The sequence below is a fragment of the Papilio machaon genome, chromosome 1 (genome assembly GCF_912999745.1).
Source record: "Papilio machaon chromosome 1, ilPapMach1.1, whole genome shotgun sequence".
Classification (NCBI taxonomy): domain Eukaryota; kingdom Metazoa; phylum Arthropoda; class Insecta; order Lepidoptera; family Papilionidae; genus Papilio; species Papilio machaon.
The window spans coordinates 5229288-5351183 of record NC_059986.1 but is presented as its reverse complement, the minus strand read 5'-3'; the positions used below and the strand labels follow the sequence as shown (position 1 = coordinate 5351183).

Genomic DNA, 121896 nt, shown 5'->3' with positions numbered 1-121896 from the left:
CCGAGATGTCCAAAACTATTATACGGCATTTGATGCTGTTCCATTTATCGTATCGATTAAAAAAGGCTTTAGTTTTATTTGATATTTTTATATATTATGAAGGCAGACTCCGTTATTTTGGAGCTTCGGTTGTCTCGTAGATTGCTAAGGCCATCGCTTGTACTTTATAAAAAAGATCCGATTTCATCTGAGCGACATGTCTCCCCAAATGAACTGTTTCGTTACAATTGTTGGTTATTGTAAAGCTTCATCTCACTATTTATAGCACTAAGAAAATCGAATCATCAACGCATACTGTTTACATAAAATCGACAAATAAAATTGGTCAGTAGCCTAGACAATGACTATTTCGTAAGGGTATAAAAATATTTATTTATTTCTAAGATATCATGGTTTAATTTGGTTTTAATGGATATTCTATATGTTATTTGTACGTTCATCATTAGATTGGTAATAATATATATTTCAAGATTGGTGTTTGTAAAATTTTTGTTTTCTTTTTTTTTCACTTTATATAAAATACGTTTTGAAATCTATCATTTACGCTATCCCCCACCATCTTTATTTAAGTACCTTTTGAACTCTTAAGTCTTACGTGCCATGATAATGTTGTAATATAAATATAAAATTTAAGATGTATATGATAGGTGATGGCTAAAACGGCCGCGAGTTATCACACGAGGAAAAAAAAACTAAACACAAGCTTGCGTTGATTTATAAATGTGCTACACTTTATAGGAGAAATTTATTTATTTCGAATTAATGTAAATTACGTATAAAATCGTGGTTTAGGCAAAAGTTCAAAACTATTTTTTTTTTAATATTTTTCAATGGTGGTCCCAAACGCAGGCTTTGTATTGTTATTTAGATCATTGTTATATCTATCCGTCTCTTATATATTTCAAATAACTGTTTCTGTTATACAAATTAATACATATCCGAACACAAAAAAATTAAAACTTATAGATATAACTTGTCTAAAATCTAGAACTGAAGTGTTTAAAGGCACGGAAAAACTAGAGTACAAATTGAAATGGTAACAATGCGTTTATTTGACAAGGAAAAACGGTCCTAAAGTTAATAAACATAAGGTCTTCAATATAAGATGAGATATAAAATATTTAAAAGTGTCGCACATTGATGCTGCTCACATTGACATTTGAAGATTTAAAAAAAAAACAATAATAACTAACGATGACTTACCGCTGTCAAAAACAACTGTACAAAAACTTATCGGATCTTTGATTTTTCAAAGAGAAAAAAGAAAACATGATAATATTTTGTAAAGTCGTTTTTGCAATGAAAGTCACAGTAAATATTATCAAAATATAAAATCGTTAAAAGTTATATCAAATGTTTCTCTTACATTTACACTTTATAAATATAATTATATACTTTAAACAAAATTATACAAAGGAATATAAATAATGTCATAATTTAAAAGGATTCATACATAATATATTTAATTTTTTATATAGGACTTAAATCAGTAACATATGAAACATATTTAAGTTTTCCGGTAAAACAAATCATCTAATATAATAGTAACAAAATGTTTATTTCTGTGGTACATCTTTATAAAATAAATAAAAATTTATACCTTGTACAAAAATAATAAAAGAAAAATTAGAATTTGTCATTGTAAGTAGCATCATGTAAGACATTTTTGTAAACAGAGTGTTGCAACTTGTTGCGAATTCATTTGATCCAGGCTTTACTCGCTAAATTGAAGCGACATTAGAACATTTTATGCTCATTTGTAGCTTCAGATTTTTTAAAAGGACTACCAACCAATATGTAAAAAAAAACAACGAAGGGATGAATATCATAGAAATTATGAAATAATATTTATAGTTTTAATTAATAAATTTAAAATTACAAGAAATTTAAACGTAAAAGAAACACAATAATGATGTAACAAAATATGTACACTAAAGCAACAGCTATAATTTAACAACACGTTATTTACATACAACATTATTGTTCTCCGAGCACACAGAGGAGAGCTTGGCGACAACTAGGGCGCGCCGCGCATAGTCCGCGCATAGACCGCGCATAGCCCGCGCATAGCCCGCGCGAACAGCGCGGCGCGCCGGGGAAGCGACCGCGTCACGCGCCTCGCACTACAAATACAGCTTACTTTGTCATAACAGGTAACATCTGACTTTCATACTATAATACATAACGTTCACAACGCCAAAAAATATGTGATTTATTTCTATACAGTATTGCACGCGGTATGTTTTCTATTGTACATCGTGTAGGTATACTAGGCGCACGAGTCGATCGAATTGCGGATTATGAATGTTTTACTCCCTCATAGGAAGCTACCGTCGTATCTTAGTCGAATCTAATTTAAAAACTATACACGAAGACCGAGAGACCGACGAGCGCAGTTCTCAGAGAACTCGCGGTCGTGCGGCGGTCGAAGGTAAACTTTACATATCGAAATGATCACTAGCTCTAGACTAAAATAATAACATCCCTGCGATGGGACGTTCTATAAATACGTGTACTATATTATGCCTCACGATCGTGAGGCTTACAGCCGTCGAGGTACCACGTAGAGCGTAACGGGGAACGCGCAGGTTCGTTACGTTGGAATCCTAGGGGGCGCAGTGGTGGGGCGAGCGGGGCATAGGCGCGCGTCACTGCGACAACAGCTTCTGCAGCAGCGAGGCCCGCGAGGCCGCGCCCTGCCCCGGCCCCGGCCCCGGCCCCGTGCCTTGCCCCGGCCCCGCGCCCGGCCCCTGTCCAGCGCACGCCGCCTCATCACCGCCCGCCGCCGAGACCGCCTCCGTAGTACTCTAGACATCAAACAATCACATTCACAGTCATTTCATTATATATTAATAACGCGTTGCGACGCAGTCCCTTTTCTTTAAAAACAATGCTTATGAGAAATTCGAAATTCATTACATGACAATGTTGATATTGAATTTATATTTACATTATAATAACATTAAAAAATAACCATATTTTACTTAAACAAAATCGTGTTGATGCCTTTCTGGCTCATTAAGTCATTAGTTATTACATTTTAGTATGTTTTTGTGCAGTTATATTTTAAATGATTTGGAACGTTTCCTATTCCAACCATAAAATCAATTACGCGACTTTTACTTTCAAAAGTACATCAAAACCTGCAAGGCAAATTTGCTGGTTGTAGTGTTAAAAATCATCTATACGGTACAAATAAAATAATTTCTATGTCGTTTAAAACCCAATCAGCAGACTTGGCGATAAGTTTTGAATGCGGATCAAAGAAGAATTCACAAATCACTCGTAACCTTACAAGTTCAGACGAACTTTATTTCCTCTAAATATTGAAACTCTAATAAAAATGAAGTCTATGGGCGAAAGTGATCAGAACTAGGGCATCATAATAAATTTACGAGAATCGATCAAATTACATACAAATACATAATATCACAAAATTGTTATAAATACAAGAATTATCAAAAATCTTTGTAGATTTTTGTGAACATGAAGTGTTAAGCATTGTTTTGGCTTTTTTTAAAACGTGTGGACTCTTTTCTGTTTACATCCATGTCTTGAAACTTAACAAATATCGTATCTGTCAGAGTCAAGATAAAGTTACATCTATTGCATTAGTCAATAGTGTACTTGTTACTTGATTGAACCTCGTATTGTCTAATTGTAAAAGCCCTTCAAGAGTAATTAATGTAGTCATGCATCGTCTTATATAATAATACTGCACTCAAATGAAATAATTCGTATGCTATAACTTTATAAAAGCAATTAAAAAGCAAGTTTTGCAAAATCAATTTTTCATTTTATTAGTTACAATACTATGTTAATACCTTCACCACACTCCACTACGCATGCGAATTACCCCTTTTTCTTAAATAAAAAGCTTTGATTTCAACTGGTACAAAACCCTAAAAGCGAATGTTTTGAAGACATTTTCAACAACTTCTTAATCGAAAGAAATATCTGAAAATGCGCAGTACGCATACATTGGATAGTCACTATTGTAAGAAGTAGTATTAGACATCACATCACAAAAGCTTCTGTAATTATATTAGAAATGTACCAATAAACACCGCGTACAAATACAAACAAGAAAGCTGTATTCGTACATTGCTTTAAAAGACCTCGTTTACCAGTAAGATACAACAACTACAATTATAAGAATTAATTTAAAAAAAAAGTATTTCAATAGCAGAAATGGAGGTCGGCAAATTTTGGCACATTTCCGTGAAAACAGCTTCTAAATAACAACATATGGTCGATTTGACAACACACGCAGCAGAGCAGACTCAATACGCAATATCATAGGTATGTAGATCTACAAAACAATAAAAACCGATAGAGAAATGTGTGGTAGCAATGTGTTTTGGTCCCGCTGGCCGCGTCCCAAGCTTACCGGTGTGCTCTGTGGCGAGTCCCACGAGCCGGCGGACGCCGAGGGCGCCGCGCCCCCCACCACACCGCCGCCACCTACGTACGTACACACGATACATTGTCCGCCTCTCGCGCCCTCGCATCGCCCCCTCACATCACCCCCCTCACGTTACGCGTCTTACGTGCTCCCATATACACTACTATTTATTTTCACTATTTACAAATTATTTCACATCCTTCCAATAGTTCTTCAAATAAAGGCATCTATAGTAAGAGTTATTGACATCAACGTTTGATGCTATCTTAATATAAACATGGGAAAAATTACATTTACTTCACTATATTTCAACAATTGTCTTAACAAAGGTATATTATAAAAAAAGTATACTTGAGAATAAAATAAATAAAAATAAGTAGAGAAAAGTCCACAGCGTGAAGAAAGAATTGATAAAGCGTTTTATCTCCAATTTATTCAGGAAGTTCGGTTTATTTTTTGCGAGAACCGAAACATATTCTTAAAAATAAACACCCATCGAGTTACTATAGAATTATAAAGAACAATTATTACCCCAGTGTGTTAACATAATATGCCATCGTTAGTACTGTGTTAGTAACGGCATTGATTTCACAACGCTCTACAGCTCAATCGTGTATTCCAGCCACATTACTATAGGTAAAAGTCTACCACATTGACTTTTTATTATATAAAATAACATCTTGAAAAACTAGAGATTTCATAATAAAAAGTGGTTATAAATATAAAATTTTAATCGTCATATGAATAACAATTTACTGGAAATTCACATTAGCCAAGGTAGTAGAAAGTGTTACAAGGAATAAATAGTCGTAATTAGGTTAGATTCAGTGAAAAAATTGTTAGCGTAATGTACTAACCGGAGGCGGCCATGTCGAAGGTGAGCAGCTGATCGAGCTCGGGCGCGTGCATGGGCGCGTGCATGTCGGGGCGTGCGGAGCGAGCGCCCACCACTGCGCGCAGCTCGTTGCGCACGTACTCCGACGTGCCGCCCGTCGCGCCACCCGACACGCCCCCCGACACGCCGCCCGACACGCCCCCCGACACGCCGCCCGACACGCCACCCGACACGCAGCCCGCGCCTGAACCTGCACATCGCCAACCCACCACTTTGAAACAGGATACTCGATTCATATTAACACAATACACAAAATTCACACGTTTAATAAAGAGCTACGTTTTAGATTGTGAACGTTGCGCAGGGCGCCCGTTAATTAAACGAGTTACAATTTTGACTGTCATAGAGTAGACACCATTTTAAAGGTAGTTTAAAGGATTTTCTACTTTAAGATTTTAAATTTCTCATTTTTTAATTATCTATAAGAACCTAACCCACCTAATAAATACTTAAGTAAATACCGCGCCAACAGCTAAATCCAAAATGTTAAGCAGAAATATATTTACAAAAGCATTGTTAATTGATATTTGAACTCACGACAGTAAGCTTTAATACTGTAAATACTAAAATATATTTTATTATTCAAGTCAGCTAAAGCATTCATATTATCATGCAAAAACTAATCATAGATTAATAAAGGGAAGAAATGTTAATATTTTTCATACATTTTACACATAAAGTTCTTACCTCTCGGAGACTACACTCTCATAGCGACATTTAAATTTCATTAACGAATATTGTTATTGACATTGTTACATACGATTTCTAAAGTTATCTGATACACGACTAAGTACAACGGAGACCAAATACTTCAGAGTCCGCATCGCACATGCGCCCATAAAACATTTGCTAGCAGTAGTCTCTACTATGTCAAACAATTATTGTTTTTAGTTTCACTATTACAACAATTATATACAACAATTGAATTTAAAAGAATAAAATGTGAGAACGCAGTCATAATTTTTTTATTCTCTGAAATAAAAATTTACATTGTTTTGAAAGGGAATATTTCACTAATTACGTGCCAATCGACTACTTTTTTATATCGGCCTATATGTACTGCAACCAATGCAGGATGACAATTAATACTACTGCTAGCGTTGTTGGTGGTGGTGGTGGTGGTGGTTGTGGTGGTCCCTCAGTGCGTACTTACAGGACATGTGTTGTTCGTGCGACGCATGCGGCGGATGCGGCGGATGCGGCGGGTGTGGGGGATGCGGCGGGTGCGGCGGGTGCGGGGGGTGCGGCGGGTGCGGGGGGTGCGCGGCGTGCGGGCCGTGCGGGCCGTGCGCGCCGCGCCGCCCGTACTCCGCGCAGTACCCGCTGCCGCTCGCCTCGCTCTCCTCATAGTAGCCACCCACTGCCACACACGCCGCGTTATCAGACGCGACAGTACGCGAACACATCCCGACTGACGACCCTACGACCCGCTACTTGCGACCTACCTAATGCCTTGCATGTTCCTCCCTCCTGCTCAATCGCGACCGCATCGATTCACAGCTAAACCGACTTACAAACTCACACTCGGGGCGAAAACGTGACGCAAATTGGATTTATGCATGCGTCTATATTTTTAAAACGCTATTCAAACTTCTAGATTCTTTAGAATACTAAATATAAAGCTATGTATAGACATGCAATTAGTAGTTATATCAAATTAGATTCGGCAACGTCGGTAGAGTATAAAAGAAGGCCGAATAATTTCTAATATTCTACGGGCATGCTGAAGAATCGAAACCTCCTATAGCAGATCATGCTTCGAATTCAGATAAATCTAAATAGGGAAAATTCACATCTACCTTCAAAATTAGTATTCCTAATGCGGAAGCGGATCAATTATTAATTTCCTACTTATAAATATTAAATAATCGTTTCTTTAATAATAACTGTTACAAAAACGTTTCAAGAAATCTAAAAACTACAAATACCTAATGAAGACGTGCGGTAACGAAACCGTCTTCGGTAACTGATAATTAGAATTAAAAATGTCTACTATAAAGATAAAAATAGACTGAATACTGATAATTGAGAAGATAATAAACAGAGGCTACTGTAGTAGACAAGTTGTGACTGACCGAGGTGCGGAGGGTGCGGAGGGTGCGGAGGGCGCGGCGCACGGTGGTAGGGCTGGTGTGCGAGGGGCGTGTGCAGCGCCGCCGCAGAGTGCGCGTACCCACTAGACCCGGACCCCGACCCCGGACCAGAGCTCTGCAAAGGACACAAGATCGTCCCCTTATTTCATATTTATAACACCCAGTATAATATTTTAGTAACATTATAAATTTCCATAAAATCTACATTATTTCAAAATCAAAATAAAGGTGATATTTAGATGTAGTCTTAAGAACTTGGTAATTTGACCTCGTGGCAGATTTCAGACATAAAATTCAAGTTTTTCGTGTAGTAAGTAGATGATTTTCATATCATTCATGATTAAATAGATAATGAAAAAACTTACACCCAGTTGTCGGCTTAGCATCGGATTTTGTTGAGACGTAGGAATTTTATTTGTACCGTAATTTGAACCCATTTGATCTGAAAAGATAAAGTTCATCAGTAATAATATTTAAATGAGAATACTGCATTCCTTTTTTATTTATCAATAACCTATGGAAAAAAATATTCCCGACTGTCATCAGCTCTGAGATATCTAAATGAAAATATGAGTCGAACTACATCCTTTTAAAATAATAAATTCTTCATATAAATACATACTTTGATGATATACATGATGGAAATCTGTGCGCGTGAGTGCGACGTTGGGTGGCGTGGTGTTGGAGACGAGCGCATTTATAGTGGAGCCGAGGTCCGCCTGCGACTGCTCCGTCGCCTGACACACAAACACGAAACAATCACAATCACAAAAAAAAAACACCTAAAACACATTCATCATTGTACATTGAAATTTGAATACAATACTTATTCTTTGACATTTTGAAGGTATTTATATAATAATTCTTAAATGAATCATTACAGTTGCTTTTGTTACGGTACCTAAATACTGATTAACATTAATATTTATACGAGATACCGTTGCCTGCTGCGGATATATATATTTGGGAAAAACTAAATCTACCAAGGGACTACCTCACTGAAATCAATATTGAATCCTTGAGATCAATCCGAACAAAGTTGGGTCATTACTTTGTATGAAATAGAGTATAAAGATTTTGCTATTGCGATGTTTAAATCAGTTATGTTTCTATTAAAATACCGCAGATAAGCTAAAATTGTAAGAGAGCGAATATTAATTTTGGTCATAACCAATCATAAGACGTGTGTGTGTTTAGTACAAAGGGATGAAGAAGTCACTACGCAACACATAGATGACCTTGAGTCGCCAAGATACTTAAAAGAGGTATACCTCAGGCTCAGAGAGCGTCGGTGGCTTAGGCACTTGACTTGCAATCTGCAGGTCCTGGGTTCGAATCCCGCCATGTACCAATGTGTATATCGATCTTCGATTTACATATGTACATTTATCTGACGTTCTTACGGTGAAGGAAAACATCGTGATGCAACCTGCACATATCTGACAAAAAGTTCAATGATGTCCAGTGTGGTTGACTCAGTGGGGATGTATAATGAGCTGATGATGATACCTCAGGCGAGACGAGCATCTGCTGCGAGCGCTGCTGGTGCAGCAGGCGCACGCGGTGCTGCTCCACCAGCGAGCGCGAGTCCTCGCCGCGCCCCATGCCGTACATCCCGCTGTTGCCGCTACCACTACCCATGTTGCACGATATCTGTATCAAAACAAATTATTAAAAAAAACTGACTGCAAGGATCGTAAATCGAAAGACACTTCACACACAAACACACATCAGGCTACACGACGTCACAAAAGATAGGAAACACAATGTTTGGTTCAATGTGAAATAAAAAAAAAACGAACAATAATAGATGTAAAATAATAACAATAACAAGTAAAAGCAAGTAAATCCTAAGTAGGGTTGGCGACAGGCAGACGGCCGGCCGTAAAAACTTAAGCCAAAACCTTAAGGTTCATAAAACCTCGTGTGCCAACTCCACATTAGTGAGAAAAGGGCAGGGATATGATGATGACAATGAATAATAACAAAAACAAATACAATAAAACATACCGGACTCTGTACAGAGTACACTGGGGGTGCTCCTGGGCTGGAAGACACGGGAATTTTGGAAACCGCCTCGTACTGCATCAGACTTTGTGTTATTGCGTTGATCACCGCATTCTTTTCTTTCACACCCTAAAAACAAATTCCACTTTATATATTTGATCTACGTGTATTTTTAAACTTTTCAAAGTTACGGTATTGTTTTTAGAACAATACTGACGTAAATTTAATTCAGATTATTTTGTTGTTATAATAAGACTTACGGTGTATTCCGATCTGAGCTGACGATTCTCCATGTTCATGAGGACGTTGACGTCTGGCGCAGGTCGGTCGGCGTACGGCATGTTCTCTATCACCTCGTCCAAAATGTAAGACAGCATCAGGTCACTGGGCGCGTCGTTGTCTCCCCCTCCTCCTCCTCCGCCGCCGCCGCCGCCGCCGCCGGAGCTCGCTTGACTTCGCGAGTTGTCGTTTCTGCAAATTGTTTCACTTATTTACTTTGCGACTCTAACGTGCTGTATACATTCCAAATGATTGATGATGATGATGATATGCATATAATACTTCTGAAAAGACACAAATCCAATAATATATAACTTTTAAAGGTGGGTTTACTCGATCGATTTGAAAAAGCAAAAAGAACAAAACATATTTCATAATCTCCTATTCTATCCTATGGTTCCTATGATTTTGCGAGCTCGTATGCCGAATTATACTCATATTATAAATACGAATGTTGAGATAGATGGATGGAGATTTGTTTAAGGGTATTTGCAGAACGGCTAAACAGGTCTCGATGAATTTGGCATAGATGTAAAAGATAGTCTGGAAGAACACATAGGCTATTAAGTTTTTCTTTTTAATTCCGCGAGGGCGGAGTCGCGGGCGACAACTAGTAAATTATAAATCCAAATCGTAGTAAAAATAAATATTCCTCATGAATGAATGTACTAATGAACGATTATAATCGATTAGTTCTCACTAATTTAATAAATGCTATATGTGTTATATACGGCACTATATATATATATATTTTTTTCTACAGAAAAAGTAATGACTCCAGTAATATATATATATATTTTTTATTGTAACAAATTGTAAATAGATAAACTAAGGACAGTGAAGGAATCGACGCAACCGTTTTGTGTTGAAAATCTTTTAATGTGCAATGATTGCTTTATCAGTAGTTATCAGCCAACCTACATTTTTGTTGCATATGAATTTAATCAGCCTTCAGTTCTTTTATATATTTCCCTCTTACTTCTTCATTTACATATCGTTGTCTTATAACAACAATTTATAACAACGATTTTTGTTTCTAATTTTCATGTTTTTAATGTGAAATATGTTCACCATGGACATTAACTAAAGCAAATAAATCATCATCATCATCATCTACAGCCTTTATCTGCCCACTGCTGGGCATATGCATTAAGCTAAGAAATGATTGTGTTAAAATTTTATGTAAAAAGTTAAGTCCCGAACTTACGAGGGCTGACTATTGTAGACGTGGTGCGGCGCGGTGTTGGCGTAGTGGGCGGCGGTGGGCGAGTGCGGGTAGCCGGCGCGCGAGCTCTGCAGCACCATCTGCAGGTGGCTGGGCACGCTCATGCTGGCCGTGGTGTACGTCGCGCTGCCCACGTTGCCCGACACACCCACGCTGCCCACGCTGCCCACGCTCGTCGTCACCGGGCCCACGCTGCCGCCGTTCACGTTACTCGCTCGACTACTGTACAGACAAATGTTAGTTAAAATATTAGATCTGTAGGGAGACATTAAAAAACCGTATATATAATTTCTTTTAAATTAAATAGGATAAAGAAATGATTGGTTGAGCTTATGAAAAAATTATATAAAATTGTAGTATAACATTGAAAAATCATAGACTATTAAAATTTCATGTTGGATTTGTAATAAAGCACTTACTGCGGAGGGATCATATTAGTTAATGTGGAATGATGGTGTTGGTGCTGCGGTATGTGAGGCAGACGAGGGCGAGGTACGGGCTCGTAGCCGCGCAGGTTGGGGGTGGGGAAGGGCGTGGCCTGCTCCAGCAGCGCCACAAGAATCTGGTTCTTCTGTCGGAGCGGCCGCTGCGTGTTGCTACTGCTCGTGGCGGGGCTCGCCGCCGTCGACGAGGCCGCCGACGACGCGACCGGCACCGCGCTCGATGTCACCTAGAATAAAGTTAATTACCCATGTCAAAGGACTTTTTATTTTGATTTATTCACTTTCGAAACATGAAATATGAAATAAGACGAGCAATACCTGTTGATTGTCAGGCGTAGCTCGCTTAACGTTGGTGGGAGTCTTACTCTCTTCATACTTTCGCTTCATTCCGATTCTTTCGAGGTAGTTATCAGTGGTGTCCTGGGAGCGGCCGTTGCCGGAGGGCCCATTGCTGGGCGAAAGTAACTGAGAGAGCAAGGCGCACGGTTGAGAAGTTCCACGAGAGCTATCCGAAGCGCTTCTTCGATTTTCCTCATTGTCTTCATCGGATTTTTCTTTTAATATCTAAAATACATTAAAGGAGTTAAGATACATTATTATTAACTGTTTACACCAATAAAAATTATAAGATATTAAATTTATATTTAATTATTTTAGTTGAAAAACACCAATTATCATGTTTACAAAATAAGATGTTGTTTCTAATATTATTTAATTTGTACGATTTACCTACCCTGAGTAAAACTTCCGAATTGTTATGATGAGGTTGCTGCATGTTGTGTGGCGAGGGCTGATGCGGCATCGCGTGCGGCGTATGCTGAGCGTGCGGCGCGTGTGCAGCATGTGTGGTGTGCGAGGTGTGGGCCGCGTGTGGCGTCTGCGGCGTGTGAGGCGTGTGCGGTGTGTGCGGCGTGAGCGGCCCGTGGGGTGCCAGCGGCCGCGCATGCGCCTGCGCGGTGTGCAGCGGAGACAGCGCCGTGCCCGACGCGTGCGGCGTGTGGGGCGTGTGCGGCGTGTGAGGGGTATGAGGCGTGTGCGGCGTGTGCGGCGCCGACGTCTCGCTGCTCGTAGCCTCCTCGTCCTCTTGGTTGAGCAGATCTTTTAGAATACGATTGTTCGAGTTGACAGAATCGGAAACGCCAGTTTTTTTACTGAGCAAGCTGCGAAGGCGATTATGCTCCTCGCCGGGAAGGGAGGACTGCGATCCCTCGTTGGACGGCGGCGGTACACGTAGCGCCGGCGGGGTGCTCGATTCTTCACCGACCACCTCTTTTCTGTCCTTTGTATCTTCACAGGACATTTCTCCGATTTGAAATCCCGGGGTCCAAGATTCGAGATCGAAATCGTTAATAGAAAACTGTCCATCCGGGGGACTCATGGAGGAGCGATATCGCGTCTCGCAGCCGGAGGGCTCCCCGTTCGCGACGGATGTCATCAGTGGACCGCCGACGGGTGGTCTGGAACCGGCGACATCCAGGAGGTCGACTTCTTCGTCTCCGAGCACGGTGTGCGTCGACATTATAAAGTCGGTTTCGACCGAAGCCGACTGCGCCTTAAAGAGGCGCGATAAAGCACTGACTCTGAAAGGAGGTTTATCGGCGGCAACGCGTAACCGAAAGGGCGCACTCACTACCGGCGGCCCGGATCCGCACAGGGCCTCTTGTAAATGCGCGGCTACACGAATACGATCACTGCTATCGACTAGTTCCAAATAACAAGCACCCACAAGAGAGAGGGGAGAGTTTATACAATTTTCCACTCCACTTAAATCGCAAGCTGAAATTAAAATATCAAAGTATTAAATAGTGTTCTGGTAACTTGGCTAATATCAAAATACGGTACGGACGGGTGCGGAGGACTTACATAAAATAGTATATTTGCAGTCAAGTCTGAAGATGATGTTCTCCGGGAGTTTGTTAGTGATGGCGGGCGGGCCGCCGTCGACTGGGAGAAGTGCGGCCGACGCGTCCTCGCAGCGCCGGATGACGCACATGACGGAGCCGGCCTCCTCCGGGCACGAGCCGCGTACCGGCGCAGCGTGGATCACGGCGTCCACCAGCCTGCTGCAAATACTAACATAAAGTTATATGTACTTTACCGATATACTTACTATTTCACAAATTACAATGTTTTCCTTGAATTCGTGATCTTTCATTCGTCTTTCATTACACTCGTCTGCTTTATTGAAATCTTAAAACAAGGGATTACAAATAGCCTTTCTATGGAACATTAATTTTGCGTTTCATCTGTGCTTTACACTTTACATAAATACACTTCCCAGTTTCGAACCTCCCATATTCGGGCGTATTCTTGACGATTCAACCGTTTCGATCTGCACTACTTATACAAGTCATAATAATACGTACCACCATGTTTTACTAGTAGTTAAAGCAATGAATAAATAACTATAAGAATATGATTCTATCATTGCTTGTCTTACATTTTAAAGTCTACTAAAGACCTTTTATGCCATGTTTTTTTTGCTTTTATGTAGCGTTAAATAAAGAAATTTACTTTTCATAACAATTATTGTTTTTGTCGTTATTTTTTACGGCAATTCAAAAATTAATAAATGCTTTTGAACTAATCAATAATGTACAAATTACGTTTTACTTGGTATTAATTTAGGGTGTAAGTAAAGGAGAGGTAAATAAACAACAGTTTGTTCACTAACCTCACTTAACATACGATACGTACCCAGTAACGCCGCTAGCATTTGGACTTTTGATAAGAAGATGAACTTGCGTGGCTTGTAATTTATCAATATTCCCCGTATCCCAAACCAAAGACTGCGAATTTCTTAGTAAAGGTTTCAACTTTGCATGATCACTTTCGTGTAGAAGTGAAAAGATCGATTTCTTGTACAGTTCAGTTCTGTCGACATTAATGAGATCTTTTATATTTTCTGACACGCATTTGATTTCACCATTAGTATTTATTTCTAATAGGACCCAGCCCAGACTGCTCGTGTAATGTTTCAGAGCCTGTAAACAATGATATATGTTGATATTATTGAATACCGTACTAGTATTTACAATGTGAGGTCGAGACACTAGTAGATAAGCATGTATACCTCGATGAGAGTGTTGAAGCCGTTGTAGTAGAAGCCGGCGGAGGCGCCTTGGGGGCCGGCGACCGGCTGCGGCTGTGTGGAGCTGACCTCGCCGGCCTGCACGGGCGAGCGGCGCGCGGCGCGGCGCAGCGGGCACTCGCCGGGGCAGTCGCGCCTGCGCCTCAAGATCGCCTGGATCTCGCGCGTCGCCTCGCGTACAATGCCGTTCTTGTCCGGCTGCTTCAATTCCGCCAAGCAGGTACCCAGAAGCTCCTCGAGCTGATTTATGGTCTCGTTCTCCAACTCCCGCCGCCTTTTTTCGTTGTGACACTTATTTCTGAAATAAAGATCGACGGTCAGTTTTCATATTTTGGATATATATTTTATTATACATATATTATAGATATTATTTCTAACCCGGATCGAGATAAAACGAAGTCTAATGGCGAGGGCTGAATTATCAGAGATTACGATAACGCTTACTTTGAAGATGAACATAAGTCGCGATATTTATTATAGTTAATTTTTCAAATATTGACATAGTAGTAAACAAAGTCCGAAGTATGATCCTAAAGCAAGTTGATTTATGTACATACCAATCTGAATACAGATTCACAGTGGACTAAGAAGTTGTAGAAGTAAAGGAAATACTGATTGAAAAAAAAAAACTTTTACGTCTTTGCAATATCGAGGCGATATGAAGAGTTGGTGAACAACAACAGTAGCACAGATTGTAAATTGAATTGAAGCTATGTAGCAACCGTGGTGGGGTTACAAAACGTTAAGCAACATCGCCGTAGATTAGATAAGGAAAATGGAGAGGATGATTTTTTTATATTGTCACAAACTTGCTCAAGCACATCATAATGACTAATCACTCACCGAGTCAGAAATCTACATATACAATTTATCGCTGATAATTTCTGAAATAAAATGATAATAGTATCCAAAATGTATCTACCTAAGTTCCAATACAGACGCAGAAGATAGGTGTAAATGTAGGGACAAGATTGAAACACTATTTCTTTTTATTCCTAAATTTAACCTACAAGAAAATAAATAATCTGATGCATCAGGACCATATTCCTGGAGTGGTCAAAGATAGTCTTTAAAATGTTCCTTAATTTCTCTCCAGAAATAACAAAGAAAGTGTCTGATACATCCTTGTTCAACAGCAAGTCCCAAAACTATTATATATATTTGAACCGGATAGAATGTAAGATTAAAAAAAATAGGTTTATGTTCTACATGATATCTTAAATTCCTTTTACAATATCCTATCTGCATATTGTTCGCTTAGAATCCGGTTAAGTGGCAAAGCTCTGCGTTCGTTGAGAACAACTGTAATCAGTGAGTCGCTTCCTTGTTTGTCCTTTATCTTAAGATTTCTTAGAAATGAATGAATTCATTCATAAATTAATAACCTATATCCATTGAGAAACAATAGCCGTAATATTTAATTTAATACGACGCAATTTAATATAATTATATAAACAGACAGCAGCAAAATAAGACGAAATTGCATAAATTAGCGACGACACAATTTTCCGAAAAATAGAGAAATTGCATATGCATGCAATTACTAAAATGTTAGTAAAACATAAGAAGCGTAATTTCTCGGCTACGAATGCATAATGTTAGCAACACATTATGCAACAACGCGTGCACTTCGCACCGATAACCGATGCGTAAGGTACGCTCTCGATTGCTATGCGTATGTCACCAAACGAACGTGAATGCCGCCCCTTTGTAAATACTAGGGAAATTGTGGCATAAACTAGTGCAAGAGTCGTTATGAAGTTCAAAATATTTATAGTTCCCAAAAGACACAATATGTTATAATATGGGAATTGAACTTTATTTTTTAAAACTTAAGAACCTACTGTAACTATGAACGCCGGTATTTTATAAAAGATTTGTAAAACGACTTATCTAAATTAAATGACATATACCTAAATTATATCCAACATTTACAACCTAATAAGTTATCTACATAGATATAAAATATATAAACAGACTATTGACAAACACCTTGACAGACTAACCACGCTCCAGATAACACAACACTTCTTTATTTTATAATAGTTCCAACAGAACATTACAGGCAGCCAGCACAGTGTAAAGAGTATTTTATTAAAGCTCGATCAAAAATATAACAACCCTGTCATGAGGACGTCACAATCTCCATCGATATTGCAACACTTTACATCTATGTCAATACATCTAAACGAACTATTGTCATTTAAAATTTAAATCCAATATTTTAGACCTATCCTACGTAAAATTGCTTACAATTTTTTTCCTCAGCGGCTATAAGTATTTATTTGTTAAAAATTACACAGCGTCGTTGATTCGACGACACTCAACAGTGGCGACGCCATGCTTAGGATCTTTTTTAAATGAAATTGTTGCATTACAAGTGACATAAAAGCAACATAGCGAGGTATTCTATTTTTCTGGGCAGCCTATAATTATTTTTTGGAACTATCTAATCTTTATTTATCATTCGATACAAAAGTAACAATCGAACCAATTATAACAAGTGTACGATAAGAGCTACTTTATGAGAAATACAAGAAAAGATCATTGCATCTTTTACAAGAACATTAAACAAGTGACAGTGATAATAAAAGATAAGTCGGCACTTTAATAACTTTATATTTTTCAATTAGTCCGCTTGGAAATATATTCTTAAGTATTTTGAAATAGGACTTTAAATAAATAATTACCATTACACGTCATCTGGATGAAAACCACTTAAAAAGTTGTACACAAGAAAAACCGATCAGCTTGAAAAGAGCTTTGGAAGTAATTACACTACGCAAATGAAATCGCGGACATCAGCTTGCCTATCATAAGCTAACCTAGTGCGTCCAATTGTTTACAAATACCGGCACTATAACAAACGACAAAATGACATCATTCAAAAATAATTTCAATTTAAAGCAGTCGTAGATTGAGATCATCTTTTGTACTGTTGCAATTCGCATAAGAAATTCACGCCGGCCGTTATATACTTAATTGAAGAAGACAAAACCAACTAGTTTCATCGTGCTTCTACATTTATCCAAGTATCGAATATTTATACATTAAGGCCTGAGGTATTGTGTGACAATCCAACATAAGCCAAAGGGAATCAAGAACGAAGTTGATTCATCGTGTGACATATATACACTTTCACGAGCATCGTTCATAAGTAACATCATCCTGCTAATTGAAGCAAATATGACGACTTATAACGGTAAATAAAAAATTTATAAATGTTAAACGTATCATCGTCTCGCCTTGTAATCGCTTCTTGAAAAATTGTGATGAAGGCGACATGGTTGAGGAAGATGACTCCTCATCTGGACAGGGCTAAGAAGTCTTCTAGATGTTCTATATCCAACAGCAAAAGCCAAAAAAGTAACCAGTATATTAGAAAAAAAACAGATAATTTCTTCAGATGTTTAACTAAAAAGCCACAAATATCTCATTTTAAATTGAAAATCTACGTTACCCGGGACAACGAAATAAATTTTAAGCGTTCAGAGAAATTAGCATGGGTTTAGGTTTTACTGAATTGTACATTAAAAAAAATCTCGCCGCATGTTGGACTATATTCTAATACATAAAAAAGTGAGGTAAATTTATACTGCATACAAGACACTTAAATTTCATTAAGGTGCTAAATTTTATGAATTCAATAACTAAAGTCTATAATTTTATGGTTGAAAGGTAACAGCATAATAACACGCTTTAATGATGCTGAAGACAAGTTTAATAAAATTTATACAAAAATAAATAGAATCATGTTATGAAGGCCGCGAAATAGGTTCAAAGTTTGATATGAAAAGTTACGAAACGTTACGATACAAAAAAAAGTAAGTAATTGAATTTGAATACACGCATTTGCGTGATTCACGAATCTGTTTCAAAAGAAAAAAATATATTTTATTCGGCACTGTAATTGAAGGCAATATAACAGTATAAACCTACGATATATTTAAAAATTAAACATATAGTAGGTTTATACTGTTATAAAAAGCTAGCGCATCCGGCCTCAGCTGGAAAAGATAAACTTATAAAAAATTTAATATAGACTTACGTTACTCGCTGATAGAAGATTCAAAGTGTAAAGAATGAATTATTGAAATCGGATCAGTAGTTATTTAAGTTTTTCCGATAGAAACTAACAATAAAATCAGTAAATTATTTTATACTTCCTTAATAATTCAATGCACAATGTATAAATCAATGTGAATCACGCTAAATATATTTTTCATCTATTTCCCTTACAACAACTTATCGTGTACTTAGCATTTCTTCAGAAGTAAACACAAAACAGTTTTCTGCCCAGCACGTTTCAGCCATTACTTTAACAAACATTTGGAAGGGAATTGACCTTATTCAAATTCAAAAATAACCATTGTATTACTATTATACAATTATATAATTGCTTAAGCTTGGTGAAAAATATATTGGTAAAATGTCATGGTCATTCCATAAAAAGTTATTTAAAATTTCATAATTGCTTCAAAAAATAAAAGGCATTATCAGTGCGGAGTCATACTATTGTTTCAGCATAGTTTGTGACCTAAGCGATGGTGGTCGAGACGTCCGAATCTGCCAGGATGTAATGTAACTGGATCCCCGAATAACGCAGTTGTATTTTTTATCGCTATAGAACTTTAGGAACATAGCGAGTGGTCGAGGCTTGATCAATCATAGCATACTATATAATAGAAACTCGATTAACCGGACTAATTGTTATCGTTAAGCATCCGGATAATGGAATGTATGAAGAAAATCGGGTGCATACGTAGCACTTAATTTTTAGATTCATCGATATAGATTCGTTGAGTTAAACGAGATTAAACTTTTTCTATAAACTATAAAAATTATATAAACTATAAAAATATGGCGAATGGATATTTGTATAAATTAAACAGAACCAACATAGGGTCCAGCGTTGATGTTGCAAATTTGCTAAACTGAAGTGGTAATATTCAAAACACATCGGTTGTAGAACCAAAATGTTAATAACTTTTAATGGATGTGTAGTAAAGTGTTTTGATTTAAAAAGTAATAAAATGTAGATTGTTATAGAAGTAACCCATATTTGTCAACAAGTAGGTCTCCAAACCAACTTTATGTAATACATATAGCAAATAAATAATGTATTCCATTATGTTGTTACAATGTAATGTAATAATGAAATTACGCCTAACATTTATAAATGAACATCTCAGAACGCATAATACGTACATTTGCGATTGTGGCTTATTGTCTGACTTTTTTCTTATCTTCTTAACCGGCGTTGTCACGCTCATCTTGCCTTGCATCCCCCTCCATGTGTCTCCCGGTTGGAGTTCACAGGATTCAATTCTACAGAACCAGCAAACAATTGTTTTAATTAATTTATGCTCATCTTAACAAAGATAAATGATGTATGAAACATTGATGGCCGAACGGTAAACAAAGTGAGATGACATGCAAGGATAATATATCGTCACTGGTTATTCCTCATCTGCTTCATCACTTCCACCATAGTAAATATAAATCAGAAGAAGCCTTAGTCGTTGACAGATGATGTACTTTTTTTAAATTTAATATTTAAACCGTCATTAACATCTAAAGCTTTGGTAGGACTGTTGGTAAAATGTTCAAAACGGAACAAAAATAAATAGGTACACAATTGTACTACGACTACGACTTAATATTGTGCAAATTATAAATGTTACTGTGTGACTCATGTATACTGTTAAATAAATTTGACGTTTAAGCTCGCCGGTATATATGTAGGTTTTTGTTCGTGTGATGATTTACTATAAACTCGAACGTTATCAAAACAAGCAATTACATATATACACAATCATAATGTAAATCGCATCATAGAATATCAAGTTATATGTTTAAGGCGATATACATAAGGAATGCCAAGTGCAGTATCGGTTGTAGCCTAATGCGCAAGAGGGACGGAGATACCAGTTAAGCGACGCCTACCGAGGAGCCCCACGACGCAACCTCACTGCGACGGCCGGTCGCGCAACCTTGAAATAATAATGTTCGGAATAACAACGCTCCATAAGCGTGACCACTGTAATAAATATTCGCCAAATTTTTGGGGTCCTTAACTAGGCTCTGAATAACATGATAGGAATATTATAGGTACTTGATATTTGAAAATCATTATTATTTACACAATGGGTAGTAGTAATGCTTGTGTAAATGTGAAAATCTTGAAACATGAAATATTTAAGTAACGCACTAAACAATTATCTTTCAGCCGTTGTCAGTGAAAACGAATTTGGTGAAAGTTGATAAGTATTGAAAGCGTTACGCGATCGAAGATTTCGCTTTTTCAAATGTTACTTAACAGGGTATTCGTCATACGAGACGCCGCGCCGGCCGAGCGCTGCCATCGCGCCCGTGCCCGTACCTCACCCTAATTCTACTTCACTGCGAAGGTTAAACGCGTCGTAATGGTTCTTTTTTGTAAGGTTTTTGTGCTAATACGGAAATTGAAAGCTTGAATTTAAACGTAAGGTATTTATTATTCATGGTGAGCGAAAAGGTGGAAAGTAGTATGTAGATGCTATCTAATATACAGTCGTTTTGAATAGGCAAAAAAATAATGAGGTTTCGCGTCCGCTTATTACAACGGGGTCGTCAGAATTGAAGTGTCCGAAGACACTTTTGGGAAAAGATTGATTAGAATAATTTGGTAGCATTCAAAACTAAATCTTTGGAAAGGAAAAGAAAAAGAAAAGAAGTTATTAATTATGACGGACAAGTTAACTGCTGCTTAAATCTTTGCACTTAGTGATTAACAAATTGACATACCGTGACACGGAGAGCTACATCGGAACTTCATTTAATGTAGATAAAAGGCACGTCATTGACAAACAATTTGGAAACGGCATGATCGCGATACGGCGACACGACTTCCTGCACCGCGCGCGAAGCTAGCGCACTGCAAAAATCATAGCGTGCCGCCGAGCTATGTCTAAACTATTAGATGCAAGGTTAGCCGCACAATAAGCATTTTGTTAAATGCAGAATATGTGTTACAAAATATGTGATTATGTATTTTATAACACATATTCTGCATTTAACAAAATGCTTATTACTCACATTTTACGCTAAAATATAAATAAAAATTTACGAATGTAAAGTTATTACATCGCGAAATTCGGAAGCATACGAACTTTGACAGATAATTTGCTTCTAAGTTCGCCATTTACTAGGTTACACTAACTCGCATTTTTTTTTCATTTGTAATGAAACTGGAAAGCTATCAATGCCAATTTAAATTCTCGTTAAATGTGTCGATGTTTAGCGTGACTCATGTAATTCTTGGTGACAATTACAATGGATCTGTAAGTCGCTATAATAACCATGAATATGGTTATAAATTTTTTCATTAGCCGCAACACCTTTTTTGGTTTATAGTTATTTTATAGTCAAAATTATCATTTAAACAAAAGACAAGGTTCCAATTTAACAACAAACAACTTATATACAAAAATAGTTTTTTATGTATGGCATGTTGTAACAGATATAGAAACAATTAACTATTTTAAACTTGCAATACATGAGATCACGTAAGCAAGCTTGGTACGGATTTGGTATCGTTGAATATACCCACACGTAACAAATTTGATTCGCAACGAGGATGGAACACGTATGGTAAAAACTTGTATAACTGGTGAATATCTGCCGTTTGGGCGAGCAAGTGAGCGGGATACAGCCAGTGTGCCGTCGTGTATCGAGCGTCATAATGGTACGACGTAATTGTGATAAAGCTAAATTGACAACTTATTCAGTCATAAAAACTACACATTTCCAGCTTTTTGCAACAAAATAAAATTGGTAATGCTTGAAAAACAATCAAATCCAATTTCACGTAGCCAAATTTTATTGTTATATACGTATGAGTATATATTAATAATCTAATTCATTCCGAAGCAATATTTTTTAACAATAAAAGATATGTTGAAATTATATTCATCAAAATAGTAACATTTCTACAGAAACTAAATGTTTTTATAATCTTGCCTAATAAGACCTACCTCACTGGTTACGCGTGACAAACGGAAAAAAATGAAATTTTAATATGATGGTTTTACTGTTGACTTTCAAGAAGTTGATTAAAAGTTTATATACATACCTAATAATTACAAAAATAATTTTCGCAAATAGAACCTTAACTTCAGTAATTTATAAAGGGAATCGCGATCACGCGTCATTCGAATGAGAAAGACAAATAGATCTAGGAATACGTACCTACCTACTCGAAGAAATACCTTCTAGAAAATCAAGTTCTGGAATTTGTACATAAAGTATGTATATTGCTTTAGTACTTTGACAAAAATAGAATTACATAAATAATGTATAAACTAACAATCAACTATCATTTCCCGTATAGAGTTCAATGTCAATAGATTATTAAGCTTTATGATGATTTGAGTTTTAATGACCAGAGTATTCATATAATCAGTGATAATTACCTTTGGAAAGTATTCACAGCAACATCAATGTCAAAAAATATGTCAACTAGTTCTTCGACGTCGGAGTCCGAGTTAAGGGAGGGTGGCAATGTAGCGGGCGGAGGGGCCCCATCGACGGACTGGGCAGCGGAATTGAAGAGCAAAGGTTCCGCTTGCACCATGGGCAGCATCGCTACAGTGTAATCCAGGACCACTCACTACAACCGCTATCGAGATAAACGTCTCCCTGAATTAACTTCAAACAACACTGTCTGTATCCGCACCCAAACACACACTGCATTGCGCCACGCTTACCGCGACGCTAATTTGTTAACAGATTTTCGACCGCACACTAAATTTATTAAATATCGGAAGGTAAGAAGTGTATTAAAACGTTTTTAACTAGTTATTACAGCGAAAAACGTGCACCGACTTTATTACGCAGCTAATAAAATAATGCAATTTTCTATCAAAATCCGTGCGAAACGTTCGCTACAAAACGACGATGAAAGTCAACTGAAAGATGAGACATAGGTATACATACATCCTTGTCGTTCACTACTTCACAAATTATCAACACGGCGGCGGCGCGATAGGACGAGGGCGGGGTGTGGCGGGGAGGGGCGCGGGGGTGCGCGAGGCGCACGCGGGGCGAACGGGCCGCGGCCAGCAGACCGACTGGCTGAAGCGTATCGCCGCCGCAGTCGCACCCGCGTCGCTTCCATCTTGACGAATGTCTTTCGATCTCACTCGTCGATCGGCGATCGCCGAGCTCGAGACATCAAAGTGCCATTCGACGAGTGATGCCGATAACATACCGGAGAATATTATTGAAATTAAGATAAATAATATATCAGGCAAACAAAACTATTTACAATGTTACCATCGATATCTCATCTTATAACCAATAACTATATATATTTATCATTCTCTTGTGACTTTAATAGCTACAAGAATCGATTTTTATACATCTCTTTTTTATAAAATTTAAAAAGTTAAGAAAACATTATGACACATGAAATAAGACAAATACGCAGCTACATACGTACTTAAATTGTAAAGATAAGTAGGCAGGTAGCTAAATAACGATATTTTATCATGCAAAGCGCTACGCTGTAATGTGTAGATAGTTAGATACATTTGTAGACATGAAAGTGAAATGGAGCAGTATTTGTGTCAAGTGCACAATTTAGATAACAAGGTCATTCATTGCGTAACAGTTAGTAATTTTTAGTTTACGATACGTTGGTGTGATAAACTCTCGCGACTTTTGACTGTACCAGAGTAGATAGTTGCAACAATCATTATCCTTTTTTTTCCCGAGCGTAGGTAAATTATAATGGACCACGGACTATGAATTTCACTCACTCAAATACAAATGTATAAATAACAAAATAAAACACAATTCCTTGGGTGGGAATCGGAATTTTGAAGAAATAGCTAAATCCATACACATGAAACTGTTTGGTCGTGACCAAAAATATGCGTTATTTTAAGAGATAAATTCTTTTAAAATTCCGCATATTATTATTAATAAAATATAAATTAGGTCAATTTACGCGACAATATGGTAGTCATTGAATTTTCGAAGAATTTATATTAGCAGAATAATTATTAAAATTACTCATAACTATACAGAGTATGTGATTATGTAAAATATAAAATAAATAAGAGTTGAGGTAAAGTGGTATGTAGTAGTTGTATGGAAGAGCGAGGCGGTGGCGGGCGGCGGGTGGCGACGCGGCGCGTGCAGATATCGGTGCAGGCGGCCCCGCGGATCTATGTCAGTGGGTCACGGCAATGACGTGGCACACGGCCGCCGCGCCGCGCCGCACACAGCCGCGCACTTCATTCTAATTCCGCTTCGCCGGTGTCTTCGCTTACGACTCAACCCGACTCCACTCTACCGCCGACTCTTTATGCCCTAATATGACATCACGACGAATCAAATGAAAATGCAAGTAGACGCAAATTAATGGTAAACAACACAAAGCTCTATAGTTCTTGACCATCGCAATATTATCAATGTATTAAATTACATAATTACTCTAGTAATATTTTAATTAAAATGTCCAAAGTGCGTCATCAGTAAAAAAACATTTTTTTTTCTGTTTATACTTTTTAGAAATATAAAATATCTCGTGATGCGTGTCACATGCTAATTGAACGGGTGTTAACTCAAAGACCTAATGAAAACACAGCCCTTTCGCTTTCATATTACTACAGCTACATATCAGCTATACACTTTTCGAAGAAAATTGGTAATGTTTTTTCCTCTAAGGTCATTGTTGTGTCCTTTTTATTGAGAAATATATAAGTTAACTTTCAAAATTTATTAATAACGATGAGTTATTCATCAGGTTTCCCTTGCATTGGAATTTTATATATTGATTATTACTGTTTTGTACCAGATCATATTTCATTTAAGCATACGGAAGTACTATGACTGACCCTATACATAAATTCCCGACACGGCTTTCTTAGAAGTCACAAACTTTAGAATATTCAACTTTTAGAACTTCAACTGAAAGTGGTTAAACATAACTATATGTCACGATAAACAACATAATTTCTAGGCAAAAGGTTCCTTGTGTTTTTCAAAAACTAGACGAAAGCTAAAACAATTAAATCACTGAAAATAAAGTAATCATTCATCTCTCAGAGAAAAATAAAATTCACATTCATTCTGATCACAAAAATGAATACAATAAATTAGACTAAGTCTAATTGCGTCTAATTTTCTTCAATCAATCACAAAACTTAATATTAAGTACAGCTAAAGTAAGACAATAATAAATAAACTGTTTGATATATTTTCGAAATAGTTTACTGGCTTTACTTTGAAAGATAATGCGCTAAATATTTTCAATGCCATTACTTAGAAAAACCAGTTGATAGTTGTTTAAAGAACAAATATGAACTGTTACATCGTAAACGTCGAATAGAAAGAACTGCAGGGTTTTTTTTTTTGGGAACTTTACAGAATTATAAAGGCTTCCCGAAATTTACTTTCAACTAAATGAAAGCAAAATCAAACATTAAGAAAACAAAATAAGATGAAAGGAAAACAACGAATAACAACGTTGCAAAGTTAACGTTAAAATTAAACAAGTATGATAAATAATATGAACAAAATAATCGATGGTCTATCTACGGTCGATGCACTGATTTGTTTGTACTCATTAACGTTTCTGAACAAAACAGATTAAATTAAAGTTTAACAGGCATTTTATTGATCATAGTTCTTACGTAAAAAATCTTATATCTTATAAAATATTATATGTATTTTACACTAAGCAAAAGGATATATGAATAAAGTTTTTGTACAAATTATAATTATATGTTGTTATTTGTAGAAATACAACACACGTTTATTTTTCAACATTTTAATATAATATAATCGGAGAATATAAAAAGAGAAAAAATTGCACGAGAAAGACTCTTATGCGTTCCTTACAAAAACAACTTCGATAACTAAATGATAATAAGAATTATGGATATTTATTCTCAAGAGAGAATAAGTAATTCGATGAAATGAAACAAGTAATGAAAATATAAATGGTACTATATTGGTCGGGGAACGGGAGCCTTGTCTCCCTTATACAAGCACTGTCAAGCTCATAATTAAATAGAACCACAGATTGTATTTCATTTACTTACTTTTAAAATATATAACACAATAATAGAAGCACATTATAAGCTTTCGATTTATATACTAGTTAATCGTGAGTACATACTAGATAATCAGTGCATTCGTCAGTAGATATTATCTACTTTTCTTAAAAATTAAATGTATGACATTTCTTTAACACGTAAATGCGGATAAAAACATTTCGACTTTGCTGAGGAAATTAACTCGTTTTAAATGCAAATATCGGAATGATAAGATTGGATATAAGACAGTGAGACAGGTTTTTCCTATGTACTTTATAAGGTGAACATGTTTGACGGCAAAGCGTAATGTTGAGTCGTGTTGTATTACGTAGAGGATCACTTTCGTTGTGAATAAAACAGTCGGAGATGGTGAGTTTCGCATGATATAGAGAGTTGGCGGGGGCTGGAGACGAGAACAAGTCCGTTGCGTCACGTGGGCGGACAGATCGATGGGGCGACAGGATGGCGGGGCGAGAGGGCGGGTGGTCGGCTGGGCGGCAAGCGACAGGGCGCAGGGCGGCGCAGGCGCGAACACGATACTCTCTTATATCGACCACAACTTTCAATTGAAGTCTTTTGGGGCAGGTTAGGCCTATGCTCCGAGGGGTCAAGGTCACGTTCTTTTCCGTTGAAACAAGAGATAACCAATTTATTAACAATACAATGTCAATCTGGAATGAACATAACATTTTAAACACGGTCTCAATAACATTGTTTAAATGTTTTAAAAAATTCACAATTTAAATTTACAATACAGTTGTTCAAATACATGGCACCTAAAAGGTTAAATTAGCAATTATTGCCGCTAATGTATAGTTAAAAATTATTGTACTGCAAGTAATGTCATACAATGTAAAACACACATATATATATATATATATATATTGATATTGAAAACGCACTCCCGCTTCGTTGTCGTATAAGGTTAAATGTGAATCATTCGCTTATGCCGTGTCACGTTTTGTAGAAAACGCAACTTATGATTTATGTTGAAATAAAAACATATATTTTTAGGAAAACAAATTATCCTACCTTGAATCAACTTTCATGCATAATTATACTCAGTGGTTTGCTATCCATGTAACAGCCTAAGTTCACATTGAAATAAACAATTAGTACTATTAAGAAGCATTCGGACTTGTCAGACAAAGACAGGTTAATTATACTAGTCATGGCTTTCCTACTTGTAATATGCCTCAGTAAAATAACAGCCCGGTTTCCTTTACCATCTCAGTCAAAATTTACTTGACATTATCGGTCCTATTTCAAAACTTATTCAGGGCAAAAAAAACAACAAAGTAATCAGACTAATATTATAAATTCCTATGTTTGGATAGATGGATGTTTGTTTGAAGGTATCTCCAGAACGGCACGAATCTTGATCAAATTTTGTACTTAAAAAAAATAGTACTAGCCGCTATTTATTTCTTTTTCCAATTTTAAATTTGGAATTTTAGCTTTCAATTATTTTGATTTACAGATTTATTTCTTTCAATTTTCTCGTAATGAGGGAACCAAAGATTTACGTGCGACCGTGATCTCGCTATTTAAGGTGGGGAAAAAACCAATGGAGATTTTCCGTGAGGTGAAATCTTTTGGTGTGAGTCGTAACTTCGTGTATTACACTATCAAACGATACAAGGAGACAAGTTCTTTGCAAGATCGCCAAAGGAGTGGTCTTCCGCGCTCTGTGCGAACATCAAAATAATCCGACTTCACCGAAATCCATGTCGCACTCAGAAGAAACATGCTCTGCAGACTACTATATCGCGCGTTTCAATCAACAGAATACTGAAATATGATCTTAAGGCGCATAACCGTAGAAAAATCCACTTTAAACGATCGCCTTCGTAAATTGCAACGCGAACGCTGTCCAATACTGCTTAAGAGACACGATCCGAGGAACATACTCTTCACCCATGAGAAAATCTTTACTGTCGAAGACAAGTTCAACCGACAAAACAATAAAGTATACGCCAAAAGTAGCAAGGATGTCCCATCTTCAACACGGAATGTGTTATGGTATGGTGGGGGATTTCGTATGAAGGTGTCACTGCTACATTTCTGTCAATAAGGAGTCAAGGTGAAAGCCAAGAATTATCAAAATGACATTTTAGAGACAGTTGTAAAACCTCCGTCTCATACTTAATTTCACGACAAGGATTGGGTTTTCCAGCAAGACTCGGCGCCATCCCATAAGGCAAAAACCACCCAAGCTTGGTTGAAGGAGAATGTGCCGGCCTTCATCGCGGCTAACCTCGACCTCAACCAGCCAAGTCTCACCCAAACTTGAAGTCACTAAATGGAGCCCTTGTCCGTTAAGCAAAGCGAATTCCTCTGGAAAAGATTCGTGCTGCTATTGATGACTGGCCAAATCGTCTAAAGGCCTGTTTTAAGAACAGGGGTGGTAATTTTGCACAATAATAATATTATATTGTTGCTTATTATCTACTTTATGAATACTGAAATGTTTAGGAATATAAAGTGATTATTAAAAAACTTATGCAACTTTTATTTCATTTCAAAACTTATGAACACACGAGGTAGCAAAAACTCTATAAGAACATATTTACTTATTAATTATACGTTTTTTACGTTTACTTATTACGTTTTTTTTAAATCCGCGCGGACGGAGTCGCGGGCTACAACTAATGTACTTCATAAATCTAATCTGGATACGTAGTCAGTTGAATTCCAAGCATGCTCCAGTCTACAAACAAGCCATTAATAATGTTACTAGACAAAAAGAGTGTTACTAATTCACTTTTATAGCCATACCATAACTGCAATAATGTTATAGATCGAGTGTCTAATCAGTTTCCTGTTTCGACAATTCAGGACTAGCTATCTTTTTGTCGACCAACAAACATATCGCCTTATAGCAGATATAGTCTATTTAACGATATCGGTGGCATGGAAAAGTGATAAGCGTCATCTCGTTTGCATACATTTTGATAACAATTTAATAGCTTCAGGAAAAAATCACGCAACAGAACAACCTTTGATAGTGTTTTCTTTTAATCTGGACATCTGTTATAAATTGTACATTTCGATTATAGCTATTATTATACTTTACTTTGCCCTTTGCTAATACAAAGTACAATTTGCAAAGGGTTCAAAGTTGCGATAGTTTTAAATTAGGTCTATGCTAAGACCGTGTTAAAAATTAAAACGTAAATGTTTATTTCTGCATCAATATTAGAATGTAGTTTAAATACAGTGTCCCAAAATCACTTTCGAGGCAGAGACCGTCATATGAATTAAATATATGTGCAAATTGGATTTATTTATGGCATAAGTCTTTAATAATAAAAACCTTGTGTTACCAAAATTGAAATACTTAATCGGGTAAGTCTTCGGTATATAAAGGCGCCGAATCACGTCAATTAATAGATACAAATCACGAGAGACCTTGATTGCCTAAATTGGCAGTCTAATGTATTACTGCTTTAAGAATAATTTCAAGCCGATAAACAAACAGATTTGATTACCAAATTCCAGAAAATGTTTCCCAAATTGGACATAACTTGCAAATAAATGAAAAAAATTATGTCATTGACCACAATTCAGACGATGTAGACATAGAAACTATATGGTAAAATAAAAACTAAAACGATTTTTTTATTCCAGCAATTAAGCCGTAGATAAAGTTTACAAGTGGATGAAACAGTGGTAAGTATTCTTTCAATTTCAACTATTTGGCTCTTTTACTCGTTGACTTTTAAATTATTATCATAACGTAGCTAAACGAAACACGAAGTTCAGTTTCACATATTATGTATAACTACTTTGTAAAGATTGAACAAATATTATTAAAAGAAAACCTCTGCTTTCTACGGAAAAATTGCTTCTATGAGCGAGCTACTAAGAATATTTATATATTATTTTTTTCTATTTGTTTGAGCGCAAACGTATAAAAGAACTAGTAGAATAATCAGACAAGTTTTATTTGTCAAACGATCGCCCCAGAGGTAAACAGATTTTCTCATGTAATGATACAGATTTCCTCGTGTCGTGTATAAGTTATATTGAATCAGTGTATTAGAAACGTGTTATATTAGATTGTAGCAGGTGCGCTATAGAGATGCGCGGAGCAAGGGGCACGGGGAACGGAGCACAGAGGTGGTGGAGGCGGGCGCGAGCTTCCTTCGCGGGGATTGATCGCGATCGCGACCTGACTCCGCGGCGGAGGCACACGCAGCCGCCGCCGCCTCCGTCGCCATGGAGACCGCCAACCGACTCTGCCGTCACTCCGTCGCCATGATAACTAACCCCATTGAATAGCGTTTAATTTTACATAGAAACATAATGTTCTACTTGCTTTTCAATAGAATCATAATTTTCTAAGAACCAAAAATTACCAATATTAATATATAAGGCTAGATATAATTTATTCAATAAATTCATGGGTCTTTAAAAACGAAATACCGTATGAAGATGATGTTGAGCGCCCACAACAACACCCCTCCCACTTTTAATTTTCATGTTATGAGGTTTCAAAAAAGGGCCAGCAGCAACTTCTCACATAATAAAATTATTTGCATCCATGACATGGACACTTTGTTGTCACCTAAATAGCGACATCTATTCGATCTTGGATTTTTTATTTAGTAAACAGAAAAGATGAGTAGCTAAAGTATAGTATCTACAAAGATAAGGAAAATAGAAAAATATCGAAATTTTCACCTAATACGTAATTAAATCAGCAAATAACGTAATTTCACTACCATCAATATCGTAACGTTCCCGATCTATTAATGGGAAGGTGTTTGGGCTTCCGAAAAAGCTTCCTAAAATTATAATCTTAATTTCAAATACAATGTTTCTCTCGTCTTTTGCATATCACGCCAAACATTCCTAAATTACATCCATGTCCAAATAAACAAGATCAAGTGTAATTTTAAAGAGGGGCCATGATACATTACAACCGGTATTTGATTACGATATCAATTGACATTTTATGAAAATTCGTTTTGGTACTTATATATGGCTGGAATAATAGCAAATGTTATTCCATCTGATAATCACGTATTTCGAGTTAAAATACCATGAATCGCTGTTCAGATTTATGACGTATAGTGATATTGATCCGATCCTTATCGTAGGGGCGTCACCATTCTTTATAAAGGGTAGACCAGGTTCGGATAAATATGATAAAAAAAAAAACAAATAAATGACGGAAATTTAACATTGAAATTGGGAATCCGCGTGTAAATCGTACTGTGTAAAATGAATACGAATAACTTTAAGAGTATTTTGGATTTGCAATGCTTATAAATTTCAATAAGGACGTGTAATAATAAGATATTTCATTGAAATAATATTGTTTTGAGTTTTTGAAAAAAGACAATTGCATTAAACATATGCCTAATCCCTAGCTTTAAGAATGCGTATTTTAATTGAAACATTCAACCTGAATAGATCTAGTTTCAAGCTTCATAAAGACAGAGGTGATGTAATAGATTATTCAAGATTGAATTACATCCATACACTTAGCCTCAAATATTTTTATAACAAATGTGAAGTTACAACACCAAGGCCTGCAATATCAAAAACCACATACATAGTTTCCTTTTTCCTCTACAATTTTCGGCGCGACATAACCAAGCTCTAAATGCACACCTGAACCATTTAACAAGTAGCTTAGCAAAATCTTCCGCCGGAAACGAGAACGAGCAGTGCACATCTTACGCAAATCCTTGCAACACGAAGTTTAAAAATTCTTGAAAAATAAATTCAAAATAAACATATAACTTTACCAAGTAAGGAAGCCGCTTGTTTGATTCAATATTATAACCCAGAAACTTGGGAAAGTGTAAAGCCCCTTAAGATATTTCGAGCATCAAAAATTGCGAAATTATAATAATCAAAGTTCTCGGAAAATTGAAAAGAAATTGAAAGTGTTCTGGAAACAGCTCTCAGGACAAAAGGCCAGAAAACATATATACGATGGCGAGCACTACGAAAAAAGAAACTTTAGACTTTGTGCCGGAAAGAGAAATAAGACTAAGCTTTAACTTTGAATTGCAGGTTTACGGTATTATAAGGCCCTTCATTCACAAGGCAACGTAAATAATCGTCGAAACTAATACTATATGGTTGGTTCGCGACAATCGCGTTAGGCGCCCAGTACACACAATGTTGAATCGGCGACGCGATTCGTCTATTCTCACGATAATCTTGACAAACAGCTTGCTAGCAACTGTCTTTGGCGATGTCTTTGGTCTGAACCTCTAAGACAATATATTGCGTAAATCGCTTAGCGACTAAAATCGCTAGGTATTGGATATTTACACTGCCTTGTGTACAAAGGGCCTAAGTGATAAATGATACACAAACGTAATAAAAACAATGGCACATCCTTACCTCATTAATAACAAGTACAATATTCAAATAATACGAACCTTGCATTTTCGATGCCCAGAACTTGCATAAATGGATCATTTATGAAATTGGCGCCCAACAGCGCCTCTTCGTGGTGCTCCGTGACTTTGTGGTTCTGCAGTGATTTGATACTATTGAATCTGAAACAAGGAGAAATTTATGGTATAATACTGTGTTAGGCAGTAGTACATAGTAGTACTATAGAATGTCACTTTTACACTTTTATTAATACTATTTTATTGTAATTTTATTGTCTTTGAGCAAGCAGAGTATACAATATGAATCATTACTTATATTAATACAAGTGTCATGGCAGTCGAAAACTACAATCTGACAAGGATTTTATGGCAGTTTTTTGACATTGCTTAGGTTTTAATGGTACTACTAAGAATAAAGTATTTCTAAAATTCTTCCATGTTCATAAGAAAAAAATCTTGTTAGCAAATAATTTGCAGCATTGAGTAGTTGCATGTTAGTGTGATAAACTCATTCTCTTAATATTGGCAAATAAAACTAATTTTTTTGTAATATCGAAACTACAAAAATGAAAACATAAGCCCGTGCAGCTCCCACTCTCTAAAAAGTCAAAATATGTCACGCTGTCCGCGTTCACATATTTCCTTGCCAAACTTCACATATTAACTGCCATAAGATCCTTGTCGAACTACTGAGGGATATCTTTAATCAATTCATAGTTTCATCGTACTGTGTGTTTAACTTCTAAATTGACAGTTAATAAATCTAATAGTCAGGCAATATAAAATATAGTTTTGTCAGGAAAAAAAATATGAAATTAGTGATTTAACATACTGGAATTGTCAGTCTTTTTTGTATTGCAGGTGGCAAACACGCAACGCAATTGTACCTGATTTTGGTACAACAGTGAATCAGGCCTCTGGCACCTCACTCTTCGACTAAAAAAAAAAAACTTCTACTTATAGTCCGGGAGCCAGTGACAGATTTTCATAACCAAGTCCCTCCCAATCGAAAACTCGTAAAATGCATAAGGGACTTATACTATGAATACTCGCGACCGGCAGCTGCGACTCCGTGGGTTGGGTGGGCAGTGGCAGCCTCTCACCCATGGAGAATTTGTTTTTTTCAGTCATTTCCTCTCATTTGAAAATTTATTAGAGTATAGTTTATGTAGTATTTTGAAAGAAAAACATAGTCAGCTGACCATAACACGGTGGATTATACGTCAACTGGCTCCTTGAACATGAAAAAAAAAATATTTTCAATGATTTCCTCTCAACTAAAAATTTACCTGGTGATTGTTTATATACTACTATAAATGAAAATTAATGTCAGCTTGCTGTATCTCTGTGGAAATTTTGTCAGCTGATACCTTGAAAGGTGTAACGCAACAGCATATGACCTACTGAAACTTGATGAAAATTTATTACAGAATTGTTAAAATACTAAATGTTAAAATAGTAAATAATAAAAAAAGTCAACTAGCTGTAAGTCAAGAAGAAAAGTCGTCAACTAATAAGTTAGGCAGTAAGTAAGGCAGAAATACCAAACACCAACCTGGTACAAATATCTGCATCTGCGCTTTATTTAATTTCAACGCTTTTCAAGAACAAGTAACTAGCTTTTGCCCACAATTTTGTTGGTGTAAAATTTAAAAATAATCTAAATCTAAATATAGCCTATGTTATTTAGAGATAACTAGCTTTTACCCGCGACTCCGTCCGCGCGGAATAAAAAATTGAAAACGGGCTAAAAATTATCCTATGTCCGTTTCCTGATTCTAAGCTACCTGCCCACCAATTTTCAGTCAAATCGATTCAGCCGTTCTTGAGTTATAAATAGTGTAACTAACACCACTTTCTTTTATATATATAGATATAGCTTTCTAATGGCAAATCGGAATTTTTGAAATCATTGTTTCAAAATTCAAATCTTTCCTCTTTGTAACATTGGTATAAATTAAACAGATGTCTTGTGTTTTAATTATAATTAGAGAATATAAAATGGGAAAATAAATAATTTTATAATTTGGTTTAATCAAAATCTAAAATATTTTCACCATAGTCAAACTACACATTCATTCCATTCATATATTTATTTTTATTACCCAAGTACTTGTATCATGTGTCTAATTTAATTTGGACACTGAAGCATTCCTCTGGAAATCCCAGAATCTCTGCCTGTTAGACTCGATAATAGCAACAACGACTCCATGTAAAACAACAACAACAAGTGGAATGTAAAACATGTAACGCAGATACTAAATAAAATGGCAGCAGAGCAGGTAGGTGGTAAACCAACTGTACAAATGAACCTGTGTGACCAAAATGTGTGATGTAACTACATCTATTATGGGATCCTAGCTATGCCTGTGACTTTGTGAATGTTAAATACTATCATCTTCTGATAGCATTTTTTATGAATAAGACTAATTATTTTACAAATAGTTATAAAATATTACAACAAAAAAACTTATAAACATTCACATGAACCTTACATATTCCCAGACAAACTTTTATCCCCTTTTCCCTATTGATATTTTGCAACCTTAAGGGTAAAACTTTTACAAACTTTGAATGTCACATCTATTTATATCAAATTAACAGCCTAAAAAATAAGTTTCAAGTTACTAAGTATGTAAGAATGACAATATTTCATACAGGTTCTAGACTATCTGTTTACTAATTTTTTTTTAAATCCAATGAGTAATTTTGACATGAAAGTCATATAGACAAACAGACCGAGTTTCTCATTGATAACGTTAAATGAGGATATAAGATTTAATTTCTCGTCAAAAGTCTGGTCTTCAGATAAGTCGAAATTTTCCTTTATCTATTTTAAGACTGCAAAAGTCAGTTTCATTACTAAACTGTCAAATCACACCCTTTTTAATGTACTAATTGTAAGCAAAATACTAGTGAGCATAAACACATACAAAATCTGACATAGCAACACATGACTCACATTATCATATCATTTTAAGAAACTGGCTTAATATCTTATGATTACAAATTTACTAAAATATGCTAGATAAGCATTACCCAAACTGTTACCATTGGTAATTTCACTATATTGGTGAGATACTAAGGTAAGGACAGTTTTCAGAGCAACGAAACTAAAAAAGCATGTATGAATATACAAGAGCCTAGAAATGTGTGCCAGAACAGCACAGTATCAATATCTTATTCCACTCATTTAGGTGATGGGCACGAGTTGTGCCGACAATGATCTATGTATGTTTTAGACCCAATAAACAATTACTACTATTTTATGTGGGTAAGTTTCTTATAGATAAGTTGATTTCACAGGTTTCAAATGTATTATGTACTTTCTTATATACAAGTCGATCTCTATAGGACAATAAGCAGTGAAGCATGACAAATAGATTGTATCACTTCTCATAAAACAATACAAAATAACCTAAAATTATTTTAAACACGCAAAGTATGACACAAACCCACTATTTTTAAGCAATTTAATAGTATGGAAATAGTGTGTAATGTAACAAATTACTTAAGCCCCAAAAATTTTACATTACTATTTTAAATACATGTTTAGATAGCAAGTGTTTTTGCCCTCCCTAAAATGTTAAGAAATATGAACGTATGTAAATAAGAAAAAAAATAATAGATACTACAGAGGTACCAAAACAATTATATATATGTATTTAAATAGGCAATCGACGATGGTATCAAGATTTAGGAGCCTAAAATTGAACTCGCTCCATGACGTCATAAATACATTGACTGTCAATAAACTGCAGTAAACATTACCACACAGCAATTCCTCTAATAGTATTTTATAGTATAGCTACTTTTAGTTCAATAGTAAATAGGTAGAAATATTACTTACATTAATCCAAACAAAGATAAATCGTCCAAGGGTAATAAAGCTGGGCTAACCGCGACCAGTAGTTGACAGCAAAACTACATAACATGGCGGCATCTTGTCGCAGCCGGTGTAAGAGCGCCAATATTTAGTAACAACTCATTACACTTACTATAACTTTCCACTTATTTTTATTTATATCTTGCGAAAAACACTGATGCACCAAACAAACTAAAATATATATGTTTCTACAAAACACTAGAGGGAAAATGACGTAACATTCTCAACCTTCACGGTCGCACAGTACAAACGTAAGGGATAAGAAAAACAGTAATTTATCTTTGCCGATTTAGAAAAACAGTACAGTATAGCACAGTTTAAAACACCTAACTCGGAAAAATCACTCCACAGAAAAGTTCAACAATCCTTGGATCTTGACAAAATAAACTTTAGCGTTTTATTATTCTGCCAAAGATCTAACGTGACACGCAGTCATGCAACCTCGTTAAGCAAAGCAATTTTTTTATTTTTCCAATCCGTCCATTTTTTGTATATGGTACTGTGGTACTTTTAACAAGGTCTTTTGTCAAAAAAAGTCAATCTTTTTTACTGTTTAATTGAAGTTAAATAAAATAATTTATTTTTAATTCTTTAAATTTTGTTATTAAATATATAATTGTGGCGATACATCTTTTTTAATATAAAACTGAAAAACCATATCTACTAATATTTGTCGTCATACTGATGTTTTGGAACTAAATGTAAAAACATGATGGAAATGTTTAACTAATTAATTTTTTGTTCACCAATTAAATTTTTATGACCGTTTACAAGGATTAGAATATAATTTACGAAATGTGACATCGCCCTTACAGTAGATTTTTGCTACGATTTTTAAGAGACAAGACTTGTCAAGTGAGCGCATTCCCTCTGTCAAATTAAAGCAAACAACAATTCAAAACTTGCTTGGTTTTGTGTTTTATGTCTAATCAAAAAAGGATGTTTAACCCGATGAGAGAGGCGCCACTATCGCGATTAGTACTGTCTAAAATATGTAAACCTGCATGGGCATAGAAAATGGCGTAAAAGAAAAAACATAAAGTGAAAGCCACTGTAAGAAAAGGACCTTGTGACACTTTTTTGACATTGACAGGAGGGCACTAGAGAGCTATCATAATTTACTTTCACTTATGCCCACCGGGTAAGACATTCTTGTCGATCTGTAGCTGTGTAAATTTTTGAGTCAATATGCGTTCATAAAGACCTTTCAATTTTACGTAACTTTCAACAAGATATGCACTTAAGAGATTGTCATATTTTCCTCGTTCCCAATCATCCTCCACGAAAAGCGGATTTTTTAAACAACGGGATTTTGCCTAGTGTGTTTCTAAAGTCAAAGATTTTTTGTAACGATTGAGTTCTGTCAAAACTCATCTTAAATATTTATATAAAACTTTTTGGATAAAAAGCACGTTTTACGTTGTCAAATGAATAAATTCTTTAAACACGACATATTTGACATTGCCTCTTGATATTTTAGCCATATTGAAATCTATTTTTTATAAAGTAAGAATTTTAATTTGTTTTGATACCCTAAATAAACCAATTTACACATTAATGGCATTACCTTGGCATATCCCTTTGGAATCGCTACCAAAATTTAAAAAAAGCGGCGTTAAGGAATCTCTTTTAAAACATTACTGCTCGTGTAATATACATGAAAATCCTTGTGAAGAACTTAAAACGGGACTAATGTGTGATATTGGTTATAGCAATAGAGACTCGAGTACAATACAGAAACTAATAGCTGCAGGAATGACAGTAGCTCATCTAAATATCAGAGAACTAGAACCTGAAGCATGTGGACAGATAATTCAGAGTATTAGACAAGCTGTTTATAATTATAGTACAGAACTGCAATACGTTCATCCTTTAGCACTCATAGTTGATGTCAGAGGGCCTGATATTGTGTCAGGAGACTTAAAAGGAGGACCTCATACAACAGTTGAAATTATGCAAAATGAAACGATTCGCCTGACGACGGATACAACATGGCGTGAATGCGGCACTGCAGATTGTTTATATATAGGATATGACCATCTCACTGATTTGCACGTTAATGATATAGTATTTATTGACAGTTTAACTGCCAATAAAATAAAATTAATTGTATCTGAAGTCGGTGATGATTCTATAGAATGTTCAGTAGTTACTGGTGGAACGATTGGTCCTAAAATGGCTGTACAGATTTCTCAAGTCCCACGGGAAATCACTAATCTAAATAAAAATGATAGTTTAGAATCCGTTTCACACAGTGACATATCTCAGCAGAACTTCGAACAACTAGAGGAACAAATAAAATGGGCCGTTTCTTCTGATATAGATGCAGTTTTACTACCAAATGCTCAGAGTGGAAACGATATTCGACATATTCGAAATATTCTGTCCAATAAAGGAAATCATATCTTAGTGTTCGCTTCTATTGACACCGTTCAAGGATTAGACAATATTGATGATATACTTACTGAAGCTGACGGAATATATTTGGATAGAAGTGTTTTGAGCACTGATCTACCCGTTGAAAAAATTTTTATAGCTCAGAAAATAATCATGGCGAAATGTAATAATCTTGGTAAACCGTGTATCAGCAAAGCTGTAATCAATGAACAGATCCCTACATTGTGTGTTTCTGACATCGCAAATTTGGTTTTAGACGGTGTAGATGTTATTTCACTTGAGTTACATTATGATTCACCATTAAGGAAATTTGCACCAGCTTATGATGCTGTTCGAATGGCTGAGCATTGCTTAGCTGCTGCAGCTGTTGTGTGTCGACACGCAGAGAGGATTATTTGGAAGCCTCACATATATGGAAATTTTGAACTGATGCAAAGCCCTTTAGAGGAACCAACTAAAGCGATATGCGTTGGAGCAGTTGAGCTTGCTTTACGTTCACAAGCAGTTATAATCATTTGCTTAACAAATTCTGGTCGAACAGCTAAAATTTTATCCCATGTGAAACCGCCTTGTCCCATTATTGCGGTAACCAGAACTTGTCACACGTCGAGACAACTACGTTTTTTTAAAGGGATAAGAACAATACATTATTTTGAAGAAGCAAAGTCTGCCTGGGATTCTGAAGTTGAGAATCGGGTAAGAGCGGCTCTAGACTATTGTAAGATAAAGCGTTTGGTGGAGGCAGGTGATGCTTACATTGTTGTTGCTGGTTCACGTCGTAATGTAGGGTACTGCGATTCGGTACGACTATTATACGCAAGTGTCCGCAATAGAATTAGCATACAATAAATAAATTTGATGTTTTTTTTATAACTTTTGGAAGTACAGTTTTTTTCTAATTTCAATATGTTACGTTCCTCATATAAATTAAACTAATAATTTCACCACATCAGATTTTTAGTCCTTCAATTCAAACCTCTTCTTTAGCCTTTAAAATAATACAATTTAAAATATTTTATTAAGCTGTAGGTTATAATGACTGAATGTTTTTTGTAGCTAATATGATTGCAATCATAAGTTCTTTTCTAATGAGGCAAAAATATAGACTTAATGGTTGTTTTGTTCTTAAAAACTAAGTTTTTAAATCACCAACAGACTGGCCTATCAGAACTTATAACGAATTTTTGAAGGAAGCGTCTCTTAACATCTTAACCGGTTTTTAGTGCAATGCATATTCATATTGCATATTCTTTGGTGGAACTTAAAATTACATGTTGACATTTGACACCTCCGTGAAGTTGGCCCCCTCACTTTAATTTTTTTAACTTTTTTTTACGCAAATCGTTTGAGAATCGTTTGAGAGGGTTTGAGAGAAAAGAAATATAAATATATAAATAATATCGTTTGAGAGTTCCTACTTTCTCCGTAAAAACAATTTCAAATTCTAGTGTGAAGTTGGCCCCCTCACTTAACTTTTTTTTATTTCTTTCAATGCGAATCGTTAGAGAGTCGTTTGAGAGACATTAAGAGAAAAGAAATATCGTTTGAGAGTTTTTACTTTTTCTGTAATAAATATTTTAATTCTGGGCATCGAAAGTTACAAATCGATTTTCCTTTTTTTCCGAATTAAATATGGCAATCATGCACTTGGACGTTTCAAATTTATTGTGTAGGTAGAGAATGGTAAGAGAGTGATTGAGAGAAAAGAGAAATCGTTTGAGAGTTAATACTTTTTCTGAAATATATATTTCAATTTCGGAATCGAAAGTAACAAATCGATTTTCCTTTTTTCCGAAATAAATATAGCAATCATGCACTAAGACGTTTCAAATTTATTGCGTCGGTAGAGAATGGTAAGAGAGTGATTGAGAGAAAACAGAAATCGTTTGAGAGTTAATACTTTTTCTGAAATATATATTTCAATGTCGGAATCGAAAGTTACAAATCGATTTTTCTTTTATTACGAATTAAATATGGCAATCATGCACTAAGACGTTTCAAATTTATTGTGTAGGTAGACAATGCTTAGAGAGTGATTTAGAGAAAAGAGAAATCGTTTGAGAGTTAATACTTTTTCTGAAATATATATTTCAATGTCGGAATCGAAAGTTACTAATCGATTTTCTTTTTTTTCCGAAATAATTATGGCAATCATGCACTTAGACGTTTCAAATTTATTGTGTAGGTAGAGAATGATTAGAGAGTGATTGAGAGAAAACAGAAATTGTTTGAGAGTTAATACTTTTCCTGAAATAAATATTTCAATTTCTGAATCGAAAGTTACAAATCGATTTTCCTTTTTTCCGAATTAAATATGGCAATCATGCACTTAGACGATTCAAATTTATGGTGTAGGTAGAGAATGCTTAGAGAGTGATTGAGAGAAAAGATAAATCGTTTGAGAGTTAATACTTTTTCTGAAATATATATTTCAATGTCGGAATCGAAAGTTACTAATCGATTTTCCTTTTTTCCGAAATAATTATGGCAATCATGCACTTAGACGTTTCAAATTTATTGTGTAGGTAGAGAATGATAAGAGAGTGATTGAGAGAAAAGAGAAATCGTTTGAGAGTTAATACTTTTCCTGAAATAAATATTTAAATTTCTGAATCGAAAGTAAATCGATTTTCCTTTTTTCCGAATTAAATATGGCAATCATGCACTTAGACGATTCAAATTTATAGTGTAGGTAGAGAATGGTTATTGATTGATTTAAAGAAAAGAGAAATCGTTTGAGAGTTAATACTTTTTCTGAAATAAATATTTCAAATTTTGAGATTTGTAAGTTTTTGAAAATCGATTTGTTACTTACGATTCCGAAATTGAAATATTTATTTCAGGAAAAGTATCTACTCTCAAACGATTTCTCTTTTCTCTCAATCACTGCCTAATCATTCTCTACCTACACAATAAATTTGAAACGTCTTAGTGTATGATTGCCATATTTAATTCGTAATAAAAGAAAAATCGATTTGTAACTTTCGATTCCGACATTGAAATATATATTTCAGAAAAAGTATTAACTCTCAAACGATTTCTCTTTTCTCTCAATCACTTTCTTACCATTCTCTACCTACACAATAAATTTGAAACGTCCAAGTGCATGATTGCCATATTTAATTCGGAAAAAAAGGAAAATCGATTTGTAACTTTCGATGCCAAGAATTAAAATATTTATTACAGAAAATGTAAAAACTCTCAAACGATATTTCTTTTCTCTTAATGTCTCTCAAACGACTCTCTAACGATTCGCATTGAAAGAAATAAAAAAAAGTAAAATGAGGGGGCCAACTTCACACTAGAATTTGAAATTGTTTTTACGGAGAAAGTAGGAACTCTCAAACGATATTTCTTTTCTCTCAAACCCTCTCAAACGATTCTCAAACGATTTGCGTAAAAAAAAGTTAAAAAAATTAAAGTGAGGGGGCCAACTTCACGGAGGTACATTTGACATGACATTGGCGATGATATGTTATTATTATTGACATAAACAGGAGCCAGGAGCTACTTTTAAAATAGAGAAACTTACCAAGATCAGGATATTACTTACCAAGATCAGATTTAGTCTTTCGTATATATTGTGTATTATGATATTGTATATTATGATGACAGAAGTGAATCAATTTTATTGAATAAGTTGTTTTCAATGTTTTCCAATGTGAAACCGGTCTTTCCTATTAAATTTTTTTTTCTCTAACTTATCTCGAGCCTATACCCTGGAAAATTTTAAATGATGTCTTTAGAAACTACCGTCAAGGAAATATGCGGAAATTTGTGTTCGAATAAAGCTACTGAGAGAAAACGAAGTGTGGAAACCTTAAAAGATTACCTTACAAGAAATGCAGTTCCTGATTTGCTTTCTGATAATACTCGAAAAAAAGCTGGCTTTTCTTGGAATGATTTATTTGATATTATTACTGACTATTTGTTAAAGGTATGTCTGTCCACGTCACAAAATTAAAGCTGTACATGTTATATGTAATATTATTAGTTTAATTCATAAAGCAACGTTCGCCATGGCTTCTATATGCATCAAGTTATAACCTAGGTAGACCAATTCAAAGGAGTCTTGATCGCACATAAAATTGCTAGACTCTATATTTTGCACTAACATATTTTTTGCAATGTATAAGAGTTATAAATTTGTAATTGCCCATATCTATTCTCCCGTTGTTTCTTAACAAATTATTTTTTATAACCCATTTGCTTGCTGCTTATTTAAGAGTACCACAGATATCATTTATTAACATCAACAATAGTAGTGTTAAATTTAAAATTAAACTTCTTACTAAGTTTCTGCATGTCCACTTCTCCCTTGTTAAAAGATAGGCAATCCAACCATCTGGATGGCTGGCATTAGACAACAGTGCCGTTCTCGCGTTTTTTTTTGCAGTGCATGGTGTGGAATTGTCTGTCCTCTGCGGTATTTCCAAACCAGTATGACTTAGGGTTCCACAAGAAGTGAGTGTATATCTTTCTTAAAGGCCGGCAACACATCTGTAATTCTTCTAGTGTTGTGGATGTCCATGGGCGTCTATAATCACTTTGGTGTTCCCACCGTTCGTTTGCCTCCTTCTCTTATAAAAAAAAAATCGCCATAAGTTACATGAAAATTGTATAATTAGTATATTAGTAATATAAAATAGTACAACTTAATTATTCTGTACTTTCAGGAAGCAGAGAAATATGAATCATCCAAAACATTTCATACTGTAACATATCCATTATGTGTAAGCATACTTCATTTATGTGTTGCTGGTTCTAATAAAGGTAGTACTTTTAATATCTCTTACTCATATTATAAATGCTAATATTTACATGGATGGATGGATGTTTGTTAAAGGGTATCTTCAGAATGATTCAATAGATCTTGATGTAATTAGGAACAGATGTAGAACATATTCTGGAAAAACACATTAGTTACTTACTAAAGTTTTTTTAACTCTGCATGGACAGAGTCTAGGGCAAAGCTCCCCAAACTATTTTGGACAAGTGACCCCCTTTTCCAAAATGAACCGTTACCATAGACCCTCATGGCCAAATTACCTAATTTTAACATAAATTATTATTATAATTATTCATTCTGACTTAGGTCAATAGAAGAAGACAGAGTGAGAATAAGCAATGCTTTAAGTTCAATATCGACCCCAGGGGGTTGATATTGACCACTTTGGGAATCCCTGGATTAGGGTGACAGCTAGTTTAAATATAAATGCTACAAGATGTTTTTTTATTATCCAAAGAATAAAAGAAATCCAGAAAGAAAGAAATTTTGATTGCTTACATATTTTTTTTCGAAAAACCACTATTTTACTATAACTGTTTTTACAGGTAGAGCATATATTAAATGTGATAAGATTATGGATGCAGCTTTGTTTGTATTAAGAAACAAATATTTGACAAATGCAATTGGTGATGCCTATTTGAGCTTGTTGCAGAAATATGTTCTACCTTGTGATAATTATGTTAGCCTTATCACACCAAGCACTTGGGAAGGTAAATTTGTTCTATTTTTATGTAAAATTATAAGCTAAAATTAGAAACTGCTCTTTTAGTCTGGCTGCAAAAAATGTGTAACCATTTTATCATAATATTTACTGCATCTATATTTTTAGGTTTTCAATGATTTCATGTATTGAATTAGTCTAGCAAAACTGAATATTTTTTTATTCTGAGTACTACTTGGAGATGATATTTTTCTTTGTTTAGGAATTATTTTTTTGAACAATATTTTCTTTTCCAGACTTACTAGATATTATTGTAGCCGGATGCCTAGATAAGGTATCTAAATTAGATGATTTCACAAAATTAAAACTTCTTTGGCTTGTAATAAAAAATGCGAAGGAATGTTGTCAGTTTGCATGTTCATTAAGAAATAATTTATCTGACATTACTAAATATTTCCATAAAATAAATAAAAATAAGAAGATGTTAGAAGTTGTTTCTGATATTATTACGTTAATATTAGATGTGGTAAGTGTTGTGTACTTTTTTTAATACTTTGAGTATTTTACAAATAAATTTAATTGTAATTTTTTTATTGTGTTTCAGCTGTATTTAGAAAACCGATTAAGTGTGTGTGAGTTTATTGAAAAGAATCTACCTCTCATATTTGAATTCTATGAACAAAATATGGATGTTAAAAAGAAGGTAAGATTATTTAAATAATTATTTGTAATTTAATTTTCATGCTTTAAAAAAATTGTGTAAAAACATTTAAATATTCTTGTAAAGAAATTGTTATGTAATTCTTTCACATTCACATGACACATTTCAACGCAGCTAAAATTTAGGTTCAAAATTGTTCATAATAATAGTTGCAACATTCTTGTCAGTTTTCTACATCGTTCAAAAGTTGTACTCTAATTTGTTTCTACTTGTATAATATAATGTTTGTTTTAGTCGCAAGTGTTTAACTTATTACATACGTCAATAGCAATTCATCATCCATTAGGACGGATAAAGAATGAGGAATCAGCTCAAGCACATAACTGGGAAGAATGGAATATATGCCTTCAAAGTATCATGGATTTGATAACACTTGAAATAAGTTATATACAAAAGAGCCATAGACACAGTAATACTTTACTAACATGTGCAAATTTTAATCAAGTTTCGGCCATTATGTTTTTCTTGGTAAGCAAATATAATGGACTAGCTGTAGCCCGCGACTCCGTTCGCGATGAATTAAAAAAAAAACCTTTATAAGTAGCCTATGTATTCTTACTGGTTATGTTCTATATTAATGCCAAATTTCATTGAGATCTGTTGAGGCGTTCTGAAGATACATTCAAACAAATATCCATGCATCCATCAATTTTGACGGGACACATTTACTTTTACGGGTGGGTTAGCATGCGTTCATATTATAATCTAATCCTTTTTTTTGTGCTGAGGAAATCTCAAACAACCGCTAGTTTAATGGAATAATTTAGGCAGTGTAATTTTACAGTTAGTGATATGTATTCTTTGCAGACTTTCAAAATGTCGACACATAATATTGATGTGAATTGCGATGGTGAAAGAGCGGCAAAGAGACCTAGAACAACTGTCAGTATAAATCAAACATTTAAGGATTTAATAGGAGAGTTCAAGCAAAATCATATACCCTGGTAATTTGCATATTTATTTTAATCCTCAACACTGTAATGTACTTCTGATTTTTATGTTAGATAACATTTAAAAAAATCTTTATTTATTTTTAATGAACAAGTACATTTCTTGAAGAAGCATCAATTGAAATGTTAAGATTTAATTTATTTTTTTAGGATAGGTATAACAGAAGTGTATGTGAAACATTTCGGATGTTCATTATCAATAATTGATTATGAAATATTGCTTAAAACTTTAGAAGAATTTGTTAGCACTAACAAAATCAATGAAATTTGGTGTATATTTGAATCTTTAACTTGTCAAGTTTTGAAAAATTTAAAAGCATTAAAAGATGGTGCTTTTATAGAACATGTGAATTCATTGTGGATGACTTGTGTAAGGTAAATAATCAATATAGTATACTAGCTTTTACCCGCGACTCCGTCCGCGCGGAATAAAAAATAGAAAACGGGGTAAAAATTATCCTATGTCCATTTCCTAGTCCTAACCTACCTGCCCACCAATTTTCAGTCAAATCGATTCAGCCGTTCTTGAGTTATAAATAGTGTAACTAACACGACTTTCTTTTATATATAGATTTAATTTGTAAAACGTATATTAGATTTTTAAATTGTTGTTAAATCTTGTAACTTAATAATTGATGATATATGGCAATCCATAATTTATTATTATGTGTTGCCACATATGTTTTTCTTTTTTTACATACAGTGTTGCAATTTTGTAACCTAAAAATATTTTCAGAAATTCGACAAGTGGTATTTCATCTCATATAGCAGCAATTCATGGTGTACTCCAAACAATTTTATCATTGAATATCTTGGATTATATGAGCATTAAGCCATTATTACTAATGTACTATGAAAAAGGAATGCCTATCAGTGACAGCAGTGTTCAAACTTTGAATATATTATTTAGAAAGTTTTACAGCAAGTGTTGTTACAACTATGGTCGTACGAAATGCTTTAAATGGTTTATAAATGGCCGAGTAACACAACTATATGTGGTAACACTGAGAGATTTATTTTTAACTTTATTGCTAAATGACAACATTAGTAATAATGTTAAAAGTATTGGTTGTGTAGAAAATGAAACTTTACATCATATTTTATTTAATACAGTCGATAAAAGTATTTTATATGCAGACTTTGAATTAGAAATATCAAAACCAGAATTAAAAAATGAATGTATTCGTCAAGCTTTAGAAATAAATGACGAAATGAATTATCAAGTAATAGAATATTTGCAAGAAAAACTTATGGAATGTAATGAGAAGATTGAGAGCAAAGACTTTGATCTTTTAGAATGTTTAAAAATTTTAAAAGTAACATTAACATATTTAGATATTGCATTAAAATACAATTACAATAAAGTGTTAAATGAACAAATATATGATAATTTTAAAAGCATTCTCAAAACTGCATATACTGTGTCATCAAAAACATTGAAAAGCGGAATACAAATAAGTGAAAAGAATGCTCTACTTAAAACATTACAACCGATACTACTTGAGGAATATGATACAGTATTGAATAATGATGTAAGAACGTGTATTGATAATGATTTCTTTCATTGCATTAATGAAATTTTAAACAGCGATGTTCCTTCAGACGATGATGACAGTGACACCGACATGAGTTACAATGTCTTAAAGCATAATTGTATATTTTTCTTAGCAGCGTATTGTAAAAAGAATCTTAATTATAGAGACGAACTCCTCGAATTGATTCTAAATCCAAAGTTATATAATTTCTCTTCTTCATTGGATGTAGATTTTGCTTTAAAATGTATAAGGTTTTTGAATCAATCAGATATTGAAGATGCTCCTATAGGTAATTTTTTATTAATTACTAGCCTGCGATTCTGTCCGCGCGACTTTAAAAACAAATTTCACGTAACTTATGCGTTCTTTCAGACTATGTTCTACATCTTTGCCAAATTTCATTAAGATCCATTAAGCCGTTCCGGAGATACCTTCAAACAAATATCCATCCATCCATCCATCTATCCATCTAAACATTGGCATTTATAATATTAGTATGACTATTATATTTACTTCAGCCAGATTACTAATTATACTTACATTTCCAACTGATAAATTTTACAAGCTTTTATTTAATTTCACCTTTTCCCATGTTTCTTATCAAATCTGCCAAATTAAATTTCATTCCCTATTACCTCCCTTCACTTCATTTTCCTATTATCAATTGAGCTGAAACTTTGGATACGTATGGTGAACGTTGGAACTTAGTAATAAAACGACACAACCTTTTCGAGTTAGTTTTTTTACATTTTTAATCCTTTGAACTAAACTACTACATGAACTACTAACATGAACATAATAAAAACTAGACTTTTTTATTTATTTATTTCAGAATTAACATTTGTATTAATGCAATCGATGTGCAAAGATTTGTTTCGTAATTCAAATGCGACTGCAGCCATTCTAAAAACTTTATTACAAATAATGAATAGAGTTTGGCAACACGGCGATAACATGCGTCGAAATTGTTTAATAATGGTTAAAAGTTATTTACATAGATGTGAAAATATGTACTACCCACCTGAAGTAGCCGCTCTAGTATATGAATGTACGACTAAAATTATTATATTAAACTACAAAGATACCAACCCTATTGAACTAACGTTTAAAGATGTTTTAATTGACAAAATAAAGGGGAATATACACTCTATAAGGTTGTATTGTGGGTACTTGATAAATGAAATGACAGAAGCCTTTACAGATGAAGATGAATTATCCTGTTTATTAAATTTAAAGGATTTATTTACTGTTGTGGTAAGTATTTCTTATTATTTTTTTGTCTCATCCGACATCGCGTACTCTTATTGTACAAATTTTATTTTTAAGCTATCAAATGAAAAGGAAACAATTCTAAAAGACGAACTTAATAACAGAACTGCAACCGTATTGCATACATATTATGTTTTGGCGCTTAATAAACCTTCGAGGATACATCGAATAGTGCAAGAAATTGTATTCCTACAACGGGAAAAATCTCTGGATAAGCAAACTGTGAAAAAAGTCTTGAATATTATTTTGAATAAAGTAATGCAAAATACTATTGATAATTATCTAGATCAGAATATACTATGTTTATTGCAATGTTGGCTCGAAAAGAAGTTACCTTTAGACAATTTTCCTTTGTACTTATTCAATTACGACAGTGATGATTTATTTTACAAAAAATATATGAATTGGTTAGTATCCGCCGATATACTGTGGCGTCATCAGGGTAACTTGCAGAAAAGCGATATGATGAGAAAATTTAAACAGATACAATCAGAGGAAACCATTTTGGAGGTAATATATCAAGATATATCAAAATTATGTAATAAATGGTTACATACATCATTATTGGTATTTAGATAATTTAAACCCCCCATATACATTATGCAAAAGCATATTCGAGTAATTATGTTTCTTAGTTTTTCAAAATAAGTTAAAAATGAAACATGGGTCAAAAATGGTTCACTTTTGCATAATGCGTAATAAGGGAGTTAAAATTTCGGTCTCAAAAACCCACTGTTAGTCTTTAATTGGTCGATAAGTTGTTGACATATAATATTTTTTTTAGGAAAGCTTTTGCAGTATCATTATATTGAGTTTGCCGTACATCGTGAATGAAAAATACAGTTTGAGTGTTAACAAATTTAGTTGCAAAGAATCAACGAGTGCAGCTTGCAGGATGTTTCAGCAAATGAGACAGATGCTGCAAAGTGAGACGTGGTCCAAACTGTTCGTTGAGAACATGGACCAACTTGTGTTGCTGACAGCTCTACATTTGAAAGATTACGCTGATGCTAAACAAACTTTTGACTTTGAGGTACCAAAAAGTGTTGAATCATTCACTTATCCAAAGGAAATATTCTGTGGAATTCTGAAGTATTTTGGAGTAAGTATGTTTATTTACTAATTTATCGTTTAATAGATGCAAATTAACTGTTATCACAAGCAAAAACAATCTATTTATGATATTCCTGGCATAGACTCACTGGCGCCAGTTGACAGAACTGATTTAGAGCGCTGCTGTCCTACTCTTCTAGCATAATGTATCCCAGCGAAGCACTATGGCACTCTGAAGTCAAAGTTCACATTCAGAAAGTGCATTTATCCTTTAGCCCTAGAAATAATCTGCCTTTCCGTTTTCATATTTCTATACTTATTGTAATTATTTTGTTTTAGGAGCTTATTGATGATAACATTTTGGAATGTTTCTGTAAAGATCAGCCACTCGCTATGTTAAAAATTTTATTCACGCTATGGGAGTTAGTTCTATCCGAAAAGATCTTTGCTTTCAAGGTCATGTCGTTACATACCTTCATAGTTTATATCGAGAATATACCTTTAGGTTTTCCATCAGATGTAATTATATTTAATTTTTCGTGCATCAATATGTCCAAGGCTATTAAGGAGACAAAGAGCCAAAAAGAATTAGATGCTTTCTCTAAAGCTCTTTTTAGGATTTTAAAGCGTGTTTGTGCAAATAAAAATAAGGTTCTTCAAAAGGAGACAGTTGCACAATTATTATCGATACTGTCACTTAAAAAACACGAAACTCCTGAATGTAATGGAGTTTACAAATATGTGATAATGAATTTTAAAAATTTCGACGATGACATGCAAGCTTTGTATATCGTGTTAACAGAAATTGGTACTGAAACATGTCTCACAGAAACAAACTTCTTGGAAAAATTGCAGAAATATGAACGTAATTTATCATATGCAAGGTAAATAAGATTAGAATTTGATAGATTTAGAAGAAGAAAATATTATATTTAGAAATATCTTAACACATAATGGTAAAAATTTTCAGCACTGCAACACTATCCAGTATGAGAAAGTTTCTTAGTGCGCACAAGAAATTTTTAAGCGCCGCATTGAACAAATTTGATAATAAAGGATTTTCTGAAGATTGTGAAGACAGTGTGATACATAATATCATAGTAGCATTATGTAAAATTTTACGGACGACGTTAGACGAAAAGGTTAACAATAATTAAATTAAAACATTTACATATACACTAGTATGTGCCCGCGACTCCTCACGATCTGTTGAGTCGTTCTGGAGATACCTTCAAACAAACATCCATCCATCCATTTAAACATTCGCATTTATGATTTCATTTATTATTCTATTAATTTAATCTCTGAAGTTAATGTTTTTTTTCTTAGATGATTGTGGAAGCGAGTAATTGTCTTGCGGAAGTCGGGACATACGATTTAAAAACATTAGTAACAGTACCGCCAAAGGATACGACACAGCTCGTCAATATGAAGCCAACACAATACTTCGCGATAACAGTGGTTAAAGCACTGTTAGAAATAATATTTAACGAAAACCCGACTGTGAGTGAGAAAGTGTCCAAAGCATTATTACATCTGATGAAATTTAAAGATGGCCAATTAATTAATATAGGTAAGGTCCAATAAAAATTTCAAACAAACTACAGAAAAAGTTGATAACATTTTTGTTAACACGTTCAATACCACTACGATTTTCATATACAAAATAAACTCGTAGAGGATCGGTGGCGATAAACGTGTTAAAATGAAAAGTTCTAATTGAAATATTATATTAAAAACTTTTACTTATGGTCCGGGAGCTAGGTGCATTTTTTTGTTAATTATTTCCTCTCGAGCGAAACTTCGTAAAATGCATAAGGGACTTATACTATGAATACTCGCGACCGTGAGCTGCGACTAGGTGGGTGGGGTGGGCAGTGGCAGCCTCCCAAACATGGAGAAAGAAAAAATTTTTTCAGTCGTTTCCTCTCATTTGAAAATTTATCAGAGTATAGTTTATGTTGTATTTTGAAAGAAAAACATAGTCAGCTGACCATAACACGGTGGATTATACGTCAGCTGACTGTGCTAGTGTAATGTAAAGTGTGTCGTCACAATATCCGCGCTAGTATAGGGTGTCTCAGTAAGAGTGCACTTTTTAAAATTGGAATATTTTTTTTTTCGTGCAAGTGGCGAGTCTGAAATTTTACAGTTGTCACCTTTGTTTATTCCGATTATTAAAAAAGGTGCGCTTTTCGAAAGAACAACGCGTTATAATTGTGAAAACTTATTACAAAAATGGGAAAAATTACAGCCGAGAAACTGCACCTAATGTGTCAACCATTCGAAGAGTGATCAAAAAATTGATATGATAATAAGAATCCTTTGCGCAACGTACCGGTCGGTCTCTGAAAACATTGCTGCTGTAAACGAGAGTGTCGCCGAAAATCCGAAAACATCAATACAACATCGTTCTCAACAACTTACAATTTCACAATTTTTCGAAAAAAGTCATTTTCTCCGATGATCCATATGGATCCATGAATGGCTTCGTGAATACACAAAATTGTCGAATTTGGGACTCATAAAATTCTCATGCAATCCATGAGAAACAAATGCACCCCACAACGAGTAACTGTCTGGTGCAGATTTTGGTCAGGCAGCGTGATTGGACCTTACTTTTTTGAAAATGAAGCCGAAATTGCAGTGACTGTGAACGGCATTCGTTACAGGAATATGATTACGGACTCCTTGTGGCCTCAACTGAACGGTATGAATCTGGACAACATGTGGTTTCAGCAGGACGGCGCAACCAAATCCAACGCGTCATCGGTGAGATACAGCCACATATCTGTGCAAAAGTCATGGAAAAATTCATGAAAAGAGTAATGGCCTGTCATCGGAGCCGTGGGGGTCATTTGCCAGATTTTTAATTCCATACTTAATCGGAACATGTCTTCTTTACAATACAATAAAAATATCACAACTCTGTCATAAAATACTTGTTTTTATTTTAAAATGAAAAAGTGCACTCTTACTGAGACACCCTTTATATACAATATACTTAAGAAACGTTATTTCCTCCCGGATGAAAATTTATCAGAAAATTGTTAAATACTCTAGTAAATAATAAAAAAAATCAGCTAGCTGTAAGTAAAGGGAAAAGTCGTCAGCTGATAAGTTTCAGTGGGTCATAGATGCTATTGCGTTACACCTTTCAAGGTGCCAGCTGACAAACTTTCCACCGAGATACAGCAAGCTGACATTAATTTTCATTCATAGTAGCATAAAAACGATCACCAGGTAAATTTTTAGTTGAGAGGAAATCACTGAAAAATAAATTTTTTTTTCATGTTAAGGAGTCAGCTGACGTATAATCCACCGTGTTATGGTCAGCTGACTATGTTTTTCTTTCAAAATACTACATAAACTATACTCTGATAAATTTTCAAATGAGAGGGAATGACTGAAAAAAAATTTTTTTTCTGCATGTTTGGGAGGCTGCCACTGCCCACCCCACCCACGGAATCGCAACTGACGGTCGCAAGTATTCATAGTATAAGTCCCTTATGCAATTTACGAATTTTCGATTGGGAGGGACTTGGTCATGAAAATCTGTGGCTGGCTTCCGGACCATTTCAAGGTGCCAGCTGACAAACTTTCCACCGAGATACAGCAAGCTGACATTAATTTTCATTCATAGTAGCATATAAACGATCACCAGGTAAAATTTTATTTGAGAGGAAATTACTGAAAAAAAAATTTTTTCTTCATGTTTGGGAGGTTGCCACTGCCCACCCCACCCACGGAGTCGCAGCTGACGGTCGCGAGTATTCATAGTATAAGTCCTTTATGCATTTTACGAATTTTCGATTGGGAGGGGATTGGTCATGAAAATCTGTCGCTGGCTCCCGGACCATTATCTATCCGAAAATAATCTTTTCTTGTTTTCAGAATGGGGTGTTCCCCAGAGTCAAATATTAAAATGTCTTATGCCATCAACATGCGAATCCTTCGCTCAGTTTAAAGTTCGAAGTGTATCTACAGATTGGACCCCTGCTACCGATGAAGATCATTTTCAATGGATAACTCGGGTCACAGTAGATCTGTTACAGACGTTAGAATCACCACTAAATTATCTTAGTTCTCTACGAACTTTATGCAGGCTAAAGGTATCTCTTCGAGTACATTTTATTTAAATAGGTTAATTATAGGACTCGGGTGATTTTGTGGCAAAGCTGAAACTGACCAGACTTTTAAATATTAGAAAACACTTATCTAAATTCTTAACTTTTACGAATGCTACTTAATTTAATATTTACTCTTTTGCCGATGACTTTAAAAATGGTTAGTACCTAAAGCTAGAACAGTCATTATATGTGGAACTATGTCGTTTTTAAATATAAGTAAAAGCGTTGATAAATTATATCGTTGACTGTTACAGCCCACTATATGTCCAAAAATCCTACCTTCACTGGTAGGATTATTACTGGAGCACTCATCGGAAAATTTAAAGCAAATCATCGGGCAACAAATAAATACGGTCTTCAATTACATTTGGTGCAGAAGTTTCAATGATAGCACCACGGCCAGCGAGGATAGCACCGTCTCCAAGCTATCGAACATTCTAGACCACGACCAGAAGATGATAGTGCACTACTTATTGGACGTGGTCAACGCTATACGCCTGCAGACGAATCATCTTAAAATACGGCATGTATTATTTTTGTAAATTGTCACTTTACTATCCTTCTGTCATTTTTCATTTTTATTTGAGACATACTGTATATAGGAAGTGTCGAGACGCGGATACGTTAAGGTATTTGAAACTGGAATACGACAAGTTGTCGTGGGCGGCGACAGTTGCGGACAAGAACATAGCGGCCATCTATTACGCGGAGCTGTGGGCGGCCGCGCACAATGACGACGTGCCTCCCGCCTCGCCCGACCTCACCGCCTGTCTGCCCGGCGGGGAACATGTGCAGAGGATACTCAGGAATGTATGTTATATATTATATATTTACTTTTTTAATATATCAAATAAACTAGGCTTTGCCATGTGTTACTCGAGACTATATTCTATATCTATGCCCTATTTACATAAGATGTATTAAACCAAAGTTTTCGACTAAACATTTAAATCAAACGTATCCTAAGGGAAACCGTACACATTAACGGGATTATAGGTAGCCTATATGTTCTTCTAGACTTTCTTGCTACATTTATACCAAATTTCATCTACATCCATGGTTTTGGAGATACCTTCTAACAAACATTCATCCATACATATTCAAATTTATAATATTAGTAAAATTAGCCTTTTTATAAGTCTAAATATAAGTAAATTTCATTAACACTATATTACAGTGCTTTGTTTCAATTGGAGAACTAGACGCAATAGACGGTTGCGGCACCGCCCACTTGACAAGTGAGGATGAGAGACGCAAACACTTGTTGCACACGGGCCAGTACGCGGATGCCTTGCTCTTGCACGACATCGTCCTCTCCCACGGCAATCAGTCTGACAACCGTTTGCAGCACGGCGTCGTCATGTCCCTACATAAGTCTGGCATGCATCATTTAGCTCTACAGTATATTAAATCTTTCCCCGAAAACGAAGAGTTGAACGACGTTAAATTCGATTGTTTAGCTTACCTTGGTAAGTCTTTCGTGACAGGAAACACTTCATAATAATTATGAGATGGTAAAGTATACGGCCAGACATTTTCTCATTCGTTTTGTTGTAGGCGATTGGAGTGAAATAGTCGATACTAAAGAACTAGAAGAAAAGACAAATCAACCTCTATGGAATCCCGATGTTGTTATAAAATCGCTAAAATATGCATGTCTAAAGGAAAGTTTGAACGCGGACCCTAATCAAAACTTCGAAGCTAGGTTAGAACAGGCACTAAATAGAGCGAAATTGGCCACTTCGAAATTGTGCCGCATTCTCAATATGGAGAACTGTCAAAGCGTTTACAAAGTGGTCGCAAATTTACATTTACTGTGTGATATACAAGACTATTGTTCACTGAGGTGCGGTCACACAGACCTCACGGACCTGCTGGATCGTTGGCAAGTTGATAAACTACCGTCATTTAAAGATTTCCGCCATCTCGAAACTCTTCTGTCACAACGGAGTCTTATACTAGAACATGCTGCTAAACATTATGAACGTTTCTCTAATAATATTATGGATTTGCAGTTGCAGTATGTCGGTTCGTATAAACGACTTATTTCTAGTTACTTTAAAAACCTGTTTAACATGTTTATTGTAACTTAATTTTGTATTTATAGAAATGGGTCTCTCTAATCAAAGAGTACAAATGGCGCAACGACTTTTAGATACCGTAAAGAAAATGAAAGCATCAGAAAAAGTTAGTTTACTGGAAAGTCAAGTGGCGTGGGCGAAAGGCCACAAAGACATCGCTCTCGCATCACTGCACGGAGTTGTAACTGACCAATCTAATGACGTCAAATTAGCTGCTATGTGTCTTAGGTATGTCTAAGACTCTTTTTCCGCTAGCGCGACTAGTCACGCGAATGCTTGATCTATACGTAAATAATTATGTACCATTTACACTGGCACTTGAATAACATAGCTTGGAAGAGAGGTCTAATATAAAGTTACTTTTTTCAGACAATACGGACTCTGGATGGCAGAATCTAAGCGAGAAAATGCTAGAGATATAATAACTAAATATTTAGAAAAAAGTCTCGAATTGTTAAATGAAGACGACAATGCAGAGACCAGGTTCAAAGTGTACCATGATATTGCAAGATTTGCTGACTCGGAATATAAACAGGTTAAATAAATGTCAACTGCCTTAGATGAGAATAAATTAAGAAATTAATCCTAAGGGATAGCCTCAATAAACACTTAATGGCTGAGCGTGGCAGTAATTATTGCAAATTTAATGACCCGTCACATTGTATTTCATTTAAAACTAGCTGCCGCCCGCGACTTAAAATTTTATTTATTACATTTTAAAAAAAAAAACGTAATTCCGTAATTCTACATCTATGCCAAATTTCATAGAGATCTGACGAGCCGTTCTGGAGATACCTTCAAACAAACATCTATCCATACATCCATCTATCCAAACGTTCGCATTTATAATAGTAAGATTTCCTATTTCAGATTGTCTCGTATATGAATTCAGCTATTTTTGAGAATAAAGTAAAATGTATTGACAGTATGAAAGGGACCGCCGCCTCTCTTAAAGGTTCACAGACGTCTTTAACAAAGTGAGTATATATTATGAAACATTTTCTATAGGGTAACATTAAAATTTAAATAAGATTAGAAATTGTCTGATGAAGCATCACCAGTAAAACGCGATACTATAGAACCTGGTGTGTCGCAAGTAATACTTGGCAACTTTTACTATAGACCATGAAATTTGTATGACATATATATGTAAAATTATGATATTTCAGAGATGAAAGAAAAGCTTTGTTTACAAACGATCGTTTCATGCAGTTAGACGAAGCTGAGGTCTCCAATACGAGAGCAGAAAAGAAAAGTTTCCTCAATTTAGCTCTAAGGTACATTAACAACAATTCAATTTATTCAGGGTTGGAGTAAAAGTCTCGCTGGAATTTTTAAATAAATTTTACTTTGTTTTTATTTTTAGATACTACATGTTGTCATTGAAGCACTGCGAAGACAACAACTTATCAATATTCCGAGTGATATCATTGTGGTTTGACAATCCTGACTTTGAGTTTAGTGATTCATCTGCGTCCAGCTTCCGTGACCTGCTGAATGCTATACCATCGTGGAAGTTCATCACCGTACTGCCTCAGTTAGCTCCGCGCCTCACTACAGATAGAAGTAGCTTCGCTAAATATCTCAAAGAAGTTTTAGGTAATTACTATTGTGGGAGTATAAAATTTTAATTTGGTTGTCATAAGGTCCCTCCAGTTCGTTTGTATTGATCTGGACGAAATTTGGTATAGATATAGAACAGTGTCTGGAAAAATAGGCTAGTAAGGTTTTTTTTTTTACTTCCACGCGGACGAAGTCATGGGCTAAAGCTAGTAAGTAAAAAATAACGCTCTATTAATCTGCAAGTATATGTGTATTGTCGACATATTTTCCCTCAAATACAACATTTCCTTATAATTAAATTTTCGAATTGCAAATATGTAAGAAATGGTATCACATTCCTTAACGAGAGATAAACAAAAACATTAATAACAATCGCTTTGATTGCAGCCAGATGTGCTATAGAACATCCTCACCACACACTGGCCATACTGTTCAACTTGAAGAACTCTGACAAAGACAATGTGATACTGAACGCCAGCAAGGGCGCGCAGCCGACACGCCCGCCGGGGGCGGAGCCCCGCGTCCTCGCCGCGGACGCGCTCGTGCGGGAACTCTCGCAGAGACCTCACTTAGCCACGATCATATCACAAATGGAACTACTCTGTGACGGTAAGATTTTTTTCACAGTTGACATGTTTCAATACTAGGTTTTTTTGAGTTGAAAGTGAACTTGCCAGGCGAGTCGATATCAATGAATGAAAATAATCTGTCTAATCTGAATACAATTTTGTTTAGCTTTCATCAGCTTCGCGTATTTAACGCCGAAAATGAGCAACGGCAAGCCGCAGAGACAGGCGATACCCGCCGCGGAGCCGCTCGCCAAGCTGCGCCACCTGGACGCCCTGCCCATACCCACACTCACTATACCCATATGTCACAACGGAGACTACTCTACTTTACCCAGTAAGTATCTATAAGTTGCGGAGTATAAGTTATTCGCATATTCGAGCAATTCATGGAAAGTAGCTAAAGGTGGTGAAAGGTGAAATGTAACCACAAAATTTTAAAAGACTTTTCGATTTTTCTTTAGATATAACGACGTTTGATAACCATTTCGAGTTAGTTGGTGGTATAAATTATCCGAAGAAAATTTCATGTCGCAGTTCAGATGGGAAATGCAGAATTTTATTAATAAAGGTACATAATGTCTTCAATATTCGATGACATATTTACTTCGAAAGATTGATTATTTTATTAAAAATAAAATGTTTTCAGGGCGAAGATGATTTAAGACAGGACGCGGTAATGCAACAAGTATTCAATATTGTTAACACGCTGCTCGAAAATAATCCGATCACTAAGAAGAATAAACTTTTAATACGCACATACAAGGTACATACAATAATTTAATATAGTCTACGGATTGTTATTAACATTTGGACACTTCTATCAATGGGGAGAAAAACTAAAAGCTCTAAGTAGGTGGCGCTAGCACTAAGAGTGGGTTGTCATCAGTCATTTGTCAAAGTTTTTACACGTCATTTTGAATGAAAATGTATTTTTTGTTTAAATAATTCATGAAGTATCTTAAAAATTTCTTATTTTTGATTTTTTTTGAGTGAAACTACGTCGTTGCTATGACTACCGTCCACAGAGTACTTTGTATATAAAATGCTATTTGTAAAAAGGCAGTTTTTCTTCCCATTAATTGCTTGCCCATTGCTTCTTTATAGTTAATATTTTTCGTTTTTACATTTGTAAATGAATATAAATATAAATTTGCAGGTGGTGCCTATGTCGCGGCGGTCGGGTGTGCTCGGCTGGTGCGAGGGCACCACGCCGCTGGGAACTTATTTGCGGGACGCGCACATTCGATATAGACCCAAAGTACAAAAAAATTATATTAACAGTTCGACACCTTGTCGACTCATTAATTAGACATTTATGAAACATACTATACTTATTATAAATTTGTACAGAGATTTTCTTTACTCACTTTTATTTTAGCTAAATAAATACTACAGAAATTAATATAGGTGATACTTTTGTAGGACATAACTCCCGAAGCCGCTCGAGCTAAGATGAAGACGTGTCAGGACAGTCGCAAGTCAAATCAGGACAAACTGCGAGTGTTTATGGAAATCCTCGCCAACTTCAAGCCGGTCTTCCACAACTTCTTCACTGAGCACTACCACGACCCCATCACATGGTACGAACGTAGACTGGCCTACACTAGAAGGTGAGACATTATCACTAGCTGGCGCTCGTTGGTTTTTTCCATATAAATTAATTAAAAAAAAAATCGTACTCAATCACTTATGTTGAAAAGTGTTATCGTCATTATAAAAAATTTTTAAATTTTCATGTGTTTTCCAGTGTTGCCACATCGTCAATGGTTGGATATATTCTAGGTTTAGGCGACAGACATGTTCATAATATTTTGATAGACGAGACGACCGGCGAGGTGGTTCACATTGATTTCGGTAAAATTGTTGAATATTTATATTTTATTTTAGCAAATACGTAATTAATATATATTGTTGTATGCAATTTTTTCTATTTTAGGTATTGCGTTCGATCAAGGAAAAGCTTTGCCCACTCCAGAAACTATACCTTTCCGATTAACACAGGACATTATCTCAGGTTTTGGATGCTGCGGAATTGAAGGAATATTCAGAAGGTATTTCTCATTGATAAAGTGACGGACAACTTATGTTGCTTAAAATAAACACTAAGCAAAAGGTTTAACAAAAAAAAAACTAGCAACAAGTACTAGCGAACGATTGAAGAATATTTTTTCAAGAACCTAACCTCAAAATGTTATTTTTTTCTTGTAGGTGCTGCGAGAAAACGTTGCAGCTGTTGCGCGACAACCAGGAGACGTTACTGACCATTCTACAAGTTCTTCTGTGCGACCCGCTTTACTCGTGGACTGTCAAGGGTGCCTTGAAGAAGACTACAGCACGCTGTAAGTATGATATTTGTTTAGTGACTATATAAGTTTTATTATATATTTTCATACCTTTTTTAACTAACCGACGCAGAGTGTGCTTAAAGTTTTCCCTTATCACATTTATTGTTGTTTAATTACTTTAATTGTCCGCTATTGAAATGTAGTTCACCATCTTCAGTAATTTTTCTCAGAAGTTTTATAGCGATATGATTTTTAGTTTTTATTTTAACTATTTTTTATGTACTATTTAGATTTTCTATTCTACATCATATAAACCTATATTCTATAATAAGTTATGCGGTAGAAGAGTACAAGTTTAATTATAATAAGTATTAATTTATGTTGGTATAGCAGTGGTAGGGGAGAAGGAGAAGGAGAGGGAGAGCGGTGCGGGGTCCGGGCTGGCGGAGCGCGCGCTGCTGTCGGTGTGCGGCAAGCTGAGCGGCGCGGAGGGCGGGGCGGGGGGCGGCGTGGCGGTGGCCGGCCAGGTGGCGCGTCTGCTGCACGCCGCCACAGACCCCGCCAACCTCTCCAGGCTCTTCCCCGGCTGGCAACCCTATCTCTAAATACTGCTACGTCTAGCTAGTCCATGTCGGAGCCTGTCCACGGAACAAGTCAGGCTACAGTACTAAAAGTTGGTAACCCTAAGGGAACAAAGATCAGCAGACATTGATCCCACCGAATTGTTATGCTCTTCTACAGTTTATAATGCTATTTGTTTTACAATGAATAAACTAGTACAATTGCTATTGAGCTCAAAATAGGTGAGAAAAGCTGACAGCCCTAATAAACATTGTTTGTGTCATCCCTGATCTCAAGGATATTGTGGCAGACGGAAGAAATGTGAACTAACAATGTTATCTTGATAGCTTCATATTTTGACCGATAAGGGAGCACATAGCAACTGCACGATATAATGTTGCCATTTTCATAATTTTGAAATTCCATAAAAATATTACGCGTGATAACATGTAGGTTAATTTGTATGTGTTTGTATGTGTCAATTTAAATAATAAGGAATTACTAGATTCTGCTACTATTTAATAGTAGCCATTTTCTATGCCCATGTATGTTTTACATATTTTCCAACATAAATAACCGTGATAACAGCGCCTCTCATCGGGACAGAAATCCTTGTTTGTCTATACCTACAGCTCAGTCAAGTATTCCACAAAAAAAAATAACTAACTTATTTTTGTATTTCATATAAAATTGGCACCAGTGATCACTTTAACAGATTAAATTATAGTTTTCTGTGAAAACAAACATTGTGATACTAAACGAATTTTCCGTCAATATGTATGTATATTAAGTCCAGGACTTGTACCTTTGCATTTAAATATGTGATTTTTATACTTATGAATGTGAATATGTAATAATCATAAACGATTAAAATACAACAATAATAATGCTTGTTATCTATTATTAGTATATATATTTTTTTACTATAAATAGATCTAAAATTTAAATGATGTGAAACATTTGATCTGCTATCGTACCGTACTTTTAATTTGATGTTAAATAAATATTTGATTTAGAAATACCCGTATTTTAATTTTCATCGGCAAATAGGAATTTTTTATCGGTTCTGTCGCAAAGTTAAAAAATATAAAAGAGCGTGGCTTTGTCCATAGACAAGAATGTTGACTTAGAAATTTCGTTTCCATAGCAACGGAATAACAAACAACGCTCAACCAAATATCGAGTTGCGGTGTGACATTTGTAAACTTTAACCAGAATGTGTAAATTAATCATGCTCCGAGGATTATAATAATTTAATGGCGGAGTTGCATTTGTTGGGTGATATACAAGGTGTAACAAATTTTGAAGATTCATCTTCATTGTTTTGTAGATTTTCGTTTCAAGCAGGTACGTATAACGTTTCTATGTTATCGGCTTTATCTTTTTTTTTTTGTTTATATTACTAATGATATTTATACCGCCTAAGGTCCGAACTGGACGTTCATTGCCGGATGCTCAGAGGGACAAACCACATCGGGGAAGCCGAATCATGACAATTATGTTTTTTGGTCTCATCCTATCGACATACACTACGTAACGAAAGGAATCTCAGGTATCTTCTCTTAGCGTTTAATGTTTTACTGCCATACTCAGAAATTTTAATTGGTCGTAACATACAAGGTTCTTATCCTCAGTACGGTAATACATGGAAAAAAATATTTTACAATACATATACATATTTACTTTGTTTCTTTTCAGGTTGGCCAAAAATTAATTTCCAAGTGAGTTGTTTGGATTCGTTAGGACGTTCTTGGATAGTTGGATACGGTTGTTGTAGTATACCGACTGCACCAGGGAATTATGCTGTAAAGGTGCCTTGCTGGGCCCCTGCGCCTACCACCATCACGGATAGAATTAGACAATACTTTCTCGGAGGATCACATCAAATCACACAAACTGATGTCATTAGCTTAGGTGTTGATAGGTACGTGTGATATGTCATCTTCCTGTATCTTATCCCACTTATGTAGGGTGGGCGCAACAGTTTTCGGCCACCAAATTCCGCTCGGTCATTTCAGTCGTCATCCTTCGTGATCAATTTTATATATTGTGAATTTTTTTTAATCAAATTTTTTTACAGATATAAGTTAACTACTCAATCAAAAGGCAATATAGAATTAAATATAGACGTTATATTTAGGAATTTCACTCAATTCGGTGTAGAATATAAGTAGAAAAATGAGACCACTCACATATTTCGCATTTACACTATTATCAGTTGTTATACAATTCTGTGTGATGGATTTTATACAAGAAAAAGTTGATGTTGATGAAAATCCAATTGCCTACAATGAAAGTTTAAATAAGCATTCTATGGATATGTTGAAAGATGACGAACCAAATACCCTTGCGTTATTTTATCGCTCGAATAGAAATAGCTATGAAAAGGTAACTGGAACAAAATATCCAAATTCGTCTCTACGTAATGTTTCAATATCAACAAGCACAGAGGTTGCGTTCACGGTATTGGACGTATTATACGATGAGAATTTAACCACAACGGACATTACATTCACAACTGAAATTACCTCAAGCACCGAATTAGACAATGTTACGGATATAACGTTATTTGAACAGACTTCGACCACCACCAGACCTACTACTGGTACAAAGAAAACTAAACCTGGGAATGTTTGTTTTTGTAATTTGATAGTAAGTATACATTTATAACCTCTTACGCTCAATTCTTTCTAAGACAATTTAATTTAATTTACGATGAATGTGTAGCTAAATGTTGTTTAAAATAACAAAGTGATTATTTAATAATTTCATTTTGTGAAGACTAAATTGATACGAGTGGTAGTTAATAACACTCTTTCAAAACCCTGGCTTTACTATATTATTTCCATAAATATTTTACAATATATAACTTCAAACTTTCGTGGTTTTTACTAATATAATGTTCGTAAACAGCCTAATCGTGGTAAGAATCCCGTTTCTTACGAACATTATATTATTTTACAATAGTTATTTTTTGCAGTATAAACAATGTGATATAAATTGTTGCTGTGACGAAGAATGTTCTTTAATCGATATAGAACAGTTTGATGAATGTAACAACTTTTGGCAACATAAGAAACATCCTTTAGCTTGCGGCGAAAGTTCCACCAGAAATGGGTTCGGAAATTTACTTTGTATAGCTAAAACAAACTTGCCCGATCAAAGAGTTGCAGAAAAACCAAAGGTAATTTTTGACTCCATTCTTCATTAACTGGCATTGTTTATTTTTTATTTTTGAATGCTTTGATAATAGACAATGTCAATAGAACATGTAATAAAATTATTTATTTTTTTATTTTAGATTGATAAAGCTACTATAAATCATGAATTTTTGTGGAATGAGATACACAAACAACCGGAGTCATATAATTTTAATAGAAATATTTATAAATTCGGTGAACCTGTTTGGATACTAAGAAACAAATCTATTTATTATTTAGGTACGTGTACGTATTATTTGATACATAATATTGTGCTTCATAAGACTATGATGATTTTTGTTATAAATATTTTTTACAGATTTACCTGTCTCTGTTATAAATAACTACTGCAATATAAGACGTAAAATGTCATTTTTAAATAATGAGAATATTAATTGTCAAGTAAAATTAAATGATTTGGAAATGTTTCGCGTTCTTAAAATAGTGGAGAAATCCTTTGTAATCAGCGTAACGAGTAAATCGTTGAACAACACAGCTATGGTACGGTTTAAAATTTTTGGGATTCAAAGTTTTTTTTTCAAATCTTAATTTAGAAATTATTTTTCAGAATTGTTCTTCACTCTATTGCACTAATTGGACGATAATTTACTGTGGCCAAGATGTTTGTGTGCCCTACAATAAAAGTTTACACTCACCAATATGTACAGAAAGTGTCTGTTTAAATATTGCACTTAAAATTAAATACATTTTCAACATTTACGATTCCAAAATTGTTAACGCCACCATTAAATTATATGCTCAAAAAATAACAAAAACACAATATGTAATGCAAGAAATTGGCGTTAAATTTGTCATTGGCAATGCTTCGTCAGAAAGAGTTGTGACTTTGAGTGGAAATCCTGGCTATATTGTTGGGTTGCCTATAATAACATCATTTACAGAAGCAAATCACTCTGACAACTTCTTTAATAGTAGCAACGAAGCTAACTATTTGTCATACGCAGAAAATAAAGGTGGCTTCTGCGTACTAACAAAGTTAACCAAGAAAATCTTACAGTTTGGCATTAACAAGAGATCGAAGTGTAGAATTATATTGCGACAAAATTCCACTACAAATGGAACAGAAGCTTGTATTAATATACAAAAAGATATTAATAAAATGTCAGGCGTTAATCGGGGAATTAAGTTTTCACCTTATGGCAACCCTGTTAATTTAAAGGATGAGGATTGGTTGCCATTGAAATTGGAGCATAGGTTTATTTATGGCGAATTTCAATCCAAAAGATCTAAATTACAATGTCTCAATATGTGTACAAGATTCGCATTTGTATTTTCTTATGCCGATTTAAGTGAAATGGGTACGGAGAATAAGTTGTTGGGAGTTAACGTGGATGTGTCGCCGAGCAATGTGACATTTGAGTGTGAAGAGTACACGACTGTGATTACTGTTGATATTAACTTTATAAATATGAAATCTGCAACTCGGCGCGACCTCGCACCACCTCCGCATTTGAATCTCAATCTGCCAAGAGATTTCTTTTTCCCATTCCCTTCGAATGTATGCTCTATTACTAAATGTAACATGTGTCTATTATTTTACTCGTTTTTCACAGTTCTGTTTGTTTTAAAATAAAATAACTTTGAATGTTAACTAATAATTTTTATTTTGAAATAATTTATTTACTTTTGTTACTTCTATCACTTTAACTTGGCGTCCACACGTCGTGGACAAACGAGTCTCGACACTGATGGCCTGAAAATAAAATCCATTTTAGCCTGGCGAGTGCACATTCAACACAAGGATACTATCGGTGTAATAAAACAGTGTGTTACAAAAGAGAAATATTTAATTCATTTTAACTATTCTAAGAAATTACGAGGAACACTTTTATGATACAATGAGAAAAAAAACGAGACTAAAGTCATTCAAAATTAATATATACATTTATTTTTACATAGAACATTTTAGTATGTACTTTATTTAATTAAAACAAATTTCTTAAGGAAGCGAAACGCCACGTAGAGAAGAAGTGTTATATCGACTGTGAGAGAGACGGGTAGAGCCGTGTAACACGGCGCCTTCGTTTTCGCAGCAGTATGAGTTCGATACGAGATGGTAAGTCGCATAGTCGCACCCCCAGCTATTGTGTGACAGATAGGTGGGGGTGGTGTATGTGGGGGGAGGGGGAGGGGAGGAGGTCAGGCAGTGGTCGTGTGACGCACCTATGCGACGTATGTGTAGACTTTGCGGTCGTCGGGCGTACGCGCCAGGTACTCGCGCTCGATGAGACCCTCGATACGCTTCTTGATGACAACGGGCGAGGGCAGGAAGCGCGCCCGCAGCTGCTCCGTCACCTCCGCCACCAGCAGCGTGTGCTGCAACACACAACACGACATTAATTCTATTAATATTCACGATTTAAATTACTTAATTATAATACTGTTGTTGTCGACGTGTGTATGTCGTACCGCCATCCTCTTGCGCGCCTTCATGATACGAACGATGGCCGCCTCGATCTCGTGCTTGCGGTCCTCGTCCACCTTGTTGCGTGTCTCGCGTCGCTCCGGCTCCGACTCGCCCTTCGCCGCCACTGTTTGTATTTTAACTCTGCAAATTACAAAAAGAACATCAAAATGTTAGTTAATAAAAGCAGAGCCAATGCTGTAGCATCAAAGTTTTCAGAAAGTTAATAAACCTGTGCAACTTGGAGGTGAACGCGTCGTTTACGTAGAACTGGTGCGCGGCTTCGATCTCTTTTGTCTTGGGGTGTTTGATGAGCACCCGCTGCGTGGGCTTGCCCATCGCCAGCGACTGCAACGCGCGCACCAGGTCCTTCTCAGGAATGTCAGTCTCGTTCAGAATTTCCTGCAAATAAAATTTATTTATATAATTTCCGTTGAAATATAATAGATTAACATCATCTAATTTAAGTAGGACAATACCTCATAAGTGAGTCTCTCGCGCTTGTTGAAGAGCAGCAGCACGCACATCTGGAAGGTGGAGACCTGTATGATGTGTTTGCGGGGCGCGGCGGCGGCGGCGGCGGCGGCGGCGGCGGGCGGCGCGGCGGGCGGCGAGTGCGGCGGCGAGCCCCCGCCCCCCGCCAGCGCCGCGCTGCTGCCCGCGCCCGCACTGGCCCCCGCCCCGCCCGCAGCGCGGAACGTGGCGTGCAGGTCGGCGCTGCCCAGCTGCGGCTGCAGCGACAGCTGACGTCCAGAGTGCTTCGCCAAGTAGAAGCTGCAAGACAACGCAACGGAATTCTGTATCCGACTCGAAGAACCAGTTTGATAGCCGAAACGGTATGAACTATATAACTAGAATTGTTCAAGTAGCATTAATAACGACAAAATATCAAAACTAAGCAACACTTACCTTCTAAATACATCGAATGCGTTTCTAGGCGCGGAGGGTATATTGCACTTGGGCGTGGCGCTCTGCGTGGGCCAGAAGCCGGTCGTGAGTACGCGCACCGACAGGTCCACGCCGTGGAGGTTCGTCTGCAATACAAATTAAACATTATCTTACAAAATTATAACTAAGATAGCAAATTTTATCATATTAAGCATATTGTCTATGCGTTAAGTAATAATCAAAATAATTTTACCCCCGCGGAAAGTACATGGTCCTTGAACTCTTCCATAATAGTGTTGGATACAGTCATGTCTTTGAACATTCCTTCCAACTTTGATGTAAACTGGCAACCGCATTCAGTCTGCAAACAACAATTCAAAAAATAAGATCCTGTAATCACAATGTTGACGAAATACATTATTAATTTAAATATATATAATATACAGTACTAATGAAATCTTCTAACACATTGATAATAACGACGTTACTACACAAACTAATGTAACAAAAGTCTGAGGCACTAAATTATTTAAATACTTTTAATATACAGGTCAAATATTACATTATCCTGCTTAAAGTCTTTCAAAATTTAAAAAAAAATGTCTGCAAAATTCTTTACAAAATAATAATTCAACACATTGCCTTCCAAATAGACTTTAAGCAAGATACAAACTTTACAATTACAAAGATTTAATTTGACATTAGAATCACTTACGAAGATGCAAGTTAGGGTTAATTGTAAAGAATTTTGCAGAAGTACGTGGAGAACAAGAGAGGCAATGCGGTGGTTGCTGTGATATATATCAATGTTTCTCTGCACTTTTATTGTAATTAATTGAGGGAGGACTCTATTTGTGAGACGTCACCGACCACACAGTGAAATGATCGTGGCTCCATTTCAATCAACAAACCTTCTCTCTGGGAAATAAAATTAAATAAAAACTAGACTTGATAATTGATTTTCCCATTTCAAATATTACTTAAATCACCTAACCCTAAATATTAATTGAAAATTCTTTCAACATTTAGAAATAAACATACTAATTACTTGGGTATTGAATTTGTGCGTTCACGAAATTAAATTTAAACTTACATCTCTCGCTATATTCATATTTATGAAATACATAAATGTACAAACAAGGCTATGAAAAAAATATAAAAACGAATATCACTAAGATAAGGTTACCTTCAGTTTAGAGATCATATTCTTCTCGCTGTCATCGGAGACGGATTTGTTGAGCAACAGCCGCTTGGCAAGATGCTGCTTGTAGTATCTCTCAAAGACGTCCTTCTCCTGCAGGAAACGGAACAACACCATCGTTTTGTCCAACACTGCCTCTATTTCCTGTTCACTCATCTGAAAATAATATTTAAATATGTTAGTTAATTTAAATGACACCTTAGTCTTTAAATCCAACTTAACAAAATATAACATGAGTCAGTTGAGTTAAAATTTACAAAAAAAAAATATTGTAAATTATGATAATGCTAGTAGTACTGAATAAAACTTACCCCTTTTTCGCCTTTCTTCAATTTGCCGTCAATAAACAGTGATAGGAATTCTGGAGATTTGTTGTTCAAGTTGAGGAAATATTCAAAGTCTGCGGCTATCATGTGCTTGAACAGCTTGTCGTTGTTGAACGAGTTGTGGAGGAAGTGATCGAACCTGTCCTTCAGATCCAATAGATTCTGAAATATTACATTCTCATCAACCAACCTGCATTGAAAAAAAAAAGACAAATAACTGTATAGATGTATTTATCAATCTGTATAGAGCCAAGAATATCTAAACAATGTTGTATACAATGTATAAGCTATTCAGCAAAAATCCAACCTAATCATCTCATCATGTACTCGGTGTTTCCCAACCTTTTTGGATCCATGTCCCACTTTTCAGGTTGAACATGGCTAAAATGGAAATGAAAATAAATTTCTCTCGAGGCCTACATTTGCAATGGTAGAAATAATTAAACACTACGTTTAGCTGACTAGATCAATTGTATATAACATTTTTAGACACGAAAACACATAAATAGTTTACATGCAACGGAATTTTGTCTCTATAACTTAAGCCTTAAGTTTTCAAGTATCCGAATTGCCCCCCTCTAAATTCAAATGTACCCAAGGTGGGGCATACGCCCACCTTGGGAAACACTGATATGCACTATTAAGATTTCAACTGGCGATTTCATACATTTCTAACTGGAATGTTTGAACGTTTTTTATTTCATACTTGAATGTTTACTGCCCACTATCTGAATAAAGTTTGAAAACTGTTGCTATTTTTTTCAATTTGTGTTCAAAGTTTGTGCATGGTGGGGTGTGTGTGTGTGGGGAGGGGGGGGGGTACGCACCTGTACGAAGGCGATGGCGTTGGTGTTGTGGTGCGTGTCGGTGACGAGTGCGCGGCCCTGCTCGCGCAGATGTGCGGACACGGCGTCGGCGACGGTGCGCAGGCCGTCGGGCACGCGCGCCATCAACTTGTACACGCAGGCCAGCTCAGCTGTGCGCGTGTGCAGCAGCATGTGTACCACGCCAGAGTTCTCCATCTTAGCATATAACATACAAACTCACTATAAAGATTATTACGACGGATGAGCCTAGTCAGAACTTCGAAGTGCAAAAATCTAGGTCGTTCAAGGTTGATCATCCGAACTTTAGCTAAATGGTAATGGAGTGCACTGATTTAGTCCTCACCTCGACGATGGTCTTCATGTGGCGCTCGATGAGCTCGTGCTCGAGCACGGCGACGATGCGGGGCTCCGTGGTCTCATCGAGGTAGTGGCGAGCGCGCTCCGCCTCCTCGCCGATGCGCGCCTCCACACGGGCTATGTACACCGCCGCGCTGTTCTCACCGAGAAACTTTTGAGATTCCATCTATATATATATACAAAGATACAGATTTGTACAGTACATATTGAGGATATTGGATGAGAGTATTGAAATATAATCATGTTTCAAGGTAGTTCATTGATCAATAATTTTAATGATTTGTTTAAATCAGGGCAACGTAAAGGAAATGACAGAGATATGAAATTTTCACAGAAAAGGAACCAGATATAACCAATAGTATTTTATCATCAGTCATTCACATGTACAGGATGACGAGAGATAATGGATACAAACACACTCAAATTGGAAACAGAGATATCTTACTCTATAAAATTCAGCTGACTGATGGAGGAAGGGCTTTTCGAAGTCCTCCTCGTAGACGGAGCGCGAGTTGATGCCGAGCACCATGAGCATCTGGCAGGCGTTGCGGATGGCCAGCCGGTCCACCACCTCGCCGCGTCGCTCGCGCGCCACCAGCTCCAGCAGCGTCTGCCGCAGATGGTCGCGGATGCACCCGTATCTCACTACCTGTTCACAATAAACTAAAATTGTTACACAATAATAAACCTCATATCAAGTGTATGACCTAGGACAAGATATTAAACAAATATTAGTTTATGATTAAAGTATTACATTATACATAATTATAATAATTGTTTCATAAATATACCTGATCTCTGAAGATGATGAGTCCAAGATTGTAAACATTATCAACATCATTTTGCTGCACATATACCCTGTCCATATACATAAGTATGTCCCGGATCATTACCATACTAGTTTGATGGTCCGTCCAGGCATAGTTCAAGGTTTGCAAGAACCCATTGTGGAGGGAGTGCAATACATCTTCCCGTACCTAAAATAAGACCTTTTAATGAGGTTTAGCCCTACAAAAGATTGATAACTGGCATACATTGAACATAAATAGCAATAAAATTGATAAAAACAAGTAATTACTTCTTTAGAGATACAAATATTAAAATTACTGAAAGATGTGAGACCCAGATTGACAATTATGTTAAGAACATTTATAATACTAATATACTATTTTTAAAATAAATTATTGACATTAAATCATACCTTATTTTCAAGATGATGAGTTACAACCTCCTTCAAGCCTGTATACAACCTTTCCCCATGCTTGTGCAGGACCATAGTGTAGGCATTTCGATAGAGCTCCTCAAATGACAGTCCAGAATTATTTTTCTTCTGTATTTCTTGTATTGCATTCTTTAGTAAGCTCCATATACTTTCTACATACTTCTCATCCATTGTCATCTGAAAAACCATACAATTTAATGAAACATACAAAGTTTATACTTTGTTAAACTATATAACATACTAATACTACAAAATATGAGTTTTCTGCAAGAAATTCTTTATAGCTTTACATATAACTTTATATATATTCTTATATCTTTACAATACCCACCCATGTATCTGGATACATTTGATAATATGGTTCAGAATAGTTCCACACTTGAAATTTTCTTGTCATTTTGTGTTACTTATTTACTAAATGTTATGCAAAATTGTATAAATAACTAGTTGCAAATACAAACATTGATATAACAAATACTATTTTATAGAATGTTTGGATTTCCACTGTTGTCAAAAATTATTATGATTATGACATATTGAACACAAAAATTTTGTTGCAGCTTACAAATGTTTGTTTTCCTTTTTTGAATTTTTATGTCATTTATATGTCAAAAACATTAATGACAATAATATTGTTTATTTATGTAGAAAAAAAATGAATGAATTAAAAACATTTTTTTTACTCTTTATTTTTTATTTATAAATATTAAATAATGAAAACAAAACTAAATTTTAATACTAAAAGACAATTTAAACAGCCTTAATAAGGTTCTTTTTATTGGAGTTTTGTATGGTATTTTTGTTAATTTTGGGCCAAAATGCAATTTAGATAAACAGAATACTTATGCAGCTTATTTTTTAATACAGTGGTTCACATTCCTAACCGTGTGGATCCATGAAGTTATATATGAGAAAATTAAGATTTACCAAATAACAAACAGTACTTTAGTTTGGAAAATAATGAATAGCTCAATCAGATGTAATCTACAAAGTATTTAAATGTAAGGATCAAAACAATAAATTTTCTTGAACTTAGAAAATCTCCTTTTGAAAAAAATAAAGTGCGATCTCATTGTAATGTGATGTAATGAGTATTGTTCACATTGGTAATATATACAGTGACCTTAAGATAGATAGCCCGTAGGGAAAAAGTAATTCAATACTGAGTATCTGCTACAAAAATGAACCCCTCTGATAAATAGTTATATCTTATACGGAGATCCCATATAAAACATAATTTGTTTTATTGGAGGGGTCAAAATATATTAAATGTATGTTTTGGAAAAAATGTACATGATTCAATAGTGGAACCTGTTGATACACTTTTACAAAAACATATACAAGCAATTGAAGATCACATTTAAATCAAGATTTAACTTGCAAGAAAGAAATTTTTCGGAAAGAAAAAATATAGGTAGAAAGAGGAAAATATATTTACAACAAAAGTTAATGTCTTTTAACCCAGTGGAAGTAGCAATCACTTGCTATTTTTCACTAAGCTTGGTTGTCATCTTATTTGATCTAAATGTAGATTTTCTATTAGCTTATAGAAATACAGTAACTGCTTATAATTGTTACTATTTAACATGAATAACTATATTGTTATTCACAAACGATATGAAAATGTTGATGGTAAATATATGTGTACTTACAGGAAAGGCTCTGATCCTCATCTTGCCTGGTTTGTCCTTCGGTAAAGTATTTTTTAACATGCTCACTGCTTTTATATTCAACTGACAAAAAACCTAATTCAACACTTCTTTGCTTTTCATTTACAATAATACTTCATTGTTACTCTCACATCTGAAAACACAATTGTGGGCACCTGATCGTCTAATGGAATAAGAGGACATAAAGATTCGGAAACTTTACCGTTAGCATTTATTTACTTCAAACAGAAAATTGAATTAATAACAAAGCAATCTATATCCACTAACAAATATGTGGATTGTAGAAAAATGAGATTGGGAATTACAGAATACGAAACGAAGTGACAAATAAAATATCAGGATCTCTCTGTCTCTCTCCTTGATTGCAATGGCAACAGCGCTATACAATATGACGTTTCTTTTTTATTTAATTTTAATATCATGTATATTTATATCACGTTTATAATGCAACTCACGTGTGGATAAACAATTTAACACACTTTCAGTAAAAACAATTGTCTGCTAAATTATTAAAATGGAATAATAATCCGTTTTAACATGTCTATTTCTTTCAATTGTTTCACTTCATTTCAGCCCACAGACTAAGTAAATAATTGGGTTTAGGGGAACAGATTATAAAAAATAAATGTAATATTAGAAAAAAATATTTTCAGTTATCAACTAAATCTGTTTTAAAAACATGTTTTTTTAGCAATAAATACATAACAGGTACGTTTTTAACATAAGATTTTATATAGGTAAATTACTAGGATAAAACTTGGAACGCTTACGGTTAGTAAGGTCGGCAAAGAATCACGGTTCAATAATTTTATAACATGCTAACAATTGAGCAAGTCAATTATTTGTTTATATGTTTAATGTTTTATCATTTTCCTGATTTGAATTCAGTCCCACTCTGAGTGGAATCGATACAAGTTTTCCAAATTGATCTATCGTTCGTATTTGAGTCTCTCTGCGTTTATGCATGCAATCCATTTATCTTTACTCAGAACTATCTTCTACATAAAATATGCCAAAACAAAAATATCTTTGGGGATCGAGAAACTTTTCGCCGGGTCAATTTCTGCCATACCTTCATGTTTGGTAGTTTCTTTGAAAATGTTCTCCTTTATTAGTGTGCTAATCAATACATACAGGCATGTATGACAATTAGTGGGTATTAGAGGCAGGAAAGTTACAAACAAAAAAAAAAATTATAGAATAAAATAATTTATTTCCGTAGATGTAGTAAGTGTTTTTTCTAAGAAATAAAGACAACAATGAAAGTTTGTAGTAGAAAGTTTTTATTAGTTATAAATTGTGCAGTAGTCGGACCTTTTATCTACATTGTATCATAAACGTGAAACATACTAAGTACAAAGATGCTTAGCTTCATCTTTTGTTATATTTATTAGTTGTGTGTTCCAGATAGGAAAATTTACAAGTGTTAATATTCAGCAAGACTTAGCAAATTATCCTTCATTTCCATGCTGTTTTTATTAACATCAGATTTCATTATCTTATATTAAAGATGACAATGTACAAGTTGTTGCGAGGTTTAATTTAAATAACAAATATGTGTGTCAGTATCGTTTGCATGTGAAGGTTTTCATACGATTAATAGATAAACGTATGTTTTTGTGTATCGTAATATATCTAGAAACATTTATATTTCCGATGCAGATTTAGAGCAAACTTTGAGTTTTATTCGGAAAGATGGTCAGTCTCATTGTGACTTTTTAGTTGTTTTACGAGTTTGTTTACACTCGTAAAAACATATTGATAGCTTAAATTTTTTCAAGGATAATGAGAGGAACGAAAACGGTTAACGGTATTCGTTTTTGTAATACTTAGTTTATCCTTGTCAAAAAAATTTCAATTTGTATCAAAATTCCTCTAAGCTTCAGAGATATAAACTAAAATATTTTTTCTATGCTGCTATAAATCTTTACAAAAAAAAAATAAAAAATAAAATAAAAGGATAATCATATTTTACTCGATTGGCACAAGCAAATATTAGAATACATTTAATTTTAAAATATAGGTATCCTCCAATAAATTAGTCAATAAACTAGACATACTAATGACAACACCTTTGTGGCATTTACAATATTGTTAGGACTGTTGAGGGTAGCCACACAAAAAAAAGGTTTTATAAGGAAGCGTGCGCTGCTGCTCGAGGCAGTCTCTTTCCATTCGTCATTGCGGAACGTCTGACATTTTTGTTTACTTACGTTCGGTTAAAGTTTATGCTACAGCGAGGATTATTATGAAGTAGAGTTAAATTCACTGTTTCGCTGTTAGTTTAATTCTTTTAAAATACTTTTGCATCAAATATCTTACAATATTTATTAGTAAATATTAAGCGTATAACTTGTAACAGACGTGTACTTAATAGTCTCTACTTAGTTGTTATATTATCTGTATGTATACATTTATAAAAATATATTTTTAATTTTTGTAACACTATTACACTTATCACAATCTCGATTTAGAATAATCAAATGTCTTCTACGATGTAGTCTCTAGGCGAGGTCAGTAGGATGTTGGCCCATCTGAGAAGGAGTAACAACAGACATGCCGTTATGAAGAACGACACCATAACACGCAGAGTCTTCTCGGATCTTTGGTCACGGTCGCTAACACGTAATCGTTCTATTAGACCATTCTGTAAGGAAAAAAAACGACATAATAACGTTTCATTCACTGCTCTAATACTGTTTCAGCTGTGTGAAGCCAGGTAGCACCTAAAAGGCACTACCCGCCGCTGCCTGGGACAAGCTCCCAATGGGTGATCGGTGCGATTAAACAAAGTGAGAACCTCATATTGCACCTCGCGGCACGCAACTCGATCCTCCCCTTGCGCCGCTCAAGATCCGCAGAGAAGTAGAAAAAGGGGCTACTATGGACCAACAAACGGGAAACGTCGCCAAAGGAAAAACACTTTAATAAAAGCGAAATTCCTCGGGGTTAGTCTAACGAGTGTGGTCTCGACAAATACTGTAGCCAATATGTCTAGAATAATTGTCACGCGTTTTAGAGACTGGCAGTTAACAGATATAACAAGCGAAAATGTACTAAAATAGATTTTGTTTATAAAAGTTAATAACAGAAACTCACCCATCCCCCATGAGCAGCAATCCAAGAGCCTGTCTCTTCGTGTAAAACATCGGCGATAGCGGCGGCCGGTGCTGCCACCAGCTCAATCGGAGGCTCACCTTCCGAGGCTTCAGCGGCCTCACGCGCCAAGGCGCCGCATATACAGTACACAGCTGCTATCTTAAATTAAATTTGAATTTCTATCATAATAAATATACAATAGTCAAATTACTCAGTCTATAGGAATACAAAATATACTTATAAAACTGCTACTCCGTTCATAAGTTGCATTGGTGAGAGGGTAGGGGTAGAAAGAAAAGGAAAGGAGGAAGAAACTTCTATAACTTTAGTTATGTGTAACAAGTGCTTATAGAATATAACCTTAGACCAGGTGATGTTTTCTCTAGTGACCCTCCTGGCGAGAGCTAGCGCCAGTTCGGCGAGCGCAACGTCCGAGCGCAGCATGGTGGCGGGGGCGCGCGTAGCCTGGCGCGCGATGTGGCGGAAAGCGTCAGGTTGCTTGCGTTCGAGCGCCGCACACAGCGCCCGCAGCGCCGCCAGCACACCGCTCTCCAGGTTAACCGCAGCCTCCTCCCCGCACTCCGTCTCCAGCATTTGTTGCAAACGTTTCATTACTATTTGCTGTAAACAAAATGATCATTTGTTTGTTTGAGATTCTAACCTATTATCCTTTTGACAAAGAATAAGGATCTCACACATTTTGCTTCAAACGAAAGTAAATAAGGGATGGGGCCTGGGCCAACTCTGTTTTCACGGGCAGTAGGCAAATATGAACTTGGCTAAACTTTTCCATTGTCCACTGACTTCACTAAATTTAACAGCCGTACCAACCTTATTTGGGCATATAGATGATCTGCGAATTTGTGTTTTTATGTACTGCAAGCCCAAGGCACGTCCTTGTCGGACTATTTGTGGTTTGACTTGTGTTGGCGAGGCGAGGCACCAGCCTATGGTGGCGGACAGCCGGCGGGACACGGCGGCCGCCGCTGCGCTCGAAACCATCGTGCTGAAGCGTCTTCTTGTACGATCCAGAGGTGATAGCGAGCGGGGTGCTACAGAAAACGATTTTCGTATCAGACGACTAGAAGAAAAGCTCTCAATATCGCATTCTATTAGTATTGTGGCTGATTTCACATCAGGGCAGCACATTGCAGTATTAACCGTTCTGTCAGTTGAGTAATAATGTAGTATACTTTATTGTTCTACTGTTCTGTCACAATGTGCTGATTTTGCGATAAATTGCCTAAAAATAGTTCTGATAATCACCGGGTCCGACAAGGCTCTCAGCGTTGGGCAAGCCGCTGAGCGGGCTGCTCAGCTTCCTGCGCGCTCGCAGCGGCGGCACAATCTCGTCATCTTCTTCGCCATCTGGTGGAGTGACATGTATTGCTATGTTGTTGACCTCTTGAGTTCTCCTCCCACCCGATTGCCATCTTAAATCTTTTGAAGCCCCTATCTGAAAAATAATAATTAAGACTGATTAGTTGATGATCGTTTCTAAGTTGGTATTTCAAACCATCAATAACATGGTTAATAATCTCAAAATGAATGATATGAAGTCTGTTTTGTCAAAGATAATGATGACAAGTATGACGATATGATTTATACAGAGATATTGGTGTCAGAAACCAATGTTAGGTGCTTTCTTATCACAGTCAATTAAGCTCGAAAAAATAAAAGTTTCTTCTGTAATATGTATAAATAAATACAGATGTATGTATAAGTGCTTATTTTACTTCACTATTCATTCTGTTCTTAGATCAAAAGATAAAATGACAAAGGAAATGTAACATACACCAAGTACACAATGACCAATTAGCTTTATAAGGGACGTATTGTCTCGTCCTACATTTTAGGAACGGACGAGATTTACTGATAATGTTGTAAAGTGATAAGAAAATTTTCAGACTCATTATATTTGGAGTTTATCATTATGTTTATCTGGTAGCTTAAAAACTACGTAAAGTTGGACATATAAGTATTATTATCTGTTGAATAGAAGAAATGAAACTATGTCCGTTCACTTGGATAAGAGTTGGAGAATGTCCTGACCGATTTATCAAATAACGAAGTGAGGTGTTATTTGGTACGCATTTTTTCCTAGTTTCATATTCATTCAGATTTCTTTATATCTAATACACTAAAATTGTATTCTTCTGGTATTCGCATATATATATGACGGTAAATCAATTAAGTTGTAAAAGAAAAACAAAACGAAATAAGACAATGCGTAAAGTTACGTGCAGATTAAGACAAATGTCTCTTTAAGTAGTTAAACAAAGAGATTACGCTAAGAACAATGTACGTATAGAACAAATACTCAAAAAAGAATTTGGTCATTATCTTAGTCATGCGTTTCAAATGTTACAAATAAACTTATTACTACAAAAGAACGACGAAAAGGTACAAAAAGTTGCGTACATTTTATTAAATTCTGATTGACATTAAAATGGTGCAGATTTTATAATACAAATATTAAATAAAAAAATCACTTATTACGCAGAAGCATCCCCCTGTCGTGTTTGGTCGGCACATCAAGGTTTCGTTCTCCAGATCTATCTATCTTCCAATCTTTTCCGTCATAAATTCCTTTTATAATTATGTTACCTTTCACGCAATCGTAGTCGTTAAGAAATAGAAGATAATATTAAGAAATTAATTGCAGTTACGGTCGTGGCCGTTCCGTACTTATACGTAGAGCTGTAGATGAATGAATGTAGAAGAACTGAAAGAGGTATGTCAGAACCGCGGCAAATGGTGGTCCGTAGTGTCTGCGCCTACCTTTCTGGGTTACGGGCGTAAGTTGTTCTTAATTGATTATATTCTGGGTAAGGAGGGTAGGTAGGGTAGGTAGGATAGATTGGTACCGGATGCCTAATTTTAGTCCTCTTTCCCTCCCACCCTTTTCTTATTAGGAAAGGATGAGAAGGGGAAGTGGATTCGGCGGAAGAGGGGACGCATAGGAAGGAGAAATATCCTCTTTCTGTGCGTCCCCTTCTCCGTTGATTAAAGGTAGGCAACGCATCTGCATTTGCGGATGTCTATGGGCAACGGTCGCTTCGCTATTGTGGCGAATCCAGGTAGCCGGTAGCCGTTTGCTCGTTTGCCACCTTATGATATATATAAAAAAAAAAACCCTTAAAATACGGGTTAAATACCTTTAAATCTATTGTAAGTCTTGTTCAATGTATTTAAATAGCCATTGTTGATGTATTGAATGTTCGTGCACTATGTTATCTATTCTTAACGATTCAATTTAATTAATTTCAATCATTTGGGGAAAAATAATTAGATTTATTCATTTATTTATAATAGGTTGTTGTTAATACGTTCTCTTTATTAGGCTAGATAAAAATATATTTCTATATTTTCCTCCGACGGTATGAGGGATTTCTTTTCCAGCAAATTGCGTTGTATAAACTTATTAATTTCTTTCTCGTATCTTCGACAGAACGACCTTCCACTTCATCAAGTGTTATTTCTATTCATGTTGTTTTTTTTTGTTTTCAGTTTTTTTAATAATCAAGTCTTCCTTAATCGATCAAGTTACGTGAACATTATAATTATTTTTATAACTATTTATAGACTAAGAAGGTCATCATGCGATGATAATGGATTATTGCATTATGACTTACCAGTAGTTAATGAATTTGAATAAATAAGAATAAGAATGAAGTAGACCTTCTCTTTGAAAATCTATGATCTTAGGTAAATCACTTGATTTCCTTGTATTAATAGTATTTTCTGTGTTTATTAATAGTTATTGTTTAGAAATGACCTGCGGTCACTTTTGACTACGTCAGCATACGGACGAAACTTAAAAAAAATTGCTTTTCGTTATCAGCAACATGACGTGTACGAAATAAGATTTACAACAATTTTACTACCACTACAATTTTATTAATATATATATCTATTCCTTGAAATGGTCCGAAAAGCGATAGTATTAGTAGAACGGATTCGGGTTATTACCAATGCAGAGCAGTGATTATGGTTAATGGGGACATTCAGTATTTTTATAAATGAAATATATAAAGTTAATTTAGAACATCTATGATTACAGATTAATAAAATTGGGGTGGCTGTATGTAATATCGAAAAAATACCATATTTGGCTGCTTTTACCATTTGCGTTGCTTATAAACCAATTAAAAAAATATTGTTTGTATTCTATGTCTGTCCGCAAGGCCGATATTTTTTTGCGTAATCTGGAACGGCTGAAGCGATTTGACAGGAAGTTAGCTGATGTACGCTGGCTTATACTACTTTCTTTTAAAGTTCTGCTGACAAAACCGAAAGCGACCGCTAATAAAATAATAGAATAAGTGACTAAAGTGATGGGACATGTTATAATGAGGATGTTCAAACCCATAGTTATTGTATCATGTTCCCGTAAAATATGTAAGTGATATCGTTGTGAGACTTAGGAATTTAGCATTATCTAGATCACTAATAAAAATGCCACGCAGGCAGCGTAGGATCCGATCGGAGCAATGATGACCCTGGCTCCGGGTGCGTTTGTAATGTTAATTCACTCGATCAATGCTACTGATAAATGTTGTCACTCGAATACTCAATCGAAGCCGCTTGAGGAAATTTCATTTGTTCCTTTATGGGCCATGAGTCAATGCGAGTATCACGTTACATCGAGATACTTCGTTGATCATTTATGCTGTAGTTTTGATGACCTTTTTAAGGTTGCACTGTTGTTTATAATCTATATTATCTTTATTAACTTTTATGAAAGAAGAATATATTTATTAAAAAGTATTGACTCATCATAAGTGACATGTACCTCTAGTTGCAGTAAGCGCCATAGAAAATTTAAAATTGAAGTTAATAAAATAAAAGTTAAGTTAACATACTTAAGATCGTTGAGAGTTCTATTCTTGCAGGTTAAGTTAAAAACAGAAAAAACACTAACAATATTATGAATGGAATTGGATCGGCATTACATCATCCGCTAAACTCATTTAGAGTAAATATTTATATTAACATAAAGGCACTGCTTGCTTTTCCCAATCAAGCTTCGATTCGAGAAGCCAATTGATTGATTTAGTTCGGAGAAAGTTCGGAATATGTTCAAACATAAATATCTCTATGAGCAATAAGAGGTTTATATAAAGTTAGGAGCAGCATAAAATATTACATACATGTGAATCTTATTGAGTACTCGTATAATTTGCGACGCTAAATGTAATTTAATTGCCACGTATTTCTTGGCAAGGCTGTGTATTGTGTGGGGAAATTGTATCACAGAATAGCTAATGTGTGTGTATTAATATTCAAAGACACGTAGCTACATCGTGCTGTGTATCGAACTGCGGCTAGGTATAAAGAAGACTGTGGGCCTAGTACGAATATTTGTGATAATCGCCTTCGCATCATCATCGTCAATTATGTCAAAACTTTATGAGATTTTTGGTGTACTGTATGCCCGATGGGCCTGTACAAAAATTAATACAAATTTTGTCGATGGTGATACGATGGCGATTGTCACAATTATTCGTGCTAGGTCCACTGTACTTGTAAATCATATTATAGATTACGCTTTCACTGCAGTGAAGTGGATTGGAAAGCTCTAACATTTTTGTTATTACAAGCTTTTATTTAGTTTCAACTGTTCTGATTTTTGTCATCAAATCTCGAGTTTAGCCTCGTTTGAATCGTTTTGGCGTATAGTTTGTCAGTTAGTGTTATTTTTAGTTCATTTAATTAACAAGAACATAATAACGTCTTGTTTTTAAAAAAGTTGTTTTAATTGCTTATTATATTAGGTCCTTACATATGAAATTGGCGTTTTGTATGGGAGGAACAAAAAGTCGAATATTTTTTAATATAATATATTTAATTAATCAAAGTATGAACCATTATTTTCTATGCACTTTTGCCATCTCATAGGTAGTTCATTGATCCCTTTACTAAAAAAACCAGTCGGTCGGGAATCAATAAAATCTTTGAAGGCGATTTGGACTGCCCCATCGGAGTTGAATTTTTTTCCTTGCAAGAAGTTATCCAAATTTCGAAAAAAATTGTAATCAGTTGGAGCAAGGTCCGGGGAGTACGGAGGATGTCTTAGACTTTCCAATTGAAGCTCTTCTAATTTAGTAGCCGTCTGTTGCGCAGTGTGTGGTCTAGCGTTGTCGTGAAGCAGCAGTGGCGTGGAGCGATTGACCAGCCTAGGTTGTTTAGCCGCTAGCTTTTCCATCATGGTTTGCAATTGCTGACAATAGACATCAGCCGTAATAGTCTGGCCAGATTTGAGAAAACTGTAATGAACAATACCGGCACTAGTCCACCAAACGCTTACAAGTAACTTTTTTGGGGTTAATTTTCGCTTGGGGGAGGATTTGGCTGGCTGGCCAGGATCCAACCATTGCGCTGAGCGCTTCCGATTATCGTAAAGAACCCATTTTTCATCACAGGTAATGATTCGGTTTAAAATAACTTCATTATTGTGCCGGTTTAGTAATGTAACGCAACAGTCGACGCGCGTTTGCCGGTTTGTTTCAGTCAATTCGTGAGGTACCCACCTTTCAAGCTTTTTAATCTTCCCAATTTGCTTCAAGTGAATTAAAACAGTTTTATCGCTAACATCGCAGCCTGCAGCTAACTCGGACGTGGTTTGCGATGGATCCGCTTCCACAATAGCCTTCAACTCTTCATTATCAACTTGAGTCTCAGACCGTCCACGGGGCTTGTTCTGCAGATCGAAATTTCCAGAACGAAAACGGTGGAACCAAAAACGAACTGTGTTTTCTTTTGCAACACGACCGCCATACACATCATTCACCCTTCGAGTCGTTTCCGCAGCACTAGTGCCACGGCGGAACTCGTACTCGTAAATAATGCGATATTTTAAGTTTTCCATTTTGTATAATGAGTGACGCAAACAGAAAAAAACAGAAGAAAAAAAACAAATGAATGACGGTCATCGAACCACAAATACATGAGTCTATAGCTGTACAAATTTGAATTTGGAATTCCTTACCAAAGAGGAGAAATTCGTGATTAAAGTGGCCAGTACGAAAAACGCCAATTTCATATGTAAGGACCTAATATTAAGCCTATAAAAGTATATCGTACTTTAAATCATTTAGATTTTAATGATTCTGAATGTAACATTATTTTAGTTCATTTAACGGTTATATTATTTATCAAGCATTGATCGACTATACGCTTTATCATAGTACGATACCAACTGATAAGTTGTATTGTCGTAAAATATCTATGCAAATAAACGTTGAATCATCGGTTCAACTTCATCATTTTCAAAAGTTAATACTTTATAGCTACATATAAGTAAAGTTTTATCAGAAAGTAATGAGCATTGATATAGAATGGCAATGTAAAAGTTGTGCTATACATAACATATATGTCTAAATTAATTTCAATAAAGGACACCATACTTTTAAAATGTTTAAGGAACATAAGAGACACATAATTTATTTTTCAGCTTGCAACATTTTATTACTTCTGTTGTCACACATTTCTCTCGTATTTTTAACAATGCCGGCGTAAGTAAAATAAATATGCTTAATGCAACGCTACAATTTATGGGTATTTTTAAAATAAAACCAACTTGGATACATAAACCCTTTATCGGTGCGACCTCGAGCATAAATCGCGTGTCAAAAACCTCGCCAACAAGAGTTCCTAATTGGATTTTGTGTCTCTTCGTATTTCACCCTTGAATGGAGGTAGTTTATAAGGAATATTTCTTTACAAATTGACATACATTTATCCCTATTAAAAAAATCATATATATCTCACATAAAAGTATTAAAAAGTTACTCGTTACTTGCTATTTATTGTCAGTGTCATGTGCTACATTATTAAAAGACAAATCTTATTTATTTTCGAAGTAATTTTCGCAATAACCTGCAAACCTATTGAACGTTTCACTTCTGATACAAATCTGCTTCTTAATTACCACCCGATTAGGTGTCATGATAAATTCTTACCATTTATGAAATCGTATCGGTTAACATTATAAAAGAATAGTATATGGTTTCGTCGGCGCGGAATTAAAAAAATCTTGAAATAAATATAATCTTTGTCATCCAGGGATAGTGTAGCATCCTAACAGTGTAAGAATTTTTCAAATTGGAGAATGTTCAATGCAAACAAACAAACAATCATGTTTCTTTTTTATAATATTAGTAGATGATAAATGATAATTTATCGTTGCAAAGAATCACTTAATGGGGGAAAACAATAAGCTGAATTAATGTAACAATGCATCGATACGTTTTTTATAAGAGCTTATCAGTGGGATGTACGAATTGGAATCATTAATGGGCCAAGGGCTTTAGCGTGTTCCACGTATCGCGATGAGACATAAATATGTAGACTTGATAAGAAGCGTGCAACAGTAATGCCGAGCAGGGTCATGTTTTAGCACATTTCGATGCAAAAACATTCGTATGAACCTGGGCTATTGCATGGTAAACATTTTGGGAATTCGCGTAATGCACATACTAACTTTAGAGGATATGTTTTTCAATAGATGGCATTAGTAGTATGAAAAATAAAGTAATAATAAACCTGATGCACGTATTTATGCTCACCGAAATAAATGTATAAAAAAACGATGCTTCAAAGAAATATCTGTGACAAAGTGCATTATGCAAATGAGGTATTACCAATATAAGCACTCGTAGGTGCATAAGCAAGACAAAACTGTTTATCTACAGAGAATCATAATAGCGTACCTTTAACGTAACCGTTAAATGGAACATTTATACAAGAGTAACACCTTATGCTTTTAACAATATAGTCGATAATCGTAAAAACGGCTGTTTAGTTAAAGAACTATGGAATATCGTAAAGTGAACCTGTTTCTATTCTTGTCTTTACGCGCAATGTTTATTTCATCGTAACGGATTCTGGTTCCTTTACGAACGCGGACCGGTCACTGATCTTGAATTCATTAACAAAAAGAGGCTGCACTATTACATAATACGAGACATATACCAGAGGTTGAAGATATTCTAACAGTTAATATTACTTTTACAATAACAACATAACTCACGCCCGTAACTCAGAGGGATATGCAGAGACCATGGACCTCTTTTTGGCGCGGTCCCGACTATTGCTAATATATTTTTTTTAGTATTACTTTTATAGTGTAAATTTAAATTTAAGAACAGTTTAAAAAGTTATAGTTTGTTTGCAATTTTGCAAAAACTTCAAAAGTAATTTGCACGACTTTGAAAGCAGTGATTTTTTTGTAATTCTAATGATAAAGGCATATCAATACAGGTACAATACATTTGAATAAATAACAAATTCGTATAGAAGATATAAAGTATTTTTCCTTTAAAAACATATTGCCAAATCCTTGCAATATTTTTGTATAGGGGTAAATGCGGTGTTCCGCAAGATTTTATCAGCGTTGATATATGTTTAAAGTTAACACACTAGTGTTATTTTCAGCTAAAGAACCTGTAGAATATTATAAAAATTGTAAATCTTATTATAAACTACGTTACTTGAGAAATACATAAAATAACGTGTGATTTTTTTTATTTTATTTGCAACAATGTAATTTAGAAACAAAAGTACAAAATTTTCTTGATTTTAAATTACGGCCGTCCTTGGTTTGTCTCAGTAACAATGATAAAAGTTGAGCATGTTTTTTATAATGTTATATGTCCAAGTATGTAAAGAAGACGAGTGCGACGTTGTTCTGTCTACGGACCACTGGATCGGAATGATCGATTAACGGACAACTCGATTAATTACAACATTCAACGATAATATAAAAATAAAATCATGCAAGGAAACTAATGGTTTGTTTCCCTAAATCTCTACGGCTTGTTTCGTAATTTAGGTCAGGTCCTATGAAATTTAGGGTTCTATGGTTTGGGTATTCGATACGATTGATCGGTAGGCCGATTAACATGATGAAATTCAGGTAGTCAGTTAAAATTTTTAATATTTTCAAATGGCATTCGCAATACAGGCCGTAAACTTGTTTTGTTAACAGAGGGCAGTAAAATCTACAATATACATTTTATTACTTGCACACTTCAATCACAGCAATGAGTCATGCGTCGTTCATGTGGGAAACGATTTGTTTCATTACAGGTGCAATGTTTCGACATTTTCTTACTTATTAAACGATATTTCTTAGCTCACGCTGTAACACGAACTGTTGAATACTATGTATGCTAATGACTTCTTCAGCAAATAGTACTTAAATTGGCTCTTGAGACCTTGCTCAAATAATAATGTTTTCATAACAATATTCAGATTTCTACAGAATATTTAGAAACAACAATTGTACTAAAGAACGCGCTAAAAGTGTTAAATATTGCCTAAAATTTCATTCGGTAAGAAAATGTACCAAAAAGTATCGTGGGATATTTAAAAGTTACATTTCTAGGTAATATCAACTATTAACATAAAGTTATTCTCATCCAGGTATAGTAAATAAAGAAGACAAAATAATGATCACAGTATAAAAGTACAGGTGAAGTGATCGACAGACTAGTTTCATTTCACTAATGCAGTGACATGAATTATAAGAAGAATAAAACGCAACAATGTAAAGATGTAGATAGCTTTTTAAGCAAGACTAAGATAAAGCATACGGGATTTTTGACGTTCGGACATACGAGTAGGGCTGCCAAGTTTCAATAAACGTAAATAAGATGAAAAAAAGACGTTTCGAAAGAGATCGATTTGGACCCTTCATCTATACGACGATAAAAATGACATCCAGTAACTTGTGTCACACCAGCCACTTTGATTTGAACTTGGCCACCATTAAACTTGGTCAGCATAGTTGACTAAGGCCTAGTCATCATACTTTACTAAGTTCGACTTGGCAGAGACGTAGAATAATCTTACGACGAAACTCGAAGAAGTGATAGCCCTGCATGCGAGGCGCGTTATGAGAGCGAATAATGATACAGTGTGGTAATAAAAAGTAAAAATGATGTACATCTTTACGTTTATTGTGTCTCTCTGGTTTGATAACAGCGAAATTTTTACGATATTATGTATTGCAGAATTCTTGAGAAAGTGTGCTATAATTTTTTTTCACTTAGTTTTATAAAATTGCTCACTAATAAATCATGTCTTTTATGTTGTTGGTTGTAGTGGGGGGTTGACGAAATAAGAAAATATTGAGCAGAGAAAGGGACTATGTATATGTTGTATCCCGGCAAAATAAATATTAGATCTTTAGATGTCATATAATAATAGATAATTCTAAGCTAACCAGATGTTAACTCGGATGTGTCAGTGAGTCGTATAATAATTGACGATACAAGTTTCAAACATGCTTATCTTGTATAAGCTATTATAAAAACAAATGGACTCATTTAACGATAAATGCATTGTATCGGGGCATAAGAGCGACACGTGAATAATTGACAGTAATAGTTTTTATTTGATCGCCAATACATTCGTAGTCTGCATGAATTTCCCCTTTAATTTTCACCGACACTCGATTTAATTGACAATGCGAATTAAAATAAATTACATTTAGAGATAAAAGCGTAGATATACATGAACTTTATTGTAATGTGTTTTAAATTAACTTTTAAGATATTTGATAACAAGACATAGGTGACACGTTGTCTCGAATTCTTAATTTTCTTTCGTCAATTTCTCTTAATAGTCATACGCTGTATAATATTAAATCAAAGGCGGGTAGGAAGTCTGCCTGGTCTGGATTTATTCTTCCATCATGTGCGCATAAGCTATGGAAAATTCATGTCATTGTTAACAGAAAAGAAGCCCAATTGAAAGGTCGGTTTCAATGTTTCTTTTATTTACTTCTGTAAATAATTCTAGTCTTGTAGATAGATATATGTAACTACAGTGTAAATAAATAATGTATTTTAATGTTTTGTTCAAGGGATACATATGGTAAGTACAGTTTAAATAAGTAACTTCGCAACACCTTTGCTTCTCGCTATAATATTTTTACAACGCCCATTTAACAAACATATTACACAGGGAAGTCAATACATAAAAACATTATCATCACACTGTGAACTACAAAAGGTCGCTAAATTTAGATTTTTCGTCTGTTCATTGCGACCTCTAAAGATCAACTCATGAAAAGGAATGGTAAATAGATATTTTATGAATCAAATGTTTTCCGTTGTTGTTACTTTGAAATTTAAAAAGTCATTCCTTTTATTTTTTGTAAAGTTGTTTACAGTTATTTATAATATAACTTTGTTATTTGTCTTATCGGTGTATCTGTGTATCATTTGAAATAGTTGTATAAACCGATACGAAATTGCTATCTCGATTTATTTCATTCTGATTATCGTTTTATCTTTTATAATTTGTTGCTGAAGGGAAACAAAAATAGTACATGGTTATAATTAAAAGAATTAGAACCATCATAGTAATTGTTATTTAAACCAAATTTTAGAGATTAGATGAAATTTAAGAAATTAAGCCAAGTAGAAATTAAGTAAGTGTAAATTTTTATAAGAATGTATTTCAGAATTGGTAAATATAAATTGATCAGCCAGATAATTTTTTAGTTTTTATTATTTTTGTCCTTACAACGCCTGTGGTTGTTAATTTTTTTTAAAATTCATATTAGGTAAAAAAAAATTCTTGGATGCTCAAATTATTTTTGGTGGGGAGATAAAAGTTTTAACGAATGTGAGATAAAACCGTAGTCTCTCGACAAATTTGAAAATCGTTTATGATAAGGTTTTACGTAGCTGCTTACTCACTTACTGAGGCGATAGTTCGGATGTTATGTGTGTAATAGTTTAACATGACTCATAATGCGCTTTTAATTATGTTTGGTTGTATCGCTTTGTTTTACGTAATACTTTTAATCGATTGTACCTACTTCGTTTTTAGAAGGCTGTTATGAGCATAATGTTATAGACAATAAAACTAAAGACAAAATAAATGAATGAAGGAAGTGAATTCAGATATGATAAATGATAAAAATGTCTGAAAGACATATACTGCCAACTCTACGTAGGGTAAAGAATAGGGTGATGAAGTTTTAGTTGGAGAGCAAGTAATAAGGATAGCACTTCAAGAGACTCCTGATCACAAAGACTAAAGCTGCATTTGCTTCATTGGATTTGAAGAAAGAATTCAATTTTCTAGAAGGATACCAAGTCACATCATCCGCAGCTGGAAATACCAGTAGAAGAGATACAAGGCGTAAAAACTTATTGGACTATGGTTCAATTTGTAATTCATAAAAGTATTGAATTTCCATGCGTAGGTATTCTATTTATAGTTAGTTTAGTCAACTGTTATACATTATTCATTAAGAACTTTTTGATTATTAGCTTTTAGTTTTCTAGTAAAAAAATATTATTGTCAGCTATAAAAATACAAAGGAATATATTGATGATCACGTGATATCCTCAATAGTGTAATGTACCATATTTTAGAGAATATTACCGTAGTAGTTTCCTTCACCAATAATATAAAAATAATATGAGAAAACCTTGCAACTACTCAACTGATATTATTATTATCATCTCAGTCTCACTCCCTTCTTAATCATATCACCTTTCACGCAATCCATCCATCTCTTCCTAGCCCTACCTCTGCCTGTGCTCCCCTCCACACTCATACTTGCCATTCAATTTTTATACGTTAACCCATACCATAACACGTTGCCCTCTTACTTCTCAATTTTTATACTACGGGACTACTTTCAGACTTCCTCTAATATACTTATTTCGTGACCTTTACACTCGTAAAAAAATAGATATATTTTAAATTATAAAAAAAGGAGCACATTTTTATAATAAAGCAGAAGTAAAATACTGCACTTATGTTATTCTGGTTCTAACCGTAATATGTTCAATATTTTACATCTCTTCTACAGAGTTGTACAATGCATACGAAATTCTAGACCACATAAAATCTGAATGTTTAAAATCCTCACCTAGTTCCGAAAATGTGGTATTTGTGAAACTATGTCACTGTACTGTGGATCTGTAAATTTTATTAAAATTAATTTAACCTTTAAGAGAATTTGCATAAAATAATTATTCGACTGAAACTTAGGCATAGACTTTAAAAAACTAGGTCTAGTTAGGTTATTTATAATACGTAGTTAACCTTGGGATTAGGACTAAGTCACACTAAACTATTTAAAATAATTTGATTGCAGGGCCAAAAAATAATTTTAAATTTAAATTAAAGTAAAAGTGGGAGAGTTAAATTAAGTTACATTTAATGAAAGTAAAATTAAATAACTATAGAGGGTAGAATAGTAATAGTCTATTATTATCAGAAGATAATGTTTCTATCGAACATACCCTCTTTATACTGGTTGTATTTTTATAACCTCATAGATAAAAAAAATATCCTGTAAAATACATGTAGTATTTGTACTTAATAAAACTCTGTAGTTATTTATATATATGGATTTTTCCGAACGAATCTATGACGTAACTAGCATTATGTATATGGCAATATACATTATTAGCGAGTGGTGATCCTAATTGAGGTTTTTGAACCACTCCATTCACGGTGTTGTTTAACAATTTTAGACGATACCTCATTAAGATTGTTACACGTGAAATACTAAATGAAATGTAATATTTATCTGTAAACCGATCTTTGATCTGTGGTGCTATTTATGCGGAATTAATATTTATTTTAAAATTGGTAGATAAATAAAAAAAAATGATTTTTTGTTTCGTAGTAATTTCCGATGTATTATTATAGAACAATTGCTTGTTTTACATAAAGATAATAACCTTATATAGATGGTCAATGATTGTGTTCAAAACAATTATAATTAGTTTGCATTAAAGAACATTTCTATGTTAATGTTTAATGGATGGGTACGAATACTGATCAAATTGCTATTTTATACCGTTCTAGTTTAATTTATGTGCGGAACACCCATAAATACTACTTCACAGTAGAGATAATACCAATTTATATGTCAAAGACAATGAAAGCTTTCTTTCACAGTATATTTTGCGATAAATTGTTTTTTTTTTTTTTTTTAGGTTATGAATAATAATAAAAAATGATGAAGAAAACGTAACTTCATAAGGTATTCTAATAGATCATGATGACAGTCTGAAACTTAGGAATAGATAGCATAACAGAATTTGAACTAAACGACGTGTATTGTATAAATACTAAAAGAATTATACCTAGTTCTTATAAGATATACAATCAAAGACGTATACTATGTTATACGTACTACATCTGTATGTAATGTATTGGTTAATTGGACAAGACTTCTGTAACAAGAGAGTCTGTTGACTAGACCATAAGACATCGAACGTATTTATCCATTATATGTCGTTTTACATGCAAGTCAATATATCATATATCTTATGACGTAAGTAACGTTGTGGTTAACAGAGCATTTCAGTATTGTCTTAAAACCGGTATCTTGTATTCAGGGGTTAAATAATTTTAATAAATTAATATATGAAAGAATTTAAATTTAGAGTAAGTACGTATGTACTTACATTACATTTTTTTTTGAAACTATACAGTTTCAATGACAAAAAATGATATTTACTTCATGATATTTGAAGAGTGAGGTGTTTATTCGATTTATGTATATTCTTTCTCAGTGTCATAGAAGTACAGTCAGGCTTATTGGTTTCGAGTAAGTTACGAGTAAATTGATTTTTGGTATTTAAAACAAAAGACAAAATTAAACCTACTTTTCTAGTTTTCAACTTGTTGATTTTTATACTCATTTGGAATTGTAATTTTTTGTGAAATAACACTGCAATAAAAGTACTTAAGTACATAAAAAATTACAAAGTACTCAGCTGATTGATAAAAAGATTTTATAAATAAGACTTACAAAAACTGTACTAAAACAAATGGAACGGTTCTAATCTAAATCTTTTATTGAAACTTTTTCTTGGTAAGTGAACGTGTTTTGAATTACGATTGCACGAAGTGTACGTGCTAAATGTTAAGTGCTTTTAAGCATTTTTAGCAATTTTCTTGACCAAAATTTTTATGAGATTAAACCATTGAACGTTACCTTAATCTAGTTGAGAAACGATTTAAATTTTTTTACCATTATTTGTTAATCATATTATATGTACATATGGTTGTAATATATTATATAAGTTTTTTTTGGCTATACACTCACAGGGTCACTCAAAATATATCTTTATTTGTAGCCGTATATGATAAAAAACTAAAGCTACTCAATAGGTAGCGTGATAAAAATCATATAGTTCGAAACCTGGGACGTACTTATTGAAAGCTGTAATTGCATAAACCGATTGCAATGATTTCGATAAAAGAAATTTAATTGTTTTCGATAAGAAAAATTTTTTATGCATGCAGTATTTTAACAAATGGCATTTAAAAAGAAAAATAACGCAACGACATCAAATAGGTTAGTATGACATTATTATTATTTTTACTTTTCAATAAATTTTAAACAAGCAAAAAGTAAACAAACGTTGGGTCGTATAGTTAAAATACTCGGTTCATAAAATTTCAACATTAATTTATACTCGTATTTACGCTTAATATGTGGCATGTTGTAGAATTTATTTAGAATATAAAAAAATGTGTTAAGTCATCTATATACGGTAACGATTCTAGCAAAATTAAGATTAATTGGCCGTTAACTTGTCATTTAAATTAATATAAAATGAATAAACTTGAATTGAACAGGCAGGAGCATTGGACCGTATAATGGTCGTGTACAAAGCGCTAGACAACGATTGTACTAAGTAATAAAGAAAGCCGTACCTTGAATCAATTGTTGTCACAATTCTCTTGATGTTTCTGTTGATTCCTCTCAGTAAATTCGAACTGCCTTTTATTTATTGTTATACAATAAAGAGTTGCTGCACACGGAGTTGTATGAAATGGTTTAGGAATGTTTAATTGATAGGTGTTGATTAATAGAAATGGGTGAGGAATGAGGATATCAGCGAGCGATAGTTACGGAGTGTTCGTGCGGCATGCACGAGCGCTACTCGCGGCTCTCGGTTATCAACTAAGCACATTAAAACGCCGGTTGGTACACAAGCGGACGCTTTTCTTGTTTGTTGTTAACATCACACACATCGCACCCAATCTGGATTTATGATATTACTCGTTTCCTACGCTGGTGGCGAATGAAAGTTTTTAATTACTTCTAAGTAGTCGAGACCGTAACGTTACCGCGTGGGAACATTGAAGTATAAACCTTTAGAGAAGCGTTCAATCTAGTTACAGGATTGTCATTCTATAATCTGTGCAAGTTTCATGGTCGTTCGTCTTGAGTCTTAAGATTGCTGATAAGATGTACTGTCTTATAGTTGTTTATTCTTAGTTTTACATCGGCTTTATGGAATCTTATATATCACGGTGGCAAAGCTAGTCATCACATGGTATGTGGCCCCTGCCGTAAGCATTTGTGATAAGAAAATAAGTTGCTGGTATATTGCCTACCTTTATTATACAAAAAAGGGGACTGACAAGAATAGACTATTCCCTTTCCATACTCACCTTGTCATAGATGGTAGAAGATAGTAGAGACGCAAGAATCATACTTGTAAGACGGAAAACAAAAATAATTCCTCATCATGCCTGTCTTCCCAGTAGTTGACGTCGATGAGTGATCGAGCGGGCTACTCTAGCAGTAACTAATACCATTGATTTTTAAGACTGAGGTGATATGAAATACTTTTTTTTCTCCAAGGTGTCGTACTATAACGTCAGTTAAAAATTTATAATTATACATTTGAACGGTTTTATTAATTTTTAATGCTAATGCTATGAATAGTACAAATTTAATTCTTGTTGTTGAGTGCATTTCGTATTCTCTCGAGACGAGGGTTATATGTCTGGAGCAGTACAATAATTAACATATTTTTGGATGTCATACCAACACGCCGGCACAAGAAATTTCTGTGAATAATTCAAGGTAAACTCGACGCACTAGAATTTTAATGCACGTGAGAAAATTGTTCATCTATGTTAAGTTGTAAACTAAAATGGCAAATTAGCTGTCGGCTTAATTTTTTACTGGGAATTGTATCAAGGATATTGTGTTATACACATAAATGTGTCATTCTACACAAATGGATTCAAGTATCTTACTAATATTATAAATGCGAAAGTTTAGATGGATGATTAGGATGATAGGATGATTTAGATTCCACGTGGACGGAATCGCGGGCGACAGCTATTAATAATATTGTTATAGATTGGCCGTAAGTATTCTAACCAAAACTCTTTACATTTTTTATATTTACCCTTATTTTGAAAATTCTTTTCCATGTGCAAAATATTAAAAATTGAAATATGTGAAAAAATATTTAAAGTCATAGGATGGATCGCAAGGACGAAAAGTGTGTTTTATTTGAGTTATTACATCAACCTACCATCCTACACGATTTAATGAAATTTCACAGACTATTTATTTAACAAATATAATCGAACCTAGGTAAGCGAGAAAACTATAAGCGAGAGTTATTGTATGGTCCCGATGGACGATCTCCAATAGCAAGAAACTAGAGTTAGGGAGATACCTCTATACGCGAGAAAAATATCACAGTCATTTGGAGATTGGCATACCAAGAGGTCGAGACATAGGGAACATATCTGTTTAATCAGACTTTAGGAAGTAAACAGAAAAAAGAAAATTCGTAATATAAAAGACATAGAAAAAATGTTTTTCATTTGCTGTAGTCCAGTTTAAGGCACATTTTTGTTTTAACAATCGCTGTCATTAAGTTAAGTAGTTCAGAAACCTGCATTAATAATAGATCGACGATTACAAAGAATATAAAATACTTAAGTAAATGACTTATGTAAGCGTATTCCCTTGTATCGTTATAATACATGGTTTATTGTTTTGAATGCCTGCTGGTTTTGTAAATCACTCCACTACAAAGACTAAAAAGTAATATTTATTTGACTATAAATTGTTCTTATATATTTGTTGTGTACTTGTTCTAAGTTATAAGCGTTTACATGGTACGTAAAATAGCAGATGCTACCACTATTAAACACTGGTACACGGATTTTGAAAAACAGTATATAATAATCAAGGCATCGATAAAGGTGTTTTATTTTTCTATATATGTACTTATAAATTTGGTACGTAAGGTTAAAGGATAAGGAAGGCAGTGTTATACGTACAACTATTGACTTCTCAAGTGATTTGTCCGTCACAAAGGTTTACACCGTAATTTTTCACAAGTGAGCAAATTCCAATAAGATTTCTCTAGGTTGTATAACGTGTAACAAGTTTGTTTAGCCTTCGATACAATCAAAGTAAATTTGACGAAAGATTTTTGTTTGACAAGAAGTTTTTATTTGTCAACAGTAGATAAAAAAGAAAATTTTATAAAGAAGAAAATTTCCTTAATCATTTTTAAGCAGGCGCTACCTAAAAAATAGATAGAAATGTTTGCTTTGCATAAATTTGCTATACACAAGTGCACAGGCGTCAGACCAACACAACGCTAAGAACTCAATAGACTACTAGGCTAAACTAGGCACTTTAATTAATATCTGGGTAAGTAGTTGTTTAAGCAAATATTTTAGTATGATTTATTTCCATAACAATTGCACAGTTACTTTAAGTAGAATTGCTTGGTCAGTCATCTAAGACCAAATATAAGGCGAAATATGAATCAAATCAAGCTCTCTTTCGTTAACCAGTGCACCATTGACTACTGTCGGTGCACTTCCCGTGCGATCGTGCTGTATGTCCGCAGTCAATTCCCCCCACACGGGGCTGATTTAGGATGTACAATAAGTATTATTATTGTGACCATGTCGTCTACATGAAGGGTGATAAAAATATGAATAAATGATGACTCTATCCTATTTACGACATGATGGACGAAGACTATGAAGCAATTGAAAGTCAATTCTTAGTAATAGGTATTATGTGTTCCGTTCGATGTCCGAAGTCCTTTATGAGAGAGTACATCGCTTCATTCCTTCCGGTGCGCCCCAAATCACGTCACGTGACAGCTCCGCTAGCGCCACTGCCGACACCAGCGCCTCTAGCGGACCTAACCTGCAACTCCAAAACCCGGGAGCACGCCACCAAGCCACCACCTTGTCATTGTTGCGTCGTTTTTCAAACCGAACGGTCGTCCCTAGGTTTTCAAACAAATAGTTCTTTAAAAAGTTCTTTATTACAAACTTATAAGTTAAAAAATTTTTGAAGAAGTGCGTCACGTGATATTAGAAGAGTCTACAAGAAAACTTCGATGGTCGTGAGTATAACAGCGTTAACAGCCGGCTGTTGAACCCTCTAGCTGGCCCAGCCACTTAGGGTATTCAACTTGGCGACTTTCATCACCCTACGGGGAAAGTCGTCGTTGCCGAATGCTGCAGAACAAATGGACGAAACGAGTAAGTTCTGATGGAGCCTCGAGACGTTTGTGCGGTTCGAAGACCCAAATGCAGCTCGAGCATTAACGATAGCGATGCTCGAACCTTGCGTGAGCTGCGGCTTCAGATTCGCTATCTCCATACTAAAGATCATGGAGGAAATAGAAATTTTATATCGTTATCGATGTCGTTTTACATACTTAAGTTGATGTTACACATTACGGAACGCTAGTTCATTGACCTATTTGAAATACTTCGATAATACTTCCATTATTTTTATGTTGCGTACGTGTCAATTTGTACATTATGAGATTTCTTAAGCGTATTGTAACAATCGGGAAATCGTTGAGACGTGTCAAACTCCGTACGAATTGCCGAATTCGAAACCAACTACCTCGCAAATAGTTCGATATTATAGAATAGTTAGTTAAATAATTGTCATTACAAGTAAAAAAGTTCACTGTTCTCTTGGTTTTTACAGTATAATCTTAATCGAAAAGGCTATTTCATAGTGTTTCTTTTGTTCAAACCGAAAAAGTATATACCGTCTTAGCAAAAAAAATAAAAAGAAAATTACAAGGTACATGTGTAATAATCGTCTATAACGAAATTTGCAATGAACCAAGATCGTTAACATGTCATTTGTTTTTTAAATATATTCTACGTGCCATATGTTTCCAAGATGTTAATTTATTGAAATACATTTATTTCAAATGGATAATCCTTACCGTACTGGACGAATTTTAGTACGTCGATTACACTCAACCTTAAGTGCTACGATATACGAAGCTATAGAATAGTGTCAAGATACCTTTTTGGCAGTGCTCACCACGACACGCCCTCTTAGGTTCGCTACACATTCTTGTCATTGTAGCTGTTTAAACTCGTACCGCGTACGTGCTGTTCGTATTGTTAAATAGATTTCTGTCTAATGATTCATACGCCTGATACAGAGGCATAGTAGTAACTTTAGCAAAGTGCGGTCAAATTATTAACCTTAGTAAGTTATTTGTACGTCTATGCCATGCAATGAGTCGCCACCCGGTTTAGTGTTGCTAAGAATAGCTGCATGAAAATTCCTTTAATGGCTGTCATTGGACCCCCCTTTTAGAAGTTATTATTCTAAATCGTACCAAGTGTGAAACTCAAAACAGTCGCGAATATTGACATTATCGAAAAAGAAAGAGGGGGAGGGGCAATAAATAGGATTAGGATAAAACAAGGTGACTATAGGTTATTTGTGGTGGCTGTCTGGCGCAATCTCACCATGTAGAATCCAGAGTTTTAATAACAACCATAGTTAATTACCTTTTATTTATTAATCACCTTTAATAAATTTTTTACTAGTATTTACCCGCGACTCCGTCCGCGCGGAATGGGAAATGGAAAACTGGGTGAAGGTTATCCTATGTCCGTTTCCTGGGTCTAAGCCCACAAATTTTCGGTCAAATCGGTTCGGCCTTTCTTGAGTTGTGAATGGTGTGACTAGCACGACTTTCCTTTATATATATAGATTTTTCTTTGTACTAGAAGTGATACAATCATATCAACTAGTTTTAGAACACATTTGTGTATTTAATAAAAAAAAAAAAAGATGGAACTATAGTCATGCCATTGTAGCTCTAATTTTATAAGTACCCGCTATTACCCGTACACTCATTAGCAGAGAACAACAGACAAAGCGAACATTATCTTAATACTATGTTGTCAATTAATCGAGTTGCAACCTTTAGTTTTATTTTGATACGAAATAGTTTGTGGTACTAAGTATTCGGGTTCCTTACAGATATGCTCGATATCTACAAATTTATTGTCGCCTATCGATGGCTCAATATTTTCATGGCGCTAAGGTCGCGCAGACTGCACACTTCGGCTTTTAAGGTGAATATTTTAAGATCACGTTGTAATGAACTTGTACTGTGCATTGCGGTTGTATATGGGTGACATACGTTTGTCATTGAAGCTTGACCTTCGTTTCTGCTAATCCATTACGTCACATATGTTAGCGGATGACGTGTCTGCAGTTGCACCGATGCTTTGTATATCTGTCAATTTGGCCGGTCGTCCGTTTTCACAACCACGGTTTATGTCAACTAAAATACCTGAACGACTTCTTGATTGTGAATAAACGCAGAGTTTTACGTAACGTATGCGTATCGCTGCTTAAGCGCAAGCTCAAGCGCTTTTACACGTAAAACAAGTCAAGACTTCCAAAATGTTTGCCCGGGAAAAGATGAGATGGGATCGCTTAGCATTTGGCAATTGACCTCTTGAGCTGGCCCTGCCTCTTAGGATGTTCAATTCTGCGACTTTCATCACCCCACGGGGAAAGTTGCATTGCCAATAACTGTAGCGCGACAGACGCTTGTTTTTCCTTAAAGAAAGCATGGAAACTCATACTGCTTCCTCAAACTGGGACAGTACCCAATCCCAGACAGTAGTATTCGCGACGTTTCGGCGATTGAAAAGCTTACTTCAGGCACTAGTCAAGTACCTCGAAGCTCCTACTGCTCCCTTAAGCTAGGACAGTATGACTGTAAGGTGTCTTAGATTGACAAGCGTACTTCTGGCACGAGTGAACTGCTTTAGATATTGTTCTGCTCCCCCAAACTGGGACAGTATTACGTTATGTATACCTTCAGAGATTGACAAGTGTAATTGCACTGGTGAACGACCTGATAGCACGTATTGCTCCCTCAAACAGGACAGTACAATTGTAGAGCCTTAAGGTTTGACAAAGTATTTTCCGGTTCTAGCAAAAAGTTTTAGACATCGTACTTGTGCCTCAAAGTTGGACAGTACTTCACGGCTCCTCACCGCTCACCAGACCAATAAGGCTCCGCAGGGCATGTTAATCTTAACAACAGCAAAGCTGATGCGGTAATAACGGTTCGCTACTTAACAAATTTTAATACAGCCGACTTATTACACTCGAATAGATGTTGTCGCGACTCTTTCAATAGATTTTGGAATACGACTTCGTCAGGAAAAGTTTTGCTTTCCCTGCTGCCATTTATACCATACGTTAACACACACTTGACAGTGACGGAAAAATTTATATGTTGTGGCACTCCTCTGAATAGAAACCTTTCAAGCATCCGAAGAAGAAAAGATTTTCGATGGTTTGCCCTCTGGGTCAGTTTCACCGACACACTGTCATGAGCCAACCTAGCCCCTAGAAGGGCTGTAACGCTTGATAGATTCATAGATTGAACGTCGCTTTATTTTGTGATATGATCTCAGTACATATAAGGAAACATACATTTATAGGTGTTTTTATATTGATAAGATGTTTTCATTGCTTTTTAGCCGTTTCATTACCTAAAATAAGCTAACTGAAAGTGGAATGTCCTAAATCGCTTAACTTGAAATTAATTTTTTGTTCATAATACAAATTATGCTAAGTACCGACAATCTTGTAATTCCCCGTCTAACAGTTTGAATGTGTTTTTCGATTTCTAGTCGGCGACTTTTAAATATTGCAAAATCTTATTTTGTTCTCTCTTTTCTTTTTGTCATGTTAAGTCGTACGTAACTAAAATTTCACGTATTAGCTTTACGCATGGCTACGTGTTCCTTAGAAAATAACGATTTTACTTCTATCACTGTTTGAGTAAGTTATTGTTTTCTCAGATAATATATTATTATAAAGACTGATTCAGGACCACTTATCTTGCTAAATATGTCGAAAGAGCTTCACATGTTTATTTTGGTGTAAGTTAAATTGCATCTGATAGTACTTTGACGTTTTCTGTTTATTTATGTAATGAAAATAGTGCTGGCAACTGCATAACGGAAATTCGATGCCACGAAAATCTGCATAGAATTTCAAAGATAGCGTGAAGTCAACCAAGCCGAACTGGGCCGGGCGGTTGACTGTGGCCTAGTCGTCCCTAGTTTACGGTGGGCTCCGAGCCCGAGAATGACGATGATGCCACGAAAAGGCTAAGCATATGTGTACTACATAGCCGAGCAAAACTGGAGCAATCGCTTTTTCAATTACTTGTATCAAGATATTCTTTTTTCCGGGTTAGTAATACAAATCATCCGAACCAATTAATTGCGATTAGTGATCAAAATACCTCTAACGATCTTTTTAACGAAAAATTAAGTGCTTTTATCACATTGTTGCGTTCTTATTTCACAAGCCACCAGAAGATAACAAACAGATCTCTCATAAAGGACTTCGGACATCGAACGGAACACATAATAATGAAATTTTACCTGTTAATAAAATTTGTATTATGTTTCCTGAGATGTCCGAAGTCCAGACAAGGGCTTTCTGGTGGTTATTCCACCAAAATAATTCGGTTATGAGTCGAACAATGACAAGGTGGTGGCTTGGTGGCGTGCTCCCGGGTTTTGGAGTTGCAGGTTAGGTCCGCTAGAGGCGCTGGTGTCGGCAGTGGCGCTAGCGGAGCTGTCACGTGACGTGATTTGGGGCGCACCGGAAGGAATGAAGCGATGTACTCTCTCATAAAGGACTTCGGACATCTCAGGAAACATAATACAAATTTTATTAACAGGTAAAATTTCATTATTTTTAGCATATTAACCTCGGGTTTCTAAAACCAAAATATCCACTTAAAACATATTTTAAATTCTCTTATGTCAAAGACTTGGATGAAGGTACGTTTTATACAAAGATTTTTGGTTTTAGAAACCCACGGTAAGCTGCGGGGCACAGTTAAACATGGATGAAATACACATTCTCGAAAAACATTACCGGCTTGGCATTCGTACTAAAGTGCGATTTCAAATATTCAACTATCTGAAAAGAATGTAATTATTTTAGTAATTAATTTTAGGCCAACTTTATACTAAAAACAACCTTTTAGTTTAATAATTTGAACGTAAAATGCTATCATCCATGTAAGATTAATTACCTTTTGAAACACGAACAAAGCATTCATTGGATGGTTATTATTCAACATTTGAAATTACTATGTTCATTGTGCTTTAAATTTATATTCTAATTTACATAACTTTGTTTTTTTAAAAAAAAAACTAAGTTTAAAATAAAAACTAAAGAAAATACTTTACATTTTAAGACAAGCGACATTTATTACTTGCCGAATTAAGTCGATCCAGTATTAAAAGAATTACTATGTTTTATTTAAGTAATGTCATAAAATATACGAACGATGAGTTCTGACGATGAAATAATCAATACCCTCGCAAAATTAATTACATTGACTCAATGAGGTCTTTAAGAATGAAGTATATATTTTCTATATTAATATAACTTCTAATAATATATTAAGATAGCTTCGATATAATTGATATCTCCATGTTTTTTTGGGGAATATTACAAAAGAGTATATTAAACAAAAGAAGGCATGATCTAGAAAAGAAATGGCAATTACTGTAGAAAATGCGATTTTGTAAGAAACATTTAGACCTTTAACATGAAGAAATCGCATATTTAAACTAGCTACATGAATCAATTTACCAGTATATAGTAATTACTATATTTATCACTATAAATTCTAAATTAATACATATCATTTTTTGATAATTACCTGACAAAAACCAGGTAAAGTAAAATACATATAAGATTTAAATGTGAAGTCCTTTTTTTTTAAAGATTTTTAATAAGCCAGTGAAAATAAAAAAAATACTACCAGTCATTTTGTTATGAAAAAGGCTACGCCATATCGGGGTGAGTTGAGTTGGCGGGGAGCAGATAAATATCATTGTGGCTTTTTATGAATAGAACGGGGGAAACTATTATTTCAAGCGTTTTTTTTGTGTGTCTGCGCACGCACACTGATTGTATTTATTGCAATCGACCAATACTTAGGTTTTTATAGGATTACTAGCTGTCGCCCGCGACTCCGTTCGCGCGCAGTTAAAAAAAACTAAATGGATGGGGGTATGAAAAATAGATGTTGGCCGATTCTCAGACCTACTACTGAATATGCTCACAAAATTTCATGAGAATCGGTCAAGCCGTTTCGGAAAAGTTCAAGTTCGAACCCCGTGACACGAGAATCTATATATATAAAAGAAAGTCGTGTTAGTTACACTGGGCCCTTGCGCCCAGTCACTCCATGGAGCGTCCACCGAAGCGACCTAAGAGCTCGGTGACCTCCCAATCCGGTAATAATAACGAAGTAACAGCCCGAGCCGAGGCTCCTGAGGGAGCCCTCGAGCCTAGTTACTCTTAAACGAGGTTTAGGCTAAGCGCCATCTGCGCCCGGCCACCTCAAGCCCGGTGAAACTGTAAATGCCTCCTCAAGGCAAACAGTGACTACTCAGTCACAAAAAAAAAAAAAATAGTTACACTATTTATAACTCAAGAACGGCTGAATCGATTTGACTGAAAATTGGTGGGCAGGTAGCTTAGAACCAGGAAACGGACATAGGATAATTTTTACTCCGTTTTCTATTTTTTTATTCCGCGCGGACGGAGTCGCGGGTTAAAGCTAGTTTTATATATATATATAAGATATTTTGATATTAATTTGCATTGTTTTTATTTATTTAATTTGATCAGTATCGGTATCAGGTAAGGCTATACATTTTTTCTGATCATTATAAAATAACCAGGCTGACTCACACGCTAATGTTTTATCGCTTATGGAAAATTGTATTATGTATAAGGGTTTGTTTGTAAGTTTCATTATGATAATGAGTAACAAGTAAAGATAATATTTCATTAAAGCTAGATTAGCTAAGAGAATGTAGGCACAAGATTAACATTGTAAAATACTGTGTAAAGGTCACGTAACAATCAAAGTGCCGTTCAGGAACATTGCCTATAAACTTTGTGTACTGTGACGGATAAACGAGGTACGACTAATTAAACTTTTGTCCTAATAAATACAATGAATATTCAAAATGATCTTAATAGATGTCGTAGTTATTTTAATAAAAAAAAACTACTAACCCATTAAACGAAACATAAAAGATTTATATTATTATTAGTGTTATAACTTGATAGCGACCAAAAATGTCGATAATTTAATTTTTCTTGCGTATTAATATACAATTTGAGTTACTATTTCTAACATGAAGAAGAATTAAATTAACGAACTTTATGTAGGCCTTACTTAGCAAACGCCAGTTAACACTTCTGCGTGGTTTCAAACTCGGGGAACCATGTTTATCTTGTCCACAAGACTGGTAATTGTTACTTGTTTTGGTTTCCGCGGTCTTTTCGTAATAATTATTGTAGTTTGTATTAGTTAATTAGATTTCCGTGTTTCTTTTTTAAAATATGTAAATTGAATTAGCAATTTGCACCGTATTATAATGTGTCATGTTATGTAGGATATTAATATTATATGGTGTAAGTTAAATAAAATTTTTATTTCATTTAAATGTCACGAAAGTTGTAGAAGTGAAACGAACAAAATGTAAGAGAATAAACTGCTACTGAACAGACTTTCGAGAGGTAAAGAGTTACGGAAGCTAAAATCGAGCAGGAAATTCTATTTAACGTTGAGAACGCTTAATAATCTATTAGTCCCTAATGCGCAAGTGTGTCTAAACTAAATTTATTTTATCCTTTAGTAAAAAGTAGAACTTGTGAAGAATAATTGCACGTGGAATTAGACATTTACATTTTTGAATAATTTAGTGGAAACCATGTAAATTCATTGAGATTCAAATACAATGACCACATTCTGTAAACTTGACATTTTCCAGTTTTGTAGGGACTACCACCGTTGAGAAAAACAAAGGAAGATAAAATTGCATGACATAAAACTGTCAGTAACGGATCAGTAAACCTTCAATCTAGCTTATTTTCTTTGTTTTCGGAGTAATTTTCTTATGGGACTAAGCAATTTGTGTGACATTAATGTACAATAGATTAATCATATTCCCAGTCACACCCATAGACGTGAGCGTACTTCCCTTAATGCTTTGCAAGTAATTTTTTGAATATGATTACGTTTCAAAACATCATCATCATTCATCGCTATTTTTTTTTAATAAAAGCCTTTAGTGTAATTAAAAGATTTCAAAATAACATTTCAGTCCCAATTTAACTTCAGTCCCAATTTGGATTTATTATAACTAGGTGTCGCCCGCGACTCTATCCGGAATTAAAAAAAAATAGTTTACCTTTGTGTTCTTCTAGATTATGATCTACATATCGAGGGGTGAAAGGCTATTTGTTTTATGCGATGTGATATTGACATATATATATATATCGCAAAAACTGTTGCTTAAAACAAATAGCCTTTCACCCCACGATATATACCTTATTTCATCGAGATCCGTTAAGCTGTTCTGCAGATACGTACTAACAAACATCCATACATACATCTAAACATTCGCATTTATAATATTATTAAGATACTAAGGAATTTCGTTTTGTATGAAATTAAAAGATGGTAAGCTTTCCTTATGAAATTTTAAAATAAATTTACCGTTATAATATATTTTAAACACTAACTATTTACTTTGTCGTGTATATCAACGGTCTTTGCTTTGGGATAGAGTAAACCGCGGTTGACATGATACGTAAAGGTTGAATAATAATGAAGGGTTATATAAAATTAATCACATTTAAGCCTTCATTATAAGTGCTACAAAGATTTTTCTTATAAAATGAATTTATCCACAAAAGCAAAGGTAAGTTCTTTGTAAGAGTTCAGTGGTAGTTATTTACTTTCCGATGTTATTTACTTAAAGAAGAATTAAAGTTTCATCGATTTTCCTTTAAGTAAACAAATAACTTAATTTTGATCTTTGTCGGTGTCTCCATTAATGAAATTGTTACTTGGAACTAAATCACTTATTTAATGAAATTTCTACTCGAATAAACCATTTTCCAACTACAGTATTCTGCTGAGGTTTTTCTTCAACAAGTTCCAATTACTTATTTATCGATAGTTTAGGGGAATTTTAATTATATTACCTACCAGCTTAACTTGGAATATAATAAATATTATTAAACTGTATAGAACATCCTAACATGAAAGATGATCCTTAATCATCGTATTGTCATTCGTCACAATTTGATCAGGATAAAAAAAAAATATTTTTTGGTTAAAAGGATTTTTGAAAATAGAATATAAACGAATAATAAATTTATCAACTTTGCACACATGTAATGTACTTTATGTTACATACAGGAAGAGCGGAATAAAAACCTTTTACAGTTATGTAAATAAAAAGGAATTTGAACCGTCTCTATTGTCCCTATTCCGAATATTTGGCACGAAAATATTATTCGGGTCTTCATTATACGCCTCGATTTGTTTTTTTGGGATTATTACTTTGGATACCGCGGTTATGAAAAAAATATGTAAGAAGGAAACATCTTAATATAATGTTATAATTACAAATATTTTTTATTCTTGAAATTTTCTTTTATTTTCTTATAGAAAAACTACATATCACATAAATAAATTGACTTGTATCAAATACGTAACGATATGTTGTCGTAACATCGGCCCTCGTTTTAACGACATAAAAAAGTCAGCTTGTAACAAAAGCTTATCAAATAATAACCCACAAGTTCATAGAAATCCTGCCAAGTACTTAGGATCAAATTATCTAAAGTTCCACAACTTTATATTAACTACCATTTGTTTTGTTGTGTATATGATACCCCTAGGCAAATTTGTATTGCTACAATTTTGACAAAGTTTAAGAGGATTGTAGCTTATTAAATTAATTGCGTTTACCAAGTTTTACTTGGTATAAAGTAAACTTGTGGAGCATTAAACGACATAATCATTAAAATTTAAAAGAAACTAATTAAAGAGTTCTCCACATTAGAGTACTATCATATTTTTCGGTTTTTAATAATTTCTTGATTATTTTATTGGCGTAATTGGTAATTCGGACTTGATTCGATAATCTATGGAAAGCATAAAATGTACATAAACGTTGTGAGCGGTAAACGTTTACGTTGTATAAAAGGCAGCGACCACTATATTTTAAAGGCAAGCAGATGGCAAGATAAGCCTTTATTTGACTCAGTCAACTTTATTTGCTAGTAAAAAGACAGTTTATTTACTTATTTTCTTTTGTTTGCGGGCAGATCAGGACGTCTGCGGATAAAGACACTGTATCAATAAATAGTAAAAAGTTGTGTGTTCTTTATCACTATGGGGTTAAACTGGCATTTGAAATTGGCAATCGTAAATGACTTATATGTCTGAATGTAGATATTTTTCTTGTGTAGCAAATAGGACCTTACTTATTTTACGACCTAATTATGTTTTCAATCTTTGGAGCGTTACGTCGTAAATTCGTCGCTCGTATAAATTATTTATTTGGTTTACCTACAAAATTGTTAATTTGCTTTTATTTAGTAGGTTTTCCTGTTGACAAAAAATAAAATTAATGTTGCAATGTGATAAACAAACTGTGGAAAGGCAATCAATAATTAGATTTTATAGGATTCTCTTAAAATTTTCACTTTTTATAATAAGACACAGGAGACTCCGCAGAGTTAAAATTATTGGTTAAAATAATAAAGAGGGTATTTTAATAATTTCTTTCGACAAGAAAAGTAATTTAATAAGCGAGAAGGCAGGGGTTTATACTACAAGAATAAATCAATATAAAGCCATTTTTTATTTACGAATAAAAATCATTATAGATTAATATTATGAAGAAGTAATAATTTGGATTTTCTATTTTTCGAATGATTGTCGCACACTTGAAGTATCTAGAGTCGGTTAGCTCAAGGCAAAGTACTTGACTTGTATTCCGCTTGTTTTGGGTTTCGATTAACATAAATTTATCCGATTTTCTTACGGTGAAGGAAAAACATTGTAATGCAACCTGCACATATCTGCGAAAAAATTCAAAGATATGTGTCAAGTCAACCAAACCGCACTGGGCCAGCGTGGTTGACTATGGTCTAGTCACCCCTAACTTTGGGTAGGCTCCGAGCCACTCGATCGGTACTTGTAGTGAGCTCATCATGACGATAATGATTTAAAGTATTTGCCTAAATGTATGCAACCTAATAATTAGGTTGTAATTACATAAGTAACATTTATGTGATGCCGCGTTATTTGCATATTTTCGAGATTTTAACCGACTTTGTAGATATGTCGGTGATGGGTTTAGCTTTGTAATTAGTTTAGCAAAGTTTTAATGATAATCTGAGACACGTTTCTTACTAAGTTGTTTTGTATAAGTTTCATTGCGCTTTTAACAAAATCTTCTCGTAAATAAACAGTGTTAATAATACTCTTTTAACGATATTATTTTAATTGTAATAAGTACATACATTGTTTTGTTCTTCGTTGCTTTGTTGAAAACTATCACGTTATTTTCGTAATTTTCGCCATTGCAACAATTCACATTGAACATTTTCGATGTGAAAGGTTTACGCTTTGCTTCTTATAGTTACTGGGTTCCCTCTCATTTCATTTCGACCCTTTGTTGATCAATATATGTATATTGTATAACAGTTCTTTTTCTCTCTATTTGTCTCAGTTCGATTTTATATTTTACAACGGTTAAAAATAAAGCTTAATAATTTGAACACACTTTGACACCTTGTTAACCGTAGTGCCGTGTACCGTGAGGGAATATTGTTGGTCATGTATTTAAACGCCATGTATCAAGCAAACTGTATAATTTTAAGACTAATATGTCTGCTTAAATTTGTTCCCCAGCTGAGAGCATATTTCACTCACTGCGCGTCGCTTCTGTTTACTGAGATTGATTTAGTCGTTGTTACAAACACTTTAAGGCCAAGCCAGTGTAGCCTAGTAAACTGCATTTTGGTTTTTAAGGACTCACGGGTATATTGATAAACTATGATTTTACTATGGAAGGCTCAGTTTATACTAGAGCAGAGTCGAAGCACATTGAAGTGTCAAATTCTTCATAAGTAACACTAAAGCGAAACTTTACTTTGAATTCGCGCGAACTAATCAGCGTTGGTTGCAAGTAGACCCTCGAATTCTGAAGAATGCGCGCGTATTTTTTATAATAGAATTTTTTATGTTAGGTTTTCTATTGACGCTATACCGAGCCTAACAATAGACCAGCATATAACAGATACATCTCACAAAGGCTTGTGTAATATTTTCTTAGCATTTTTAATCGCAATTAAAAATCATGAAAAAAAAAATGAAGCTGTTATTAAATTATTTGAACTTTATTTCACCTTTAGAGACATATTTGTATCTATAACAAAAATAATTTATCTGCATAAAACTATGTTTTAAATAATTTTTAAAATTAAAATTTATAGAAGTTTAATCAAATGTGTAGTTTGTAGATCTGTAGAATGAGCATTAGATTGAGATGTCAGCTCATCTCTGATTAATAATGTTTTCTCAACGACTTTTGCATTCTGCTTTAAATGTTTTAGCTAAAATGAAGTTTTAGTATGCCTCGTAAACACTTTGTAGTAATGAAGTTTACCTTCTATGTTGTTCAGTTAAACACTAAGCAAGTGTTGGTTTTTGTTTTTTTTTTTAATGTTGTAAAGAAATCAATTTTATATAATATTCTTATATTATCTGACTAGCGACCCGCCCCGGCTTCGCACGGGTGCAATGCAAAATATACCTACTACAGAATAAATGCACAATTTATTTAAGGTACTTAAATGGATAAGGATTAATGCTGTATTGTTTAAAATCACTTCGTAAAAGAATAAAAATGGTTATGCTGGGTTATCCCTAAGAGATAGACATATACCATCGCGGACTTTTTTGTTGAACTTTTTAAGGTGAACAATACTGTAGTACATTATTTTGGTCTATCTCGTAGGGTTCAGCCAGCGTTTGCAATATAAGCGCAAAAAAACGTGCTTATTTACGACATCACATTAGAAAACTTTAAATTTATCAGTGTTTCTCTACTATATTATGCATTTATTATACATACAAACCTTCCTTAAGAATCACTCTATCTATTAAAAAAAACCGCGTCAAAATCCGTTGCGTAGTTTTAAAGATCTAAGCATACATACGGACATACAGCGAAAGCGACTTTGTTTTATACTATGTATTGATTGATATAGCTCACAAGAACACTCTGGGCCTAGCACGAATATTTGTGATAATCGCCATTGTATTGTCAACGACAACATTTTTGTTAAAATTTGTGAAGCATCCTATCGTGCGCAAAGAACACCAAAAATCTCATAATGAAAGTGAGGTTTTCGAGATACTGTGGAATATCTCTTCATTCTTCCATCATAGCTTTTTTAAGCTTTCACTATACTAGTACGTAATCTGTACTTGGACAAGAATGTAATTTTTAACGTAAAATGTACTTAGTCGATAAAGTAATAAAAAGAAATGACTGATTTTTTATGAAAACATTTTTTTCCATATTACCATCTTACTTTTGACGTTTGGTTTCTTTCATTTTTATTCTTTGATCAAATACGGTTGTCTTGGACCCATAAACTTGTCTCTAACAACTCAAGCCTCTTTCATAAGAACAATGCAACTTGTACGTTAAAAGCTTCCGAATGAAGAATGGAGAAATATTACACAGTACTCAAAAACCTAGTTTTAATATTTTACAATATCAACTCATTTTATGTTATAGCAACTACCTAATAAATACCTATTTAAAATTCGAACATAATAAAGATATAGAGTGTGCGCTTCTATCAGGAATTTAAAAAATCAATGTTCATGCGTTGATTAAAATCGCTTCAACCTACTTGAATTAACTCGGACTAAAAGCTGCTTTCTAAAAATGATTAAAAAATTCCAAACAATGTCTCTTTATTAAGATTTGCAAGTTAATTCAGAACGGTAAATTTTGAACTTTCAATCTACTTTTAAGGAATATTGCAAAATATTAAACAAATAACCTAAATTTAATTCTAAAACCAAATAACCCGACTGATTGAAGATTAAATGACTTCTTTACGAAAATTTTTCTTACTGTTAATTTGGTGTTATTCTATAATATATACATAGTATACATAGTTATGTATACTATGTTTATTGTCATAATTGCTTTAATTTAGTTCGTTTTTAACTAATATTAAATATACAATAGAAGACAGACAAAATAACCAAAAACTTTAAAATTAAACTTTGCCGGATGTTTGATCAAAAGCACTCGAAAGCTGTCAACATCTTTCGATGTTTACCACTTAAACTTATGGACGTTCACTGACTATTAAAAAAATTATAAATGGTTATTTTATAAAATTATACTTTTTACAAAATTCTAAGAAAAATATTTACTGTATTGGATACAATAAAATTATCCTTGTAAATGTTCAACTATTTTTTTTTGAGATATTATCGCTTTATTGATAAAAATATTGATCGGACTAGTAAAATACTTGAAGACATAATTAAATTGTGCCTACAATATTAATTATAAACATGCCTCGTTACAACGTAATTAAATTATGTTGGTGTGATTATCTTTGATTAGGTATACACAACTTGATATCGGTAATAATTAATTTATATTTAATTTATTTAATCATTCATTTAATTTAATATTTTAATTAACAATAAGATAAAATTACGCGTAGTAAATACTTTATAACAATGGCTCGGCTAACAAACTCGCAGTCAGATCTTAGCTAAAAATAATTTGTCAATGGTATACACTTAAAGATACAATATAGAACAAAAATAATAGAAGATGGACTGAAACGAACGCAATGTTTAGAGACACAGGATACTAAAAATCATTCACAAAAAACTATGATTAACAATAAAATAAAATTAATGTAAAACATATTTTAGGTTTTATGTGTTAAAAATATTTAATACTCATTGGTTCTGTATCTCACGATTATGTAAAGCTTTGGTTCATCCAAATGGTATTTCGTAACAAAAGTAAGCATACGAGACTACATGTTTTCTAGTTGGTGACTTTCATTTAGTAAGTATACAATATCTTCTATCTATATATATATATATAAATGAATTGCTGTTCGTTAGTCTCACTAAAACTCGAGAACGGCTGAACGGATTTATCTTATCTTAGTCTTGAAATGTTCGTGGAAGTCTAGGGAAGGTTTAAAAGGCGAGAAAAAATTCATACCGATATTAAGTTTTTTTTAACTGCGCGCGGACGGAGTCGCGAGCGACAGCTAGTATTATATATAAAATTTAACACTATTTTGTGTTTTATTTTGTATTTATTCCAAAAGTTGTTTTAGTTTATTACAAACAAGAATAAAGACCATTGTCTTCTAGTTTTCTTCGAGGAGCAAATTGAATGAACATATATGGATCTCGCGAATCTTAAGGGATTGCCTGTATCAGCGAAATAAAATATTATAAGAGAACCCATATTCGAGATTGAAATCTCTGTCAACAATTGCTGCATCATTATTATGACGAATGGATGTTAAATGAAAAATCTATTGTTGTATCTTCGACTGACGATTTTTTATATAAATTGGAAGTTAAACCTATCTAAGACTACTCAACTATAAATTTTAAGTGATATTTATTCACAGATCAGTACTGGTAAATAAAATTGAATTATGTATATTTAATTGTTAAAAAAATATATTTAATACATATGACGTATTTGCGGTACGTATATAAAAAAATATTAAAATGTTGTCTGTTTAGCAGGCAGAAAATCAGTGTTTATTTCGGGTATTCTCCGAAACGGTTGGGATGGAAAATTGTTCATATTTGCAGAATTAAGATAAGTTTATTTAATTTTAGTAATGTAATGAAGATTTCATAGAATATTGACGCGCCGCTTGATCTGTAGAGCTGGCGCAAATGGTTTTGTACCTAATGACGGTGGGCGTATTGTTATAGATTTTGCGAACTGCAAAACCAAGTCGCGGGCAAAACCAAGTTGGATTATAAAATTCGTTTTCATATGTTGTATTCATTTTCATGATTTAAAAAAAAAGTTTATTCGAATAAATCAGAGAGAATGAAGTAAGAAGAAAAAAGTAAGAGGCTTTGAAGTATTCATTATGAATCGAAAATAAATCCGAAATAAAAAAGTCAAAGCTGAATCGACTGTTACAAAAAGTTAGCAATCGTTGTAATGAAATTGGGGCGTCGAGGGATATTGTGAACGACAATCTGTATTCGCTCACTTTTAGGATAACGGCCATCCAGCCGAGCACTAGACCCTTTTACGGTCTAGTGACATAAAGTTAATATATGAAATATTAGCTCAATGTTGCGATAATTTCACTATTAAAAAACCAAAAAGTATGTATGAATATACGTAGCACTGAATATAATAATAAATAGATAATAAAAGTAAACATGAGAGTAATAATAAATTAACATCTCAAAGCATCACTTCATGTAAATACAAAAAGGGTTTGAATTAATCAAAGATTCTATTCTAGTAATCAAAGTAACAATGTTAGTAAATGAAGCTTTCATTGCATATCCAACAAATAAGTTGATTTGGAGAAATTTGTGATTTCAAAGTAAATAAGCTCGTGTACTTTACACGCGCTAGAAAAATAAAGCGGGTGTTTTATTTTAGCTCTTCTGATACAGAATGTTTAAAATTTGTAACTTACATAACTAAAAAAAAAAAAAAATCAATGGTACGAAAAATGTTTAAGGGTCTATGAATAAGATGACAAGCACAATAATTTGATCTTTAAATGAACTGACAAATCCTCTATATCAACTTTGTCAGGGCGGATTTTTTTTTAAAGTAGCTTATCATACCCTTTCTATCCCACCTTCTTTTCATCACCTTTTGATAAAAAAAAAAAGAATCGCGATTAAAATGATTACGTAATTTTCTAGTACTCGTATAAAGTATACTTACACGTGCAAGTAATGTCTTGGTACAAACTTGTTGCGACTACCAGAGTACTGCGATTACCAATACGACTTTGGAAGAGGAACTTGGAACTTTAAAGTTATCGTTTGCTTCCTAAAAGCTTGTGGTATTGCTTGTGTAATGTTTATGTTGAATATAACTTTAATTAATATTACTAGACAAGTTAGTTAATACTGCGAAACAGCTTAATTTTCGTTCGTTGATAAAGATAAACATTTCTTGACGTTTAAATGTTACAAGTTGATAAGGGTATTCTCTGTTGGTGAAGGGATTTTTATTGATTTAAACAGAAAAGGACTAAACAAAAAATCGTTTTTCCCTATATTTCCAAAAAATACACTTACGTATCGTTGACGAATTGTCGTCAAATGTAGCTTTGTTCTTGCTTAGATGGCAGCAGTAATTAAGTTTATACAATTATTGTTTAGAAGTTCAAATGAAAAATAAATCAATTACTAAAGAATTCGTAATTAACAAATTCATTAACGGTCGTAGCATTGAGATTGCACGCTGTGGTTATCATATAATTAAAGTGGTACTGCGTCAGAAATATATAAAATACAGTAACATAAATATATAATTTTCATTATTTTTTCAGTATACTGAAACAACTTCAGTAACTATCAGAGCTGATAGTTACCAAAATCTCTTCAAAATTCAAAACAAAATGTAATTGTCATTAATGTAGTTTTTGAATTAAGTGTTATGTATAAAACTTTGTATACTTAACTAATAAAACTTAAAAGTTAAACCACGACTAAACAAGTATACCAATGAAATTCGGATTTAGTAGCCAATATGAATAGCCTTTTGTTGTATCTCGTCTTTTTATACGGACCATGTTATAGTGGACGATAAAATACAAACGAAAAGAAGAAAAAATACTTTTACTATAATTTTACAATACGGGTAAAAAAACAATTTATTCTTTAAATTTTTGAAATTTGTGAAATGTATTTATAAATCTATTCGTATCAAATTTGATGTAATGCTTTCTTCAAAATCCTAAATTCCTAATATACTAAAGATAGTTTATAAGCGCCGGCATAGCTCTCGCCTGAAACACTGAGATAGCACATAACTGTCACTGGATCACTGGCTTTATTACACTGGTCTATAGTGGTTCTGTTGCCCCAGATATAAAAATGATTTTGGGTCCATTTATGCACACAATTCATGAAACTATCAATAATATTGTTAGATTTGTCCTGATTTTTTTTTAAATCTTTATTTTAATTTTATATGTACATTACAAAAATCATAAAACGAGAAATAAAATATCAGATATATTTATAATGTCAGTAATATTTTGAGAAATTAGGATAACTCGAAGTAAATAAAAGTTGTGATGAAATAAAGTGATGTTTATACGTGCGAAAAAGTTGCGCAAAAGTCTAATCATAACTGGAAAAATTAATTTTATTTTTAACAAACCGATAATTGTTCAAAATAAAAGATATGCAAAAACTTTTATGAATATATTCGTAATCTGGGCACTTGAAAACGTAAAAATTTGCGATGATATCCAGGGCAACAAAAAAAACTTTTTTTTTGTAGAGCTGTGTTGGATTAAAATTGCTTCAAAAATTACTGAATGTTGCTTCAAAAATACAAGAGCTTAGAAAGTGACCTCAGTAAATTGCCTCCAAAACATTGCTATAAGTGTAATGAGAAAGTGATGAAAACGCGGTGAAAACAAGCGACTACAACAGCTTTTTAGTTGTGGTTATGAGAGTTATAAGTGTACACAACAAACTCAAATTTGTTATTATTAGTGAGAAAGCTTTATTAACTTACATTTACTCATGGCTCATGAAATAAGCTCGTTATATTGGTTAAATGGATGAATTGGTTTAAACTAAACAATATTAATGAAAGTCTCTCGATTAGTCTTTTAATTAAGTTTACTTTAAATTCCGTGTTGTTTGTTTTCAATAATTAATATTACATTAGGGATATAAATGTTTATTATCAAGATCATGTTGACTAGCAGTTTCCCGCGACTTTTTCCGCGCGGAATTAAACAAAATCTAGTAATAAATGTAGCCAATGTCACCAGGAGATAGTGTAGGTTCCCAATATTAAAAGAGTTTTTCAAATCAATTCATAAGTTTCGGAACCTATTTAATGCAAACAAAGAAAGAATCTTTAAAATAATCTAATATATAAAATTCTCGTGTCACAGTTTTCGTTCCCGTACTCCTCCGAAACGGCTTGACCGATTCTCATGAAATTTTGTGAGCATATTCAGTAGGTCTGAGAATCGGCCAACATATATTTTTCATAACCCCCCCCCCCCCATTTTTTAACTGCGCGCGGACGGAGTCGCGGGCGACAGCTAGTATTAATATACATTTTACGTTAACATATAACTCAGTTATTTGTCAGAAAATGTTGAATTCCAAGCAATTTTTTTAATGATACACACAAAATGAAGACGTGGAGCGCATTTTCGAAGTAAATAATTATACAAATTTATTTTCCTAGTTTAAAACTAATAAAAACGTAACAGTTGATTACTGTGTACTCGCAGTTGGCGTGCAACCAACTTTGCCTTAATATTAGGCCTAATCAAAAGATTCAATTTGTTTTATCTTCTTTATCCTTACTTGATAATCATTATGTAATTTTATATTTATTTTATGTGGTATTTGTGGTTTATATTTTAGCCGGTATTAAGACATTGTTCAATTTTCCACCTTCGAAACTCTTTTATAAATACATATTATCACCATTTTCATCATCTAAGAAAGAACAGAGATAATAATAAGTCTTAATAACAATTGTTTCATCAGTCGAATTTCACGGATATTTTTTTACATCGGACCCACATATAATGAATTCCAGCGATATTCCTATCTGAGCCACAGATCCCGTCACAAGACGTACATATAATATCTTTATTAATACAAAATGTGTAGACGGGGAAATCCGATGTTGAAATTACCACAAGGATTTTCATCTCAGCTCGCAGGGTTTGCAAAGATCCGTCGTTTTTGAATAATGATATGCATATTATACGCAACACGCGGATCTAACATAAAGTCCCAGCCAAGATAATTTCCCTTGCTTTACTACATATTATCTTAAAATACGGTGACCTATATATTTAAACCCTTCTTTACAACGGAAACACTTAGATTTAATGTAATAAAAAAAAAAAAATTATTTCTTAATCGTCACGTTGGTTTCACAATTGTCACGCACGTTGTAAGGGTTGGCAGAAAAATATTATATAGGAACCAAGACGCAGTGAAATATGTATATCAAAGACTAATGTGCAAAATTCGCTTTTAAATTAAACAGATTAGTTACAAAATATTTAGTAAATTTAACGTTTCATTTTTATTACATAACAAATATTGCTTTGGCAACAAAACTAAGTGAGTTGCAACTTACAGCTCATTCTATAAACAAATAATGGGTGTAACTTATATTACTAGATGTGACCCAAATAAAACCCTTTAAATATGAATCATTAAGCTGAGCTTTAGCTTTTCGTGGTAAGTACTTAGTGAATCAGAAAAGGATAATACTGTGAAAGATTATTTTCCCACAAACAATATTCCCTACGAATTTCTGATCTTGTACCACATATTTCGTTCCAATAACTTATTAGACGTTGTAATAAGTATTGTAGCTACAAAAACTAAATAGGCCAAGGACTCGACACGCATTGCGATCGAAGCTTTGACGAAGTGGATTTATGAGGAAAAATATGTAACCCAATAACCTTTGCTTATAGACGGTATAATATGTAATCATAAAATTTCTTCCTTCACCCCTAGTTGGTTTTTGAGAACTTACAATTTTTATTTTATAAATTCAAAAGATTTATGTTCTACATATTTTAAAGTTATTTAAGATTTATGCAAATTTTACGCGAATGGCTTTAGCACACGATTGTTAAGCTTTAGTGTATAATCTGTCGCTTTGCGCTTTGTTGAGTATTCAAGCGAAATCAATTGTCATTCCCAGCGTCAATAATACAAAACGTAGCACGTTAATACATAAATATTAGCGATTTAAGCTAAATTGAATTCAAAAATGAAACAATTCAGTCAATATTCTAAACGTGAGCTTCAAGCAATACTATTTCTGATTTTGACAATTTCTGTGGGCAATTTTGAGATTTGACTTTATATACATTTTTAATACTTTTTTTATTTCATGTTTCTGCACATAACTGATATTTTTAACATTTGGAATTAACTAGTTTGTAATAAGCGTGCACAACACGTAGCAGCCGCCCACGTAGCACCTTGTAGCTACGAAGCTACATAAACGAGGCCGTGACTGTAGAGTTCTTGCGGTACGTATTTTATATAGATTAACTCGATGAAAGATAATTTCCACTGAGGTGTGTGTTCCTATAGAACAGTGACCGGCCAACTTGTATATGGAGAACGCTGCAAGTTTTTTAGTCTGTACGAGTCAGAAATGATCCGCTCTTGCCCGCGCGAGTTCGATATGTGTAGGCATTGTCACTGCAAAAAAAACAAAAATAGAAAAAAATTGTATAATAAAGCAATTAAATGACGTTGGATTTATTTTCTGTTCGTACTCTTGTCATAAGAAAAAAGGCGTAATTTTGTATATTTAGGTAATCGTTCAAAAATCGCGTTATTATTAATATATTTAGCGTTCCTCCTTTAGTATCTTTTATGTAACAAATTAATTTCATGCTGTTTGAAACAAAATGCGTAGGCTAGGAAATTTAAATCAAAATAATTCAACCTCAGACAAGTTTAATTATTTTAATTAACAAATTTATTACGTTTAAAATATGCTGATATAGAGTTGAGTTAATTGCAAATTTCTGAGCATAATAATGCGGCTATAAAATATAAATAATAGAAAATACTTTAGATCTCTTGTTAGAATAAATAAATTTACTGACAAAAGAGAAAAAAAATCTTAAAATTACCTTTACTCAATACATTCTTTGTTTCTTTTAGAACTTTGTTACATAAAAAAGGGAAGATTTGTTTGTGAATCGAACTTTGTAAGCTTGTTATTGTCGTCTATCATTATCAATTGCAGCTAATTGAAACTTATTACCTCACTGTCAGTACTCTGGTGAGTATGGATCTTCTCGCGTATGTAAGTTTTTACGTCATATTACAGGTTGTGAAAAACAGTCTGCTAGTTATTTGAGAAATTATCTTACAACGATTAGAATAATGTTATCATTTCAACTAAAAGTTCTTCATAGTAATACAGAGCTTTCTTTATAAGCCATGACGTTATAACGTGGCCTGTCGGTGTTTGTAGACGGCGGGACACATGATGTACGTCAACTTCTCGGTCTTCGCCACTCGGGCGCCACTTAAGTCAGCTTGTCTGTGCCCAGAGTCACCATCCTACAGCTTCCAGATACTTTATGAATTTGAAATTACCCTGGACAGAACCGATTTTGATGAGTGAGGTTTAATTCGATTCGTATTACTTCCGTGATTGTCAGAGGCGAATAGCGTACGGTCAGTGGGTTTTTTTTAAATTAACATGGAGGTTTTTTACTACACTTAAAACTATAGTAGATACAGATACAGTACCTAGTTGGTTGTAAGCCAGACCGGTTAAATTAAATACTTAAATGAACTTTTTTTTTAATATGAACCAGAATCATTGTATCAAGTATATATTACATAAGTTATGTAACCCGATGTGTTGTCCGTTTCTGTGAATGTGAACCGTTTCTTAATTAATATCGGTGTTTCTTTATGGAAACTGTGATGTGTTGTCTAACTTTAACGGCTCTTGGAATCTTGCCAGTTTCTACAACTTATTGGCCGAAGTTCATATAAATTAGACTCACACACTGTTTTGGTTTAGTAATGTTCTATAAAATGTATATTGCTTACCGCAGATATTAGTATTAGTATGTGTAATAGAAATAATAAAATGTGGGTTCAATTTTAATTAAAGAGCAAAAACAAAATGACGAGCATTTGAATATAATTATAAAAGATATCTTATATACAAAGTATTCTTCCATTAGGGCTCCAAAAAAGAAAAAAAAAACTAAATAGTTCATTACTTTTTTTTACAATAAATTCATTTTTTAAGAATATGTATTAAATTCAGAAGAAATCACTAACATTTTGAAACCGTTCATTAGCAGAAAGTTGCCAACGCCATGAAAATTAAATTACTTTTGTGACAATACTCCATTAACACAATATTAAGCTTTTAAAACTTTTAATAAACAGTCGTTTATTTATTTTTCTGTTATTTACATATAGAACGTTATTTTACTTAATACTTACGTTACTTATCCTTACTTCTTATTATATCAAATACATATTTAGTAGAAATTCTACCTTTTTACTAAATTAAGTATACATATTTGATCACTGTTCTACTTTCTTAGAGCTTTATAAATTTCTACCAAAATTTCTTTAAATTTATTTAACCTCAAAAATTAATTTAACTTTTTGTCATAGAAGTGCAAAATACAATTACTTACATAATTAGATGTATATAGATAGTTTGGTCCGTAAAAATATTTATGTGGCTTTGAAAGTGATAATTTAACAGTTTTTATATGATTCAGTTCAATAACATCTACTGCAGTGTAGACAGGCAGTCTACATTATTTTCTTCTATCCATTGTTTCTTTTTATAATAGAAAATTAAAGTCGCGTTTGTTTTTAAATTTTCTTGAATTTATTGTGGCCGCGAGAGAATAGCAACTAATTAATCGTAATACGTTCCATGCTACACTGTCCATGATTATTAATTATTATCGCGCTCAAGTTATCCAATGGGACAGTCGCTAACAGTTGATGATAATGTTACATGTCGTATGTAACCGTAGGTTTCTATTGATAACAATTAATTATGAGTACCGGAACTGAAAAATCACTGTTTATAAAATAAATTCAATGTCACATCAGTAATTTTCGAAATTATAATTGCAAAATACTTCCATAAAATTTGGTGTTAGTTATTATATGTTCATCAAAAAAATTAAACACATACATAATTTTGTCTGATACTAAATCAATGTAACAATACAAGAGTGGATAGTCACCATCTATATATATATAAAAGAAAGTCGTGTTAGTTACACTATTTATAACTCAAGAACGGCTGAATCGATTTGACTGAAAATTGATGGGCAGGTAGCTTAGAACCAGGAAACGGACATAGGATAATTTTTACCCCGTTTTCTATTTTTTATTCCACGCGGACGGAGTCGCGGGTAAAAGCTAGTTAAATATAAGTAGAGATTATAATCAATTTTTAACTGACATTATAATGTAACTAAAAAATGTAGTACGAGAGATTACAAATTTATTGACATCGCTCTGTTAAGCCGATTATCACAGTGAAAAGTGCTTTTGTTTTGAAGCTCATCAATAATGATCGAAAAGCGGGTTTTGCTTGAAAAAAATGTCTGTCGAAGCTTTCCAATATTACGTAACTTCAATAATAGATTTTTATACGCCATAATTATGGTAAGCATATGATTATCATGGGGAGAATCTTCTAGAATAGTTAGTATGCTATGCATTATTTCATGCTCTGTTGTTTTGTAATAACTTCTTATTTTCTGGAGTTTTACATTATCAAATATCCACACACCTTATACTCAAACTTTGTATTTATATAATTTTAGTAAGATAAGGCTCCTAAAAGTATTGAAAATTATTTTTGATGTAAATTTGAAATAACGTATTGCCATTTCATTGAAGACTGGCAGCTCTATTTCCTGTTTTCGAACTCTACCTTTGAAGTTACACTACGGATATTAGGATGAAGTCGATAATTGAAAAGAGCGCTCTGTTCTGATAGTGTGACTCGTAAAAATTAAACAAAAAAAAAACAATTTTATCTAAACATTGTTACTTCTAGAACAGAGTAAGTAATGGAGGCATAAAAAGTATGTTTACTAAAAGTACTTCTTACAATTTCAAAACCGGACAAAGTTTATTGATCACAATGCTTTTACGGTTTTCCTGTTATGGCCACCCAGCTCAACATGTTTTAAAAGTAAAAAATATATTCAATTCAACGGAAAAAGAAAACGTGGCTAGTAAGGAATATGAAACGATCTCAAAGCTTTTATTCATTTACCTTTGAGCTTTATACTGAAAGGAAATATTACATTTAATTAAATAATTATATTTGCTAAAGAATACATATATTTCACCTTGTTATTTTTTCGTTAACTCTGAGCTTTAAGTAAAACGAAAATAAAATTCAATTATTATTCTTAAATTTTATTTGATAAAATGAATAAAATAATTATATGTTGTAATAAAAAATGGAAATATTACAATAAAGGTTATCCATAAATTCGTACAAATTAAAACTGAAGCTTTAATAATTAAT

General features: G+C 34.3%; 7 protein-coding genes across 8 annotated transcripts; 4 read left to right on the top strand and 3 right to left on the bottom strand.

Moving 5' to 3' along the window:
• Nucleotides 1–2735: 2735 nt before the first annotated feature.
• Nucleotides 2736–23401, bottom strand: LOC106710701. The gene is made up of 19 exons (XM_045680041.1): nucleotides 22892–23401; nucleotides 19647–19766; nucleotides 14421–14736; nucleotides 14045–14331; nucleotides 13211–13407; nucleotides 12081–13123; nucleotides 11666–11911; nucleotides 11324–11574; nucleotides 10887–11126; nucleotides 9661–9871; nucleotides 9404–9529; nucleotides 8903–9046; nucleotides 8016–8130; nucleotides 7759–7835; nucleotides 7376–7508; nucleotides 6454–6660; nucleotides 6322–6359; nucleotides 5263–5575; nucleotides 2736–2807 (listed from the first exon to the last, which is right to left on the bottom strand). The coding sequence occupies exons 1-19, from the start codon at nucleotides 23059–23061 to the stop codon at nucleotides 2773–2775; spliced, it is 4269 nt and encodes a 1422-aa protein (XP_045535997.1). The 5' UTR covers nucleotides 23062–23401; the 3' UTR covers nucleotides 2736–2772.
• A 14833-nt stretch (nucleotides 23402–38234) lies between these two features.
• Nucleotides 38235–40018, top strand: LOC106710681 (pyruvate kinase). Its single transcript, XM_014502806.2, has one exon. The coding sequence runs from the start codon at nucleotides 38330–38332 to the stop codon at nucleotides 40016–40018; it is 1689 nt and encodes a 562-aa protein (XP_014358292.2). The 5' UTR covers nucleotides 38235–38329.
• A 2640-nt stretch (nucleotides 40019–42658) lies between these two features.
• LOC106710662 (serine-protein kinase ATM) lies at nucleotides 42659–62129 on the top strand. Its single transcript, XM_045680033.1, has 35 exons — nucleotides 42659–43106; nucleotides 43846–43942; nucleotides 44504–44668; nucleotides 44916–45145; nucleotides 45224–45322; nucleotides 45575–45808; nucleotides 46148–46284; nucleotides 46441–46665; nucleotides 47027–48114; nucleotides 48658–49079; nucleotides 49152–49604; nucleotides 49879–50196; nucleotides 50487–51031; nucleotides 51118–51289; nucleotides 51477–51720; nucleotides 54042–54259; nucleotides 54532–54800; nucleotides 54880–55087; nucleotides 55455–55746; nucleotides 55835–56305; nucleotides 56385–56586; nucleotides 56728–56893; nucleotides 57229–57335; nucleotides 57528–57635; nucleotides 57725–57957; nucleotides 58309–58530; nucleotides 58657–58824; nucleotides 58952–59058; nucleotides 59137–59253; nucleotides 59647–59748; nucleotides 59913–60100; nucleotides 60238–60344; nucleotides 60427–60541; nucleotides 60699–60829; nucleotides 61166–62129. The coding sequence occupies exons 1-35, from the start codon at nucleotides 42903–42905 to the stop codon at nucleotides 61378–61380; spliced, it is 8379 nt and encodes a 2792-aa protein (XP_045535989.1). The 5' UTR covers nucleotides 42659–42902; the 3' UTR covers nucleotides 61381–62129.
• Nucleotides 62130–62525: 396 nt separating this feature from the next.
• LOC106710705 (B9 domain-containing protein 2) lies at nucleotides 62526–63510 on the top strand. The gene is made up of 4 exons (XM_014502841.2): nucleotides 62526–62683; nucleotides 62763–62888; nucleotides 63035–63260; nucleotides 63417–63510. The coding sequence occupies exons 1-4, from the start codon at nucleotides 62593–62595 to the stop codon at nucleotides 63508–63510; spliced, it is 537 nt and encodes a 178-aa protein (XP_014358327.1). The 5' UTR covers nucleotides 62526–62592.
• A 4-nt stretch (nucleotides 63511–63514) lies between these two features.
• Nucleotides 63515–66151, top strand: LOC106710677 (tectonic-1). The gene is made up of 5 exons (XM_014502803.2): nucleotides 63515–63988; nucleotides 64317–64520; nucleotides 64638–64776; nucleotides 64856–65037; nucleotides 65105–66151. The coding sequence occupies exons 1-5, from the start codon at nucleotides 63515–63517 to the stop codon at nucleotides 66128–66130; spliced, it is 2025 nt and encodes a 674-aa protein (XP_014358289.2). The 3' UTR covers nucleotides 66131–66151.
• A 34-nt stretch (nucleotides 66152–66185) lies between these two features.
• Nucleotides 66186–74021, bottom strand: LOC106710702 (cullin-3-B). 2 transcript variants are annotated; one of them, XM_045684818.1, is made up of 16 exons: nucleotides 73908–74021; nucleotides 73435–73585; nucleotides 71762–71959; nucleotides 71352–71537; nucleotides 71006–71209; nucleotides 70547–70726; nucleotides 70204–70398; nucleotides 69362–69538; nucleotides 69036–69206; nucleotides 68103–68210; nucleotides 67871–67995; nucleotides 67441–67735; nucleotides 67194–67363; nucleotides 66967–67105; nucleotides 66721–66873; nucleotides 66186–66250 (listed from the first exon to the last, which is right to left on the bottom strand). In XM_045684818.1, exons 2-15 carry the CDS (start codon nucleotides 73492–73494, stop codon nucleotides 66721–66723), a joined length of 2361 nt encoding a protein of 786 aa, XP_045540774.1. In that variant the 5' UTR covers nucleotides 73495–73585; nucleotides 73908–74021; the 3' UTR covers nucleotides 66186–66250. The 2 variants fall into 2 exon arrangements, with proteins under 2 accessions (XP_045540774.1, XP_045540816.1); XM_045684860.1 differs by lacking the exons at nucleotides 66186–66250; nucleotides 73908–74021 and adding an exon at nucleotides 73655–73887 and having other exon boundaries at nucleotides 66511–66873.
• A 1816-nt stretch (nucleotides 74022–75837) lies between these two features.
• LOC106710663 lies at nucleotides 75838–78079 on the bottom strand. The gene is made up of 6 exons (XM_045680025.1): nucleotides 78068–78079; nucleotides 77818–78007; nucleotides 77383–77603; nucleotides 76912–77172; nucleotides 76552–76710; nucleotides 75838–76099 (listed from the first exon to the last, which is right to left on the bottom strand). Exons 1-6 carry the CDS (start codon nucleotides 78077–78079, stop codon nucleotides 75932–75934), a joined length of 1011 nt encoding a protein of 336 aa, XP_045535981.1. The 3' UTR covers nucleotides 75838–75931.
• Nucleotides 78080–121896: the final 43817 nt, after the last annotated feature.

What these genes read in the sequence shown, in the direction of transcription:
- LOC106710701 (XM_045680041.1), bottom strand. Translation starts at nt 23,061, where the DNA reads ATGCTGCCCATGGTGCAAGCGGAACCTTTGCTCTTCAATTCCGCTGCC. An exon ending in AATGCTAGCGGCGTTACTGG is followed by an intron (nt 13,408 to 14,044) that starts GTACGTATCGTA and finishes TATTTGCAGCAG; the next exon opens with GCTGGTGGACGCCGTGATCC. An exon ending in ATTCGGAAGTTTTACTCAGG is followed by an intron (nt 11,912 to 12,080) that starts GTAGGTAAATCG and finishes AATGTATTTTAG; the next exon opens with ATATTAAAAGAAAAATCCGA.
- LOC106710681 (XM_014502806.2), top strand. Translation starts at nt 38,330, where the DNA reads ATGGCATTACCTTGGCATATCCCTTTGGAATCGCTACCAAAATTTAAA.
- LOC106710662 (XM_045680033.1), top strand. Translation starts at nt 42,903, where the DNA reads ATGATGTCTTTAGAAACTACCGTCAAGGAAATATGCGGAAATTTGTGT. An exon ending in GAATTCTGAAGTATTTTGGA is followed by an intron (nt 50,197 to 50,486) that starts GTAAGTATGTTT and finishes ATTTTGTTTTAG; the next exon opens with GAGCTTATTGATGATAACAT. An exon ending in TTTGCAGTTGCAGTATGTCG is followed by an intron (nt 56,306 to 56,384) that starts GTTCGTATAAAC and finishes TTGTATTTATAG; the next exon opens with AAATGGGTCTCTCTAATCAA.
- LOC106710705 (XM_014502841.2), top strand. Translation starts at nt 62,593, where the DNA reads ATGGCGGAGTTGCATTTGTTGGGTGATATACAAGGTGTAACAAATTTT. An exon ending in TAGATTTTCGTTTCAAGCAG is followed by an intron (nt 62,684 to 62,762) that starts GTACGTATAACG and finishes ATACCGCCTAAG; the next exon opens with GTCCGAACTGGACGTTCATT. An exon ending in ATTAGCTTAGGTGTTGATAG is followed by an intron (nt 63,261 to 63,416) that starts GTACGTGTGATA and finishes ATTTTTTTACAG; the next exon opens with ATATAAGTTAACTACTCAAT.
- LOC106710677 (XM_014502803.2), top strand. Translation starts at nt 63,515, where the DNA reads ATGAGACCACTCACATATTTCGCATTTACACTATTATCAGTTGTTATA. An exon ending in CAAATCTATTTATTATTTAG is followed by an intron (nt 64,777 to 64,855) that starts GTACGTGTACGT and finishes TATTTTTTACAG; the next exon opens with ATTTACCTGTCTCTGTTATA. An exon ending in CGTTGAACAACACAGCTATG is followed by an intron (nt 65,038 to 65,104) that starts GTACGGTTTAAA and finishes ATTATTTTTCAG; the next exon opens with AATTGTTCTTCACTCTATTG.
- LOC106710702 (XM_045684818.1), bottom strand. Translation starts at nt 73,494, where the DNA reads ATGTTAAAAAATACTTTACCGAAGGACAAACCAGGCAAGATGAGGATC. An exon ending in TCATCATCTTCAGAGATCAG is followed by an intron (nt 71,210 to 71,351) that starts GTATATTTATGA and finishes TATTGTGAACAG; the next exon opens with GTAGTGAGATACGGGTGCAT. An exon ending in TTCACCTCCAAGTTGCACAG is followed by an intron (nt 67,106 to 67,193) that starts GTTTATTAACTT and finishes TGTAATTTGCAG; the next exon opens with AGTTAAAATACAAACAGTGG.
- LOC106710663 (XM_045680025.1), bottom strand. An exon ending in TGAGAGCCTTGTCGGACCCG is followed by an intron (nt 77,604 to 77,817) that starts GTGATTATCAGA and finishes CGTTTTCTGTAG; the next exon opens with CACCCCGCTCGCTATCACCT. An exon ending in AAAACATCACCTGGTCTAAG is followed by an intron (nt 76,711 to 76,911) that starts GTTATATTCTAT and finishes ATTTAATTTAAG; the next exon opens with ATAGCAGCTGTGTACTGTAT.